General features: G+C 42.7%; 2 protein-coding genes across 7 annotated transcripts in view; one reads left to right on the forward strand and one right to left on the reverse strand.

Annotated features, from left to right (window-relative positions):
• MCF2 (MCF.2 cell line derived transforming sequence) overlaps positions 1-240 on the forward strand; it is a 296,431-nt gene extending 296,191 nt beyond the window's left edge. For all 6 annotated transcript variants that reach the window (XM_077490004.1, XM_077490140.1, XM_077490071.1 and 3 more), the window contains one exon: positions 1-240. This exon is cut by the window's left edge and continues 344 nt beyond it. The gene's annotated coding sequence lies outside the window, so the exon portion shown is untranslated.
• Positions 241-5,679: 5,439 nt separating this feature from the next.
• F9 (coagulation factor IX) lies at positions 5,680-73,275 on the reverse strand. The gene is made up of 8 exons (XM_077490352.1): positions 73,153-73,275; positions 70,239-70,402; positions 54,594-54,618; positions 43,940-44,053; positions 39,306-39,440; positions 37,289-37,521; positions 21,464-21,587; positions 5,680-12,951 (listed from the first exon to the last, which is right to left on the reverse strand). The coding sequence occupies exons 1-8, from the start codon at positions 73,217-73,219 to the stop codon at positions 12,401-12,403; spliced, it is 1,413 nt and encodes a 470-aa protein (XP_077346478.1). The 5' UTR covers positions 73,220-73,275; the 3' UTR covers positions 5,680-12,400.
• Between the last annotated feature and the right edge of the window lie 70,904 nt (positions 73,276-144,179).

Consider the following 144,179-nt stretch of genomic DNA (forward strand, 5'->3'; position numbering starts at 1 on the left):
GCATTCCAAGCTCATCATGTGTTTTACCATTTTGGAGTAAAATACTTGCACTAGACTCGTCATACCAGTGTTCCTCTAACAAAGATTCCCTCTAGAGGACAGCTTCAACATTACCTCCTTTATATGAACTGAACTCTGGAAGAATATGAATGATTCTGAGCGGTCCACGTTGTTGCCACTACCTGCTTTGTCCGGTTAAATGTGACACATTGCAATAAAAGTCTTAATCATTCTTCCATTTTTAAAGCACAGAAAGATCTTTTATGATCTTCCCTTCTTTACCCAGAAAATGCATAAAGGCTCTTCTTCATCCTCTCAGTATTTACAAAAGAAGTAGAAGGAATTTTCACAGGCTTTGGTTTTTATGATTTTGCTCATGACGAGAGACCTACACCTTGAGGCCGCTCAAAGACATACCTCAAAACACTAAAACAGAGAACCTCAAGGCTCTAATAGGTAAGATATAAATACTTAGGTGTCGGAGTCGTCGGGGTTCAAATTATGACAACAAAAGAGATTTAAAAAAAACAGAAACCGATATCAATATCTCACTTGAATATGCAGTTTTTGTTTTCATGTTTGAGTCCAGCATGTTGTATATTATTATGGGAGCAGATTTTGAGAAGGTATTTTAACACCTTGGGCAATTTTTTTAAACATAAAAATTGTGTGTGTAGCAAATTGTTTAACATGATGTTATAAGTAGTCTTTTTTTCTTTTATTCTATTGTTTTGGTATATTTTGATATTTAACAATAAGGCCCCTTTCACATGGGATGGATCCGTGATGATCCGCCCTGTGAACATCCGCTTGCTTAGCGGGATCGCTCCGTTTATCCCTGCTGAGCTGGCGGATGACAGGGCGGTCAGATCTCTGCTCTCCTCTATGGGGGATCGGATGAACGCGGACCATCTTTCCGTGTTCATCCAAAACGCTCTGCAGATGGATAGAAAAATAGGATTTTCCTCCGTCTGCAGAATCGGACCATAGCGGAGACGGATGATATTGTTCATCCACTGACACCCGCTATCCTATAGGGATGCATGTATGTCCGTATTTCATCTGAAAACAGATGGATGAAATATGGACATACGGTCCGCATGTGTGAAAGGGGCCTTACACTTTTTTCCCCTTTTGTTGGTCAAAGACATAACTACTGAACTATACATATTCACCAGCACACCAGGAATCTTCAGTTATTGTCCAAAGATTTTTATTGCAGGAAGATCACATCACATAGACAATTGCAATGTTTCGGAGCCAGACAAAGGGGTCCTGCATGGCTCTGAAACGTTGCACTTGTCTTTGTGATGTGATCTTTCTGCAATAAAAACCTTTGGACGATAACTGAAGATTCCTGGTGTGCTGGCAAATATGTACGTTGACTTGGTGTTTCCGGTATCCAGATGGTAATCGCTGCAGCACCTATTACTGGTGAGCCTTGTTTCCAGGAATGTGGGTGATAGGAATATAGACAAGACTATACCAACTGGGCTGTCTACCTTTAGAACATCTTTTGTTGCATAAATGGAGAAGGTCGGCTGAGACAAAGCAACCAGGTTAGGTTGTAAAGTTGCAAAAACACTATAGCACAAGGATTCTTGTTGAGTTATTACTACAGGTTTTTCTATAGCATTGACAATTTACTCTGCACTTTACATACCATACATTCACATCAGCCTCTGCCATCAAGGAGCTTACAATCTAAGGTCCCTATCTAACATTCACATACCAGGACTGATATGGATAAGAGCTGAATAACCTCCCAGCATTTTTTTGGAGGAAACTCACACAGAAGAAGAACATACTAACTCCATGCAGATGGCGTCCTGACTCGGATTCAAACTCAGGGTCCTAGTGTTACATGTCAAAGGTGCTAACCACTAAGCCACTAAGCCATCTCCATATTAATTAATATATTTAACTACATATGGCATTTTTCACACAAGCAGCCAGGAGGAGGGGAGGGGTCGATGGTAAAAACAGGTGACTGAGTTATGGTTTTACAGCTCCCCACCACCTACATAAAGTCTTCTATACAACTGGAGGGGGCTGTTTACAGATTGCAGATTGTGATGCTTTGTGACACAGCAAATTTAACGTAGCATGTCAGGCTGACAGGTGGCGCTGCCTGTCAGACTTTGTCAATTCAAGACAATGGGGTCCTGCCACAACTGAGAGCTGAACATTTGGCTTGTGGCACATTTATCGTCAAAAAAAAAAAAGGTCAAATTTACCCCTAAACCCCCTGACGATGGCTGCTTGTGATTCTTTGAGACACGGTAAATTTAACATGACATGTTGAGTTGACAGGTGGTGCTGTCAAACTTGTGTCTCCCCCCCCGTAATAGTAATTTATATCTTCTGTGAAAAATCTAGTGAAAGGTTAGATAATAAAGATGGGTTGCTGCTGCTTTAATAGTGCCTGTGTTACAACTATGAATTGATGTGCAGTCCTCAATATTAAAGTGCAGTAGTGCAAATAAGCGTGCAATAAACTTGTGCTACAATTCCTCTAAAATAAAAAGACTTGTGCTCTGTATGTGCTCCACTCCAACCAATTCCACTTGTGTCACCACCAGCGTCCCCTCCAGGGACCAAACTCACCGATTGTTGTTGACCCCCTGAGCATATGCTTAGGAAGGTCTATGCAGGCTTTTTGTCACAGACACGCTGTACCACTGTACTGATTATGCCATCAACCAGGGAAACTCCATACAGTACCTTGAAAAAGTATTCATACCTCTTGAAATTTTCCACATTTTGTCATGTTACAACCAAAAACGTAAATGTATTTTATTGGGATTTTATGTGATAGACCAACACAAAGTGGCACATAATTGTGAAGTGGAAGGAAAAAGAAATTAATGGTTTCCCAAGTTTGTTACAAATGTATGAAAAGTGGGTCGTGCATTTGTATTCAGCCCTCTTTACTATGCTACCCCTAAGTAAAATGTAGTGGAACCAATTGCCCTCAGAAGTCAACTAATTAGTAAATAGTGTGTGTAATTTAATCTCAGTGTAAATACAGCTGTTCCATGAAGCCCTCAGAGGTTTGTTAGAGAACCTTAGTGAACAAACAGCATCGTGAAGGCCAGGAAACATACCAGACGGATTAGGGATAAAGTTGTGGCGAATTTTAAAGCTGGGTTAGTTTATAAAAAATATCCCAAGCTTTAAACACATTTAGCTTGTGGCACATTACTCTAATAAAACACAAAAAACAGGCAGATTTGCCTCTTGAACGCCTAACATTGGCTGCTTAGCCGCACCCTGAAAAATGAATCACTATGGATTGCTTTTCAGAAAGAGCAAGTGTGAAGCTGGACTAAATGTTACAGCTTGATTTACTGTATATTGTATCTAAAAACCAAAACGTTTTTTAAAGTTTTGGATGAAGTGTAAAAAAGGGTTTTGAACCTCTGATTTTATTACTATCTTGTCCCCATCAGGGGGAATCATTCTGTTCTGCTGATTACTGCCACCTGGACTGAAAGTGATGTGAGATCCAAAAGTTTGAGTTCTCACTAAAACAGAAATACATCTTCCAATGGGGACACCATGTTCTGGTGGAAACTACAAGAAATGTCTCCCTTTTCCTCACTTCTTGTTGTGCCTGAAGGACAGGAAACAAAGGGAGATCTCTCCAGTGGGACACAGATGTCAACAAAGTCCTGACAAGAATTTGAATCATGCTCCACTCTATCCAAAACAATCAAAAAGCTATGACTTTAGATACATTTTAGACACACTTTACATAGCTAGCACCATGAAACCAGTGATCTTTTTAGCTGGCTGTAAGGCACCTAGCTTCTCATGAATATCTGCCTTTTTGCGCACGTCTGCGCTACACGCATTTCATTTGAATGGGCTGCCTTACATGTGACAAATGTGCCAAAGAAGCTCATGTACCTTTTTGGGCATTGGGCTTTGCACACTTTTTAACCACACATTTTAATGCATTTGTCAAACATTTGATGCACGTAAAAATGCATATCTGCTTGCTGCATTTAGGGTATCATTAAAAAGAATCGCACCACAAGCACAAAATGTCTTTTTCATGCAAAAGCGCACACTTTTGCATGTTTTCACAGAAAGTTCAGTTGTACATGCAGCTCAAGGGTGGCATTCTGGCCCCCGATGGACTAATATTAGCAGAGGTTACCTAAGATCTCACCACCACTGTGGTGGTGGTGGGGGGTGGGCATGCTTCCCCCTGATGGATGTCTCTTAGCACCTTTATGTTCTTTAGACCTGAATCTTATTTCAAGGGTTCCTCTGGGGTAAGGTTTGAGAAAGGCTGCTCTACACAATCCAAAGATGGGAGAAGGTGAGTGTACTCTGGTGGATAAAACAATCTGTTACTTTTTTATTTTGCATGACCAAACAGGTAAATCTAGACTCCCAGTGATCAAACCTGCTGGTGTATGGCCAGGCACACAAATGTTTGAATGCTTAGTGGTTACAGTATGATTAAAATATCCCCATAATACAGGCTTCCAACTGTTGTTGGTATATTAGCAACAGTTTTCTCTTGTACTGTTTACTTCCTCTGGAGCGTTCCAACAGACACCAACCCTTTAGGATTCAAAATATTCCCTCAAAAGATATATAAAAAATACATCTAATGAAGAATATACACACACACTTTTTTTTTTTCGCTCACCCAGCTGGTTGAACAAAAAAAAAACAACAACTCAGAGATCCCTCAACCACACAAGTGATGTGGATGCAGGGATCCCCCTCCTATTGTGGGGATTGCTTCCCTATTGTATTCTATCAGTGGGGATTCCCCCATTAGAATACACAGATCTAATGATCCGCTTCTATTGAACAGAGAGAGATACACACACATTGAAATTCTGCCGGTTCCTGATGAACCAGCTGAATTTCAATACATGTATACTAGACATGGGCACCGTCAATAAATTTCTTTCGTTCTGTTCCGTTACGGTTCGTATTAAAATGAATTTGTACTTCGTATTTCGTGTCCGAAATTAAATTTCAATTCGTACGAAATACAAATTGTCGTTAGGTTCGTTAACTTGTACGAACGTTCTTTACGATGAATTTAAAGGCAAAAATATACCTCAATATGACAGTCGATGCTGATGGAAGTTTGGTTTTTATCTGAAATACGAAATTCCGTTGAAGAATTTCCTATCTGAAATACAAACTTTTGTTAGATGAGGGGCTCCCACCATCCCTGTGCTGTGCTGACTTCCTCCTGGGGATTCGTAAACAAAAGTTCGTATTTCGTACAAAATTCGGACGCATGGCAATTCATATTTTGGATCCTCCCGAACGTCCGAATTTAGGGAAATTCGTACGAATTTGAGATTCGTACGAAACTAATCGCACATGTCTGATGTATACCCTGTTCAATAGATTGATTTCTCCACAACCACTGTTTCTACTACATCACTATTGTTGCCATGTATTATTAATACACATATCTAATATTTTATGCACTAGTTTATGTGATTGCATTAGCCCTTGTATGTGCTCAATTTATACAGCACCACAGAAGATATTTAAAGACATATTAAAGGCATGTGTGCATTGTGCTGCCATTCACTATTCTACTGTGTTTTGTGGTGCAAAAGTGGGTTATAACTGTATTTTAGAGCATTAAAGTATGCTAACAGCCCATACATACCAAATGAGTAGAGACAGCGGGAGAGTAATATAATTCTGTACTCCAATTGTGACAAAGTTCTGAAATGCAGCCAAGATGTGATACCAAGAATTTAAAAAGATTATTCATAACATTATATTCAGTCATTAGTCTAAGTATCTCTTTTTGTTTTAATCCACTAACAATAAACATTTAAAAATACCATATAAAATAATTTTGCATTGTAAACATTAACAATTCATACAATAGTACCAGTTATCTGTAAAATACCAAACATGGATTAAATGAGCTTTCCACATTATAGCAAAAGCGGACCATTCCTTGAAATCCAGAGGCATTATTTTCCTCTTGAACCTGAAGACAGCATGACCTCTGGTTTTAGTAGAAGCTCCATTGCAGGTGGTGGGACTAATTTTTTTTTTTTAAAGTACAATGAACATTACTTACATCAGCGTAATACGTCCCTTGTGCTGGGGTCTCCTGGTTTTTCCTCTGCCCAGTATTCCCTTTGCTGTAACATTCCGGTGTGGTGGAGATTTATAGAACTGAGGAGGCAATGACAGGCAGTCATCAAGAGTAGCAGACTGTGCAAGCCCTTTCCTTCCAGCTCCTTCATTCATAGAAGCCATACTACAGCTGCTTTTAATTAAATAGGATCAGGAGATTATGATGCTGGGAGTGAGAGGGTGTTGGAGCGGGAAGATTACACCTAAACCAGACATCAGCACAAGGGACACATCAAACTGATGGTAAGTAATGTCCTTTGTGCTTATTTTGTATTTGTTTTATTTAAACTAAAATTAGGCTTTAAAGTGGACATTGAGCTCTACTGGGCTAAAAGAGTTAGGCCGCGTACACACGGGCGGACTGTTCGCCCAACTTTGTCCGCTGAACAGTGTTTGGGCGGACAGTCCGCTCGTGTGTGGGCTTTCAGCGGACAGTTTCAGCGGACAGTTGGACGGACAAGGTTTTTTGGAATTTCCGAAAAACTGTCCGCTGAAACCTTGTTTGAGCGAACAGTCCGCCCGTGTGTAGGCTTGTTCGTCAAACAAAGTTGCGCGCATGCTCAGAAAGGATTTTCACGCCGAAAGCTATAATGCAGTGTATAGGACGTCGTATTTTTCGTCCCGTCGTACGTGCCGTTCACGTCATCGTGCACGGTTTCAGCAAACTGTTCGTCCGTCGTGTGTGGCCATGTCCGTCCATGCTAAGTTTGAGCGGACTGTTTGCCGAAACTGTTGGACGGACAAAGTTGGGCGAACAGTCCGCGCGTGTGTACGCGGCCTTAGAGAATATACTTACTTTTCCCCTGTCTTCTGTAGTGCAAGGGTGACATCATTATCCTGTTGACAGGATCCCAGAGAATGCTACGCACTCCAAATCTTGGTAGAAGGCACTGCAGAACAGTGCAGCATAGACTTAAGCCCCGTACACATGAGAGGACTTATGTCCGACAGACTTTTCTGATGGACTTTTCGACTGAGCGGACTTGGCCACACACAATCACGCCAAACTCCGACGGATTCGAACGTGATGACGTACGACTGGACTCGAATAAGGAAGTTCATAGCCAGTAGCCAATAGCTGCCCTAGCGTCGGTTTTAGTCCATCGGAATAGCATACACACGAGCGAATTTTTCGGAGGGACCGGGTCCGGCGGAGTTCCGTCGGAAAAATTTTAAGCATGTTCCATTTTCTAAAGTCCGTCAGGCTTTTGCGAATCAAAAGTCCGTTGCAGCCCACACACGATCGAATAGTCTGACGGAATCATTCCGTCGGACTTTGGATGTTGAAAAGTCCGCTCGTGTGTACGCGGCATTATTCTTATCCCAGTATAGGCTACTCAACCTTTCATGGGATCTCCCCGGAAGGAGAATGGTGTCACCCTTACCTAGGCATCACAGGTGTAAGCCAGGAGAAGGGTAAGTATATTAACTTTTTTTACTCCAGTGGGTGTTTTCTTTTAAGTTTTATTCAGTATTTTCAGACCTTGAGTTAAGTATGTTAAGGTGGAGGGAACTCTTGCAAACAAATGTAGCAGAAATAAATGTACCTAACGTTTTACCAGCTAAACAGCTAAAAGATTTATCATTTTGTTCATCCGCTTATGTGAGTCTAACCCCCTTGGCCACTATGCACATCACTCTATTATTACTGATCACGCCTTACTAACTCCTGGATAAGTTCTCTAGTAAATGACCAATAGGAATGCTCCAAGAATTTGTGTTACTGACCCAGAAGTTACATGTGTTTCGCTATAGCTCAGTATGGCGGATGTCTGCATCGGCAGAATAGAATTACAGATCTTTGGCAGAGAAACAGTAAAGATATGTAATTAAAGTTGTTTTCTTGGTCTTCCATATACATCAATTAATAAGAAATATGTACAAAAGCATCAATGCTAGTTGGTTGGCTTTCTTGTTGATCCTCCAGTCTCAATTAATTAAATTTGTATAACTAACTGTGAGGTGGGAGTACTGCTGATATTATGAAGTAGCTGAAAAAAGGAGGAAGGGTTCCGTATTTTTTAACTATGCAGACTCTGATCTATTTTTAAGCTAGAGAACACATTTAAAGCCTCAAAAATGTCACTAAATAAGGTCATATACTGTATGTAGGAATGCATATTGTACCCACACTTTTATGTACCTCTTTATGTACCTCTGATGATGCCGCCTACAGTTTTCTTGGTAGATCTGGCCCACAAGGATGTCACACAGCCTCTGTCAATATGTCACACCCCAACTTTATGTATAATAAATAGATTATTACACCTCAAGAAGACTGACAACAGGAAAGGTTAGTCTTTTTTTTTTTTTTTTTTTTTTTTTTACGAGGAAGAAACTAGAAGGGCATTTTTTGGTAGAGCCAGAGAAAGGTACTATGGGGAAAATAAAATAGGAAAAAATCTAGCGAGACAAGTGAAAAGTAAAAAAGGGGTCAACTTCATCGACAAAATAAAGGATAAGAATGGTAAAATGGTATACACTTCTGGGGAAATAGCAGAAGTATTCAAACAATATTACGAAGCCTTGTACAATGTGGAAAAGAGAGGGGAACAGGGAAAAGGGCAAAAGGAGAAAATGAAAGAATTTATTTGTAAAGCCAAAATGCCCCGCCTGACAGACGGGGAGAGGGAGGACATGGAGAGTCCCATTACTGAAGAAGAAATCTATAAGGCCTTAAAAGAGACAGCCTCAGGGAAAAGCCCGGGCCCAGATGGGTTTGTAATCTCGTACTATAAAAAATTTAAGGAACTTTTAGTCCCCCATTTATGCAAATATATCAACGGATTAGGCACTGAATATGATATGGGGAGGGAAACACTGCGGGCCGCGATTACTTTAATCCCGAAAGAGGAGAAAGACCAGACACTTTGTGGTAATTATAGGCCGATCGCGCTGCTAAATACAGATGTAAAATTATATGCTAAAGTAATAGCAGCAAGATTAAAAAGAAATATGACAAAACTGGTACATCCGGACCAAGTCGGGTTTGTCCCTGAGAGAGAGGGCAGGGACAACGGAATAAGGGCCTTGCTCCTCATCCAAGCTTTAAAAGACAGTGGGTCCCCAGGTCTATTCCTGTCAATTGATGCTGAAAAAGCATTTGACAGGGTAGACTGGGGACTCATGCTAGAAACACTAGAAGAGATGGGGGTGGGCCCGAGGATGTTATATTGGATCAAGGCATTATATAAGAACCCACAAGCGACGGTTAAGGTCAATGGAGAATCTTCTACCCTGCTGCAAATGAGCAACGGGACCAGACAGGGGTGTCCATTGTCGCCCCTACTGTTTGTGATTTCCCTTGAACCTTTGCTGGCTGCAATTCGTAATAACCCAGACATCACAGGGATTAGAATAGGGGAAGAGGAACACAAATTAGCTGCTTATGCGGATGATGTGCTCTTCTTCATTACAAACCCCAGGATTACGATCCCGAATCTGTTAAAGATAATGGAAGAGTTCGGACAAATTTCTAACCTAAAAATTAACCTTGGAAAATCAGAAGTTTTAAACATAAATATCTGCAAACAAGAAGAGGAGAGATTATGTGCGCAATTCTTTTTTCCCTGGCGTAAAGAAATTAAATATCTGGGGGTCCTCCTGTCGAACAACTTAAGAAAACTATACCTAAAAAACGATATCCCTTTATTAGAGGAAATTAAGAGCGAAATAAATAAAATCTCAGCTAGCCCTCTTTCGTGGTTAGGTCGGATAAACGTGGTAAAAATGATCTTAGTCCCGAAGATAATATATAAATTTCAAATGATGCCCATCGCACTCCCTGCAACTTATTTTTTAGTTTTAAGGAAGATAATATCGAAGTTTATATGGCAAAATAAAAAACCGAGAATCTCGTACGCGGTACTAAGGAGAGGGAAAGACCAAGGGGGAGTGGCAGCCCCGGACATAAAAAGATATTATAATGCAGTAGTTTTGTCACGGGTGGTAGAGTGGGCGAAAGAGGTAAATGATAAAAGATGGGTAGGTATTGAAAACACGCTTTCACAAACACATTTAGGAAGAATAATTTGGAATCCGCCACAATTTAGGACACTGGGCTTAAACACCCACAAGATTACACGACAAGTTTTTAAACTATGGGACCAATTACACACGCAAAACAAATGGGGGTATAACTCACCGTTGATCTTTTTGAAAGATAACGACTATTTCCCACCAGGACAACGAGAAATAGGGGGAAACTGGATATTAAAAGATAATGCACAATTAAAAGATATCTTAGTAGAAGATAACTTAAACACGTTTCAAGCACTAAGAGAAGACACAGAATTATTGAGGATGGATGAATGGCGGTACCTCCAGTTAAGAATATTTGTTTTAAAGCTACCCCATCCCTTACGGAGCAAAGAAGATCTAAGACCCTTTGAACAATTGTGTCAGAAGGATAAAACAACAAAAAAAAGAAAAAATATTGGTTCGATATATAAAATAATCTCAGAGGGGGATGAACTGGAGGAACCGGCATTCTTTAAAAAGTGGGAAAAAGAACTGGGAGTACAATGTAACACTCAAATTAGAAAGAAAATATTAACTTTAATTCACTTTGCGGGTGGAGGGAGTAAATTGATAGAAACAAATTACAAATGTATAGCAAGATGGTATGCCACCCCTGACAAACTAAGTAGGTTTATAAATGACCAATCGCCGGAGTGCTGGCGAGGATGTAAGTCTATCGGGAGTATGGGCCATATATGGTGGATTGCCCCAAAATTAAAGAATTCTGGAAGAGGATAATTGAATTAGTAAAGGTGGTAACGGGAAAAGTGGTCAGAGAGGACCCATGGATGGCGTTATTCCACGGGACAGAGGAGACAATTAATCAATATAAAGCATCATTAGTCCCTATATTATTAGACACCGCAAAAAATCTTATCCTGAGAAAATGGCGAGAGAAAGAAAGCCCCAAAATCCAGGATTGGATTAGTCGGGTAACCGAAATACAACATATGGAAAGTGGGGAGGGCGGAGATGAGGAACCAGCCATAAAGGAGGAGAGGGACAGGAAATGGGATCTCTGGGAAAAATTTAAAAAAACATGGCGATATGTGGAGGAAATAACGCACGAATAACTACGGGAAAGGCATAGTGGAAGTGAGGCTTAAAGTAGAACCCCGAGGGAAAGTAACCAGGAACAGGGAGGGCGGAGGGAGGGGGTAGAAGAGAGTATGAAGGGACAAAGAGAAGAGGAAGCACGAACGAGAGCAGACACTTGATGTATTGCCGTAGGATACGGGTTGCTTACCTCTTCTCTTTCCACCCATAATGAATATGAAAAAGAGAGGGATCGGGGGGAGGGGAGTAAATAAAGTGAAGAAATAGGGCGAAGGATGATAAGGGAAAAATTTAAAGGGATAGAATAGGATGACTTGGTGGTTTCTCCTTTTTTTGGTTTTTTAATGTATAAATGAATAAAGTTTTTGAACGATAAGGTTTACCAAAAAGAAGAGCTACAATGATGTGATGTTAAGACGAGGTAAACTAAAATGAACGCTAAGTTGATTGGCACCTCGCTGATAAATTCGCTGAAGTAGCTAAAAAAAAAAAAAAAAGGAAAGGTTAGTCTAAAGTAAGAATAAACCAGTGTAGATTTGTATAATGAAGATGCACATGCAAAATTACTACTGAGTAAATCTTGTTCACTTTTACCAGAAAATAATCTATGTATTCAAGGATCCCCAGTACAGTGGATATTAAAACTGTTCAGTTTTGTAAAATGTTCATTTTGTTTATTGTCATACCTGTAGGCCATTTGGTCTCTCCCCATACCTGGATGCCTGGCTGAAAACAATCTCAGCAATTACCCTGTCCTGCATTGTTACTAGAATCAAAAACCAATGGACAGGATATGGGGACTGGTAACTGGGAGTTTTTCATACAAAAAAATAAAAAATTGGGAGTTTTTCAGACAGATTCCTGGGAGGGACCCAAATGTCAGGAATAGCAAAAAAAAAAAAAAAGTTTTACAAGGCTGAACTGTTTTTTTTTTTAAATACCCAACAGTTTCCCTTGACTGAGTAGGTTATTTTCTACAGAGGGTGAACTAGATATACCAGTGAAAAACATATACGGTAACTGTTATATTTGAAAATCATTTGTATGTTTGCCCATCCAGTAATGATGTATACGCAGCCCTATCAGACAGCAAGTAGATACATTTTTAACAAACACATACAGTATAACTACAATAATTGGCGTTTTTAATATCTGCCTGGGAATCTGCTTTAAAGACCGTTTACGGAAGCTTTGTAGTGTTCAGTATCCAGTCGGTGAATCTGGAGACTCTGGTGTATACTCCATATCTGTCTTTCTGTGCACACTTGTCTCCCCAGCTTGTAATTCCTGTAAGAAACCAAGTATTTCTGAAATCAGAGGCATGAGGACCACCACTGTCTCCCTGACATGCATCCTTTTCTTCATCAGCAAAGCCAGCACAGAACATAGTTGTGGACACGGAATACCTGCTTGACCTTTTGCAAGTGGCACGATCAACAAATGGCACAGCCAGCTTTTGCAGTTTTACCGTTGGTCTTCCTCGATACCTGAGATTACCCCAGCCTGTCACCCAGCTATGTGGTATAATCTTCAGAAGCCTGTCTGTGAAGTCTTTGTGTCCAATGCAGATAGGCCTTGCATAGTCATTCAATACCATTGGCTTTTCTAGCTCAACAAGAGCAATGTCGTTATTGTATTTATTCTTGCTGACATTGTAAGTTGGATGGTTGATGATTCTGGTCACTTCCATATACTGTTCTGTTCCCTCATTAACAGCAGTGTTATGTTCTCCTGTTGACCATAACATAAATTGTAAAAGAAAACATATTGTACATATAAATAAATTGTAAAAAAACATAAAAAAGCGGGAAAAAAATCATAATGCTGGTCCCCTTCTCTGATCATAGCCTTTGGTTAAAGCACTATTATTATGGGTGAGGAGTCACCATTTTGTTTTACCATAAAAATGGGAAATGGCATCTTTACAAATTGTGTAAAGAGTTTTCTCTGAGTAGGTGTGTTCATTGTGCAGATCACATATTTTTACTGTGCACATCATAAATTTGTATATGCCAGATATACCTCTGGTGTTTCAGCTATGGAACTTATACAAGAAAGAGATTATATAATTTATCTGCCCTTCCTTTCCACTTGCCAATTCACAGAATGTCTTGTATTTTGGCCCACAGAAGAGGCAAAACTCTGCCTTGTGGGTGGAAAATGGCAGCCCATATACTTTGGATCTGAATTATTTTATGTGTGATGTACTAGTGGTCTGAATTGATTATCGTGTAGTGAACTAATGGATGGTTTTCCCTCGGTCACAACAATAGACAAATACACTGGAGTTGATTTACTAAAAGTGGAGAGTGCAAAATCTGGTGAAGCTGTGCATGGTAGTCCAATTAAGCTTTGCCAATAAAAACTGGAAGCTGATTGGTTTCTATATATAGAACTACACCAGATTTTGCACTCTCTCCAGTTTTAGTAAATCATTTCCAGTGTTCTTAAGCTGATAACACACAAACAATTTTCTGTGTCTTTACTGAACGCACCCATTAAACATTTACAGTGCTGGAAGAAAAAGTAAGCAAACCCTTATTCCCTGTATACATGGTTGGAAATTTAAACGGAAAAGGTCCGATCAGATTATATTGTCGGAAAATCCAATCGTGTGTGGGCTCTATCGGACCTTTTCCGTCAGAAATCCCGGCGGAAAAAAATTGAGAGCAGGATCTAAAATTTTCTGACAACAAAATCCGATCCGACTTTTTCTGATCATTTGTAGAGAATTCCAATAGACAAAGTGCCACGCATGCTCAGAATAAATTACGAGACCAAAGCTAGTGGCTACTAGCCTCTACGTAGTCCTGTCATACGTAACGAACGTCACCTCGTTCTGAACGATCAGATTTTCTGACAACTTTGCCCGACCGTGTGTATACAACAAAAGTTTCAAGGCAAAATCCGTCAGAAAAAAACTGACGGATTTTGTGGTTGGAATGTCTGACCGTGTGTACAGTTATTAGCAGGTCAAACCTCCTGTGGCAGGAATTACTTTAAGCAATCTCTTTTGGTAGCTCTGGATCAGACCTGCACAACATTCATGAGGAATTTTTGACCTTTCCTCTTTACAAAACTGCTTCAGCTCAGACAAATTTGTAGGGTGTCTGCTGTGAATGGCTCTCTTGAGGTCATTCCACAGCATCTCTATGGGGTTAAGGTCTGGGTTCTGACTGGGCCACTCCAAAAGGAACATTTTCTTTTTCTGAAAGCAGTCTGTGGTGAATTTAATTTGATGCTTAGGGTTATTGTCCTGCTGCATCACCCAACGCCTACTAAGCTTTAACTGCCGGACAAACACCTTGACATTATCCTGTAGGATATTTTGGTTAACTTGGAAATTCACTTTCCCCTCAATGATGGCAAGTGAGTGGAAAGCAATTTAACTTTTATTTCTTCAGTCCACAAAACAGTTATGCTGTGGTTTGCTAAGGTACTATTTGGAAAAATTCAGGGTGCAGCAATTTTTTATTTTTTTGGAGAGCAGCAGCTTGATGTTCTGCCATGGTCACCCTGTCTGTTCAAAGACTTACATATGGTAGACTCATGAACAGTTATGTTTGTCAGTTCCAGTGATGTCTTCAAACATTTAACTGTTACTCATGGGTTCTTCTTTACCTCAGTGAGGATTCTGCATTGTGCCTTGGGAGTTATCTTGGCTGGGCACCCACTTCTAGGTAGAGTAGCCACTGTACTAAACTGTCTACATTTATAGACAATTTGTCAGACTGTAAACTGATGGATGCCTACACACTGTGAGATTGCTTTGTATCCTTTTACAGCCTTATGTAGATCTACTACTCTTGATTGTATGTCTTCAGAGAGCTCCTTTTGGAAGGCATGGTTCACATCAGCTGATGCTTGTTATGTACAGCAAGCTTAAAATGTCTGGGTGTCTTTTATCAATCAAAGTAGATCTAGACCACATCTCCAAACGAATTTCATGAATTGGACTCCAGGTGTGTAAACTACTGACTCCAATTAGCTTTTGTTGAAGTAATTAGTCACTTACTTTTTCCTTTAGCACTAAAGGACTCAAAGTCCACATTATATAAACAGTCACATATAAAACTAAAGGTAAAACACATAAGAAAATCAGTGCCTGAACCAGAGCTCCGACTAGAACAGAGAAAAAGGTATTGCAACCATACCAGCAACAGGAACAAGGATTTGAGGAGAGAATCACCCCCCCCCCCCCCCCCCCCAGGCTGTCCATGGCTGCCATACCTTAATTCTTGTTAATGTAAGTTAATTTGTACATAGGAAGGACAGCATTAATAGATTTTTGCCAGAAACCTACAGAGGGAGGTGAATGGGCATTCCACTTCAGAATATTTTCCCTCTTATGCCAGGTACACACGGTCAGACTATCCGGCAGACTTAGTCTGGTGGACAACCCGCCGGACTTTCCGAAAGAGCGGACTTGCCCACACACCTCCGGACTTTTCCGGCAGACTAGGTCCGGTGGACAATCCACCGGACTATGGCGGGAGTCCGCCGGACTTTTGAAATGAATGGACTTGCCCACACACCGAGTAAAGTCTGTTCATTTTGAATGTGGCTCCAGGTAGATGGAACTAGCGAAGGAAGTCGATGTCGCCGCCTTTATCAGTGAGATTGACACCTCGCAAGCTCCATCACCTGGTATGGATTTAAAGGGGAACCCCTACGCCAGAAAAACAGCGTGGGGTCCCCCCAAAGTCCATAGCAGACCCTTATCCGAGCACGCAGCCCGGCATGTCAGAAAAGGGGGTGGGGAAGAGCAAGCGGCCCCCTTCGTGAACCGTACCATGCCGCGTGCCCTTAACATGGGGGGTGCTTTGGGGAAGGGGTCCCTGTGGCCCCCCACCCAAAAAAAACATTGTCCCCATGTTGATGAGGAGGAGGGCCTCTTCTAGACAGCCCTGGCTGTTGGTTGTCGGGGTCAGTGGGCGGGGGACTTATCAGAATCCAGGAGCCCCCTTTAAAAAGGGGCCCCCAGATTCCGGCCCCCTCCCTTCTGTGAATGAGTATGGGGTATGATGTACCCCTTCCCATTCACCTGGGGAAAAAAGTGTTAATAAAAAAAAACACAACACAGGTTTTTAAAATACTTTATTAGACAGCTCCGGGGGTCTTCCGTCTTCGTGGGTCTTCTCGCCGGACTCCTCCGTTATCTTCTGCTCTTTTTCTAGCTCTTTTACCAGCGGAGGAGCCCGGCTTCCTCCTTCATCGCCGCCCCTTCCGGGGTCTTCTTCCAGCTTCAGGGGTCTTCTGCTCTTCGGTTCTTCTTGCCGGGCCTCCGCTTTCTTCTTCCAGCTCTTTTACTAGCGTTGGCCCGGTCTTCTGTCGCTGTCACCACCGCCTTCTGCTTCTTCTTCCTGCTTCTTCTTCTCTTTCCTTCTTCTTCTCTTCTTCTGATGTTGACACAACGTTCTCTCTGGCCGTAATGGCAGGGACACGTTGCGCGGTGACTTATATAGGGATAAGGGGCGGGGTTACCGGGTGATGCCACATGGTGACCCCGTCCCTTATGATGTCACAGTCCCAGAGGATGATTGTCCCTGCCATTACAGCCAGAGAGAGCGTTGTGTCAACATCGGAAGAAGAGAAGAAGAAGCAGGAAGGAGAAGAAGAAGAAGCAGAAGGCGGTGGCGGCAGCAACAGAAGACCAGGCCAACGCTAGAAAAAGAGCTGGAGGAAGAAAGCGGAGGCCAGGCAAGAAGAACCGAAGAGCGGGACAAGACCCCCGAAATCGGAAGAAGACCCCCGAAGTCGGAAGAAGACCCCCGGAGGGCGGCAGCGACGAAGGAGAAAGCCAGGCTCCTCCGCTAGTAAAAGAACTATCAAAAGAGCAGAAGATAGCGGAAGAATCCAGCGAGAAGACCCCCGAAGACAGAAGAAGACCCCCGGAGCTGTCTAATAAAGTATTTTAAAAATATTTTGTTATGTTTTATTTTAACACTTTTTTCCCCAGGTGAATGGGTAGGGGTACTTCACACCCCATACTCATTCACATAGGGTAGAGGGCCAGAATCTTGGGGCCCTTTATTAAAGGGGGCTCCCGGATTCTGATAAGCCCCCCGCCCACAGACCCCGACAACCAACGGCCAGAGTTGTCGGGAAGAGGCCCTTGTCCTCATCAACATGGGGACAAGGTGCTTTGGGGTGGGGGCCCCCCTTGCCCAAAGCACCCCCCATGTTGAGGGCACGCGGCCTGGTACGGCTCAGGAGGGGGGGCCACCTCGCTCATCCCCACCCCCTTTCCTGAGCGGCTGGGCTGCCTCCTCGGATAAGGGTCTGCTATGGACTTTGGGGGGACTTTTGTTTTTTCGGCATAGGGGTTCCCCTTTAAATCCATACCAGGTGACAGGGCAGAAATTTAGAGAGAAAGAGATCATTTTTAGTAGTAATGCGCCCCCTGATGTTCAACAGTAAGTGAGCCCAACAGGCACACTTTGACCAAAGTTGGGAGAGTAACAAAAGAAAATTAAGGTCAGAAAAGCTCATCAGTTCCCACCAGAGCTGTATACCCAAATACCCTGAACTGATCAACCCTTCAGCAGCAGCTGCCCACATCTGGAGGTCTAATAGGGAATAGTATTGATTTGGACCAATTAATGCGGATCCCTGAGAACTGTCCAAACTCGTTAAAGAGAGCAAGGGCAGCTCTCAGAGACATCAGTATCCTGGAGAAATAAGAGGTAGATTTTCTCTTCCAGGGAGCCCACTCATGGTCCCTCGACTAAGCTGGAACCTCAAATTAAAATAGCCAATGGCTCAAGGGCCAAAGTAAAAAGAGCGGGGGGATAGGGGACACCCCTGTCGAGTATCTCTCTCTAGGGGGAAAGACTGTGACAACCTGTCATTAGTTTGAATGCAAGCCTTGGGAGCCTATTACAGCATGTGAAACCGCTGGAGGAACTTGTCCCAAATCGGAATCTATGCATCACCTATCACGGGAATTCCCACTCTACCGAATCAAGCGCCTTTTCAGTGTCGAGGGAGGGCAATGACCCCATCCACTATTTGCATGGGTGACTGACAGGTTCAGAAAGAGGCGCTGGAGGTTGATGTCGGTGCCCTTCCCAGGCATAAAACCAGTTTGATCAGTGTGAATGATCTCCTCCAGTACCTTAGATAGCCGATTGGCCACATTTTTTGCCAAAACCTTGGCATCTAGGTTAATAAGAGCTATCGGCCTATACGAGGAGCATTCTTCAGGGTCTTTGCCTTGTTTGAGCACCAAGAACACCACCACTTCAGACATAGAGTCAGGAAGGGAACTCATTGAAAAGAACTGTTCAAATAAAGATGCGAGTCTGGGAGCAAGCAATTCCTGATATTATGAGTTAAATTCAGTTGGGAGGCCATCCACTCCAGGGGTCTTTCCAGAATGAAGTTGCGATAAAGCCATCTGTATCTCCTCCAGAGTGATATTAGACTCAAGCCCAGAGCTCGCATCCACATCAAGTGTAGAAAATGTAACCCTGTCAAGGAGATATAGTCCACTTGGGAGGAGTACAGATGCTGATAGTATTGAAGGAATCTATCATTGATACAGCTAGGTGACCTCAACACTTCTCCTGCAGAGTCCCTTATAACACTAATATGAGTAACAGCAAACTGCCCCTTAGCCAACCATGCTAACAACCAACCATTGTTGTTCCCATATTCAAAGATACTCTAAGTTGTATTTAAAAGAGACTTCTGGGTCATTTCCACCCGGAGTAAAGAAACCTCCCTCAGAACATGTAGCCAAGCGCAATAATTGGTCTGGTCAGGTTTCGTCACATAAGCAGCTTCCCTCTGTCAGACCTCCCCCTCCAACTCCTCCGAAGACATCACACGTGCCTCAGCAATATGGGATATGTACTCCACCTTGGAGCCAAGCCATAAAGGCATCCCATGTCACCATGGGAGTAGTGCATTCTGCATTGGTTAGCCAATATTGGCAAGCTCCTTTCTGAATAGCCTCCTGAACAGTGCGATCCTCTATCCAATACCTGGACAGCCTCCACAACCTCTCCCCTGGGGGACCCAGAGACACTGTTAGCATCAAAGGGGCATGGTCAGATATGCCTATGTGTAGAATTACACTCTCAGACACTCTCCACAACAAGGATTGGGTGGCATAAATTAAATCAATGTGAGCGAGCATGCGAAAAAGGGAAGAATGGCATGTAAACTTCCTAAGGGAAGGATGGAAAAGGTGCCAAACATACTTGCCCATTGGGCCAAACCCAGAGACCAGTGTGAGGTAGAGTGGAGTCTGTCCAAATCCGGACAAGGGGTCATATTAAAGTCACTAATTAAAAGTACGTCTTTAACCCCATAACTTAGCAATATTTGCATAATAGTAGAGAGTATGGCAGAAACCACTGGATGCAGTAAATAAAGTCCCACAAGGACACATTGTACATTAGCTATAAAAACATGCATGACAATATAACAGCCCCCAGGGTCCATCCTGATGTTCAAAAGCTGAAATGGGAGCAATTTGTGCACCAGGACGCTGACCCCTCTAAAGTAACTGGAGTACTTGGTGTGATAATGCAAACTCACTCAAGCCCGCTGGAGGCTTAAGATCCGAGAACCCAGGAGGTGGGTCTCTTGCAAAACACAAATTTGAGGAAGGTAGTTAAACACTAGGATCTCTTATAGGCAGACATATGTCCCCACACATTCCAGGAGACTATAGAAAACTTGGCCATCGTAAAAGGGTTAAGCAATTGGAATGAAAAAAATCACAGGGGGTACGCACTCCAGCTCTCCAGGGGAGACCACAAAGGAAAACCTCCACTCAGCCAGGTAAGGTTTGATTGAAGGTAATCCATGCCATAAAGGAACATTATAGTCCAAACCAGTCAACAAAGAAACAAGACAGACACAAGACAGAATTGTTTGCGTGTTATCAGCCTAAGCACATTGTGTTGACTTAGATGAGGATCAGACCACATATGGCAAATTACTGCAGAAAAACAGTAAAGGGGTTTGCATACTTTTTCTTGCCACTGTATATATGCCATAACGTTTTCCTAAGATTACCCTGCAGCTCCATCCTCCACCTTGAAGATGTTCTAGAAGAATGATAACTTTTGCATTACTCCTGAAATAGGGGACATTGGTCCGAGAAATGGGTAGAGTTGGCTCATTAATCTGTTGCTGTATGATAAACTATGTTAATGGGTGCTGAGATCCAGTACATACTGTTGGAATAATTATGATTGATATCAGACAAATGAGGGGGGGATTTACTAAAACTGGTGCAGCAGTTTTAGTAAATATTCCCTATGGTGTCCTCTTTTTTGAGCTAATAAGAATTTACTGCACAGCACTATATTTTTTTATTAATCTTTGTGTACATTGCTGAGTGCGTTGATTTAAATTTTTTATTTAATAAATATTGTTTTAACTTAATGATGTTGTATAGTGCGTACCTTAAAGAAGTAACACTTTTCTCCCAGTATATAGTTCCAAATGGGGCAAAGTACATGCAGTACTTAGTCCCACCTTCCTAGGTGCCCTGTAACACTAAAAGCAATATGGACAGTAAGCTCCCCACATTAGCCTACCTCCCTCTGCATTCTCGGTGCCTGCTCTTCCTAGCAAAGCAGCCATGTCCATGTTAGCAGCAGTGTTAAACGCCCATGCGCAAATGGTGGACACGCTGTTGAACATCACAGATGGCATTACAGGGTACCTAGGAAGATGGGACAAAGTACTACATGTTGTTTGTCCATCGGTAACTGAGTACTGTACTGTTTTTTATTTTATTTGTTGATTGAAGAAAATAAACCATTAGATCATACAGAAGGCAATGATAAAAGACAGAACAGCACAGAAAATGTCTGAAGGTTCTCATTTATCCAGGTCATAGCAGTTAATCACCTTCAGCTGGATTTATTCTGTAATGTTGAGGACATTTTTTAACTCATAGAGATTTGTCATCTCTAGTGATTATCAGGAACATACCCCCATAAATACTGGGGAATCTTTCTAGATAAGTTTCAAAATGTCTTGAACATTAAAGAAGAACTCCAGTTGACAAAGAATTCATGCACACAGAACTTTTATAGGCATTTTCTACGCCTTAGACATAGAAAATTGCAGCAAAAGCCACATGTGCATGGACCCTAATAAAATAGTATTTTTGCTGTATTCATGGTGTACACATGATTTCTAAACTACTGTTTATTATTTTATTATCTTAGATTTATTTATTTGGTTAAAATTTGCAACTAAATGAAATAGGACTTACCTGCCACTACAATAAACTTGCCAAGTGGAATTGTTACAAAGCAGTGGGCCGCAGTTACTATCCATTTTTCATTCACTATGGATCCACCGCAGAAACCGACCCTGTTCCTATCAATAAAGTGAACCTGTGGAAATCAGAAACAAATATGTAATACTGCTTAATTTTTGTACAGAACCATGACTGAGACTGAACATGGTTTCATTTCACATCCTCTATCTTCTGATTTTTGCCAGAAACACTTGATAAAGACATTTTTTGTATGATCTAAAGACATCACATCAAAAATATATTGAGAATATATAGTACTAAAATTAGGTTTCTAGCCTGTAAGATTTAGGTAGAAGGGTTCTGTCACCTCCTGGTGGTTACCAATAGTACAATAATTTGATACATGACAGATCTGGTGTATTAATTCCATGGATTGTAATTTGTTGAAGAGGTTAATCCATACACATACACTGCTTAATGCCTCTGTATTCTATTTTAATGAATTTGTTTCTTGCTTTTGCTTTTCTGCCTCCTTGCAATGTCTTTTATGAGCACCCAAAGCTCACCCCCCCCCCCCCCACGTCCATTAGTTTGGAACATGCAGTGAATGCTACTGTAATTGTGGTCCTGTGCACTGCCCTATTCACACTAGAAATGCCATAGTCCTTATTCCTTAGTCAATCTTGGGAGAGAGTAAGAGAGGGTGGCTATATTCCAACATACCGTGGGACCATGGAGAATAAGTGTAGCCGCACTCTAACAGAAAGTCGGATTTCAGAAGCTAAAAAAGGAACTTGGAGATTTGGAAAAGGCTGAAAGTAATGAAGGTACATGTTTGGTAGGTGAAGTGTTGTGTGGCAGGCAGTAAATACATAGAGTCCCAATTTGCAAAGAACTTAGTATTGAACAGTAAGTCAACAGCACAACAGGCCCAGCAGGGAGCTAAGCCATCCGGAGCCATGTACAGGCATGCAGAGGATGACAGTGGTCAGAAGACTCTGGGATGCCTAAAGCATCTGCCATGAGGAGCGAAGTGTGGCCTGGCTGGTCCACACCCAAAAGGGGCAGCTTCATGAAGAGGTAGATGTAGACCCTGCTCTCTTCCTACTCGACTGGAACCTTTCCCTACCGCTCCCACTCGCACAACGCACACCAAAACCAGGGTCAAAAGTCTTAAATAGACTCTGCCTGACCTAAGATGGCTGCCATGGTCACATGAGGCATGTGCATCCAACCAGATCACTGCCCATGTGACCAAGGAAATCAGAGAAAAACATAGCTTCCCTTGATTTCCTATCCCATCTGCATTGCTGCTACGGACAAGCGCCACATGCAGTGGAGAAAATAGACTGCACCTGCTTCATACATACTTTAGATTTTTTTTTAAAAACAGTTTAGCATGACTTTAAGGGGAACTTACAATGAAGATGTATAGAGATTGTCATAACTGGCTTTTTTGTTCTGACTGTCATAGTGATCCAATGACTTTAGAATTTTTAGCTAACTAACCTGGAACAAGTATGCAGATTTGGAGCTCAGTCTTCATTCTAGCTTGACATGTTTGTTCTAGATCATTGACTTGGAAAGTACTGAAACCAATGCATCAACATGACAGAAAAGCAACAATCATTTTCAGAAGGAGGTCATGAGCAGCCTCTGTATTTCTCTCAGTTGAAGGTTTTTTTTAAAGCAAATCTATCACATATAATAAGTTCATAATACTTCCCAGATAGCAAGGATAACTTGCCATGAATTCATGGCAGTCTGGAATTGTAAGTCAGTTAAATTCCTGCACCTTTCCCTTGGCAAGTTGTACACTTGCAGAGAACTTCAAGCCCAATTTCTAGTTTACACTTTTCCATTTTGTAGCAAATTTGCATGGCAAGGCTCTAGCAAGAGAAATACAGAGGCTGTATTTGTATGTGGTGAGTCAACAGCAGGAGCTTTGCAAGTCACAGTGACCCCTGTGGTGGGATGACTATTGCTCAACATAACTGAACCAGAACTTGCAGCAGACTTGCAGAATGTTTGCAAAGAAAGTTGATCTGGAGTCATGCAATGTGAACTTGGCTGTAATTGTGGTTAAAAGCTCCCTGCTAGCAGCCAAAAAGCAGCGCATAAAATGCTGCTTAAACAGCGGTAAAGCGCCTCTAGAACGAGCGGTGCTTTACCGCTAATAGTCAGCGCTTTCAGTGTGAAAGTAGCCTAATGCAGTTAGTTCAATGCAGAACACACTGAAAATCCATTGGTGAGTAATAATTAGTAATATTCTGTGATAGTGACTTGCCATTATTTAAATCTCTGACTTTTCTTTAATAGAAAGCAATTGTCAGCATTTTCTGTATTTAGACACTGCAGGCAGTTATTAAAAATGTCTACTCTCTGGGTAAATGTAATAGAACAATCTAACATTAATTTATACACGGAGGGACTAGGATAAAACCTGCTATTTTATTTAATTCAAAAACTGCTGCCTGTCCATAGACTGCTTTTTAGCTGACAGATTGCCTTTAATACCTCAAGTGATTTCATATAACATAAATGTGAATTGGTAAAGCAACTCATTTAAAATATATAAAAAATGGAATCACAAATTCCATTTCCCTAAATTAATTGGAACAGAAAGCCCAGTGATTGAGTAGAATGTGTTAACTAAATATCCCCTAGGTTTATCCCTTCATTGTTTTCTCTTGAAATCAAATATATAACAAAATCCACAGTAGTTATCTCTGTTTATTGCCTGAGATGTCCTACTGCTTGAAAAATTACAATAATGGATCTATTCTCATTTACACCACTCTCTGTAAACAGCTTATGTAAAAGGATATTTATAGCTAGCTGATTATTACAACCAAAGGGACCCTTGTATGATCCCTTGTTCATCCATTATGGCTCACTATTCCTTGCACCGGTGGTGGCCATCAATCACACACCCAACACACACACTGCCTCCCTATCAATACCCATTGATCTTGCCAGAAATCCAGTGCTGTACTGTGCACCCTGTGGCTTGTAGCCATTTGGCTGCAGAGCTGATCAGTGTATTCTGACATCGGGAAGTCCTCGCTGTCAGAATACAATGTCCCGGCACTTGTGTGGATGCAGAAATCTCTCATCCCCTGGCTAAACAAAGAAAAAACTGACAGTATGTTCCCCAGCTTTAAAAAATGGATGAATGGCTGCACACCCTGGAAGCATGCCAAAATGTTTATTGTAGTGATCAACAAATAAAAGCATATACAGCACAGCGAGCACCAGGAGATAAAAATGTCACCACGTTTCATGCAGATAAAAGCACTTACTCATAACACTGGTGTTATCTGTGTGAAATGCTTTTATTTGTTTATCATTACAATAAAGATTTTGGCATCCTTCTGGAGTGTTGCCCCATTCATCCATTTTTCCCTGCTGATCTCAGAGACGAGCCGAGTGAGCACCTCTGCTTTGGAAACAACATAAGACTTGCAGTGCTCACACCTTGAGCAGTGTTTCCACATCATTAGTCTATGTACCCAGCTTTAGGGTGACAATACTGCTGCTCAATAAGTACACTACAGTGAATGAATACCATGGGGATGACTAGTTTCTATAGTAGAAGCTCCCCCTGTAACAGCATTCCGTTTAGCCACTCTTATGCCCCATGCACACTATCAGATTTTCTGCTGATTTTTTTCCTTCAGGTTTACCAAAACCATGTAGTGCAAGGGCCTGCTTGATTGCGTACAAATTGAAACTCCTAAGCCCTTGTACACACGGTCGGAGATTCCAACAACCAAATCTGTCGGATTTTGTCCGACGGATTTTGTCCGAAACTGTTGCATACACACGGTCGGACAAAGTTGTCGGAAAATCCGACACGATTACGTTATTTCGTTACGACGGGACTATGTTCACACTATTAGCTAATAGCTTTGGTGTAGGAATTTGATCTGAGCATGCGTGGCACTTTGTCCGATCGGAATTCTCTACACATGATCAGAGTATGTCCGATTGGAGCATTTTGTCAGAAAATTTTACCAACAAGTTGGAAAACTTGGTCCGTCGCATACTCCGACGGAAACAGTCTGATGTAGACCACACACAGTCGGAATATCCCACAAAACGGTCCGATCGGACACATTCCGTCGGAATCTCCGACCGTGTGTACAAGGGCTAAGGTTTGACCTCATATTATATGGTTTTGGTAAATCTGTAGGAGAAACTCAGCAGAAAAATGGATAGTGTGTATGGGGCTTTAGTGCCCACTGTAATAAAGCAGTATAGCAAGGACTTAATTCTGACAAATGTATTGTATTACAGGCTTACAGTGACTTTTATAGGACACAGAAGTAATATAGGGATGGAGGGATGGAACCACAGAGCATGGTGATATACAGGTGTACCCAGGTACTTGGTTAAGAATGGAGGGTGAGAGAAACACTGGCTGCAGCTGCTCTCTGTAGCTGCTGCCCTGTGATGATCAACTGGTTAGCAGCTGTCTCAGCAAGAGGAGGGAGCTGCTGAGCAGAAGAGTTTAATAGCCTGAGTCAGGCAGCACTGCACTGTGGGAACTGTAGTCATGAGGAGAGATATCTTGTTTGTATATTGTATGGATTCTGACCAAATCCTTTTGGGCAGGAGCACCCCACTCCCTCATCATTGCCTCTCATTAATGTCCACCTCTGTCATAGGTGGAGTCCTTTAGTTCTCCCATATAGAGGAGTGTATTTCTCCCATGGTTCATAGAAGCAAGATCTCCCATTCTATAGATAGAATAGGACCCACTAACAATGGGGTATTTTGTCGCAGTAAGTGGGCTTAAGCACCATATAGCAATATGGTGTGACCAAATCCCCATATTTTTTCAAAATGTTTAGGTGTTTTAAATAACCTTTCAGGAAGTAAAGGTCGTTTTTGCATGTAATATTTTTTTCTGTTTTATGGTCTTATGGCTGCATCATCTTTAATAAATCTTTTAAGGTGTGCCCCCCAAATAACTTGTTTTTTTCTTCAGTGTTGTCACACGAAAAGATATAATAAAATATTTACAAAAATATGAGGGGTGTACTCACTTTTGTGACATACTGTATATGTTATGGGGTGTAGTGAAAGCACTTTGTGATGTTTAGCAGCAATTAAAGCTTTTTGTGGGATCATTTTCACAACAGTGGGTTTAGTGACTGCACAGATTGTTTTTGAGCTTTTTGAATCCCTCAGTATCACAATATGTATACTGTATACACACACACACACACACACACACACACACACACAAAGAGAGGTGCATAGTCATTTTGTACATATTTTCTTTCTATAACGATCATGATAAGGAATATAAAAAAATATATATTTTAAAAGAAAGTCTTTCTTTTTAATCAGATATACCGTATATGAAATATTGAATGATAATATGCTGTATTCTTTTATAGCAACGGGGAACTTTATCATTCTGTTGTTTACATTGCTTTTTAGCTGCAATACCAAATAGCCAAATGACTGTTCTCTTATTCAATGGCTATATACTGTAAATTTCAATCATATATTTAGCAAATTGGCTTGAAATGTGCACCCACATTGCTTCTTTTTTCCTTATCTTGCAAATGATGATTCCATTTGTGCCAGCAGCTTCTCCTTAATGTCATTAGTGTCTTTTCCTGTGATGTCATTGGTCATCTGAACCCGGTGCTCTGGCAGTACACTCCCGCTCCTCCCTCATAACAGTTCTGATGGGCCCTCTTATTCTCTGGGTCCCTGCTGTACCATTGTATGATTTGCTCACATCAATGATTGCACCCTTTCCCTGTGCTGCTGAGGAACACTTGTAAAAAGCACATCATTTCCTATCTGTGTCGGGGATCTCTAATTACGCACAACTGTTGGTCTTTCTTATAATGTGGCTGCTAGTGACTAATGCTGACACCTAGGTAGTTAAGCCTAAGCAGTAAATCATGGCAGAGAGAGCTAATGATTTTCTGCAGCTTCATGTTCTAGCCTAACATTAAGATCTAAGTTTCCAGGAACATTTGATTGTAAATGAATATGGCAGCTATTAGGCTGATCTAAATACATAAGTCTCTTCTTCGTGGCAGATTAGCCCAGTCTGCACACATCCACTTTATTTACAACTCACATTTCTTTGCTAAACTCAGCAGTTTTAACCAAGTGCATTACAACGCTGATTCTTTCAGCAACATTTCTGGTTCTTATTGATCACAGATGATTATGCATAAGTCTTGAAGCATTGATTACATTTATTGCGTGCCATTTTCAATTAAAGTGATTTGTTGGGGAGATGAGTGTTAAGGCGTAAAGTACAATCCTTATGCACCAGCTAATGCAAAACCATGGGGATACTTAAAATCCGCAAATGTATTGTATGTATATCTTTAGCTAACCACAGACTAGTAGGCCCACAGACATTTGAGGCCTTCAATGAGACCATTTCTTGAGGAGCCACCAATGATAGTTTTACTGTTGCTTTTCACAATTAAACTGTTCTTTAACTTTCAGATGACTTAAGTTGTACTTGTGCAACTTCAGATTTTACTGTTGTACAGCATTGCCAAAATCTAAACATTGAAAATGTAGTATTCATATTTCTGTGTTTAGTGAAGTCATGAGGATCACCAGGAAGTCAGGTGATGGCCTCTCATGGTCCCTTAGATGCCTGTTTTAGCTCCATGCTTTAATGTCCTATCCTAACCACAAAGTATGCCCTTTTTTTTATTATTAAATGAGCTGAGTAAATACCCACAGCTTTTCTTTATATCAGGAGAAAAAGATTGGCCCGGTTGATGTAAACGACTGAGTATTAAATTACTGTACAATACTGACTCTGTAATGAACGTATACCTTGTTTGAAACTGAACACTGCCTGACTGCTCACATGCTTATTTGGTAAATCTGTTTGTCACTGCTGTTTCAACTCAATCTGTAGCCATGCTCACATTATTTCAATGCTTATTTAGCTATTAAGTCTTACCTAAATTATGGGTTCCCTTATCTTTACAATTTTGGCCTTTTGCTCCTCTTTTAATTTGAATGTTATGTGAAAAGATTTGCTGTGCTAGCTGTGTGCCCAATATTACCTCCTGATTGATTAATTGCCAGATTCAACCCACACCCAACACAGTATAAAAACAAGGTCTTCTTTACGGGGGAACACATACAGGGGGCAACACATACAGGGGGCTACACATACAGGGGGTTCTTCCCAAAAAGTGGGGTTCTTTAAATAAGTGGCACTTCTGCTCTTGCACTTCAGCGATTTGCACAAAGCAATCCACAGCAGACTGCAGGTGACCTCATTGCCAAATTATCTCACCTTCCTCTCTGAAACATGCACTCTTTACCTCTCCTCCTTTTCACAATTGCAGCCTCACTCCTCAAACTTCCTTTTCTTCCCCCCTCCTGCTCCACCCCACAATCTGTACATATCGCCATCACTTCTCCCCTCTCCTTACTACTGCACTCATCACTTCTTTCTAACTCTAAGCCCACTCGCTAACAAACCCCCCATACTGAAGCCTGTCCCCTCATACAAATCGTACTCTCATATTACCTCCCTCACTTATCTACTTCTAACGGCTGGAGATATTTCCTCTAACCCTGGGCCTCCCTTATTTAACTGTACCCAACACACCCATCGCCCTACACCCTCTGGCAGTAGTCGCAATCTATGCAATTTAGTCTCCGTTCCTCTTCTTCCCAACACCAGCTTCCCCCTCTCCTGTGCCCCCTGGAACGCTCGCTCTGTCTGCAACAAACTCACCGCTGTTCATGACCTCTTTGTCACTAATTCTTTTAATCTACTTGCTCTCACCGAAAACCTGGCTCCACGAATCTGATACCCCTTCTCCTGCTTCCCTCTCCCAAGGTGGTTTTTATTGGACTCACTCTCCTAGGCCTACTGGACGCAAGGGAGGTGGAGTGGGACTCCTCCTATCCCCCCAATGCACCTTCCAGGTTATTTACTCCCCTCCCTCTCTTTCCCTCTCATCACTTCAAAAACAAGATTGATACAATCTCCACTCTACAGGTATCTCCCCCAGTTAAGACCCCACTACAACAGGTACTCCTAACGCTCCCCTTATTCAAAACTACTACTACAGATGAAATTGCTAAACTCCTTTCTAATGCCCACCTAACCACCTGTCCCCTGGATCCTATTCCCTCTCAAACACTACGGTCACCATCTGACTCTATCCTACACTCTCTAACTCACATATTCAATCTCTCCCTCACCTCTGGCATTTTCCCCAATGCTCTAAAATATGCACTGATCACCCCCCTACTTAAAAAGCAGTCCTTGGACCCTACCAATCTTAACAACCTACGCCAGATCTCCTTGCTCTCATTTTCCTCTAAACTCCTTGAATGCCTGGTTTACAACCAACTGAGTGACTACCTCATTAAAAACAACCTTCTTGATCCCCTTCAGTCTGGATTTCACCCTCAACAATCAACAGAAACTGCTCTTTTAAAACTCACAAATGACCTACTAACTGCAAAAACCAATGGACACTATTCTGTACTCCTACTTCTGGACCTTTCAGCTGCCTTTGGCATGGTTGACCACCCTCTCCTCCTCAAAAAACTTTACTCCCTTGGTCTCCGTGACTGTGCTCTTCAGTGGCTCTCATCCTACCTATCCCAATGCACCTTCAGTGTCACTTACAATTCTACTTCCTCCACTCCTCTTCCCTTCTCTGTCGGAGTCCCCCAAGGTTCTGTTCTTGGACCTCTTTTATTTTCAATCTACACCTCTTCCCTGGGTCAGCTGATAGCCACTCACGGCTTTCAATATAATTTCTACGCTGACGACATACAAATCTATCTCTCCACCCCTCAACTCACTCCATCAGTCTCCTCACGCATCACCAACTTACTAACAAACATATCTATATGGATGTCACAACACTTCCTCAAACTCAACTTGTCCAAAACTGAACTTATAAAATTTCCTCAACCACGCGCCTCTTCCCCTGACTTCTCTGTCAAGAGCAATGGCACAACCATCCGCCCATCCCCACGTATCAGGGTGCTAGGTGTTATCCTGGACTCTGAACTCTCCTTTCAGCCCCACATCCAATCACTTCCCAAAGCTTGCCGCCTCAACCTCCAAAACATCTCTAAACTACGTCCCTTTCTAACCAATGAAACCACAAAGCTCCTGATTCACTCCCTGGTTATCTCTCGCTTTGACTACTGCAACTCCCTCCTCATTGGCTTACCTTTAAATAGACTATCCCCCCCTCAGTCCATCATGAATGCTGCTGCCAGACTTATCCACCTTACAAACACCTTGCCAATCCCTCCATTGGCTGCCACTTGCCCAACAAATTAAATTCAAAATACTAAAACTTACTTACAAATAAGGATGAGCCGAACACCCCCCTGTTCGGTTCGCACCAGAACCTGCGAACAGACCTAAACTTTGTGTGAACTTTAGAACCCTATTAAAGTATATGGGACTCGAACGTTCACAATCTTAAGTGCTAATTTTAAAGGTTAATATGCAAGTTACTGTCCTAAAAAGTGTTTGGGGACCTGGGTCTTGCCCCAGGGGACATGGATCAATGCAAAAAAAAAGTTTTAAAACCGGACGTTTTTTTCAGGAGCAGTGATTTTAATAATGATTAAAGTGAAACAATAAAAGTGTAATATTCCTTTAAATTTCGTACCTGGGGGGTGTCTATAGTATGCCTGTGAAGGGGCGCATGTTTCCGTTGCTTAGAACTGTCCCTGCACAAAGTGTCATTTCGCAAGGAAAAAAAGTATTTTAAAATCACTTTCCATTGTCGGCTCCCGTAATACAGAGAACACTCAATGAGTGTTCTCTGTATTAGCCGACAATTCATTCATTGATAAAAAAAAAAAGCGTGGGGGTTCTCCTAAATTCAATTACCAGGCCCTTCAGGTCTGGTATGGATATTAAGGGGAACCCCATGTCAAATTAAAAAAAAAAATTTGATGTGCGGGTCCCCCTAAATATCCATACCAGACCCTTTATTCGAGCACGCAACCTGGCAGGCCGCAGGAAAAGGGGGGGGGCGAGAGAGTGCCCCCCCTGAACCGTACCAGGCCACGAGGATGCTTTGAGGGTCTGTGACCCCTCAAAGCACCATGTCCCCATGTTGATGTGGACAAGGGCCTCCTCCCCACAACCCTGGCCGGTGGTTGTGGGGGTCTGCGGGCGGGGGGCTTATCAGAATCTGGAAGCCCCCTTTAACAAGGGGACCCCCAGATCCCGCCCCCCCTGTTTGAAATGGTAAGGGGGTACAAAAGTACCCCTACCATTTCACAAAGAAAGTGTAAAAATGGTTAAATAAGACAAACACACTTTTGAAAAATTCCATATTAAATATATTAAAAATAAAAAAAATTCCAGCGGTGGTAATCCACTCTTGCTATCCAGCGATGGCTGATCTGATCCAGCGACGGGTGATTTTCAGCCCAGCGCTGTCCATACATGCATCCGTCTTCTGTCTCCACTGCGGAGACACTGCAGGGATCCCAGCGCTGACGTTTCTTATTTTAGGAGTGCGGGGTCACCCGTCACCTGACCCCTCCCCCTCTGACGCTGATGAGGGAAGCCATGGGGTTCCCCAGTGACGTATGGGTGACCCCGCCCCCCTCTGATGTAACGCAGTATCTCAGAGATACTCCGCTCCCAAATTCCATAGATGAGGGGCTGCACTGGATCGAAGATGGCGTTGATGCACCATGAGGCAGACCCCAGTGAGGACTCCATGTCAGCCTTGGAGGATCTGGTAATGGACTTGGAATATTCAGATCATCCACTGCATTTGTTAGAGATGAACTAAATAGCCGCAGATATCAATTCAAAATATATAACATAACTTAAAAATATATAACAGAAATGTCCAAAGAGTGAAGACAATATTTTTAACACGTTCATTGACACATGAATAAAAAAATCAAAAAAAAAAATCAATCAATTTAATAATACACGCTATTACTATTATATTGATGGATTTGTTTTCTTAACATTTATGGACATTTCTGTTCCTTACAGCACTGGTTATTTTGGATCATTGCCCAGTTGGGTGATTCATGATATTATACTCATTTTATTTCTTAGTTTTTTTTTTGCAAAACTGGTAAACTGGGGTCACTGCCCTGTAGGGGGGGGGGGGGGGTATTCTTTCTATTGTTTGCACGGCATGCTGATTCACCTTATGGTGAATTGATTTCTTATCTTGCATCACATTTATTTTAATTGATTATAATCATGTGTGGGGGCACATTGGACTGTTGGTGGCTGCCTTGCCTTTTTCTGTAAAATTGTTGGTTTGTGCGCAAGTTATCTATTCTTTTACCCCAACAGATCTTGCAAACTAGCATGCGTTGCAGTAGGGCCCAAAAAATTGCATTCAGCATTTTATGTCAGTGCACCACAAAGCATGTTAGCCCATCACTAATCTTTGTGCTACAATGCATGTACATCACAAGCTGTGTTGGGGTGCCATTCTAAATGACTGCCACTCATAATGAATGGCACAGCATCGCTCCAACACTTTTAGCGTGTGTTGCTGCATATTGCAGTAACAAGCTAATGTGTACTTTACAGCGACGCATGTTACATGCTTTGGTGCATTGTGATCCCAACACACCTTGCATGCACTATTTTTGCAGGTAAGATAGAGGTTTTGGTATAATGCTACCACTTTATATTGTGTTTCCCAAAAATAGTTTATCTTAAAAATTACATTGTATAGCAGGGAGTGATATATTCTAGCACATCGCTGACATCCTGTCCTATCATTCAATAGCAGGGTGCAACAAATTCCACTTTATGGACTTTTTAAGCCCAAACTGGCAATGGCATTGATCAATATGCTGTACAGAGTTGTTTCCTAATCTAACTTTCTCTGCTTTTATATATTTATTTGTAATTTTGAAATACTGTACGTCTTAGTAGCAGTTTTACATCATTTTGACGTTTTGCATTTTCTATATGGTACTTGGTGTGGCCTTTCTCTTGCCTTCAAAAATGAATCAGGCAGAAAAAATATACAGCTCCCATAATTCAATGCACACACCAGATGAATTGTGCTGCCATTCACTGTTGTATTGTGAACGGGTTGAGCACATTTTTATGGATGTCAGATCCTGTAAAGCTTACTAGCTATTCTCTCATTGCAAATTAAACTGGATACAAATTTTAGTTGGCTGGATCTAGTGATAGCAACAGTTCTATCATAAACAATTCACTTATTTTTAATGAGGCTGATCCAAGAATAAAACATTTATTAACATACGCCAGCAAGTTGGAATACAATCGCCTTCACCACCCTCAAATTTCCACCAGAGGGCAGAGCAGCTTCTATAGTTATCAATAGAGAAAATGTATTCTCTGGTTTGCATACTGTAATGTGTCACTTGAAAGACCAACACAATTTGTACAGCTATACAATGTTCTTCACATAATGGATAATGATGCCTTCCTGGGACAAGCTGATCTTTCTTTTTTACACCTTATTACTTTGTACTGTATATTTTTCAAGGAACATCACAAAAAATAACTCTGGGATTGCAGGGAAGCAGAAACCCCAGACTGTGTAAATCAGGGCAGTTCTAGCTAGTCCTCAACTTTGTATACAGTTGACGGTTGAGTTTTACATTTGCAAGACTATTTTCACTTACTGCATTGTGCTCATTTATGAGGAAAAGAACAATTACGTACTTCACATTTATGAATGTTCAAGCACACAGTACATAGGCAAAAGACAAGTCCCTGGCATGGTCCAGGTTACACAGAGCACAAGAATTTAATATACAGAAAATGATTGGCTAAACCACACAAGTTCTTTTTTTTTTCTTCTATTTTTTTTCTTCATATTGGCTTTTCAAAATAGCAAATGTAGTAGTAATGAGGTTGGATAAAAAGTTTAGTGCAGCTTAGAAAATAGTACATTATGTGTGTGTGTGTGTGTGTGTGTGTGTATATATATATATATATATATATATATATATATATATTTAAAAAAAGGGGGACAACGGAGGCTGAACAGAGGAAAGAGGGATTTGGTCGCAAAAGAGGTACAGTCCCTCCGAGAGACAGTTGGAAGATATGCAATTGGGGACTATCCACTAACTCCCCATATACTGCATTGTATATTACATGCTATAGACTGCAACCACAGTGCTGTATATTTCATTCTCTGGTCCACTAGAATTCATGTCTAGAACTCTACAGTATATAGTGTATAACTCACCCTGTTCCATTATATAATGTACTACTGCACTCTGTACATTATGCTGTCCATGATATTCTCCATAGAGCTAGTCATATAGTTTTACATCTCTTAGAACTTTTTAATTCCACCCCATTCAAGGAAAGGTCACAGCTATATTCGTTTATACAATAGTTTATACATAAGGATAAGAGCTATCAGTACTGTCCAGTAAAGCACAGAAAACAACAACAGTTAATATGTGACCAGTCAGCTGGCTCAAGCATATCTAAACCCCAAAACAAAGTCCTTAGATATTGTGGCTGCATTTGTTTTCTGTTTTTAGCTTTTTTCTTCTTTTATTTACACCTGGTGATCTGGCCAGTAACACACTTCCTGGCTTAGGGCCGGTTCACACTGCGGGCGATGCGAGGCGACACGACTTGCCTCGCCGCAATCTGACAAGTCGCCCCCGTTCTGTACAATGGAACCGTTCTGAGAGGAGCGACTCGAGTCGCTCCGACTCAGAAAAAAGGTTCCTGTACTACTTCTGGGCGACCTCGGGGCGACTTGCATTGACTTCTATACAGAAGTCATTTGCAAATCGCCGCTGAGGTCGCGGCAGGTCGCGGCGAGGCAAGTCGGTGTCGCCTCGCATCGCCCGCAGTGTGAACCGGCCCTTAGGGTGGCTCCTTTGTCTATGGAGGAGCAACAGAGACACTCTTGCACAGCAACACATTGTGAAGAGGGTACTGCTAGATGGACTGTTGGATTTAGATGGACTGAATGGTTATTGTTGTCTGGCTGCATTTTGTACACCATTTTGACTCTCTTTACTCCCTTCTTAAAGAAGTTGTAAACCTTGGAAAACAAAAAACAAAAAAAACCCCCTGTAAGACAAAGTCATAATGAGCTAGTATGCATTGCATACTAGCTCATTATGAAATACTTACCTTAGGACAATGCCCTGGATCAGCATCAGTCCTCCGAGTACAGCACAGACATCTTCCACCGGACTTACAACTGGGTTCACGGCTCCGGCGATTTGATTGGCCGGAGCCGTGATGGTGTCACTCCCGCACTCGAGCCGCCGGTCACGACACAGCTTCAGTGCGCATGTGCCAATGACGTCGGCAGCAGTGCGTATACTGAATATCTCCTAAACTGTGCAGGTACCTACAGGCAAGCCTTGTTATAGGCTTACCTGTAGGTAAAAGTGGTGTAAGAGGGCTTAACTTTGCTGAAAAGTTTCTGATTTCTACTCTTCGATTAACTAGATAACCCTGAATAATCCAGTGTAGGTGCAAAGCAGTTATGCGGTTCTTAAACTTTTTATTGGTATTTTAATTCTTCACGGCCAAAGTTATACAACATTTAATTGCCTAGGTGTCTCCTGTAAATTTTATATAACCGCAATTTCCAATCCTGATCATCAGGGTTACCTAATAAAGTATGCTTCCCACTTGAAAGCAAGCACCCACATTTGGTACTCATTACCATTTTAACCCTACATCATTAGGAAGAGATGTAGAGGGCATGAGCTGTGTTAGGCTCATAATAAGAGCTTCAAACAGACATATGTCAGGACAAAAAATAAACATGCAGTACTTTTTGAAATACATGCATATTCCCCTATGCTTTAACCCTTTAAAGACCCTTCAATAGAGAAAAATACCTTTTATTCCTTATCGCTCATTGTTGGCCGATAAGACGTTGCCTTTGCTTCACCAAAATCATCTTCCTTTTTTTTTTATATCCTATATCCTGGACTGAGTTGTACTTGTATAATAAACGGTGAGCTCCACTCAGTCCAGGAGTATGGCTTTCCCAGGCTGTGTGATGATGCACTTCCAGGGGGGCATGTCCATGACAGCCAAGGCTTAAAGGAAGTGGGTTGGATGACACTGCCCATCATTCTACCTGGAAGAGGACTGCAGAGGCAATTCTGAGAACAGTGCCAGAAATAAGAGGCTTATCTTTTTTATTTATATTTTTATTCTGTGCAATTTTTTTTTTATATATATAACTACCATAAGTAGCTAAATGTATCTTGATATCAGCCACCTGCCATGACCTACACAGCAGCATTGGGTACAATCAGGTTTTGCTGTGTGTACATGTGCTGGCAGGAGAAAACAGCAAAGTGAGCAGAATGGATGGCCAGACTCACTGATCAGTGTGTTGAGTTATGCCGCGTACACACGACCAGACTTTCCGGCAGAAAAGGTCAGACGGAATCATTTCATTGGATATTCTGATCGTGTGTGGGCTTCATCTGACTTTTTTCTTCAAAAATTCTGATGGATCTAGAAATAGAACATGTTTTAAATCTTTCTGACGGAATCAATTCCTATCGGGAAAACTGTTTGTCTGCATGCTATTCTGATGTTCCAAATATGACGCAAGGGCAGCTATTGGCTATTGAACTTCCCTTTCTAGTCCTGTGGTATGTCATCATGTTCATAGCTAACGGACTTTGGTGTGATCATGTGTAGGCAAGTCCGTTCAGTCGGAACTCTGTCGGAAAAACTGTCAGAGTTTAGTTTGATGGAAAGTTTGGTCGTGTGTATGCGGCATAAGTTGCACTGTCTAAATAAAGGGCTGCACGCAAGGTGATGACCAATCTGTATTCCATAAGTAACTCCTATGTTTAACCTACCTGCCATGGAAATTCACCCTTCAGACTGTCTGTTCCACCAACAATCCTGACATTTGGATCCACTGTTACTGGAACAATATCATCTGAGTGGTCATCCAAGTGTATGTTTTCAGTAGAGTTGTGGTGTTCAGTGGAAGAAATATTATTTGCGTTGTCTTCAAGATCCAGGATGGTACGGGTTTCCTCTTTTGGAACTGCTTCTGGTGCACTGACTCTTCCACATGGATATTGTACTGTGAAAGGAGGCAACCATGGTGATTTTATTAGTTGTGGCTAATACACATAGGCAGGTTTCACTGAGAAAAAATAGTAAGGAGAGGCCCTTTTATGCTTCCTAGAATTGGTTGCTGTCTGGGATCTGCTTTTTTAGGTGGTGGTAGAGATATGATAAACTAGGTTGTAGACATAGAGGTCACTTAACATGAAGTTCTAAATAACTCTTGTCACCTTGCAGTTAACAGAATCCAAGTCATGGAGAAAAATGGCTCAGCCATATATGACTTACATAGTTATATAGTTGGTCAGGTTGAAAAGAGTCCATCCAGTTCAACCAATGTGTGCAGAAATTGACAGGATTTTATATAAGGTGAGAATAAATCATCAGTTTGTAAGCGGACAGTTTTAAAAGGAGGAATTAAATAAGATGTATAAACATGGAGGACATCTGGTGGTACAGAGACCAGCTTTGTATGTATATTAGGACTGTGGATGCTGATGTTAGTTTCTTGTTGTCACTGAACTTGGCAATACGATGAAGAAGTGGCCTGGTAAAGCTAAATTGAGGGATAATCACAAGTATTTTCCATCTCGTCCTGTTTAACCTTGAGAAGACTGGGTGGCAGGAGGAACCAAGCCCTGATATAGGAGTGTTCTTCAACACCCAAAATGTGTTGGTTTGGTGACAAAGTTTGTTATCTTATTTAGAATTAAATCTACAGTATAATTGAGTGATTATCTTTGGTGTGGTGCTTTAATCTCACACCATCTCAGTTACAGACCAAGGAAACAGTGCAAATCCCTTGGTACAGATAAGCTGCCAACCCAAAGTCCAGGTAATCTGGCTGAATACTACTCTTTTAATTTAGCAATGTTATAGTCCCAGAGTTCCAATACTACCCATCCAATTTCTTCCCAAATACACAGGTCAAGTCAGTCAGACACCAACAAATGCTGAATGCCCCCCACCTCCCAATTAAAGCAAAAATGCACTAAAAGCTCCATGTTCCTACTGTTTGATTATGCAGGCTGTATGCCAGACATTCCTGTGAACCTAGTTAATAGCGTTTTACCCCAGCAGAGCATTGCCAGTTGTATCTGCTTCTGACCCATTTATCAGAAATCACAGGTATTGATTAAGGAGGGTCCAATATCTAGGTTTATCCTGAGCATGTGCAGATTTAAAGAGTAACTCCACTTTTGTTTGGAAAAAAACAATCCCCTCAATGATCAAAGTATAGTGCAGGTATTTTAGCAAACTTTTTAGCAGATCCCTACCCTTGGTTGCTCTGAAGAAATAGCTGTTTGCTTCACTATGTCCTCTGCAGGCTGATTCTAAATGGAAGTGGCTGGTTCAATACTCTCTTAAGTGTCCTAAGAAGAAAAGCTGTAGGGTCGGCATCCCTTTAGAAGTATTTAACCCGTGGGAGTACCTCGCAGAGACACAAATTCCTATCACAGGGGATGCCTAAAATTTGACTTGTATGTTGGTACAGACTTCTGGAAAAATCAGTGAGCCAATCACACAAGCAGGAAATTACATTTCTGGGGGCGTTGTATACACCAACTGTGTACAGAACACCTCCAGGTTGCCATATTGCATTGGATATTATGAAAATGAAAGGTTGTTTTTTAACATTGAATTGCTATATGATTTGTGTAGAACTTGTATATTCTGTTCTTTTTTATTTTTTTTATTTGCCATATTTTTCCATGAAAGTTAAGTTACAAGTTCACATCTACAGCAGTTTCAACAATCTCATTATAAATTAAAAGTTAATAAACATATCATCATATTTACCCATCTCCTCACAGGTCTGCCCATCTGCTCCCAGTTTGTATCCAGACGCACAGAGGCATACCACTTTTTTCTCAGCATTTTCTCTGCACATTTGCTGACACCCGCCATTGTTTATGGTACATGTAACTGGCAATTCTGTAAAAGTGTTTTAGGAGATGGTACGTTGTAAATAAATGTATATGCAGCAATAAAGAGATACACACACTCTCAATATACATTGTTTTATATGGTAAGAAAATGGTAAGCAACCTTACAGTAACAATATCAAAGTAATACTAGTGTTTGATGATATTGGAACAATTTATCTTAGTTATAAGACTCTTGGTAAGATATATTCTGGGTCATGTATGAATTGATGTTTCATCCTCTTTCAGGGTTTAAAGTGACAGAGATGTCTTCTGCAGCAGCCAGAATAAAATTATGCCAAGAGGGTGAAGCGTAGCCACTTCAGCCCCGGAAGGATTTACCCCCTTAATGACCAGGCCACTTTTGCGATACGGCACCGCGTCGCTTTAACTGACAATTGTGCAGTCGTGCGATGCTGTACCCAAACAAAATTGACATCCTTTTTTTCTCACAAATATAGTTTTCCTTTGGTGATATTTAGTCACCTCTGTGTTTTTTTTTTTTGCGCTATAAACAAACAATATTGATTGGTTTGTGCAAAAGTTATCGCGTCTACAAACTATTGGATAGATTTAGGGACTTTTATATATTTTTTATTGTTTTTACTAGTAATGGCGACGAGCTGCAATTTTTAACGGGGGAGCAAAATTGCAGCGACATATCTGACCGAAATTACACTTTTTGGGGACCAGTGACATTATTGCGTTGATCAGTGATATAAAAATGCACTGATCAATTCAAAGATTACACCTGCAGGGAAGGGCTTAACACCAGGAAGCAATTAAGGGGTTAAGTGTGTTTCCTGGGTGTGTTCTAACTTTAGGGGGGGTGGACTCACTGGGGCATGACAGAGATCACTGTTCCCGATCACTGGGAACAGTAGATCTGACATGTCCCATGTTAGAACAGGGATCTGCCTTGTACTGGCAGATCCCCGTTCTTCCTTTCTACTAGGCGATCACGGGTCGCCGCCGAACATCGAGTCCACCCGACCTGCGTGCCTGCCTTCAACTGCACCTGCTCAAGCCACCATACAGGCACGGCGATAAGCACAAGGGAGCCGAGTATATCTGCGTGAACTGGTTGGCTAGTGGTTAAAACAGAACTTCAGCCAAAAGTAAGAACATAAAAAGAACAGCCCTTTAAAATAACAAAACCAGCTTTTGCTGTAAATTCACTTTCAACCCAGAGATTTCCCCTGGATTTAAATCCGTGGCCCAACTACTGTACTCATCACATTCTTCACACCACACACCAGTTCTTCATTACACTCTTTGCACTACAGTTCATCAATACACATCATAACTCTTCTCTTACTCTGGTTATGCAGCATTTCTGAGCCAATACCACTGACCTTGTACTGGATTCCACCAGAGCTGGTTTCTTTACTATCTTTCGATCCCTTTACAGGCATGGTAACTAGATGATCCCAATGTAAGTGGGAGTGGGTACCTGTTAAAACTAGGTAATCCTTCCCACTCCCCCTCAAAAAATATAATCCAAATATGGCAGAGGAGGAGGGAGAGGAGGAGGAAAAGCAGAACTTACCCTTTTGGCTGAAGTTCCACTTTATGAAGATATTTCTAACATTAGATCTAGATCTGCTAGATTAGAGTAATTTAATCTTAAATACTCAGCACAAGTGCCTTACTAAATTATTAACATTGTTTACATCTAGACAGGTAGGTCTTTAACCTACATAGTTATTGGTAAATTTTAAAGTAAAATCTAACTTGCTAGGAGTAAGCTTTATTTGGGTTTCCTGCTCAGCCTGCAGTAAGTTGAGCAGTCATCTAGCCATACTGATTGACAATAAAGGGGCAGCACTGACTATCTAGAATAACCTTTCTTGACTTGTTTTTACTACAGAGGAACCCTTCAAATGATTTTCAGGGAAACTCTACAGACCATTAAAGCATTGTGTGATTAACAAGTTATAGAAAAATTGAAATAAAATAAATAGCATATTTATCATATCTAATGTTTGGGGATGGTATTTTTATATGCCCTCCTACTCCATATGAGCATATTATTTATATTAATAAAAAAAAAAAAATAAAAAAATACTTGCCACAAAAGAAACACAGTGATAATGTTCTTCCACATTGGTGGTCAAAGTTGAGAAATGCCCTGTTATGCTGGTGGTCAGTATGCCCATATATTGAGAATTAGCAGAAAAGTATTCCACTAGTGGTTAGTGTAGACAGGGAATTATTCCACAACTGCCTACTATTGTACACCTAGCAGATTCAAGGCGCCCCTAGCAACTTTTGGAGGAACCTTGGTTGAGAAAGTTGCATAATGATGTGGTTTGGTGACATGGCTAAAAGGCACTACATCCCTGAATAAAAATGTTATATGCAAAGAAGGTTTTATTGGGATTTTAATGGTGCCAAGCAACCAAAGTGCTTTATAATAAAAAAATCTCCAGCACCAGCAACCTCCTGCAATCAATGATAAAGAATTTATTACAAACAAAAATAACATTAAAATAGCCCTATGAGTAGTTTAGTTAACATTATATGTTTGATATTCTGTCATCTTCTGTGGTTTTACTGTTTGATATATTGGTCTAATCTCAACATATGACCCATATATATTTATTTACTTTTTTAGTCCTGCTTTTGTTGGTCCTAAATCTGGGCGTCCTCATTCAAACTTTCCCTAGCAACATAGTCTGTAAGTATGCTCCCACTCTATTGAGCTAACTGTGTGTCATTGACAACTGTTTGGGGATCATTGCCTTTCTTTATTAATAATTGATCTATAAATGTTTATGTGTTATAGCCTGGACTTTGTGCGTCCCCTGTAGCCAGCCACATGGCGCCCCTGTCTTCCTGTGCCTTGCACGCAGCAGGATTGGTGATATCAAGAGGTTTTCCGGGTAAGCATCAAGATGGAGGGTGAATAATAACAAATCTGTTCGCTTTCTGTATGTCTGTATTTCTACAAATCATTATGACATGTTTTGTCTCCTATGGGTGTCAAGTCCCCTGACGAAACCCTAGTGGTGAAACATGTTGGGAACAGATACCATATGACTACACCATGTATGACCATGTAAAAGGGACTAGTTGCTGGATTTTAATGTGTTGAACAGAAATATTTTAATGATGTATCAATAAAATATGTGAATTTTTAATTTTAAAAGCACTTTTTGTTTGGTTCCTTGGTACCGTTAAAATCCCCAGAAAAAACGTCCTTGCATATAAAAAATGAGTTGCGAAAGTCTGGTCTGGAAAGTACCACATACATGGTTTGAGAGTCCCACCTATTTTTTTGCCATAAGCAGCATATTAATGGAAATTTGTGGAAATCTGTGCAGTGAGGCCAAAAAAAGTTTTTATTTTTATTTTTTTATTTTTTTTAGTTATATTTATATTATTATTATTTATTTATTATTATTTAATTATTATTATTAATATTATTTATATTTATTTTTTTATTTTTATTTTAATGAAGATAATGGCAAAAAGAAAGGGGTGAGGAGCTCTGTGCACGCAAATTAAGTAGAAAAAGGTGAAGGTTAAAGTATAACAAAAGGCAAAACCTTTTTTTTTATTTTTTTTTTTTATTTTTTTAGAATAGTGGAGAGGGATTAGAATTCTTCTCAGTTTTTATTTCTGTCTGTGCACTCATTAAAGAGATTCCCCCTCTCTATTTGTCCTGTTTACCATTATTGTTGAGAGTGGAAGTAAATCCCACATTTTGGGTTGTAACCAGAAAAATAATAGAGGGAAAATCTTCCAATGGGGACACTAGTTCTGGTTCCTGGGGGTTCCCAAGGAATTCCCTTAATTTGCAGCGGATTCCTCTCACTTCCTATTTGACTATGGAACAGGAAGTGAAGGGAAATCTCCGCAATGGGTCACTTATGGCGAAAAAAAAAAATCTTACAGCTTACAGCTACAATCTTATAACCTTCCCTTGCTCTATCTAAAATGAAAAAAGTTTTGCCTATAGTTCTACTTTAAGAAAATGCATATTGCTATTAAAGGGTTAGTTCTTTCAACACAAAGCATACTCTCAATTATGGCTAAGCAGTGTCACTCCCAGTATACCTTTTGTATTTTTAAACATATGTGCTAGTGATGTGTTTCTGAAAGTCTTGTTTGAGAATGTAAATTTCATGAGTTTTATTAAAGTCTGGACTCCTTGGTCTGCATGGACACTGCACGATGGACATGAATCAGTGATTACACTACAGCATTAATTTATATGTACCTTTACATATTAGGGCAGAGTTCTAAAAAAAATGTAATAAAGATGCTCATAACAATACATTAAATGTTTATCTAAATTTTCTAATGTGCAATAATGAAAAGAAAACTGGTATCTGGTTACGATGCCAACAAAAGGCACTTTAATCAGTCTTTAATTTTAGATGTATTAACTTGGGAGACATTTTCTTAAAGAGAAATTACGTTAATGTATGTTGAAAATAAACAGAATTATTCAGCTTTTCTGAGCCTGGTCTCTCTGTGTAAACACAGGTGGGCGATACATACCAAACTCGCAGTTCTTTCCTCTGTATCCATGTGCACACCAACATACATAGGAACTCACATCGTCTTTGCAAACGCCTTCATTTAAACATGGATTGGATAAACACTGGTCTCCATCTAAACAATTGCAAGCAAATTCATTAAAAAATTTTGTATGAAGATTGATTTTGTTATCACGCCAGTGTAGCAAATAGCAAAGCCTATGTTGAATTCTTTGAAATCCTAAAAGCCTTTGATCCAAAATAGTGAATAACTGCAAGATATTGTCTTGGCTATTAATAATGTCCTTTAAAGGAAACCTCAAGAAAGAAGGGCAGGCCCTTTGCACTGAGACTTACAAGTGTTTCCAACAATATGTATGAGGGATACAATAATGAAAGCCACTATGGCTGTGTACTTCTTAGCCATTGTACACACGGTCGGAGATTCCGACGGAATGTTTCCTATCGGACCGTTTTGTCGTATATTTCCGACTGTGTGTGGTCTGCATCGGACTGTTTCCGTCGGAATATCCGACGGACCAACTTTTCCAACTTGCAGGTAAAACTTTCCAACAAAATGCTCCTATCGGACATACTCCGATCATGTGTAGCCTACTCCGACGGACAAAGTGCCACGCATGCTCAGATCAAATTTCTAGACCAAAGCTATTGGCTACTAGCCTGAACGTAGTCCCGTCGTAACGAAATAACGTCATCACGTTATGTACAATCGGATTTTCCGACAACTGAGTCTGACTGTGTGTATGCAACATCACTTCCGGACCTCTTCCGGAATTAATCCGTCGGAATTAATCCGACGGATTTGGTTGCCGGAATCTCCGACCGTGTGTACGGGGGCTTGGACTTCTGTCTCTATTCCTTCTTCATTGTTTGATGAGTTGCTGAATTGGAATTGTGGAAGTCAAGTGTGCTTACATTTTACTGGCTGTATACTTGTTCCATGTTTGTCAATCACTAGGTAGTGAAGCAAGAATAAGGACTGTTTTTTCAATTTCAAAAACAAATGGCAGTGGCAGCCCAGTATTTCAAGGCTGGTAAGTTATCTTTAGTTATGGATTTGAGAATGATCAGTGAACATCCACCTTCCCTCTTGGGTTTGCAAAACCCCATAGGTACATTTTCCATTGTTTCCAACAAAACTAACTCTACAAGGCTTATTCCAAGCAAGGCGCAATGTACACAATGATGTAGCCCTATGCAATCAATCAGAATTCTCCTGTCTTTGGTTTAATCAAATAAATTCAAATCTGATTGCAATTAGCTACTGTACTTTCTACAGTGCATTTTTTACTGCCCACATGGGTATAACTGCTATATATATTTTTTTTTTGATGTTGAAAACATTCTTTAATTTTACACTACACATATATGCTATGGGGTGGGGGACTTACTAAAACTGGTGAACACAACATCTGGTGCAGCTGTGCATATTAGCCAATCAGCTTTTAACATCAGCTTGCTCAATTCAACTTTGACAATAAAACCTAGACTGGTTCTTATGCACAGTTGCACCAAATTCTGTGTACATCAGTTTTAGTAACTCTCACTAAGTGGTTGATTTATCAAAGGCAAATAGACCGTGCACTTTGCAAGTGCAGTTGCGCCAGAGCTTAGTAAATGAGGTAAAGCTTAATTTACAAAGTATACTCAATCACATGCAAGAATAATAAAAACCACAGCATTTTTTCTTGCACATGATTGGATGATTGATGTCAGCAAAGCTTCCCCTCATTTCCTGTACTAAGCACTAAAGCAACTGCACTTGCAAAGTGTACAGTCTATTTGCTTTTAGTAAATCAACAGAAACAATAACCAAGTGGTCACACCTCAATTCAGAATGCCAACATCCCTACATTTTTAAATATACTTTACTATGTTTAGATTTTTCAGGCATTCTGATTATACACACACATACATGTATAAAATGTAATGTATTAGAAACTTGTTAAAATAACATAGCTAGAAAGGCCATGATTATGATTAGAGCATGTTGGGCACAATTCTTTTCACTCCCAACATGTTTAGAACAGACTATATTTCTTACTCAGAAGAACGTGAATCTGTAAGAGACCCAAGCGATCATGGTAAACATATGGCCAACATCATTGCTGTGCTGAAAAGCCACCTGGCAAACCCCCCAGGAAGATTCCAAGCAGTGCCTCCCTCAGAAGAACCTAAGGCACCACTTTTTCTATATTGGTATTATTTGGGATAGTATAATGATTTCCTTGAAATGATGACCCACCCACAGTTCAAAAATGTACCAATCCCAAAGAGTCCAGTGAGTGATTGGGGCAATCAACAGAGAAGAAATTACTCAGAGCATCATCCAGCCTGAAATCCAAATTGAAAAAAGTGACCCCTTGGGTCCTGCTGTTTCTGCTGTGTGTGTATAAGCAGAATGCCCAAAAAGTTCCATCTGAACATAGTAAGGTATATTTAACAAATCAACACCCTATATACAGTACTGTGCAGATGTTTTAGGCAGGAGTGAAAAAATGCTGTAAATTAAGAATGCTTTCAGAAATAGAAATGTTAATAGTTTATTTTTTATCAATTAAAAACATGTAAAGCAGGGGTCTCAAACTGGTGGCCCTCCAGCTGTTGCGAAACTACAAGTCCAATCATGCCTCTGCCTGTGGGAGTCATGCTTGTAACTGACAGCCTTGCAATGCCTCATAGGACTTGTAGTTTTGCAACAGCTGGAGGGCCACCAGTTTGAGACCTCTGATGTAAATTAAATAAACAGAAGAGTAATCCAAATCAAATCAATATTTGGTGAGAGCACTCCTTGCCTTCAAAACAGCATCAATTCTTCTAGGCACACAGTTTTTGCAGGACTCAGCAGGTAGGTTGTTCTAAACATTTTGGAGAACTAACCAAAAATCTTCTGTGTGTGGATGTAGGCTGCCTCATATCCTTCTGTCTGTTCATGTAATCGCAGACAGACTCAATGATGTTGAGACAAGGGCTCTGTGGAGGCCTTACCATCATGTCCAGGACTTATTTTTCTTCTTTACAATGAAGATAGTTCTTAAAGTGGAAGTAAACCCATCGATTTAAACAGTTAAAAAAAAAGGCATGCCAGGAATGCTAACTGCACATTGGCTGTGTTCTCAGCCAAACTATCAAACCATCCAATGGCTGGTGTCATAACGAATCACATGTGCAGCACCATAGCAGTTGAAGATTAAACAGAGGCAAAGATGGCAGCTTCCTTGGCTGAAAACGATAGGGGAGTTTACTTCCACTTTAATGACATTGACTGTATGTTTGGGTTTGTTGTTCTGCTGCAGAAAAATGTTTAGGGCCATTTACACAACTCCCTGATGGAATGGCATGATGGATAAATATCTGCTTGTATTTCTAAGCATTAAGGACATCATTAACCGCTTGCCAAGCGGCTCACGCCAATATACGGCGGCAGAAGGGAACGTACAGGCAGACTAACATACCTGTACTTTGCCCTTTAAGAAGCGGTTTGCGGGCACGTTTTCATTAATAAAATCTTATATCGTATATAGTCCCTTATCATCCCCTCCAAGAGCTTGCATACTATTGATGTTAGGCTAACTGGTCTGTAATTCCCAGGGATGTATTTTGGCCCTTTTTTTAAATATTGGTGCTACATTGGCTTTTCTCCAATCAGCTGGTATCATTCCAGTCAGTGTTTACCGTGCTTTTCCCTGCACAAAACGACATTTTTAAAGGAATAAAAGTCATTTAAAACTGCTTGCGGCTTTAAAGCAATGTCTGGTCCCGTCACACCCCCACCCCCCCCAGTCCATTACCTTTGGGTCTTGTATGAATATTATGGGGAACCCCGCACCCAAATTAAAAAAAGGAAAGGTGTGGGACCCCCAGGCCCTATATACTCTAAACAGCAGTATACAGGCGGTGCAAACAAGACAGGGACTGTAGTTTGTTGTTAAGTAGAATCTGTTTGTAATTTTAAACTGGTACATTTTTAAAGTGTAGCTCCAGTCAAAAAATCTATTTTTAAGCTTTTTGGAAAACATAAGGAAGGGTTATCACCCCTGTAACATTTTTTTTTTTGCTGTCTGTGCACCTCTTTAGAAGATTTCATCTCACTTTCTATCCCAATGACAAATGTTTTTTGAAAATTTGGGGTTTTTAGTGATACAAGGATTGGTGATAAAGCATCAGTGGAAAGGAGACACGTTTTTCCCATATCAACTCTTACAAGAGAGAATGTCCCTTCCTGGGGTAGATTTAATTTCCTTTCCTGTTGACTCCTTCCATTTGTAAGTAGGAAATGTTTGTAAGTTGGATGATTGAAAGTAGGGGCCGGCCCTATATGCTCTGCAGAAATTTGGGCCTAAGGTGTTGGTGTTGCTACAACACCGTAAGCCCTCACAGTTACTCTTGGTGGGCGCTGGAACGCCCTGCTGTGAACTATTATATCAAGAATTGTAATTACATGCCATTGTGCCATTGTTGAACAGTGGTAGAAAAATTGGGCCTTTGGTGGTGGTGGTGCTGATGCTTCAACACTGTAAGTCCTCACAGTTACTCTTGGTGGGCGCAGGAATGGGCCCTGCTGTGAAATATTAGATCACAAATTGTAATTACACGTCCCTGTTGAACAGGGGCAGAAAAATTGTGCCTCAGGCACTGGTGCCACAACCCTGCAACACCTCACAGAAACTCTAGTTGGAGAGCAGGAATGAGCCCTGCTGCAAAGTTACATAGTTACATAGTTAGTCAGGTTGAAAAAAGACACAAGTCCATCTAGTTCAACCACAAAAAAAATTAAAAAATTAATAATATCATACACTCCCATATACCCAAGTCTATACCCACAGTTGATCCAGAGGAAGGCAAAAAACCCCAGCAGAGCATGATCCAATTTGCTAAAGCAGGGGAAAAAATTCCTTCCTGATCCCCCGAGAGGCAATCGGATTTTCCCCGGATCAACTTTACCTATAAATGTTAGTACCCAGTTATATTATGTACACTTAGGAAATAATCCAGGCCCTTCTTAAAGCAATCCACTGAGCTGGCCAGAACCACCTCTGCAGGGAGTCTATTCCACATTTTCACAGCTCTTACTGTGAAGAAACCTTTCCATATTTGGAGATGAAATCTCTTTTCCTCTAGACATAAAGAGTGCCCCCTTGTCCTCTTTGTTGACTGTAAAGTGAATAAAGTATTGCATCAAAAATTTTAATCACATGCCCCTGTTAAACAGGGTCTGAAAAATTGGGCCTTAGCCACTAGTGGTGACGCCCAGAACCAAAAATGTTCTTACAAGCTATCAGCATGATCATTGAGGAGGAAGAGGATAGTCACTCAGCATCAGCATAGGCAGCCTTGAAGGGATCTTACATTTAAAAAAAAAAATATTCGGTTACATCAGCATCAGGTGCTTTTTTACTGGTGGTGATCCAAGACTGATTCATTTTTATGAAGGTCATGTGATCGGTTACAAAGCCTCCAGCAGCACTGAATGTGCGTTCCAAAGGAACGCTGGATGCAGGACAGGCCAGTAGCTTAATTGCATACTGTGCAAGCTCTGGCCAGTGATCTATCCTCAAGACCCAGTAACCCAGAGGATTTTTGGTGGGAAAGGTGTCCAAGTCTGATCTTGCCCCTAGGTGTTCCTGTACCATGTAAATCAGACACTGGCGATGGTTGCTGGAACCGATCATGCCTTGGGGCTGCAGACTAAAAAATTGTGTGAACGCATCGGTCAGATGGCCACCTTCTCCACTGCTCCTTCTGTGACTGACCGAAGTCTCAGTAACACGGTGTCCAGGACCAGGAATTTGTAACCTCCCAGGCTCTGGGAACGCACAGACCTTTCTACAAGGCCTCCCGAAGATGTTTCATCCTCTGCTCCCTTTGCAACGGCAAGATAAGGTCCGCAACCTTACCCTTGTAACGTGGATCAAGGAGGGTTGCCAGCCAGTAATGATCCCTCTCCTTGATGCGACGAATACGAGGATCCTTCCGCAGGCTTTGCAGGATCAGGGAGGCCATGTAGCGTAGGTTAGCTGAGGCATTCGGTCCGGAGTCCTCTGGGTCACTAAGGACAACATGATCCGCAGCCACCTCCTTCAAGCCACGTACACGTCCATGGGTTTCCTGGGACTGTAAATGATCCCTTAGAGACTGCTGCTGATGCTGAGTGCTAGGCTCCACCTCCATGCTGACTCAATCCTCCTCCTCCTCGTTCTCCTCCTGTGTGATCGGCAGGACAGCAGGAACACTGTCTGGATAAAAGGGACCTTGAGAGGTAAGGAAGTCCTCCTCTTCCTGTCTCTGTTCTGCCTCAAGTGCCCTGTCCGTTATTCCATGCAGCGTGTGCTCCAACAGGTGGACAAGAGGAGCAGTGTCACTGATGCATGCACTGTCACTGCTCACCATCCTCGTGGCCTCCTCAAATGGTGACAGGACAGTGCATGCATCCCTGATCGTGGCACACTGGCGTGGGGAGAAAAAACAAAAGACACTAAAACAAAATACTGCAGCTCCCTGCCTGTATTTGTATGAGAACACTAGCAATTGTATTCAGGTAAAGCTTTAGGTGCACACCGTGCAGAGGACACTAAAACAAAATACTGCAGCTCCCTGCCTGTATTTGTATGAGAACACCGGCAATTGTATTCAGTTAAAGCTTTAGGTGCACACAGTGCAAAGGACACTAAAACAAAATACTGCAGCTCCCTGCCTTTATTTGTATGAGACTGCCGGCAATTGTATTCAGGTAAAGCTTTAGGTGGACACTGTGCAAAGGACACCGTACACTAAGTGAAAATAGTGCAGCTCCCTGCCTGTCAGTATATTATGAAGAGAATAACAGGAACGGATCTAGCTAAACTGAATACAGTGTATAAATATATATATATATATATATATATATACAACACACCTGGGATGCATATATATCCTCTACACACTGTAACTGAAGCTAACTGACTCGCCTGCCTATTCTATCTAACTTAAACCACATTACACTGTCTCTCTATCTCTCTCCGTCACTCAGGCGGCCTTATATAGTGTGGGGCATGTACTAAACCCCCTGAGACATAATTGGCCAAATGCACCCTGGCTTTGGCTAATCATGGCTCTCCATTTTTTCTGCGCTGTGATTGGCCAAAGCATGCGGATCATAGTACATGCTTGGCCAATCAGCAGCCAGTAATGCCCTGCGATGCCGCGGTGAATTATGGGCCGTGACATGCCACTCGAATTTGGTGCGAACGGTCCATAATGTTCTGAATTCGCTGAACGGGTAAACAGACGATGTTCGAGTTGAACATGGGTTCAACTCGAACACGAAGCTCATCCCTATTGGCTGTGTGTTGAGTTATTTTGAGGGAACAGAAAATTTACACTGTTCTACAAGCTGTACACAGTGCAATTACAATACTTTTTTTTAAACCAATACAACTGTTTTTAGGTCTTTTTTAGGTCCTTTTTATTTTTTGTTTACGATTTTACAATGACATAGCCCAACTTTATTTGCTCATATTAAGGTGAATGATATGTGACGTAGTCCACTCCTTGCTCCTACACCCTGCCATTTGGGGCTCCAGCTGGCTCCTGTCGTCAGCAACTGTGGCTCACTCCTCGTGAGAAGTTGCAACCATTCCTGGACCAGGTTCTTAAAGACAACATCCACTTTTCACCATAGTCACTAATCTCGGCGGGACAGTGACACACTTTTCCTTAAAGGGATTGTAAGGCAGAGGGTTTTTTTTTATCTTAATGCATTGCATTAAGATAAAAAAAAACCTTCTGTGTGCAGCAGCCCCTCTCAGCCCCCTAATACTTACCTTAGCCCCATCTAGATCCAGCATTGTTGTAGGAGTGTCTGGGCTGCCCAGGACTCTCCTGTCTGGGCTGCCCAGGACAGCAGCACAGCACCATTGGCTCCTGCTTCTGTCAATCAAAGTACAGTGCCTTGCGAAAGTATTCGGCCCCCTTGAACTTTTCAACCTTTTGCCACATTTCAGGCTTCAAACATAAAGATATAAATGTTTTATTTTTTGTGACGAATCACCAACAAGTGGGACACAATTGTGAAGTGGAACGAAATCTATTGGATTTTTTAAACTTTTTTAACTATTAAAAAAATGAAAAGAGGGGCGTGCAAAATTATTCGGCCCCCTTGCATTAATACTTTGTAGAGCCACCTTTTGCTGCGATTACAGCTGCAAGTCGCTTGGGGTATGTCTCTATCAGTTTTGCACATCGAGAGACTGAAATTCTTGCCCATTCTTCCTTGCAAAATTTGTGCAGTGTACGACTGATTGTTGTCCTATGGACAGACTCTCCCACCTCAGCTGTAGTTCTCTGCAGTTCATCCAGATTGATCATGGGCCTCTTGGCTGCATCTCTGATCAGTCTTCTCCTTGTCTGAGCTGAAAGTTTAGAGGGACGGCCAGGCCTTGGTAGATTTGCAGTGGTCTGATACTCCTTCCATTTCAAAATGATCACTTGCACAGTGCTCCTTGGGATGTTTAAAGCTTGGGAAATCTTTTTGTATCCAAATCCGGCTTTAAACTTCTCCACAACAGTATTACGGACCTGCCTGGTGTGTTCCTTGGTCTTCATGATGCTCTCTGCGCTTTCAACAGAACCCTGAGACTATCACAGAGCAGGTGCATTTATACAGAGACTTGATTACACACAGGTGGATTCTATTTATCACCATCAGTCATTTAGGACAACATTGGATCATTCAGAGATCCTCGCTGAACGTCTGGAGTGAGTTTGCTGCACTGAAAGTAAAGGGGCCGAATAATTTTGCACGCACCACTTTTCAGTTTTTTATTTGCTAAAAAAGTTTAAATTATCCAATAGATTTCGTTCCACTTCACAATTGTGTCCCACTTGTTGGTGATTCTTCACAAAAAATTAAAATTTTATATCTTTATGTTTAAAGCCTGAAATGTGGCAAAAGGTTGAAAAGTTCAAGGGGGCCGAATACTTTCGCAAGGCACTGTAAGTGAGCCAATGAGGAGAGGAAGGGGGTGGGGCTGGGCCATGGCTCAGTGTCTGAATGGACACAGAGAGCTGCAGCTTGGGTTGGGTGCCCCCATAGCAAGCTGCATGTTGTTGGGGGCACTCAACAGGAGAGAGGGGCCAGGATCACAGAAGAGGGACCTGAAAAGAGGAGGAACGAGAGGGATCTGGGTTGCTCTTACTACAAAGAGCAAGTAAGTATAACAAGTTGCTTTTTTTAACTAAAAAAAAACAAGACTTTAGTATCACTTTAAGTACTTTCTTTAGTCCACAGAAAACTGTCCCTACAATGAAAGAACCAGTTGATTGTGTTCCTCTTCCAGGCCAAATGTTTCTAGTCCTCCCCTGAATCTATCACTGGATGAGGTCTAAAGTGTAGTAACCAGTAGCACTTTCTTAAAGTCATCTCAGTTAAGATGGTTGATGGTTGCAAGCTAATGCACTTTAGACATTGTGATTACTCTGTGCACTGTTTGAATAAGCCCATGAGTGTGTGTCATAATTTATTCTGTGTTTTTCTTGGTTAGCTTAGCCATCTATTTGTATTAAACAGAGTTTCTCAATATATTGGTTAGGGAACCTTTATCTTATTATAGCAGCTGGGTTCTTGCAGAATATATACATTTTAATTACAATGTCTGGTTCATAGATGCAATTAAAGCAAATAAAATTAGATAAATATGAATATATTGGGTAACATACCGTATATACTCGAGTATAGGCCGACCCGAATATAAGCCGAGGCCCCCAATTTACCCCCAAAAAAACTGGCAAACTTATTGACTCGTGTATAAGCCGAGGGTAAGACATGCCTGTCCATCCCTGTGTGTGTGTCCGTCCATCCCTGTGTGTCCGTCCATCCCTGTGTGTCCGTCCATCCCTGTGTGTCCGTCCATCCATCCCTGTGTGTGTGTGTGTCCATCCATCCATCCATCCCTGTGTGTGTGTGTCTCCATCCATCCATCCCTGTGTGTGTGTGTCTCCATCCATCCATCCATCCCTGTGTGTGTGTGTATCCATCCGTGTGTGTGTGTGTGTGTGTGTGTGTGTGTGTGTGTGTGTGTGTGTGTCCAGCCTACCTGTGTCCCGAGCCTTTGTCCCGAGCCTCCGTCCCGTGCCTTGCCTCCTTGCCTCCGTGCCTCGCCGCCGTGCCTTGCCTCCGTCCCGTCCCGTGCCGTGCCTTGCCTTGCCTCCGTCCCGTGCCCTCTTCGTCGGCGCCTCGGCGGCCATTGTAAAATTCAAAAGCTGCGCCGCCGCCTTCGCCTGTGATAGGCGGAACACTGAATTTCCCAGCAGCCTGTGTTCCGCCTATCACGTACATCGTATCATCCTCGTCCGTAGTACGAGGATGATACGATGTCCGTGATAGGCGGAACACAGGCTGCTGGGAAATTCAGTGTTCCGCCTATCACAGGCGAAGGCGGAGCCGGAGGCGCGGCTTTTGAATTATAGAATGGCCGCTGTCTGTCTGCTCGACACGCTGATCGAGCGGGCAGACAGCGATGACTCGAGTATAAGCCGAGGGGGGCACTTTCAGCCTCAAAAAAGAGGCTGAAAATCTCGGCTTATACTCGAGTATATACGGTATGTAGCTCCCAATATTTACAACAAACAATTAACTGTTTCAGTGTGTCTAAAGCGTGTAGGGAAATTCATCTTACCAACATACTGCTTCCAAAATTCACTCTATAAAGAAAAGGAAAAAAAAGAAAAACCATAAGTATACTGGATAATGAGTAGATTTTATCATTATATATAAAACACGTCAGAACAGTGGCAGATCTATTGTCAAAGATGCCCTAGTATAGGGTTTGGGATGACAGCACCTCCTGCAATGCAAGGGATGCTGACTGTGCTGCATGCTTTTTTTTAAGTAGTCATAACTAGAACATGTAAAATGTAACACATACGTTGCAACGATGTAATTGTTCCATTTTTCATTAAACTGTTTTACTCAAAATTAGTGGTAAGGATTTTGACAGGCAAGATAAATACTGTATGTTGCAAAGAATGAAGGAAGCACCTGTCTGCCAGCCATTGCAACAGAATCTTGAGGCTAAGCCATCAGCCACCTGCACAATGAGATTCATCCTTACCCCTCCTCAATGAGGATTTGTCCGACCCACTGCGCATATACTATATTGTCAAAAGAATTGGGACACCTGCCTTAACACGCACATGAACTTTAATGGCATCCCAGTCTTAGTCCGTAGAGTTCAATATTGAGCTGGCCCACCTTTTGCACCTATAACAGCTTCAACTCTTCTGAGAAGGCTGTCCACAAAGTTTAGGAGTGTGTCTATGGGACATGTGTCTATGTTTGACCATTCTTCCAGAAGCACATTTGTGAGATCAGGCACTGATGTTGGACAAGAAGGCTTGTCTCGCAGTCTCATTTCTAATTCATCCCACAGGTGTTCTATCTGGTTAAGGCCAGACAATTTCTTCCACCCCAAACTTGCTCATTCATGTCTTTAAGGCCCTTGCCAAGTAACTTCGGCTTTAAAGGGGTAGTAAACTCTGTACTACCGCTTGTAACTACAGGTAAGCCTATAATAAGGCTTACCTTTAGGTACTGTGAATATCTCCTTAACTTGCACAGTTTGGGAGATATCCAGAGTGCATGCAGCTGATGACATCATCCGCTCATGCGCTTTGAAGGTCTGGCTTACAGTGCCGGACCTTCAGAGCCTGTGTTGGAAACGACGGCTCCTGCACGCATGTGAGGGAGTGATGTCATCGCACCCCTGTCCACTCATGTAGTCGGAGGCTGTGAACACATAAGGAAGACCGGGGGAAGATGTCAGCTGTCTCAGCAGTGACATCGCGGCTCAGGAGGGCTTCGTTCTAAGGTAAGTTACTCATAATGTGCTAGTATGTGATGGATACTAGCATATTATAACATTGCCTGACAGGAATTTTTTTTAAGCACCAGCGGTTTACAACCGCTGTAAAGTAATAGAAAAAGGGTATTTAGAAAAAAAATGTTTTAATACTGCCAGTGAGAGTGAGGAAGGAAGAGAAGGAGGGGGCTAATTGTATCTTAGAGTCTGGCTTTAAAATATAACTAAAGGCAAAACGTTTTTGTTAGTGTTGGATTGAGCGCAGAGGGATTAAAATGTTTGCCAGTTTTCATTGCTGTCTGATCTCATTAAAGAGGAGTTCCAGCCAACTGTGAAAAAAATAAAAGTCAGCAGCTACAAAAACTGTAGCTGCTGACTTTTAGACCCCTTTCACACTGCGTCGCCCATAGTGTCAGCGGTAAAGCAGTATTTTTAGCGGTCGGATTTGCAGTGCATTTCGGTTGCTAGCGGGATGCTTTTAAGCCCCACTAGTGGTCGAGAAAGGGTTAAAACCGCCCACAATGCATCGCAATAGCGGTGTTTTGCCGGCGGTATAGCCGTGCTGCTCCATTGATTTCAATGGGCAGGAGCGGTGGAGGAGCAGTAAGCACACCGCTCCAAAGAAGCTGCTGGCAGGACTTTTCCTGATGCACTTCCAGCGCACCGATCCAGTGTGAAAGCCCTTGGGTGCGCAGTCATGTTGTGAGTGGAAGCGGAGCTTCCACTCATTTCAGATCTACCCCTAAGCCCTTGTACACACGGTCGGAGATTCCAACGAAATGTGTCCTATCGGACCGTTTAGTCGGATATTCCGACTGTGTGTGGTCTCCATCGGACTGTTCCAACTTTTCCAACTTGCCGGTAAAATTTTCCGACAAAATGCTCCGATCGGACATGCTCCGATCGGACATACACCGATCATGTGTAGCCTACTCTGTTGGACAAAGTGCCACGCATGCTCAGATCAAATTCCTAGACCAAAGGTATTGGCTACTAGCCTGAATGTAGTCCCATCATAACGAAATAACGGCATCACGTTATGTACAATCGGATTTTCTGACAACTTTGTCCGACCGTGTGTATGCAACATCACTTCCGGACCTCTTCTGGAATTAATCCGTCGGAATTACTCTGACGGATTTGGTTGTCGGAATCTCCGACCGTGTGTAAAAGGGCTTAGATTTAGAGCAACTGCACTTCAAAGTGCACTTTCAGTGCAAAATGGATTTGCCTTTCGTAAATAACCCCCATTATGTCCCTTCTGAAGTTGTATTCTGTCATACGAGAATTTTCGGATTGTAAGTAACCTCTTCACTTTCGACATGAGAATAGCATGCAACAAAAAATGTACAAACGGTCATCCGAAAATCTGATCATGTGTACGAGGCTTTACTCTATCCAAAATGATTAAAAAAAAAAGCTTTGCCTATAGTTCTACTTTAACCAACTCCCTAAAGAAAACCTGCCTCCATTTCAACTATTCAAAATGGGTATCTCAGTGCAGTGTATAGGCTCCTATATGGAAGAAAGGCTCCTATATGGCAGAAATGTATACAAACAGGATTCAAATAAATATAAATTGAATGACATTGGAATGTTTTTGTTGCCCATAATAAGCAATGTTAGTGCAGAAATGAATAGAGGGCTCAGATTAATTGTTATCCAGGATAACTTTTTAATCTCTTTGCCCATCCGGAATGTACCATTACTGCTCATGTAATAAATGAACAACATGTGCCAGAAAAAATTGCCACACACATGAAAAGTATACATTACGTAAGAGTATAATGGCACTGCATAAATAAAACTATTTATATCCTGTTCTAACATGTTCCTGTTGCTTTTGTGTCAAAAGAAAGTAAAAAACTATTTTTATTAAGGTTGACGCAGCTGTCCTAATTAGATATGCTTTACATCGGATTAGACCCAAAGGCTTAATTGACAACAAATGAAGAAAGAGTACAGCAATTAGCACCAAAATGAATGGGAGACAACATTGTGTTCTACACCTATATCACCCATTCATTCCAAGCTGTCTGAATAAGCCAGTAGGCAAAATAAAAAGTTCTATACAAATAGGTTTTGCAAATATACTTCCACAGGGGGCCAAGGGGACTGGTGCACTCAGGCTGTGTTCACATTATTGCAATAGCAGACGATTTGGACCAGCTCTCTGGAAATTTGCACAGGAGCCCTGTGTGTCTTTTGGTCCGTTTCAGGTCTGAATTTAGCCAAAAATTCTTGCTGAAATTGGACCTGAAACAGTGAACGGTGGCGCATCGGATCCCTGCTGCTGAGGATAGTGTGAATCCAGCTTCAATTGGAGAGGACTTGCGAGAGATATGGAGACATCAGGGTTTATTTATTAAAGGCAAATCCACTTTGCACTGCAAGTACACTAAGCCCTTGTACACACGGTCAGACATTCTGACAACCAAATCCGTTGGATTTTGTCCGACGGATTTTGTCCGATTGTACATAACGTGATGACGTCATTTCGTTAGGACGGGACTACTTTCAGACTAGTAGCCAATAGCTTTGGTCTAGGAATTTGATCTGAGCATGTGTGGCACTTTGTCTGTCGGAGTAGGCTACACATGATCGGAGTATGTCTGATCGGAGCATTTTGTCGGAAAATTTTACGGACACAGTCCGATGGAGACCACACACAGTCGGATTATCCGACAAAAAAGTGCGATAGGACACATTCCGTCTGAATCTCCGACCATGTGTACAAGGGCTTAGAAGTGCAGTCACTGTAGATCTGAGGGGGACATGCAAGGAACATAAAAAACAGCATTTTTGCTTGTACGTGATTGGATGATAAAATCAGCAGAGCTTCCCCTCATTTCAGAGCTTCCACTCAGATCTAAAATGAGTGCACTTGTAGTGCAAAGTGGATTAACCTTTAGTAAATCAACTCATTGTGGAGTAAGGAGAGAGAAGGGTTAGCACTACTGTTGCTGTGTGGGAACTGTGCCTGCTGGGCAAGAATAGCCAGGAGCCAGGAGCCTGTGAGACAGGGAATGGTGCTGCTGGACAAAGAGAACTATGTTCATAGTTGTCAATATTACCCCCCAAATTTTAGGGAAACTTTTTTTTTACTATTTAAATTAGGGGCGGGCATTTATTTGTAGGCGTGGTCCAGCAGGAGTAAAAGAAAGGCGGAATGCAAAAAATGGGCGTAGTTTAAATTAGACAAAATATTGGGCATGGCTTAAAGAGGTATGGTTAGAGTCCAAGAAAACTTATATGGTGGAGAATGTGATAATATATAGAAATGTAGGTAGGGCAGTGTACAGAGGTTGGTAGGATAGTGTTCGACTCAAACCTTGGGCGTTCATTTGTTCGAAGTCAGTGTAGTATATATAATACAGTTCAGAGTATATAGTGCAGTCAGTGTAGTATATATAATACAGTTCAGAGTATATAGTGCAGTCAGTGTAAATAGAGTCCAAGAAGACTTACATGGTGGAGAATGTGATAATATATAGAGAATGTAGGTAGGGCAGTGTACAGAGGTTGGTAAATTGTAGGACAGTGTTTGACCCAAAGCTCGGGCATTCATTTGTTCGAAGAACAAACAAACATATGGGGCGCTTGCGGGTCGTTCGCCAGCCACAAAGTGGCCCATAATGCACTGTGATCACAGTGCATTGACGGCTGCTGATTAACCAAAGCATGCACCTGACCTGTATGCTTTGGCCAATCACAGCACAATGTGCTGCGAGAGTCATGATTGGCCAAAGGCAGGGTGCCTTTGGCCACTCATGGCTCAGGGCTAAGTCCACTGCCCACACTATTTAAGGCTGCTGCTTACACTGAGGCCGTATATAGTGAATGAATGGAGATTAGGCAGGTACCGTATATACTCGAGTATAAGCCGAGATTTTCAGCCTCTTTTTTGAGGCTGAAAGTGCCCCCTCGGCTTATACTCGAGTCGCCGCTGTCTGACTGCTCGATCAGCGTATCGAGCAGACAGACGGCGGACATTAATTTTCAAAAGCCGCGCCTCCTTCTCCGCCTCCGCCTGTGATAGGCGGAACACTGAATTTCCCAGCAGTCAGTGTTCCGCCTATCACGGACATCCGCTCATTCTCATACTACGGACGAGTATGAGAGGATGTCCGTGATAGGCGGAACACAGGCTGCTGGGAAATTGAGTGTTCCGCCTATCACAGGCGGAGGCGGAATTTTGAATTGTAGAATGGCCGCCGAGAAGAGCGGCGATCCATCGGCACGGGACGGAGGAGGCACGGGACGGAGGAGGCACGGCACGGGACGGAGGAGACACGGGACGGAGGAGGCACGGCACGGGACGGAGGAGGCACGGGACGGAGGAGGCACGGCACGGGACGGAGGAGGCTCGGGACGACGGCGGCTCGGGACGGAGGCTTGGGACACAGGTAGGCTGGACACACACACACACACACACACACACACACACACACACACACACACACACACACACACACAGGGATGGATGGATGGATGGATGGATACACACACACACACACACACACACACACACACACACACAGGGATGGATGGATGGATGGATGGATACACACACACACACACACACACACACACAGGGATGGATGGATGGATGGATGGATACACACACACACACACACACACACACACACACAGGGATGGATGGATGGATGGATACACACACAGGGATGGATGGATGGATGGACACACACACAGGGATGGATGGACGGACACACACACAGGGATGGACGGACACACAGGGATGGACAGCCATGTCTCACCCTCGGCTTATACACGAGTCAATAAGTTTTCCAGTTTTTTGGGGGTAAATTGGGGGCCTCGGCTTATACTCGGGTCGGCCTATACTCGAGTATATACGGTAGTTAGTGTAGTGTGCAGTCAGTCAGTGTAGTATATATATATATATATATATATATATATAATACAGTTCAGAGTATATAGTGCAATCAGTGTAGTATATTTAATGCAGTTCAGAGTATATAGCGCAGTCAGTGTAGTATATATAATACAGTTCGGAGTATATAGTGAGGTCAGTGTAGTATATATAATACAGTTAGTAGTGTGTATATATATATATATATATATATATATATATATATATATATATATAATACAGTGGAGAGTATAGTGCAGTCAGTGCAGTATTTTTATAATGAAAAAAGTAACAACCACAACAGCCCGTATGACAATTCCTTTATTAAAAAAGAAAAAAAAGTGTACTGCGATGTACATCCATCTTCAATAACACTGCCGGGCGGACCCGAAAAATTTTAAAAACAAAAAAAAGCTCTGCCTCCATGGGAGTCCCCCAGTGACTGCTGTCTCTTCACTGACATCATATCAAGGGCATGAGGCCTGGTATGGTTTGAGAGGGGGGGCACTCACTCTTCCCCTCCATCCTGACCTGCCAGGCTGCATGCTCGGATAAGGTCTGGTATGGATTTTGAGGGGGGCCCACCACCAATTTTTTTTAAAATTTTCTGTTTTTTTCCGATCTCCCCTTTTTTTTATCTATATTGCCTGGAGCCGGAAATACATTACAGCCGCGAGCAAGTTTCAATGACATTTTTTCCTTTAGAAATGTCATTATTGCTGAGGCGTGTTCTACACTTTGTACAAATGCGCCACTTTACAGGCAGACTAAGGGGACCCCCAGGTACGATATTGAAAGGAATATATTTTATTTTATTGTTTCACTTTAAGCATCAATAAAATCACTGCTCCTTTAAATACTATTGTTTTAAAAACTTTTTTTTGCATTGATACACAGGGCAGTACAGTATATAAACAATAAAAAAGGGAGAACAGACTATATTGGTCCCATAAAAAAATGAGGAAGGACATCTGGTTACAAAGGATGGGGAAATAGCGAAGGTATTGCATTTATTCTTCTCCTCAGTCTTCACCAGGGAATCGGGGGGCTTCAGTAATCAAAACTGCAGTGTTTGTCCTCATGACACATCACAGGAAGCACCCTCATGGCTAACACAGGACAGAATTAGAAACAGACTTGGGAAACTTTTTTTTTTTTTTTTCCATGAACAATTTTTATTCAAAAAATATGCAGACATACAAGTAATGCACATGCAGTTGTACTCCAAAAAAAAAAAAAAACAGTGTACAAAAGGTCATTAACATTGATGTAAGAACACTGGTTAACAAGAGAAAACACAAACTTGTTGCTCGTAAGGTAGGCTAATAAAGAGCCCCATACTGGGAGCTGGACCTGTGTCAAAGGCCCCTGCTTAATTAGAGTGTCAATAGTTGCGCAAACCAAGGACAACACACACACAACACAACACACAAAAAAAAAAAAAGGGGGGGGAGGGGGATACAGACCAATAAATGAGGAGGGGGGGAGTAGGGTGGGGGGAGGTGTGGGGGTAGGTTTTCTCTCAACTCTGCGCTCCCCGCACCCCGCCGAACCCAACGATAATAATGGTTGGAGCTCCGGACATCGGGAGAGGGGGGTGTTTCCACTCCAGCTACCCTCTGAGACTTAGGAAACTTAACATTAATAAATCATCGGGACCAGATGGCTTGCACCCAAGGGTACTTAGGGAACTCAGTCAAGTAATTGCCAGACCTTTGTTCCTAATTTTTACTGACAGTCTACTGAGTGGAATGGTACCAGCTGATTGGAGAAAAGCCAATGTAGCACCAATATTTAAAAAAGGGCCAAAATACATCCCTGGGAATTACAGACCAGTTAGCCTAACATCAATAGTATGCAAGCTCTTGGAGGGGATGATAAGGGACTATATACAAGGTTTTAATAATGAAAATGGTATCAGCAGTAATCAGCATGGATTCAGGAAGAATTGTTCTCGCCGAACCAAGCTATTAACCTTCTATGAGGAGGTGAGCTGCTATCTAGATGAAGGAAGGCCCGTAGACGTAGTGTATCTGGATTTTGCAAAAGCATTTGACACATGTTTACTGTACAAAGTAAATTCAGTTGGCATGGACCATAGGGTGAGTACATGGATTGAAAACTGGCTTCAAGGGCGAGTTCAGATAGTGGTGATAAATGGGGAATACTCAGATGGTTAGTGGTAGGAAGTGGGGTCCCCCGGGGTTCTGTGCTTGGACCAATCCTGTTTAATTTGTTCATAAACGACCTGGAGGGTGGGATAAACAGATCAATCTCTGTATTTGCGGATGACACTAAGCTAAGCAGGGCAATAACTTCTCCACAGGATGTAGAAACCTTGCAAGAAGTTCTGAACAAATAAATGGGGTGGGTAACGATATGGTAAATGAGGTTTAATGTATAAAAATTAAAAAAATTGCATTTGGGTGGCAAAAATATGAATGCAATCTACTCACTAGGGGGTGAACCTCTGGGGGAATCTAGGATGGAAAAGGACCTGGGGGTCCTAATATATGATAGGTTCAGGAATTGCATGCAATGCCAACCTGCTGCTAACAAAGCAAACAGAATATTGGCATGCATTAAAAAGCAGATAAACTCCAGGGATAAAGTGATAATTCTCCCACTCTACAAGACTTGGTCCGGCCTCACCTGGAGTATGCTGTCCAGTTCTGGGCACCAGTCCTCAGGAAGGATGTACTGGAAATGGAGCCAGTACAAAGAAGGGCAACAAAGCTAATAAAGGGTCTGGAGGATATTAGTTATGAAGAAAGGTTTGCGAGCACTGAACTTATTCTCTCTGGAGAGGAGACGCTTGAGAGGGGATATGATTTCAATTTACAAATACCATACTGGTGAACCCACAATAAGGATAAAACTTTTTTTGCGGATGGTTAATAAGACACAAGGCCACTTATGAAAATTAGAAGAAAAGAGGTTTAACCTTAAACTGCTTAGAGGGTTCTTTACTGTAAGAGCGGCAAGGATGTGGAATTCCCTTCCACTGGCGGTGGTTTCAGCGGGGGGCATCGATAGTTTCAAAAAACTATTAGATAAGCACCTGAACGATCATGACATACAGGGATATAGAATGTAATACTGACATATAATCAAACACATAGGTTGGACTTGATGAACTTGTGACTTTTTTCAACCTCACCTACTATGTAACTATGTATCTTGGTTAAAAGCCTTTAAAAGGGGGACTTTTGATTTTTCATGTTTGTGTCCCATAGACTTTTAAAGGCTTTGCATGTTCGCTAGAACTTTTTGCCTGTTCGAGGTGTTCTGGTGCTAACCGAACCGAGGGAGGTGTTTGGTCCATCCCTAGTGTACAGTGGTAAGTAGTATATAGGGCAGTGTACAGTGGTTGGTAGTTTGTAGGGCAGTATACAGAGGTCAGTAGTAAGTAGAGCAGTGTACAGAGGTTCGTAGTATGTAGGGCAGTGTATAGAGGTCAGTAATAGGAAGGCAAGTGTACAGAGGTCTGTAGTATGTAGGACAGTGTACAGTGGTCGGTAGTATGCAGAGGAGTGTACAGATGTCCATAGTATGTAGGGCAGTGTACAGTGGTCAGTAGTATGCATAGGAATGTACAGAGATCCATAGAATGTAGGGAAGCTTCTAGAGGTCTGTGGTATGTAAGGCAGTTTCCAGAAGTCTGTAGATGTGGGCATTAGCATGTCAGAAGACACAGAGGTCAGGAGGGCACAGTACAGGGGTTCAGAAGCACGTAGAATACAATTCAGGAGGGCACAGTGTGTGGTACAGAAGTGATTTCGTCCATGGGCAGAGAGGCGCAGGGAAGCTGTTGTCCCATATCTACCTGTTCTGGTGTGCTGATCTGTTTACACCCGCCTCTGTGAATGGATCATCTGATCAGGTCCACCTAAAAAATTGACAAGTGGCCCTGATTGGACCCACCATGTGAAAGGGACCTTAGTGGTGGCCATAGAATGCAGTGACCATGAGAAATTTGGTTTAAGACTGTACTGCAGAGGAGTACAGACCCCCCTCTCCACAAAGTATAGACCCCCTTGCTCAGTACAGACCCCCCTTCCTTGATCCCCCCACCACCTTAGTACACACTTGACTTCCTTCTGCCCCCCTTCCCCGGCATAGAAATGTACAGATCTCCAGAATTCTCCCTTGGGGAGGATGGAGAAGGGGAAGGAGTGGCGAGCAGAGTTGGGGAGATGGAGAAGCGGGGGGATGAATGGAGTTGGGGGGGTTGGAGAAATGGGGGATGAAGAAGAGCAGGGTGAGCAGAGTTGGGGGGATGGAGGAGAGGGGTAAATAGAGTTTGTGTAGCGGGGGTTATGATAAGGGCTGGGCTGTTCCAGGCAGTCAGGACATGGTTAAAAAAAAATCAGATATTCAGTGCTAGTGTATTTCGGTCATTTGGATGAGCATGCTGGAAAATCAGCAGCCGACCAACTCCCGATCAGTGCTTTTAACCAATGGGTGACATCGCTGATCGGAGTGTTTTGGCGGGGACACAACAGCTCAGCGAGAGAGAACAGAACTTCAGATGGTTAGTACAGCTGCTCTGAACTGCTGGGTAGTATGTACTAGGCTTAAAAGTGGATAGATAAAGTAGGAGATAGTCACACAGATTAGAGTAGGGAATTCCAAAGGATGGGGGAGGCTTCGGAGAAGTCCTGGAGGTTAGCATGGGAGGAGATGACAAGGGAACTAGAGAGCAGGAGGTTTGAAAGAAAGCAAGAGAGATTTGGTTGGTATTTTGAGACTAGATCAGTGATGCTGCTTGGGGCTAAGTGGTGGGTGGCTTTGTAAGTTATTGTTAGTATTTTGAATTAAATGTGTTGGGTGAATGGCAGCCAATGGAGGAATTTGCAGAGAGGGGTAGCAGACACTGAGTGGTTTGTAAGGTGGATGAGTCTGGCAGCAGCATCCATGATGGATTGAATAGTGGATAGCCTATTTAAATGTAAGCCAATGAGGAGGGAGTTGCAGTAGTCGAGGCAAGAGCTAACCAGGAAGTGAATTAGGAGCTTTGTGGTGTCATTGGTGAGGAAGGGGCGGTGGGTTAGGTAGATTGAGAGCCAGTCATGGAGACCAAAAGAGTAAAGTTTTTTGAGCAGGAGGGGGTGGTCATCTGCATCAAAGACAGCCAGAAGGTCCAGAAGTAGAAGTACAGAAAAGTGTTAATTGTTTTTTGCTGTTAGCAAGTCATTTGTGAGTTTTTAGCAAAGCAGTTTCTGTGGAGTGTTGAGGGCGATATCCAGACTGAAGGGGATCAAGAAGGTTAATCTTAATCACTTGGCGACCGTGCACAGTACATATATATACTTTGACTTTTAATACCAGGGTTATGACAGTAGCTAGCCGCCATAACCCCAGTATAATTTTTTTCTGTGGGCGATTTAGCGTCTGATAAAAATGATCCCAGTGGCGCATTTGCCACAAGATCACTTTTAGGGTGGCAGGAGGGGCTCACTACCCCCCTCCTACTGATTCCCGGTAGGTTAAGGGGTGGACTGGGGCCGTCTTTAAAACCTGGAAGTGATCCGACTCGGCCGATGGCTAGGCAGAAAGTCAAGTAAGGGCAAGATGGCCCCACTCGTCTCTATGCCCTTGAAGGACCGGAGTGACCTCTGATGTCACTTCGGGTTCTCAGGCATAAAGAAATAATTTTTTTTTTTTTTAAGATCAAAGTATCAAAATGTTTTTTGCTTTTAAAGTAAATGAGAGATCTGGGGTCTTTTTGGCCCCAGATCTCCCAATAAAGAGGACCTGTCCTGCTTATTTCTATTGCAAGGGATGTTTACAGTAATAGGAATAAAAGTGATAAAAAATAAAATTAAAGGACAGTGTAAAAATAAAACATTAAAAGTATAATAAATAAGAAAAAAAATACATACATATTAAAAGCGTAGAAGCAAACGCATATGTAAGTCACACCGTCTATATGTAAATGATGTTCAAACCATACATGTGAGGTATCGGCACAATCTTTAGAGTGAGAGTAATAATTCTAGCACTAGACCTCCTCTGTAACGCTAAACAGGTAACCTGTAAAAAGTTTAAATTGCCTATGGAAATTTTTAAGTGCTGTCATTTGTTGCCATTCTACCAGCGTGTGCAATTTGGAAGCATGACATGTTAGTATCTATTTACTCAGTGTAATATCAACTTTCACATTATAAAAAAATGGGGTAACTATTGTAATTTTTTTTTTTTTGTTAAAGTGTATTTTTTCCAAAGAAATTTAGTTTGAAAGACCACTGCGCAAATACAATGTGACATAAAATATTGCAATGATCGCCATTTTATTCCCTAGGTTCTCTGCTGAATATATATATATATATATATATATATATATATATATATATATATATATATATATATATATATATATATATATATATATATATACATATATATATATATATAATGTTTGGGAGTTCTATGTAATTTTCTAACAAAAAATACTAATTTAAACTTGTAAACAAAGTTCCAGAAAGGTGGTCACTCAGTTGCAGACCAGGCATTCAAGGAGTTTGGAGGAAAAGGGAAGCAAGGAGATGGGGCAAAGGCTGTAATTAGTGGGGTCCAAGGAAGGCTTTTTAGGTATGGGGGAGACTAGTACATGTTTTAGAGAGTTGGGGAAGATGCCACAAGAGAGGGAGAGATTGAAGATGCGGGTTAGAGAGTGTTAGGATAGTGAGAGGGTGACCGCAGTATTTGAGAGTAGACTGGGTCTAGGGGATAGGTGGTTAGTTGGGTGTTAGAAATAAGTTTAACAGCCTCGTCTATAGTAGCAGGATTGAATAGCGGAGTGTCCATTGTACCTGTGGACATGTGGTGTTACGTGGGGGGGATATCTGTAGAGTGGAAATTTCCTCACGAATTTAATAATCTTATTTTTGAAGTGATTGGCAATCTCCTGGGCAATGAGTGAGTTAGTGGGCAGAGACAGTGGAGGAAGAAGAGTTGATGGAGACTGGATGAGAAGGTGTTAATGAGAGTGAAAAAATAGGTATTCATTTTGTCATGCAAAGGATGTCGTCACGGGGCATTTTATGCCATATTTTATCTACTCTAATGTAAGTGTCTATTTGTCTCTTGCTGTGTATAAATAAATGTGGAAAGTTTTACACTATGTGAGCCTTGTTGTTGTTTTATGGGGACCCCACTATCGTGCTCGATTTGATCTGTGTGAGGACCATTGTTGTAGTTTCTGAGAAGTTCCATATACATCATAGAGATCCTGGACTGGGATAATAGCGTAGTGTAAAACCTTCCACATTTATTTATACACAGCAAGGGACCAATAGACACTTACATTAGAGTAGATAAAATATGGCATAAAATGCCCCATGATGATGTCCTTTACATGACGAAACACATAGGGAGGAGGAGCGATGCATTGACGTCACCGCTGAACACCTGGTTCCGGAAGCTATGGGCTTATCGAGGCCACCCGGCTCAATTCCATTTTATGCCATATTTTATCTACTCTAATGTAAGTGTCTATTTGTCTCTTGCTCTGTATAAATAAATATGGAAGGTTTTACACTATGTGAGCCTTGTTGTTGTTTTATGGGGACCCCACTATCGTGCTTGATTTGATCTGTGTGAGGACCATTGTTGCAGTTGCTGAGGAGTGCAGTATACAGCATAGAGATCCTGCGCTGGGATAATAGCCATCCATACTTTGTCATCCCCTGTAATAAGGGACCATTGAAATCTGGTAAGCGGCAGTGTTTGCTGTGGTGGAGGTATCTCTCATCCCTTTCAAGTCTTACCGGTGTGTTCAGTTATGTCACCATAGAAGAGCCAGCATTTCACCCTGTATGGACTATATCCTTATTATTCTGACCTCAACTTTTGATTTTAATTTTTTCACTATTTTCACTGATGACATTTTTTTCTTTTATTGATCACTTCAAATTGATTGTTTGCTTGTTTTCACTATTCATAGGATATTATTATTTACTATATGTCACAACATTTCAGAGATATTGTGCCTTTATTACACTGAGGAAATTTTGGATGTCCATCATTGCACTTATGTTTATGTGTGTATTTCGATAATCATCAAATTTTTTCACTTGTTGTGATATACCATTGGTAATGTGAGTGCAGTGACCTTTGCCTCATAAATCAATTGTTATAGTGCAGCTTCACTTTTTTTCTTAATAGAGGGGGGGAGACAAGAGGTTTGGAGAATGGAGTGTGGAGTTCCCCTTTAAAGGCAAAAGTTAGCCCGTGGAAATCTAAGGGATTAGAGGGGGAGACAAAAAAGAAAAAGAATTCCCCATGGGGTTTTCTGGCAGCAAGAAAGGACAATCAATTTGTAAAAGTCAAATAACTATTTTATTATCAAAATCACTTGTAAAATGACATTAGAGTACAAAAAATTTATTAAATATGAGCTCTGGTTACTATAGTGCAAAAAAAAATTAAGTGCAGGAAAATAAATACATATACATAATACTTTCAATCCATTGAAATAGTAGTTTGAATTAAAGTCCCTACAGTATAAATTACAGAGCCTGAGACATTATAGGGGGAGACAAGAGCATTGGAGAATAGAGTGTAAAGTTCCCCTTTAAAAGCAAAAGTTAGCCCGTGGAAATCCAAGGGATTAGAGGGGGGAGACAAGAGCATTGCAGAATGGAGTGTGGAGTTCCCCTTTAAAAGCAAAAGTTAGCCCGTGGAAATCCAAGGGATTAGAGGGGGGAGACAAGAGCATTAGAGAATGGAGTGTGGAGTTCCCCTTTAAAAGCAAAATCTAGCCCAAGGAAATCATATGCATTAGAGGGGGAAGGTTAAATGCCCTTTTTGGAGGAGCTAGAGGAGTGAGAGTCTTTTTACATCATTTTAACAAGGTGCATGTCACATGTTGGCAACATAACAGCTAACATGACCTGTATGCAAATCTCCTTAAAAAATACATAAAGGTGAACCAGCGTAAAAAACATTAGTCAAGTTTAGAGGTGCGCTAAAGGTGCGCCCATTCAACTCATGCGATTGCATGTACGTTGCTTAACATTTACAAAGATTTTGGGCGCGCAGTGAACAAACACATGTGAATGAGCGCAAGAGCCGCTTGTGCACGCGCACTGCTTACATTGATCTCATGCAATTCTAAACGTACTTGCAGGCACAGCAGTCTTTTTCCCGAAAGAGTTACTTTCTTATTCTATTTTGGGCATATTTGTTACTTGGGCAGTTGTTGCTAAACTTCCGCACATCACCCCGTAATATTGGCACCTCCATCTCCAAATCAATATTGATTTGGAGATGCTGTTCGCCATGTCCATAGTGGCACACAGATTGTATTATAGTAAATAGAGGATTCACACTCTGTTACCGGCGCACCATTTCGTAAATATGGAAATGCGCGTTGCGACTCACTGCGGGCCTCTACTGATGGGGCAGGGCTTCGTAAATTACCCCCTTAGTCTGACGCCACAGACGCACAAGAGCATGGCTACATTTTTTTAGGGCAGAGAGAGAGAGATTGTTTCCCATCTTCACTGTTACCGTTTTACTTTTATGATAATTAATGTAGTCAATCTGCAAATTAAGATAGTACTTACTGTTTTGTCATCATTTTCAAAGACTTCTCTGGCTTCCTCATAAGTGCACTTTTCCTCTAAACATTCTCTTTCAAGATTGCCTCCTGCAAACTCTTCAAAAGCACCACTGTTGTATCTTTTTTGTCTCACAAGAACACCACTTGCTAATTTATCAGACAGAAACACTGTAAAAAAAAAAGAAACACAAAGGTAAGTAAAATGCAGTCTTGTTTTCTCAGTTCACAGACCTAACATTCAATGCCTGATTTAGACCTAAGCTACCTGAAGAGTGTTTTTTTTTAATCCTCTCCATTAGCAAGTAATGAGATTACTCTACCTTTCCCACCTATAGGTGATCATTGCGGTTTAGTGCATTTTGCAATCAATAAAAAAACAGCAAAAGTGGGGAAAGGATAGAATTTTGTCCAGGGTTTTACTGCTGTATGTGTCCTCCTAGGAACATTTTCTGTGATGACCATTGTCACTGGGACAGAAAGTGATGAAAATTGCTGCACTTTATTTATTATTTATATGTATTTTTTGGGATGTAGTAGAGCTGAACCATATAGAGATGCAATGGGCGGTTTACAGCCCTCCCATCCTAGAGGCTGCTCACCAACAAATCTGGGGTCTTGCTGGACCCACAGAGGGGTTTACTAAAGTTTTAAATGAATGTTGCAGCCACACCAGCTTGTATGGTCCCTAAAAAGATTTTGATTTGTTTTGTAAGAGCCAACATTTCGGGGGCTCAGCACTTCCCGTTCATCAGGGGTAAAAATCAGAGGCGCGTGGATTGGAAAAGCTTTTAGAATGCTACGGTCATAAGATTGGCACGTGCGTGTTATATAGCTGTTTAAGATTAATTTTAAGAACATGTGACTATCAACAAATAGTTAGGCTAGTTAGGATCATGCAAGTACTTTATTGACAACATGGAAAATAGAGTCAGCAAACTTGATCTTTCTAAATGATCAATGTGGGCATATTTCCCACTTTTCTACATTCCTGTTATAAATAGGCCAGCCATTCAGAAACTGTACACTGCTCTTTAACCACTTGGGATCCGCGCTATTGCCAAATGACGGCATTAGCGCGGATCTACTTTTCCGGGACTACGTCTATTGACGTCGTCCCGGGTACGAGCGGCCTGCGCGCGCCCTGAGGGGCGCGCGCGGCGCGCTCTGTGATCGGCGAGTCCGTGAGACTCGCCTGATCACCGATCCGTGCAAGGGGTCGATCCCGACCCCTTATCACGTGATCAGCTGTCAGCCAATGACAGCTGATCATGTGATAGAACGGAGCCGGTAATCGGCTATTATTCCTCCTCGCGCTGACAGCGCGAGGAGAGAAAAAAAAGCCGATCACCGGCAGCCGTGATCGGGACATCAGTCCCGATCACGGCCAGCAATACAGCTGACCACCTGCCCCCTGCCAGTGCCCACCTGCCCACCGCAGTGCCATCCTGAATAAAAGTAAGTTCCCCCACATCAGTGCCACCCACAGTGCCCATAGTGCCCACAGTGCCACCCACAGTGCCACCCACAGTGCCACCCACAGTGCCATCCAGCAGTGCCACCAACAGTGCCACCCACAGTGCCCACAATGTGCCTCAAAGGTGCTGCACCCCAGTGCCGCCCATCAGTGCCCAGCAGTGCCGCCCATCAGTGCCCATCAGTGCCCAGCAGTGCCACCTATCAGAGCCACCTATCAGTGCCACCTATCAGTGCCCATCAGTCCCATCTATCAGTGGTACCTATCAGTGCCCATCCGTGCCACCCATCCGTGCCACTTATCCGTGCCACCCATCCATGCCATCTTATCTGTGCCCATCTTTGCCCATCAGTGCCGCCTTATCTGTGCCCATCTGTGCCTATTAGTGCCGCCTTAACTATGCCTATCAGTGCCCACCAGTGCAGCCTATCAGTGCCCACCAATGCAGCCTATCAGTGCCCACCAATGCAGCCCATCAGTGCCCACCAATGCAGCCATCAGTGCCGCCTAATCAGCGCACTTCAATGAAGGAGAAAAATGACCCGTTTGCAAAATTTTATAACAAACTATTAAAACATGATTTTTTTTTTTTTTTTGCATCTTTTTTTGTTTGTTTTGCAAAAAATAAAACTCCGAGCTGTAACTAAATACCACCAAAAGAAAGCTCTATTTGTGGGAAAAAAATGATAAAAATTTCATTTGGGTACAGTGTTGTATGCCCGCGCAATTGTCATTCAAAGTGCATCAGCGCTGAAAGCTGAAAATTGGTCTGGGACTGAGGGGGGTTTAAGTGCCCAGTAAGCAAGTGGTTAATAAATAGTAATGATCTCTAAAGATTGCTCACCACATTGTTATGAGTCGGGAAGAGGGGTTATGATGGGATCCATCTAATAGATGTGGTCCAGCCTTTTATTCTTAATGAGCAATCTACAGTTTGTAGCCAGCTCTGTGCAGCACAACCAGATATAAATAAACTGAAAAATCTTAGTACATATTAAGAAAAGTGTTACACAGGGCAGTGGTGATGAGCAAAGCACATTTATTTAGTGGCAAAAAAATCATATTTCACTTTACTGATATCAAAAGTCCCAGAAAGGTGAAATTTCATTTGGTATCTGTTTTAAGCCTGCACATCATTTTTCTCTCTCACTCCCCTTCTGAGATATACTCCTTTCTATTTTGTCCAGATCTCATTATTCTCTGTTTACTTTAGTCTGATTATAGCTTGTAGGTAAAATGACTTCTGCATATTTTGGTACATTTGGAACATTATGTGAATATGGAAAATGTAGTCTTTCTTGGAATTAAATATGCAACAGATTTTGACTTGTATTGCTATACTTAGAAAAATACTATAATGTTCAAACTGCCCATAATTACACTTATAATGCCTTTAAGAGAGGAAAAGAAGGAACACATTGTAAGACAATTAGAAGCAACAAACCTGTTTTTTCCGCTCTGCAGAAATAGCCCAGGAGAAAAATAATGAGAATGTTTTTAGCAGTTGCCATCTTCTTTCTCTGATGGCAAATTAGACTAGAGCTAGAGCTGGATCAATAATTCCGAAGTCCACTATCTCTCTGTTTGCTTTTGTTTTACAACTAGCTTTGTATTGCAAAGAGAAGTTCAACTTTTGGAATGAGAAAAATTTAGTAAACACCGGTTCTATAAAATCAGCCTCACTCAAGCTCCGTACACACGATCGGATTTTCCGACAGGAATTGTGTGATGACATGCTGTTGGTGGAAAGTCCGACCATTTGTACGCTCCATCGGACAATTGTCGGATTTTCCGCAGACAAATGTTAGATGGCAGGTTTTTAAATTTTCCACGGACAAATGTCTGTTGTCGGATTTTCTGATCGTGTGTACACAAAACCGTCGGACAAAAGTCGAAAGTACAAACACACATGCTCAGAAGCAAGGACGAGCCAGAAGTGAAGTGAAATGAGAATTAACATTTGTGACGCTGCAAATTATGAAATCTCAAAATGCAGCACACAATTCTCTTCTTCTTTAATGGGATAATAATGAAGCTGCTTTGCTGGTTATACTGATGGAGTTATTGCAAACAAATTTTCAAAGGCTTTTTTTTCTAGTGATATCAAGAATACTATTAATATGCTTTTTTTTTTTGTGCAAGATAGTGATACCACAACACCATTATCCCATAGTTTTTTTTAAGATCAAAGATATAACTATGTTGGTATTAGGGATGAGCTTTGAGTTCGACTCGAAAATTGCCTGTTCAGCGAACAGTGAACAATTTGGGATGTTTGCGGCAAATTCAAAAAGCCGGGAACACCCTGTACAAGTCTATGGGAGAAATCTAAAGTGCTAATTTTAAAGGCTAATATGAAAGTTATTGTCCTAAAAAGTGTTTGAGGACCTGGGTCCTGCCCCAGGGGACATGGATCAATGCAAAAAAAAGTTTTAAAAACTGAAGTTTTTTCAGGAGCAATGATTTTAATAATGATTAAAGTGAAACAATAAAAGTGTAATATTCCTTTAAATTTCATACATGGGGGGTGTCTATAGTATGCATGTGAAGGGGCGCATGTTTCCCATGCTTAGAACTGTCCCTGCACAAAGTGTCATTTCTGCAGGAAAAAAAGTCTTTTAAAATCACTCGCGGCTATAATGAATTGTCGGCTCCCGTAATACAGAGAATATTCATTGAAAGTCATTGATAAAAAAAAAAAAAAAGCGTGGGGTTCCCCCAAATTCAGTTACCAGGCCCTTAAGGTCTGGTATGGATATTAAGGGGAACCCCGCGTCAAATTAAAAAAAAAAACTGACGTGGGGTTCCCCCTAAATATCCATACCAGGGTCAAAAGACTTTATTGTATGAGTAACAGGGTTAAATTCTCTATGAATCCTAACTGACAGCCATATCTGACAATACCAGTGACATACTGAAATTTGTTATTACAGTGTGTAGCCATAACTCTTTATAGCAACACAAGGAACACAACAATGAGTTCAAGGTGTTGTCTTGTCTTCCACATTCTCCAGATCTCTTTTCAATTGAGTATCTGTGGGATCATACAGACATACAAACAAGTTTGCTCCATGGAGGCCCCACCTCACAACTTACAGAACTTAAAAGACCTTCTACTGACAGCTTGCTGCCAGATATCACAGCATACTTTTAGAAATCTAGTGGAGTTCATGGCTCCCCAAATCATGGTGGGTGGTCATAATGTTATGGATGATCAGTATACGTAGAAGCAGTAAGTATAAAAAGGAACTCAGACTAGTGTCTTTTGCTGTGCAGTTTGATCCGCACTACAAACACATACTTTATAACAAACCTGATCTAATTTGCTGTCTTCTACTGTTCACATTTAGGTAATGTAAATCTGTGTTTTAATTTAGATAGACATGTTGTTTGCTAAATGTTAAGTTGAGCCTGTATGATCACTGTACAGGCATCTGTCTTTTAAGCTGAATTATAAGCAGCTTCTTTTTTTAGATAGAGTAAAGGAGGGTTATAACCCCTGTCAGCTTTTTTTTCCTTTGCCATCTGTGTCTCATTGGATGGATTTACCATCATCTCCTGTCCCATAGCCAAAGCATGAATTGAAAGAAAATCCTTTATAAAATTAAGGGAATCCCTTGCCCCCCCCCCCCCTTTTTCTTTCTCTTTCAATGATAATGGTACACAGGACAGATAGAGAGAATGAATTTCCCTAAGGGGGGGGGGCACAGTCAGTAATAAAAACCTAATAGGTGTTCTAATCACTCTCCACTCTATCCTAAACTATAAAAAAAAAGGCTTTGCCTTTAATTATACTTTAACGGTTTTTGACGTCCATTCATGAAACCATTGTTTGCTATTGTGATTGCTGTGATTGGCCCTATACCCTGTGATCACTGCAATCATTTACAGAGATCACAATAGTATGCAATGGCATCATGAATGACAGTCATCATTTACTACTTTTCATGTGATTGTTGTGACACAGAGATCACATGGTATCAAGGCCAATCACAGCAGCCTGGTACCCTGATCGGTGTCTACCAGACACAGCGATCACAGCTTGCTCCCTGAGACTGCGCACGAGTGCCAGAAGTGGGAAGGCTGTGTCCTCCCAGAATGATGCTTATCCCACCCAGCCACATATGTGCAGTGGCTAGGGATGAGCTTCGTGTTCGAGTCGAACATACGTTCGACTCGAACATCGGCTGTTCGCCCGTTTGGCGAATTCCGAACGTTATGGGCCGTTCGCACCAAATTCGTGTGGCGCTCACGGCCCACAATGCACTGCGATGGCGCAGTGCATTGCTGGCTCATGATTGGCCAAGCATGCACTGTGACCCCGCATGCTTGGCCAATCACAGCGCCAGCAGCAAGGAGAGCCATGATTGGCCACAGGCAGGATGCCTGTGGCCAATCATAGATCAGGCTGTGTAGTACACGCCCCACACTATATAAGGCCGCCAGCGCGGCGGCCTTGTGTAGTGTGTTGGCATCTGTAGCAGTTAATGGGTGTTCTGTGTACCTTCAACACAGTATACACCGATCGTTATCGGCCGATTTTTCGTTCTTGCTCTTCTGTAGTGGTTGTTGTCTGCGTGCCCTGACCGCAGTATACACCGATATATTCACCTATATATCTAGCGATATATCTATCTTTTATAATAGAGCTGTCAGTCAGTGTTAGGAGATTGTGCGTGCTGTCTGCGTGCTCTGAACGCAGTATACACCGCTATATCCACCTATATAGCTAACTATCTTGCTCGTTTAAATAGAGCTTGCAGTCAGCGGTAGGAGATTGTGCATGCTGTCTGCGTGCTCTGAAAAAGATGGACGGCAAAACAAATTATACAGGGGTGATAACCCTTCCCTATGTTTTCCAAAAAGCTTAAAAATAGTTTTTTTGACTGGAGCTACACTTTAAAAATTTACCAGTTGAAAATTACAAACCGATTCAACTTAACACAACAAACCTACACAGTCCCTGTCTTGTTTGCACCGCCTGTATACTGCTGTTCTGAGTATATAGGGCCTGGGGGCCACACGTATTTCCTTTTTTTAATATGGGTACGGGGTTCCCCTTAATATGCGTACAAGACCCAAAGGGGCTGGTAATGGGCAGGGAGGGCTACCCATGCCATTTTTCTCAATGATTTTCAACCATATTGCAGGAACCAGATATAACATTAAAACCGCAAGCAGCTTTAAATGACGTTATTTCCGTTAAATGTCATTTTGTGCAGGGACTGTTCTAAACAAGGGAAACACATGGCACTTCACAGGCATACTACAGACACCCACCAGGCACCATATTTAAAGGAATATTTCACTTTTTTTTTCATTTTAATTGTCATTAAAATCAGTGCTCCCACCCAAACGGACGTTTTTAAAAGTTTTTTTTGCATTGACCCATGTCCCCTGGGGCAGGAGCCAGGTCCCCAAACCCTTTTTAGGACAGTATCTTGCATATTAGCCGTTAAAATTAACACTTTTAATTTCGAACGTTCGAGTCCCATAGACTTCAATGGGGTTCTAACGTTCGTACGAATTTGGGGTCCGTTCGAAAGTTCTGGTGCGAACCAAACCGGGGGGTGTTCGGCTCATCCCTAGCAGTGGCCAGGTTGGGACAAGTGGTCAAAATACATTCTATTCAAGTATATATTCTTTACTTACAAACGTATCTTCTTTAGCTATCAGCAACCTTTACATTCCTAAATTCCTTTTTTTTTTGTTTGCTACTGTGATCCAATTTATTGTTAGAGGGTAGCTTCTCCTCCATGGTCCCACTGTAAGTAGAGACCTAGCCACAATCTCTTGCTTGCTCCTGAAGTGTGCTATGGGCTATGGGATTGAGAACTGTTTTGAACATACAGGTTCTGATTTGCCATTAGTATTGCTTTACTAGTTTGTGATCTGGATCTATTAGCCAGTAAAGTGCTGGGCTAATTGGTATGCTAATGTATGCTGCACTTCAATGATTCACCAAGCAGTGAAGAAGGATAATGATGACAAGCCACAGTACAAAGCATGTACCTATAAAAAGATTTGTCAATGGCAGCTCCCCTCTTTTCATCCTAAGAGATTCCTTTTGAAAATATATTATGCACAATACGCTTGCAGCGTTTGTTCCTGATCTAATGCTGTAGGGCATACAGGCTGGTATCGATACAGTGCTCCAGCCATAAGGATACTGGAAAAGAAAAAAAACAAAAGAAAAAACAGCCGACTAGGACAAATTCCATAAACTGATGAGGGCCAATTGCTTTCTTCAATAAATATTGATGACCCATTGTTTGAAGTACAGCTGAATTTCTATGCATCCTGCTGAACTACAGCTGCATCTCAGAGAATACCAGTCTAATTAAACAGCAGGTTATTGTTTTACATTTGGAAGAAAAATGCCAACTTTTCTGTACTCACCACTAACACATTCTATAGGAGATCACTAAAACTAGAGCAGGGTCCGAAAACGTAACAATTTTAGCAATTTGCATATTTTTTCAATCTGAGTTATTTTATAAGACAGTTCAGAATTTTTCTTTATTGTTGAATAGAGTTAACAAAATTGTATAGTTTTACTAAAACACAGAGGTTGTGCAGTTTCCATATAAGTCTCCTTACGCCCCCCTAAAATGACAATGCAGAGAAAGTATCGGGAAAATTTCCAGTGCATCCTGAGTGCTAAGCAGTTCTCCGTTTTTACTTACTGGTAAGTCCTTCTAAGCTATTTAATGTGGCTGCATACAGCATAGTAATAATAACTCAAATTTCTGTACATTGTGTTGGTATGATTTAAAATGCTGGTGACAATTCCCTTTATTAAGGCAACCATAGGTGTATTTTCAAAAGAGTAAAAAAAATAAAAATAAAAAAAAGGATTTCTGGGTCCCATCATGATCAGAGGATTGCTAAAACTCTTAAATATGAAGCTTAAATAGAGAGATAAAGTAAATATAGCTCTACACCTCACTTCTTTAGGATATACAGAACCTACTTGTTTAAAACGTTAAACTATCATCATTCAGCAATGAAGAATGTTATTCAAAATGTTTTTGATCAAATTATAAATCAATACAGCACAATGTTTAATTATAATTTGTGAAGCCCATGCCATAAATTGTAAATTATCATTCCTAAAATTAAGTAGAACCCCAGGCCTATATCTTGTAGAAACTCTGTGGGGAATTTAATTATAATATATTAACCACTTCAGCCCCAGGAAGTATTCATCCCCTTAAGGACCAGGCCATTTTTTGCGATATCGCACGGTGTTATTTTAACTGACAATTGCGCGGTCATGTGAAATTGGACCCAAACAAGATTGGTGTCCTTTTTTCCCACAAAACTTTCTTTTAGTGGTATTTGATCGCCTCTGCATTTTTTATTTTTTGCCCTATAAACAAAAAAAGAGCAACAATTTTGAAAAAATAAAACCTATATTTTTTACATTCTGCTATAAAACATATCCAATTAAAAAAAAAGTAAAAAAAAATCAAATTTCTTCATCAGTTTAGACCAATTTGTATTCTGCTACATATTTTTGGTAAAACAAATCCTGATAAGTGTATATTGATTTGTTTGTGCAAGTTATCACATCTACAAACCATGAGCTAGATTTATGGCATTTTTATTTATTTTTTCTTACTAGTAATGGCGGCGATCAGCGAGTTTTAGCAGGACTGCGACATTGCGGCTGAGAAATTGGACACCAAGTGCCACTTTTTTGGGGACAAGTGACATTATTACAGTGATCAATGCTAAAAAAATGCACTGTTAACATCAGGGGCGATCACGGGAGGTCCGCAGTCATTGCAGCCGCCAGGCCCGCTGATTGGTTCCCACTGTGTCCAATCACAGCGAGAGCGGTTCACTGGTGGTGCATGCACGTGCCCCAGACCAGGTCGCATGGACAATATACAGGTACGCTGTTTCGTGCAGCTGGGCTGCTCTGCTGCAGTATATGTGTGGTGGGAGGTCCAGCATGGGTAAATCTGTGCACCATATAGCAGGCTTGAGAGTCGATGAGTCAGTGCTTGGCCCACCTACTTCTTACATCTCTCAATAGTAAAGCTCAAAAGGTGGTAGGGAGTGAGGTCAAATTTCTAGATGAATACCAAAACACTCTGGGTTTTGAAGTTCTCAGGATGCTCTAGATTAGAAAACAACTAAAGTTGCAAACAAGCACTTTTAGGTACTATATATAAAATTCACAGGCCAGTTTTTTAGGATTTAAAGCCAAACTCCAGGTTTCTTTAGTTTAAATTGTTGGTTTGGGCCAAGCTGACCTAAGTGAACAATGTATTTACCAATTGTTGCAGCCACTGTCAGTGCTGTATAAACTGTATGCAGCATCAGTATACAGCACTGTGTTCTGGCAGCGATACAGGGAACTACCCATCTGCTGCTGGAACAAAATCAAGTTGGGCTTCGCAGTCATTGACATGAAGTTTTGTATTTAAATCAATGAATACAATGCTTCTTCTGATTGGCTCAGGTGGAGATTGTGACATCATCCACCCACTTCTCCACCTTGGCCAATCAGAGGGAGCCTTGAATTCATGAAAAAATACAACACTTCCTCTAAATGACTAAGCAGCACTCAGCTTGACTCAGATTTGTTCTGGCAGAAGATAGGAAGTCCAAATACCACTTCTGAAACAATGCTGTATACTGTGTATAGCTGATGCTACATACAGTTTGTACAGCGCTGACGGTGGCCGCATAAGTTAGCTTAGGCCAGCTTGTTCTGCGAGTGAACGTGGTCCATGAGTGCACATGGCTCTGTGAGTGCACGTGGTTCTGCTAGTGCACGTAGGCCTGTGAGTGCATGTGGTCTGCGAGTGCACATGGTTCTGTGAGTGCACGCGGGTCTATGAGTGCACGTGGTGTGCAAGTACCTATGTATTGTCTTGTTGAGTACCTGTGTAGTGTATTGTTGAGTACTAGTGTCAGCAAGCTAGTTTTTAGGTAATTTGGACAGGGTATAATCCCCAATCCTCATTAAATTGGTAGGTACGATGCCCGGCGGGTGTGGAGATGCGACTCGGTGTACATCTTGCGGCATGTATGTGTTCCTTGATTATCTGATCGAGGGAGAATACTGCTGTGCAAAATGTAAGCACATTGTTTCTCTGGAAACCCAGGTTCTGAATCTAGGGAAGCAACTGTCAGCACTGAGTAGACCCTCTATACTAAAGGAGAGCCGGGAATGTACTTGGCAGGTGCCGGCAGGGGCCAGCACAGAGGCAGGTGAAGACAAAGAGGTGCAGGCACCGGAAAAGAGCAGATGGATGACAGTCAGGAAGGATACAGGAGGAAGTGCCAGGGAGGCTGATCCAGTGCTGGAGCATCCCAATAAGTATGCTCCATTGAGTGACATTGGTGAAACCAGTCAGGAACCAGCACTGCTAGAGCTGAGGGACTCTCCTAGCTGCCAGGGGAATAACTCCTCCAGTGAGAGTGGGGGGAAGCGAAGGGAAAGGATAGACAGATTCTGTAAGTTAAAAAATAGGTATACTTAGCGCACAGATATTTGAGGCCAGAAAAAAAGAATATGAAACATTGCTTGAAGTGTTGTACAATGATATGTTTTGGTAGAGTTCCAAGCTGAAAACATGATTTTTTTGCCTTTTGAAAGCTAGAATAATTACCCTTTTTGTTCAAGTTTTACACACGTAGACACCCCTAGTATCCACTGGAGCACCTGTGTGGGACACCCTAAAAAGTTTGATCTGGTGTCCCACACTAGTGGTCCTGCGTCCGGATGTGTAAACAGCTGCTGAGTGTCCTCTCCTTACACTGAATCAAGTTTGCATTTCATTCTAGTTACAAACCCATATAGACAACAATGTAATAAACTTCTTTTAATACAAATAGGCATGAACAAATTTAGTTAACCTACATCTGCCAAAAACATTGTATTAGTTGTTAATGTTTACTATGAATGATTACTGTGCCCACGAACGTGCAACGTGCCATTTGAAATGCCATTTTAAACTGTACAATAGTAAAGAAAAACACATGGAGCAGCACAAAAGTAATAATAATAATAGGAACACATGACAAAAAATTTACTTTTTTTGCAGCACTCTCTTGATTCTTCTGTACTGATCCTGCTTCCTCAATTTGAGGTCTGACCATTGTTTCCCCAATTGATCCTTGGATCGCTGTACCCCAAAATTCTTCTGCAGACTTTTCACAACTTTAGCCATGATCTTGGCCTTTCTCACATTTGGTTTTGGGTAAGGTCCATGCTTGCTGTCATAGTCGGCTCTCTTCAAGATGTCCACCATCTCCACCATCTCACCAAAGGACATATTAGAGGCCTTAAATCTCCCCCAGGATCGGGATGTTTGTGGCTGCGGTTTTTCGTTGTTTTCCTCGTTGCTGCTCTCCTCTGCATGCACTTGCACTTTCTTCGCCATGTGCTCTCCCACTGCACTGAAAGAGAAGGGGTGGGGAATAGACTGGAAAGAAGGTCTGGATGGGCGGAGTTTCACGCATGTGCAGTGTATATAAAGCGTAACACGCGTGCATCGTACATACAAACTGTAAGCGGAGGATGGAGTAGCGTAAGCACTGATGGTGATAACAAAGGTACAATTTTAACTAGGGGCATCAGGTGTCTATACTGCTTCTAGATTGAGGCCTATACTGAAGCAAGATTAGGAGAATTTAGCCTGACATTAGGGTTTGTCATGCAGAGAAAATGGATCGATTCAATGATCATGATTTCCTTCCCCAATTCATTGATATGAACAGAGAGCTGCCCTGTCTGTGGCAGGTGAAACACCCCTTTTATACTAATAAAAGAAAGAGGCAGGCAGCGCTGGATCAATTGCTGGAATTGGGGAAGCCAGTGATTCCCACGGCAAACATCAACTATTTGAAGGCCAAAATTGGTTGCCTGAGGAGCACATATAATAGGGAGTACAAGAAGGTCCAGGATTCCATGAGATCAGGAGCAGCAGCAGATGACATTTATGTCCCCAGGCTGTGGTACTATGACAGACTACAGTTTTTGTCAGACCAGACTGAAATCAGGCCATCACTCTCAACCCTTCCTTCCACACTTCCCACCACTCTTCCTTCCACCTCAGATGAGGGTTCAGAAGTCCAATCTGGGCCTTCCACCCAGGGAGGAACGTGGAGGAGTCAGCGCTTTCTTTCCTCAGAACCACCCTCAATCTTCAAGAGACCTATGCCTGCATGGTAGCCATAAAAATGCAGAAAATTGAGGGGGGCCAATGCCTCTTTTGTGAGGAAGTCATCTATCTGGCACTAAATAAGGGGTTGAGAGGCGAAATTACAAGCAAAACCCACCTGTGTGAGTTGGACCATCCTCCTCCTCCTCTACCTCCTCCACCTCCTCAACCTCCTGCCACAACTCCAACACCAGAGCCACAACCCGGAAGCATGTAAGGAAGACAAGAGAGTGATGGCCTGGGTTCAGTCTGGTCTGACAAAAGATGCAGGCTGTTGTAAGACCACAGCCTCAGGACATACATGTCATCTTCTGCTGCTCCCGACCATATATTATGCTCTCTATTAAATGGACTCCTCAGGGTACCAATTTTGCCTGTCAAATAATTGATGTGTGCCAATTTCACCAGTTTATCCAGAGTTGCCTTCCTCTTTATTTTGTTATGACCCCTAATACATGCCTAGTTTATTTTTTCAAATACTTGCTGTGTGTTTTAGTTCAAAAAGGACAGTTTGTTTGAGAGTGGGCAGGTACATTTCAAAAAGACAAATGTGAAATTAACAAGGGACACCAACACCAACCAATCTCTTTGAGGTTAAAAAATACAAGATAATAATGGTGTTGTGGTAACTTGACACACAAAACGAGAAAAAATATTATGGAAATCATTATAAAAAAACAAAAAAAAACAAAAAAACAGAAGATCTTGATAAAAAAAAGAAAAGAAAAATAGGTCACTATAAAAATAAATAAAACATTATTCTGGAGATCTGGCAAAAAAAAAAGATTATTCATGACATCACAAAATAAAAAATAAAAAAATCAGTCAGAACTCCGTGCGAATATCAGCAGCAAAACAACTTCATTATTCTAGCATTCTAAAGAAGAAAAGAATGCTCTGCAGTCTGCAATAAAAGCTTAAAAACTTTGCAGTGGGACCAATGTGCTACCTCCATTACGAACGATAGTTTTACCAGGCCAAGAGCTTCCATCTCATACTTGATTCAGAGCATACGTGTAATTTTGTGCATCGGAATTGTGTACACACGCTCGGAATTTACGACAAGGGATTTTGTTGTAGGAAAATTTGAGAACCAGCTCTCATATTTTTTTGGTCGGAAATTCAGACAAAAAATGTCCAATGGAGCCTACACACGGTTTCTGACAACAAGCTCCCATCGAACATTTCCTGTTGGAAAATCCAACCGTGTGTACGCGACATTAGATAAACACCTGAATAACCACAACATACAGGCATATACAAGGTAATACTGACTTATAATCACACACATAGGTTGGACTTGTGTCTTTTTTCAACCTCACCTACTATGTAACTATTTAAATTGAAAGTATACCTGGAATTTGGCTTTAAAGTAATACTAAACACACATTGTTTAATTTGCATTCATGTACGGATATTATATATATACAGTATATCACATAAGTGAGTACACGTCTCACAATTTTGTAAATATTTTATTCTATCTTTTCATCTGACAACACTGAAGAAACGACACTTTGCTACAATGTAAAGTAATGAGTGTAGAGCTTGTATAACAGTGTAAATTTGCGGTCCCCTCAAAATAACTCAACACACAGCCATTAATGTCTAAACCACTGGCAACAAAAATGAGTACACCCCTAAGTGAAAATGTCCAAAATGGGCCCAAAGTGTCAATATTTTGTGTAGCCACCATTATTTTCTAGCACTGCCTTAACTCTCTTGGGCATGGCGTACACCAGAGCTTCACAGGTTCCACTGGAGTCCTCTTCCACTCCTCCATGACGACATCATGGAGCTGGTGGATGTTAGAGATCTTGCACTCCTCCACATTCGGTGTTAGGATGCCCCATAGATGCTCAATAGGGTTTAGGTCTGGAGACATACTTAGCCAGTCCACCACCTTAACCTTCAGCTTCTTTAGCAATGCAGTGGTAGTTTTGGAGGTGTGTTTGGGGTCGTTATCATGTTGGAAGATTGCCCTGCAGCCCAGTCTCCAAAGGGAGGGGGATCATGCTCTGCTTCGGTATGTCACAGTACATGTTGGCATTCAAGGTTCCCTCAATGAACTGTAGCTCCCCAATGCTGGCAGCACTCATGCAGCCCCAGAACATGACACTCCCACCACCATGCTTGACATGCTCAATAGATGTGGCGACAGCAGATTTACACAATTTCAGGCTGCAAGGTGGTTACAGACAAGGAGGAAGGGACAGTGAACAGCAGGATCAACAAGTTTTTTTCAGCAGTCGTAAAACAAATCCCATAGTGACATAGTATGAACAGCATGTAAGACAACACGTACTGACAGTTTTAATGATGTTGGCTTAATGACACTTTCATTTCCCAAAGGTACATTTTCAACTGTTTCTGGTGGTAAACTATGGCAACAAACTATTACTATTGTCATAAACATTCTATAACAGGAGTGCCCAACCAGTGGCCCGGGGGCCACATGTGGCCCGCGGAGCCTTCTGATGTGGTCCGCGATCTCCTGCTCTGGGATAGAATAGATAGAATACTGTTATTAAAGGTCAGTTTATTACTAAAATCACAGTGTATATATGGGCATATCTTTTCTGCACTGGTTACTGGGCTGCTTTCAAACTGATCCGCAGGTGCAGAGCAGTTTACCTGCAGGTTACCTGCACTGAGCCACAGACTTCTATTATTACCTGTGAGTTTGGTGAGCTTTCTGAAAGTGCACCAAACCTGCAGAATATAATAGAAATCTATTGCAAACTGCAGGAAAGCCAAAGGTACACTACGTTGCACACATGATGCGGGTAAACTGCAGCTCATCAGTGTGAAAGCAGCCTTGGACCCCTTTCACAAGGTCAGTCCGACCGATTGGATCCTCCATTCACCTCTAAGTAGTGGCAGACATAAACTGACTTGTGCTCTACCTCCAATACGATCCGCAAAAAATTAACGCGGGCTATGTCTGTGTCTGCTCTGCAAATGCAGAGTGGTCACGGACATGCCATCCACCCGCTCTGCTCATTGTGGCCCGTGACCGATTACCAAGTTGCTTAAGTGGCCCTCGCTCTTCAAAAGGTTGGGCACTCCTGTTCTATAAGGTGATATATAGAGGGTTTTTCCATTTATACTATTACAGTAGTATAAATTTTATATATTTCTAATTCGAATGGAATATATTGTGTAGTGTACACAGTGTCACAGATCTGAATAATAGCACATTTTAGGATCTGACAAATCTCGTCACCACAGCCATTTCATCACACTATGATTTGCATAGAACACATTGTTCATGTTGACACAGCCAGCTGAGTTTCTGAGAAATCATCATTAGACTTTTTTTTTTTTTTAAATAAAAGTGTCAAATAAGCAGACATATGTCATGTACCGATGGTGGTTGCAATATTTCAAGTGTCATTAAACCCAGACTATGAAAAACTCTCATCACAAGCTATATAACAGAATGTTCATACTCACAAAGCCACCAAACCATTTGTTTGTGTAGAGTGAAATATACCTTGTTGATCCTGCCTCATAGGTGCCTATTGCGTTAGAGTGTGCACCTGTAATGTATTAAAACATGGACAGTGTTTTTAGAGCAGTGGATGGTGTCAGTAGAGCAGTGGACTTGTCAGTAGGGAAGAGGTTGGTGTCAGCAGGGCAGGGGATGGTGTCAGTAGTTTTTTATTTGTATTATTGTACTTTTTTGTTATTTTTTTTTTACTATTTTTTAGGAGCCCTGTTGGGGGGGGGGGGGGGCTTTGGTGAAATATCAGCAGGGGGGATCTGAGCCACACCAGGTGATTAGGGTGTGCCCAGGCACAACCAGCACACCCCCTGCACATGCCTATGTTCTACCTTTAGCTGTTTCTTCAATCTTCTCTGTGTCCCCACTGCAGGTTGAGATTGTGTAGACCGGCTGGTATCCTCTAAGGAGCATGCTCTTAATTTTCTCCTTTTTTTTAACCTGTGCAGCCCACATGACTGATAGGGTAACACATGTGGGCGTATACGGAGTGGTAAATGACACCCCCCCTTCCATGTTATCATGTTGGAATACTGCCCTGTAGCCCAGTCCCCGAAGGAAGGGGATCATGCTCTGCTTCAGTATGTCACAGTTCATGTTCGCATTCATGGTTCCCTAAATGAACTGTAGCTCCTAGTGACGGCAGCACTCATAAAGCCCCAGACCATGACACTCCCACCACCATGCTTGATTGTAGGCAAGACACACTTCTCTTTGTACTCCTCACCTGGCTGCCACCACACACGCTTGACACCATTTTAACCAAATAAGTTTATCTTGGTTTCATCAGACAACAGGACATACAGTAGTTCCAGTAATCCATGTCCTTAGTCTGCTTGTCTTCAGCAAACTGCAGGCTTTGTTGTGCATCATCCTTAAGACCCCTTTCACACCAAGGGCGTTTTGCAGGCTGTTAGTTTTTAGAAATAGCGCCTGCAATCCGCCCTAAAACTGCTGCACCATTGTCTGTAGTGTGAAAGCCCCGAGGGCTTTCACACTGCAGCGGTGCGCTGGCAGGATGTCAGGAAAAGTCCTGCCAGCAGCTTCTTTGGAGCGGTGTCTTTACCGCTCCTCCACCGCTGCTCCCCATTGAAATCAATGGGGCAGACCTGTAATACCGCCGGCAAAACGCCGCTATTGCGGCGTATTGCCGGTGGTTTTAACCCTTTCTCGGTCGCTAGCGGGGGTAAAAGCGCCCGCTAGCGGCCAAAATGCGATGCAAATCCGGCGGTAAAACGCCGCTAAAAATAGTGCCGTTTTACCGCCGACGCTATGGGTGGCGTGGTGTGAAAGGGATCTAAAAGAGGATTCCTTCTGGGATGACAGACATGAAGAGCAATTTAATGCAGTGTGCAGCATATGGTCAGAGCAATGACAGGCTGACCCCCCACCCCTTCAACCTCTGCAGCAATGCTGCCTGCACTCATGCATCTATTTCCCAAAGACAACCTCTGGATATGACGCTGAGCACATGCACTCAACTTCTTTGGTCGATCATGGCGAGGCCTGTTCTGAGTGGAACCTGCCCTGTTAAACCAATGTATGGTCTTGGCAACCATGCTGCAGCTCAGTTTCAGGGTCTTGGCAATCTTCTTATAACATAAGCCACCTTTATGTAGAGCAGGGGTGTCCAAACTTTTTTCAAAGAGGGCCAGATTCGATGAAGTGAACATGTGTGAGGGCCGACCATTTTGCCTGACATTCTTTGAACCATTAAAATTCGGTCATTCGAGCACTCATACCTGGCCCAACAAAAATTCTCGTGCCTTTGTCGCGCTCATTTGCCTGACACACAGACGAATGCTCTGTTCTTTAGGGGTACCGTTAAGTCTTAATGGTACCCCACACATTGGAAACATGGGGTGCTTTTGGTGCAGCGCAATAAAAAAAAAAAAAAAAGCTCTGGGACTTCTTTCCCTGCATTTTTGTGGGTATGGAAGCCCATTGAAATGCATGGGCTGCCCTACACACAGCATGCAGCCATGCAGATGTGAACCAAGGGCTTATTGGAGGGGCAGTAAAACTACATGGTTAAGCTGTTTTTACCACCCCCAACTTCTCCCCCTTTAGCTGCAGAGGGAGCAGCTGGGGGTGTACACATGCTGTGGCTGCAGCTGGAGGTATGCTCAGGGTGAATGGGCCTGCACTGCAACTACCCCGCAACTGTGTAGACTGCACAGTTGCGGTATAGTGATGCTACATTTACGGGCTTAAAACAGGTGGTGAGGAGGCAACATAATGCCTCTTTACCACCTTTCAAATGCCTCTGAAAAGCGATCTGTATATGGATTGCTTTTCAGAGGAGCAGCAATCCTGGCTGCTATCACACACACAAGCACCACAAAAGCAGTTCTGATGGTACAAGAATGGGGGGGGGGGGGTCTGGATTAAAAGTAACACACATATACACACAGACATACACACATACAGACACATGCATACACATACAGACACATGCATATACTTACATACATACAGACACATGCACACACACACATACATACATACAGACATACACGCACATACATACACGCACATACATACAGACATACATACACACACACACACACACACACACACACACACACACAGATACATACAGACACACATGCTGCACACACATACAAACACACATACATGCACACACATACAGACAGACATACACGCACATACATACAGACACACATGCACATACGCATACATATAGACATACATGGACACACACACACATGCAATCATACATGCACAGACACACACACACATGCACATACAGACACACATACATACATACATACATACAGACAGACATGCACACACACACACACATATAGACACACATGCACACACATACATACAGACATGCACACACATGCACAGACACACATACATACAGACACACATGCACACACACACATACACACATGCACACATACATACATGCATACAGACAGACATGCACACACATACATACATACAGACATGCACACACACACATACAGACAGACATGCACACACACACACATACAGACACACATGCACACACACACACATACAGACACACATGCACACATACACATACAGACACACATGCACATACATACAGACAGACATGCACACATATACATACAGACACACATGCACACATACAGACACACATGCACACACATACATACATACAGACACACATGCACACACATACATACATACAGACACACATGCACACACACACACATACACATAAATAAAGCCTTTTTAAAACGAATCTAGCTTGTAGTACAGTACCTTTCCATTCCATTTCCTCATTCAGCCGGGTACTGCACTGTAGGGGGAAGCAGAGAGCACAGCACACTCCTCTGCACTTTACTTTCACTTTTGAAGCCGACGGAGCTTCACACAGTGCCGGGGATCGGCTCATTTGACAGCCCTGATCCCGCAGCACACCAGGCGGGCCGTTCAAAACCGGACTGCGGGCCGCGATTGGCCCGCGGGCCGGACTTTGGACATGCCTGATGTAGAGCAACAATTCTTTTTTTTTAGATCCTCAGAGTGTTCTTTGCCATGAGGTGCCATATTGAACTTCCAGTGACCAGTATGAGAGAGTGGGTGCGATAAGGGAGGAAAAATGGCTAATTGGGCCCAATTTGGACATTATCACTTAGGGGTGTACTCACTTTTGTTACCAGCGGTTTGGACATTAATGGCTGTGTGTTGAGTTATTTTGAGAGGACAGCACATTGACACTGTTATACAAGCTGTACACTCATTACTTTACATTGTAGCAAAGTGTAATTTCTTCAGGGTTGTCACATGAAAAGATATAATAAAATATTGAAAAAAATGTGAGGGGTGTACTCACTTTTGTTAGATACTGTATATGACAACACACATTCCCTGGTTAGAAAGCTACACACACCAGCTACATGTGCCTTTTTGGAAGCAGTTTTCAGAGATGTAATAATATACTAAGAAACTCAAAGGAGTCTGACCAATATGTCCATTTAGGGCATAGGATGTTGTTTTGTTTTGATCTTTCATGATAGAAGGAATGCAGCCAAAGAGTCATTACTAAGTAATTGTGTTATTCTGAGGCACAAGCTCCTGCTCATTAGTGCCTAAGAAAAAATCCCAATGCTATTCTTCTTTTAAACATATCTAAGGTTAACTGATAAGGTTATTATGTTGGGATGTAAGAGTCAACATACCATTAAATAAAGAGAAAGAGACCGTTAAGAAAATATGTATTGTACTATGGTTGCCACAAACACAGAAAATTGTCACATTTCATGTTTTTCAGATAGTTCTACTATTTAACCACTTCAATACCAGGGGGCACTTATACACCATCCTGCCCAGACCAATTTTGAGCTTTCAGCGCTGTCACACTTTGAATGACAATTACGCGGTCATGCTACACTGTACCCAAACTAAATTTTTATCATTTTGTTCCCACAAATAGAGCTTTCTTTTGGTGGTATTTGATCGCCTCTGGGATTTTTATTTTCTGCTAAACAAATAAAAAAATACTGAAAATCTTGAAAAAAAAACATGTTTTTTTTGTTTCAGTTACAAAACTTTGTAAATAAGTAAGTTTTTTCCTTCACTGATGGACACTGACGGGGCTGCAGTGACGGGCACTGATAAGGCGGCACTGATGGGCACCGATGAGGTGGCACCAATGGAGTGGCACTGATAGGCGGCACTGATAGGTGGCACTGATATGCGACACAGATAGACACTGATAGGTGGCACAAATAGGCACTGATAGGTGGCACGGATTGTCATGGATAGGTGGCATGGATTGGCATTGATGGGCGGCATGGATAGCTGGCACAAATGGGCATGGATAGGCAGCACGGATAAGCGGCACATATGGGCATGGATAGGCGGCACAGATGGGTGGCACGGATGGGCATGGATAGGCGGCACAGATGGGCATGGGTGGGCACTGATAGGCGGCTAGGATGGCCACTGATAGGCGGCATTGTAATTTAAAGTTTTGTAGGGATGGATGCCAATCAGTGCCAAACAATAATGCATGCCAATCAGTGACCATTGTGGGCACTAAATTGGCATCCGTTATGGGCACTGATTGGCATTCATTATGGGCACTGGCTGGCATCCCTGGTGGTCTAGGGGGCATACCTGGTGCTGGGCATCTCCTGGTGGTCTGGTGGTGTCCCTGGTGGTCCAGTGTGGGCATCCTCGGGGGGGCTGTGCTGATAATCGATCAGCACAGACCCCCCCTGTCAGAGGAGCAGCCAATCGGCTCTCCTCTACTCACGTCTGACAGACGCGAGTGAGGAAAAGCCGATCATCGGCTCTTCCTATTTACACTGTGATCAGCCGTGATTGGACACGGCTGATCACGTGGTAAAGAGTCTCCGTCGGAGACTCTTTACCGAGATCGTAGTTGCAGGGTGTCAGACTGACACCCCGCAACAACGATCGCCGTGATGCGCGCCCCGGGGGCGCGCAGTGGCTTAATATCCTGATCACGTCATATGACGTCCGGTCAGGATATTAAAACCACTTTGCCACCGTCATTTTGCTATATGGCGGATGGCAAGTGGTTAAAGCAACCCTTAATCACACGATCCATTATCTTAGTCCACACTATGGCATTAAGTCCTCTGGTTGCTGGCAATCTGGTGTCATTAATACACAGTGACCCTGACATTTTATATTCTAGAGCAGCCATTCTCTGCTATGTCTCTGTGTAACCCCAGAGTTCATTTAATGGCTGCTGAGGTTTCTTGAGCTGTGGCTGACTGACCTTTAATTTTATTGTGCCTATACAGGGCCGTCTTTAATGTTGATTGGACCCTGGGCAAAACATTTCTTGTGCCCCCCCCCATGCAATTTCACTCTACACCTGCTCTGAGACATACAATATATAGCAGCTAAACTTAAAATGATTTTACTGTATCAGAGCAGGCAGCAATTGTGAATGGTTGGCAGCTGTTACAGCATATCATTACTGCTTACTGACTGGTTGCTAGAGATTACAGCACGCATTACAGCTCACTGATTAGTTGCTAGAGGTTATACCAAATTATTTATGCTTGTTAATTGGTTGCTAGAGATTACTGTACAGTACTACTGCTCACTGATTGGTTGCTAGAGGTTACAGCACATCATCTCCTCACTGCAGGGGGGCTTGATATACATATGAATGCGGCCCTTATTTACATATCAATGTCGCCTGGCCGCAGCTGTTTACTTATGAATCTCGTCACGATTTACATATGAATGTCGGTTGTTTACATGTAAACACAGGGTGTGCAGGTTAGTCATTTGTACACAACAATAGGGCGGAGCAGGGCAGCATTAGTACCATCACTTCACACTGAGATATCAGGACACAGCATGAGACTTTAAAACTTTTAAACTGGGATAGTTGGCAAGTATGAGGCATCTGCTTTGGGCCCCACAACAATGACAGGGCCCAGGGCAGCTGCCCCTTTTGCCCTGCCTTAAAGACGGCCCTGTGCCTATATAGTTACAAGACCAACAACACTTGGCAAAGTCATCAGCTTGACACCAATGCTATTATGGACATGACTGTAAGGTGAGTATTCTTCCCAGTAATCACCAATGTAAGGAACATTCTTCCTACTGACTACAAATGTAAGGGCATATTTTTCTAGCTCTGTTCTTGCTTTACTATGGAGTCAGCAAGTAGATTTACCATATTCCTGTCCTGAGAGGTTCCAACTAAGAAAAAAGCCATTAAAGCATTTTGTAACTTAAAACGGACTGTGTTTTGCAATAACACTGATTAAATATTCACCTATGCTGCCAATCACTGCAGAGTTAAAGAAAAGTTGGTTAAAGATCATTATTTTATTGATGTAATATGGTGGTTTCGGAGCTTAAAAAATGTGCATATAAATATGTGGATACCAGCCCCATTGATTGGAAAAACATAATCCTGGGTAATGAGGGGGAAGGGGGATGAGGGTAGGAGCACTTCTTTGTATTGGCCATAGAGACGGGTCTTCTCGTTTCTTCCACTCATTGATAGAGCATTGGGATTGTTATTTAGAGGGGAATATATGACATTTTTTTTCTTTATTTTTTATTGGGGGGGGGGTTGGTTTTCATAGACGGTATTGTAGTGTCTTTTTTTCTTTTGTATATGTGTATTTTTTTGGAAAATTATAAATAAAATATAAATTTTATTGGTATAATTGCTTATTAATCACACCAACATTAACTATATCATTTCTTAAATCTTAAATTAAATGACGTATTCCTTATTTTATGAACTAATATTTTAACTTCTTAAGCATTTGCAAATATACCAGTTTGCCCTATCTATGGTGATTGTTTGATTTTCTGTTAATAACAAATGTGGCTGAGAGAACTGGCAGTCTGCTTAATTTTTAACAGATACAGCTGCAAATAACACAGTAGTGAAATTTTTTTTTTTTTTTTATAGGTAATTGGGTCGGTTATACCATGTCTGAACAGAAAGGGGAACAAGAACCTTTTAACTTCAGGAGTGATAAACTTTACAGGGAATCTACATTTTTTTTATTTACGTATTTTCTTTCTTTCTTATTTAAGAGACTTTCATTTTTTGATCATTTTTTTGTTTCCTTTTAATCAGGCCAATATGGTATTTAATATGTATCTTTTTCAATCCCCGTTCCCCCCCGGTTGGCAAGTCTCACACTGTTGTCGGTAATGGAACTGTTCAAATTGGTGCGACTCTGACTTTGTAGTGCCGCACCAATTTGAAAAAAAAAGATTCCTGCACTATTTTTTCGTGATTTAAGGTGCGACTTGCATAGGCATCTGTGCATAGAGCTGCATTTAAAAATAAGTTCATTATTTAACAATTAATATATATTTTCATTCTTCTAGAGGTTTAGCGCCATTTCTACACCATCTCTCTTTATTTTTCTTGCTCCACCTATGGTGGGTAGCAAATTGTAGAGGCAGCTTCTTCCCTCTAGCCATAATTGTACTTTATTTCATATACTCTGTGGCGCAGTATCATATACTATTTTTGTTGTGTTACAAAAGTCTCAGAGGAGGAATACATGCCACCTCCCCGTGTGCTAGCCCAGAATGTCTAAACTATTCTGCTAAATATATAATACTGTAATACTGTATACATTACAATCAGAAAGTCCAGTATGCTTTGCAGGCAGAGTGTAATGGATGCACGATATAATATATAGTCATTTGTAAATTAAATATAATAGTTTCAAGTTACAAAAAATATAAGTTTATAAGCACGCAAACTCTAATCAGTTCTACAAATTGGCAAGGCAGTGCCCCTTTTTCCTGTTAAAGAAAGTTGATTTATTGTTTTGTACAACGGAAAAGGAAAAAGCCAGAATAAAGAAAACACTCTTTTTCACTATTTGTTCAGTTGCGGCCTCTCCAATGCCATCATGTACAATGCAGGAGTAGTGGTCCTATTTTATATGTGAGGATGTAGAGGACCCTTACACATAGGAATAAGGTTTGTTTTACCTTACCCCTAGATATGCCTAGACCCCTAGACAAAATGAGAAATTAGTCCTGTAAAATAAACTCAAATCTAAATCTTAGTCTTTAGTTTTACAAGAAAATGTATCCTGTGCCTAAACTCCTATCTTCAATAGCTCCACATAGTGTTCTGATCTTGATTTTTAATAACCCATAAACACTAATGCCACACGACCGGATTTTCCGTCAGAATAAACTCTGACGGTCTTTCCGATGGGGTTCCGGCGGAGTTCCTCTGAAATGGACTTGCCTACACACGATCACACCAAAGTCCAATCATTTAGAACTCGATAACATACGACGGGACTAGAAAAAAGAAGTTCAATAGCCAGTATCCAATAGCTGCTATTGCGTTGTTTTTGCTCCATCGGAATAGCATACAGACGAACGGTTTTCTCGATAGAAATTGATTCCGTTGGAAAGATTTAAAACATGTTCTATTTCTAGGACCGTCAGAATTTTTGAAAACAAAAGTCCAAAGCCCACACATGATCAGAATATCCGATGAAATGATTCCGTCAGACTTTTTCTGCTGGAAAGTCCGACCATGTGTACACGGCATTACTCCTCAAATGCAGTCAATAGGTCAATAGAATTTTCTTACAGGGTCCAGAACAGAGCTTGAAGAAAGACATCTGACTCAATGTCTGCAATTCAGTGTAAATCAGAAGTTCTACCTTTTACTGCCCAAAGGTAAGAGGATACTCTGCTTCCTTGCCTAAAATGCACAGACAATGCATCTTTGTCAACATTCCAAATGTTAAATATTCAAGGACCTGCAGCTTTGAGGTGGCAGATTTTAACCCTTCATGCTTGTTTAGTTATCTATAAAGTAAAAGGATTGATATGTACATAAAAGTATGTAGAGGCAAATTGGTTTAGCAGAAGATCCTCAGAGCCACTATTAGCATGGGTGTAAACTCTAAAGGAACTTAATCTGGATGACCAAAGCCAAGTGCCAGTGGTTAAACAAGTGAAGCGCTACCCTTTACTAAGGCCATGATGTAAAGTCCCAGGTTCTTTTCCCACTAGTGCAGCAGCCAAACAAACAACAACTTCATACTTCTGAGTCTAGGAGGGGTTGCTTTTTTACATTTTGTTAAAGCAATAACTTGGATAGGGTTTAGGTTGCTGTAAGATACTCCACATTACTAACAGGAACAATGAGGACACTCTTCCTTATCATAGCTCTGCAGAACTTAAGCAGGGGGGGGCAATAAGTGGACAGCACTGAAGCACCAATAATAATGACCCAGGACAGGCAGGCCTTGTAATTTGTGAAACAGGGATTACCTGGGTGGGTTTTAGGTGGGGGGTGGAGTCTTCATAATGAGGTTCCCCTCCCCTGCCTCATTTTGCTTCTCTGAGAGGCCTCCGGCCATTTCTATGGACCCCGTCGTGCTGGTGGGATGCCTGTCGCGTGGCGTCACTCCGCCGTGCATGCATGATGATGTCATATGTGCATGTTCGGTGTGGAGGCCCAGCATGTGGACTGCCCAGAAGGCCAATTTTCAGACAGGAACCCTAGCCTCCTCCCCTCACTGGCACACAGCTGTCACCAATCCTGGTGGGCAGCGTAGAGGGGATGAGGATTATTTAAAGAAAAGCAATGCAAGCTTTCTAATTCAGGGCAGACACTGGACACTATCATCGTCCATTTTACAGGATCCACTTCACTAGGCAAGTATGAATGGCAACATAAATAATTTGGGATAATCGCCCACGTTTGTAACTTAAATACTCTTTTGAAATTTTTATTTTACTTATCTATGGACAGACTGACTGTATTTTCAATATACATATTTTGCATCTATACTAATGCCCTGTACACAAGATCGGACTTTTTGACAACAAAACCATGGATTTTTGTTCGAAGGATGTTGGCTCCAACTTGTCTTGCATACACACGCTCACACAAATGTTGGCCAATAATTACGAACCTAGTGACGTACAAAATGTACGTGATATCTCCATTACGAACACTAGTTTTACAAGACTTGATTCAGAGCATGCGTGGATTTTTGTACACAGACTTGTGTACACACGATTAGAAAGACCGACAACAAACACTTGTTGGCGGAAAATTTGAGAACCTGCTAGCCAACATTTGTTGGCAGAAAGTACGACAACAAATGTTCGATGGAGCATACACACGGTTGGACTTTCCGCCAAGAAACTCACATCCAACATTTGTTGTCGGAAAATCCGATTGTGTGTAGCAGCATTATATAATACCTTGAAATAACAAGCCAGCATTGTCAATGTTTAGCCCATACACCCATACAGCCCATAATATGTAGACTTAACTCTGTACATTTTAACTATTGGCATTCTATGGGGGACCATTCAGAGATAGTGATGGACGAACGTTTCGCCCGGCGGTCGTTTCGCGGCGAATTTCCGACTTTCGCCGTCCGCGGGTTCGAACGCCTTTTTCCGTCGTTCGCCCCGGCGGACTTACGTGTTTAATGTATACAAGAACTTTAACCTTTCGTGACACGTTTATCATGTGTTACAGGACAACCAATTGAGACATGACAGCTCATGGACACTTGGACATTCCCCCTAACCTATAAATACACCCGATCCGGTGGCCATTTTACATTCTTTCTTCTGTCACTGTAGGGAAAGGATCCTGTGTGGAGTAGGGACAGAGAAAACGCTAGCTATTTGGTACACAAAAGTTCTTTTCAGGACTGGTATAGGTGTTAGGTCAGCAGCCTGAGTTTCTTTTGTCAGTTTAGATAAAGGGACAGAGCGCTGTATGCTGCTATTTTAGGGACAGCTCAGCCAGATTAGTCTTTCTTCATCATCATCATCATCATCATCATTAGCTGTTACTATCAGGTCCACAAAAGAGCTATTCCAGCTAATCGTTCCAGCCTACTCTTTTTTGCCAATTTGTATAGGGACAGGCAGGAAGCAGTGTGTCAGGCAGTGAGGATAATTTTAAAGACTTGCTGTTACTATTAGTTCCACAAAGGTTCTTTTCAGGACTGGTATCAGTGGTACGGTAATAGGCTTGTACACGTATAATATTCTTTCTTCCAAATATAGAAAGAATATTATACTTGACTGCTGCCCTTCTGCTGCAGTCTGCTAATCATTCACAACTCACTTGTTCCACAAAGCTCTTTATCAGGACTGGTAACTTGGTCTGTCTAGGGTGCTACGGTACATAGGCTTGGGTGCGGTACAGTCTGCTGTTCTGTAAGGACCGCTATCGGTCCACAATACATAGGGTTGCCGTGCACTACTGCTGACCGCTGCCCTATACTGCAGCAGTCCTTCAGCGGTATAGGGACTGACGCACAGTCTGCTAAACACTAATACACAACCTGCTTGGTCCACAAAAGTTCTTATAAGGACTGGTAACTTGGTATAGGGTGCTACGGTACATAGGCCTGAGTGCGTTACAGTCTGCTGTTCTGTAAGGACCGCTATCGGTCCACAATACATAGGGTTGACGTGCACTACTGCTGACCGCTGCCCTATACTGCAGCAGTCCTTCAGCGGTATAGGGACTGACGCACAGTCTGCTAAACACTAACACACAACCTGCTTGGTCCACAAAAGTTTTTATAAGGACTGGTAACTTGGTATAGGGTGCTACGGTACATAGGCCTGAGTGCAGTACAGTCTGCTGTTCTGTAAGGACTGCTATCGGTCCACAATACATAGGGTTGCCGTGCACTACTGCTGACCGCTGCCCTATACTGCAGCAGTCCTTCAGCGGTATAGGGACTGACGCACAGTCTGCTAAACACTAATACACAACCTGCTTGGTCCACAAAAGTTCTTATAAGGACTGGTAACTTGGTATAGGGTGCTACGGTACATAGGCCTGAGTGCAGTACAGTCTGCTGTTCTGTAAGGACCGCTATCGGTCCACAATACATAGGGTTGCCGTGCACTACTGCTGACCGCTGCCCTATACTGCAGCAGTCCTTCATTGGTATAGGGACTGACGTACAGTCTGCTAATCACTAACACACAACCTGCTTGGTCCACAAAAGTTCTTATAAGGACTGGTAACTTGGTATAGGGTGCTACGGTACATAGGCCTGAGTGCGTTACAGTCTGCTGTTCTGTAAGGACCGCTATCGGTCCACAATACATAGGGTTGCCGTGCACTACTGCTGACCGCTGCCCTATACTGCAGCAGTCCTTCAGCGGTATAGGGACTGACGCACAGTCTGCTAAACACTAACACACAACCTGCTTGGTCCACAAAAGTTTTTATAAGGACTGGTAACTTGGTATAGGGTGCTACGGTACATAGGCCTGAGTGCAGTACAGTCTGCTGTTCTGTAAGGACCGCTATCGGTCCACAATACATAGGGTTGCCGTGCACTACTGCTGACCGCTGCCCTATACTGCAGCAGTCCTTCATTGGTATAGGGACTGACGTACAGTCTGCTAATCACTAACACACAACCTGCTTGGTCCACAAAAGTTCTTATAAGGACTGGTAACTTGGTATAGGGTGCTACGGTACATAGGCCTGAGTGCGTTACAGTCTGCTGTTCTGTAAGGACCGCTATCGGTCCACAATACATAGGGTTGCCGTGCACTACTGCTGACCGCTGCCCTATACTGCAGCAGTCCTTCAGCGGTATAGGGACTGACGCACAGTCTGCTAAACACTAACACACAACCTGCTTGGTCCACAAAAGTTTTTATAAGGACTGGTAACTTGGTATAGGGTGCTACGGTACATAGGCCTGAGTGCAGTACAGTCTGCTGTTCTGTAAGGACCGCTATCGGTCCACAATACATAGGGTTGACGTGCACTACTGCTGACCGCTGCCCTATACTGCAGCAGTCCTTCAGCGGTATAGGGACTAAGAGTTTTGTCACAGGGTGATTTAAAAAATGACAGGCAGAGGAAGAGGCAGGCCCTTCCGCAGGGGTGGTAGGGGTAGGGCAGGAGCAACAGCCTTGAGCCAAAGTGGGAAGTTGCAGAAGGTGCGTTCAATTACTTTAAAAGACGCACCAGACTTGGTTGAGTGGCTCACTCAGCCTTATTCTTCTGCACCCTCCTCATCCTCTCGATCTGCACCCTCTTCTTCACTCTCTGCTATGTGCACCCCCAAAGACACTACCACCAACAACACCACCACCACCACATACCTTCCGCTTGAGTGCAAATGGGGGCCTTCATGCTCCAGTGTTTTAATAGGGACCCCCGTATAAAAAGCATGAGGGTCAAGGACCAGTACTGGGTGGCAACGTACTTAGATCCCCGGTACAAACACAAAATGGCGGAAATGTTACCGCCGTCGCAGAGGGCTGTCAGAATGCAGCACTTCCAGGCCTTGCTTCGAGAAATGCTGCATTCTGCTTTTGCGTGCGCTGGCAGAGGAGCAATTCCCACTCCCAGAGAAGGATTTGCGGGTACCAATCCAACAGCGCCTGCAAGAAGAGGCCGGTTTGAAGATGTGTTGGTGACTTCGGATATGAGGTCATTCTTTCAGCCGACCCATCGACAGGTGTCATCCGGATCCAGCATCAGGGAACGCCTAGACCGTCAGGTGTCCGACTACATTGGGTTAACGGCCGATGTGGACGCTCTGAGGAGTGATGAACCCCTAGACTACTGGGTGGGCAGGCTTGACCTCTGGCCAGAGCTTGCCCAATTTGCAATCGAACTGTTGGCTTGCCCCTCATCCAGTGTCCTGTCCGAAAGGACGTTCAGCGCAGCAGGGGGGATTGTGACCGATAAGCGTACTCGCCTAGCTCACGACAGTGTTAACTACCTCACATTTCTAAAAATGAATGAGGCATGGATCTCGGAGGAATTCAACACATGTGATCAGTAGACCATGTATATGTCTATAAACAATTTTTGGAATCAAGCACACAGACCTTCTTAATTCATTTGGCTCACTTCCCTGACCCAAAAAAGCACACCGTACTATATGCCCCTACCCTCCTCTTTGAAGAGGTTGAGCGGTGTCATATTTCTACTGGGGCTGCTTATTATGAGGGGTTCCCACCATCCCTGTGCTGTGCTGACTTCCTCCTGGGGGTTCTTATTATGAGGGGCTCCCACCATCCCTGTGCTGTGCTGACTTCCTCCTGGGGGTTCTTATTATGAGGGGATCACACCATCCCTGTGCTGTGCTGACTTCCTCCTGGGGCTGCTTACGGTGCTGCTGTCAGCGCTGTATGTCACGGAGCTGCTGTCAGCGCTGTATGTCACGGAGCTGCTGTCAGCGCTGTATGTCACGGAGCTGCTGTCAGCGCTGTATGTCACGGAGCTGCTGTCAGCGCTGTATGTCACGGAGCTGCTGTCAGCGCTGTATGTCACGGAGCTGCTGTCAGCGCTGTATGTCACGGAGCTGCTGTCAGCGCTGTATGTCACGGAGCTGCTGTCAGCGCTGTATGTCACGGTGCTGCTGTCAGCGCTGTATGTCACGGAGCTGCTGTCAGCGCTGTATGTCACGGAGCTGCTGTCAGTGCTGTATGTCACGGAGCTGCTGTCAGCGCTGTATGTCACGGAGCTGCTGTCAGCGCTGTATGTCACGGAGCTGCTGTCAGCGCTGTATGTCACGGTGCTGCTGTCAGCGCTGTATGTCACGGAGCTGCTGTCAGCGCTGTATGTCACGGAGCTGCTGTCAGCGCTGTATGTCACGGAGCTGCTGTCAGCGCTGTATGTCACGGAGCTGCTGTCAGCGCTGTATGTCACGGAGCTGCTGTCAGCGCTGTATGTCACGGTGCTGATGTCAGTGCTCTGTATTACGGTGCTGCTGTCAGTGCTCTGTATCTCCTGCACCCTCTTGTTTGCCTACCCTGGTCCCTGACCTTCCCTCTCCTCCATTGCCTTCATTAGCTCCATAGTCCTGAATTGTCAGAACAATTTCCCAAATAAAAAAAAAATGCTTGTAGTTATCGATCCCAAATTCACCTCATACATGTATTATGCTATTGTCCAGGTGGTGGGACTACGTGCTACCCCCTAATAATTACCCCGTGGCCGCAAATTCGACCTAAAGGTTTGCGAAATTCGCCTCCCATTGAAGTCAATGGAGCCCGCGGCGAACGGTCGTTTTCGCGAACGTTTGTGTCCGTTCGCGTTTCGCGTTCGCGAAACGTCCCGTCGGAAGTTCGTCCATCACTATTCAGAGACCTCTGCCAGGATAAATATGAAGATCACCTTCTGGGCTATATATATGTGTATTACATACTGACAACATACATCTGATATTTAATTACCATAATTTTTTTTGCCATACACGTCTTACACTTACCTATTACATATACTATACTTTTTTCAGTGTATGCCTTAGAACATACTGGCAGATAGGGATGAGCTTTCTGTTCGGGTCGAACATGAGTCCGACTCGAACATTGGCTGTTCACCCATTTATCGAAAACCAAACATTATGGGCCATTCGTGCCAAATTCGAGCGATGCTTAATGGCCCATAATGCACTGTGGGAGCGCAGTGCATTGCTGTGTGATGATTGGCCAGGGCATGCACCATGACCTGCATGCTTTGGCCAATCACAGGGCTCTCAGCTAAGAGAGCCATAGGCAGGATGCCTTTTGCCAATCATGACTCAGGGGGACTAAGTCCACTCCCACACTATATAAGGCTGACTGCATGTCGGCCTTATGTAGTGTGTCGTTGCTGACGTGGACGGAGAGAGAGTGTCATTTAGATTGAGCAGGCAGGCAGGCAGGCAGATTATTCAGTTAGTTGCAGTGTATTTCATATATATATACAGTCAGTCTACTATATATATATATATATATATATATATATATATATATATATATATATCCACTGCGTACAGTTTAGCTAGATCTTACTGCAGTTCGTTCCTGGTGGTGTACTGTTTCTACTATACTTATGGCAGGCAAGGGATTCGGTTAGCTGCGGTGTATTTCATATATATATATATATATATATATATATATATATATATATATATATATATATATATATATATATATATATATATATATAAAGCAGAAGAGGGATTGCTGCACAAACAAAAGTAAATTTATTGGTAAAATGTATTATTTATTGGTAAAATTTACATCACATCAGGTATAATTCAGGTATTTACCTGAATATCTGAATTACACCTGATGTGATGTAAATTTTACCAATAAATTTACTTTTGTTTGTGAAGCAATCACTCTTCTGCTTTTTTATATTGAGTCTTTAGGACAGACTTGATTGCTGGCACACCTGTTTCACTGACTGTGTGTGCATCTTACCTACTACTTATATATATATATATATATATATATATATATATATAGTCAGTCTAGTATATATATATATATATATACAGCACCAATGCGGCAGGCAAGGCGTAGTCGGAGACAAGCCGGGTCATACACAGGCGGACTGGATAGATACCAAGGCAGCAGGCAGAAGAATCGTCAAGACAAGCCGGGGTCGGTGGCAGGCAGTGAACAGAGGATAGTCAGAGGCGAGCCGGGTAACAGGTATCAGGTAACAAGTAAGGTATAGCAGAGGGGTCTCTCAGGAACGCTATAGACCAGACAGCAGGGAGGCAAGGTTACAGGTCAGTTTAAATAGCCCCTTTTGCACCAAGATCCATCATACTGTGCGTCCACGCGCGCTCACGCGCACCTACGCACACCTGTGCGCATGTGCGCATACTCGTGCGTGTTTGCACGCTCACATTATAATTATCGCGCACCCGCACGTGCCCATTAGCGTTAGTGTGCACCTGCGTGCGCCCGACAGTGTTAGCGCGCACCCGCGCGTGCCTGACAGGGTTAGCGCGTACCTGCGTGCGTCCATATGCGCCCTCGCACACCTGCGTGCGCCCACCTGAGTTAACGTGCACTAGTGTGTGCTGGTTGGCTCTTCTGCTGGGGATTCTGCAGGTAAGATTTCTTGGAGCAGTCGGGTGATCAGAACGTCCTTCTTGACATTGCACCCCCCAGGTGCAGCCTCCAGATGCCCAATTGAGCCATCTTAGTTGGGTGCGCTATCTTAAAGGCCAGAATTTGTCTTTCAGCATGAATGTTGGATTCTGTCTCCCATGAATTATCTTCCGGGCCGTACCCTTTCCACTTCACCAGGTACTGAACCTGACCACGTCTCTTCCTGCAGTCCAGAATTGATTCCACCTCAAACTCAACTTCTTCATCAATCAGAATAGGTTCGGGCGGACCGGTGTTTCTGCCAACGAAGGGATCTGGGACAGTGGGTTTGAGTAGAGCCACATGGAAAACTGGGTGAATCCGGAATGACTCTGGCAGCTGTAGTTCATAGGTCACACTGTTGATCCTCCTCTTCACAGGAAAGAGACCCACAAACTTAGGACCCAATTTCCTAGAAGGACATGCCAACTTTAGGTTCAGAGTTGATAACCAAAGTTGATCTCCAGGCTCCAAGTTAAGTTCCCCCCTCCTCTACTTTTCAAAGATTTCTTTATAGTATTCTTGGGTCCTGGACATTGTTTCCTGGAGAAGCTTATTGTTGGCACTGAAAAAGGCTAAAGTCTCTTGAGCCGCAGGTACCGAGCATTCCGCAAAGTTATTTGACAGGAACAAGGGATGAAATCCATAATTTGCAAAGAATGGTGTTTGCTTGGTGGCAGAGTGGACAGAGTTATTGTATGCAAACTCAGCGAGAGGTAGGAGCGGAACCCAATCATCCTGAGAGAAAGAAGAAAAACATTGCAAGTACTGCTCCAGTGTTTGGTTCGTCCTCTCTGTCTGGCCATTAGTCTGTGGATGGTAGGCTGAAGAAAAGGAGAGATTAATATCCAGGGAACCACATAACGCCCTCCAGAATTTTGAGGTAAACTGCACCTCTCGATCGGAAACAATGTCTGCAGGGATCCCATGAAGTTTCACAATCTCTGTGATGAAGACCTTGGCTGTTTCGGCAGCAGTAGGGGTACCCTTCATAGGGAGAAAATGCACCATCTTAGAAAGTCTATCCACAACTACAAAGATCGTAGAGTGGTCTTCAGAAGGAGGCAGCTCAACGATAAAATCCATGGAGATCATCCTCCATGGTCTTTCAGGAACAGGCAGAGGCTTCAGCAGACCCCAGTCTTTGGATCTGTTGCCCTTATTCTGAGTGCAGACAGTGCAAGACTCCACATAATTCCTGCAGTCCTTTGTTACCTGTGGCCACCAAAACATACACTGAGCAGTTCAGATGTCTTTTGCACCCTGAAATTGCTGGCTAACTTGTGATCATGGCAGGCACTGAGAACAGCAACTCGCATTTCCTGGGGTACAAAAATCTTATCCTGATGCCACAACAGATCATCCCTTGCTTGCAGCGTGACATCAGATGGAGGAGAGGCACAAACAGAAGCTTGTTTGATCTGGGCCAACAAGTCAACCTGAAGCAAAAGGAAGTCTCTGGAGACAGGATGGTGTCTGGAGATGAAGAGGCCTCAGACTCACTGAACATTCTTGAGAGGGCATCTGGCTTGGTGTTCTTTGACCCCGGTCTGTAAGTAATGTGGAAAGAAAATCGAGTAAAGAAGAGTGCCCACCTGGCCTAATGTGTTTTCAATCTCTTTGCAATCTTCAAATACTCGAGATTCTTGTGGTCAGTGTAGATAAGGATTGGATTTGCTGCTCCCTCCAGAAGGTACCGCCATTCTTCCAGTGCAGACTTGATGGCCAATGGCTCCTGGTCACCCACGTTGTAGTTCCTCTCAGCTTCAGATCATTTATGGGAAAAGAGCACAACTGGGTGTAAGAGAGCCTTGGGTCCTTCAATCTCAGAAGCGTCCACCTCTAGAATGTAAGGTAACGCCGGATCAAGATGCTTGAGGACTGATGCAGATGTAAACAGGTTCTTGAGGGCTACAAAGGCTTTCTGGGCTTCAGATAACTAACGGAAACGACTGCCTTGCTTCGTGAGTTCCGTGATGGGGGAGATGATAGCGGAGAACCCCTTAATAAACTTATAAAAAAAAAAAAAAGTTTGCGAAACCCACAAAATGCTGAACGCCCTTCTTATCCGTAGGAGCAGGCCAGTCCAAAATGGCAGAAACTTTCTGAGAGTCAATCTGGATACCCTCCACAGAGATTATTAATCCCAGGAATTGAATGCTCTGCTGCTTGAACACACATTTTTCGGGTTTGACATATAGGCCATGGCATCACAGTCTTGTTAACACTTTCTTAACGTGTTCACGGTGCTCGGGCAGAGAAGGAGAGAAGATCAGAATACCGTCTAGGTAAATGATAACGAACAGATCAAGGTAGTCTCTGAAAATATTGTTCACAAAGTGCTGGAACGTGGTGGGGGCATTACACAGTCCGAAGGGCATGACCAGGTACTCAAAATGTCCGAACCGGGTGCGAAAGGCAGTCTTCCACTCGCCGCCACTCCGGATGCAGAGTTGTAGGCCCCGCGAAGATCCAATTTGGTGAATATTGCTGCTGTCCCCAGTCTTTGGAATAGTTTGGATACCAAGAGAAGAGGATACCACTTCTTGATTGTGATTTTGTTGAGCTCCCGATAATCCATGCAAGGACGGAGCGAGTGGCGGCAGCATTACTACAGAGGAAGTCCCAGATGAAGATGGTGAAGGTGCGGACAGGGCCTGAAATCTCTCCTCCAGTCGGTTGTAACCTTCTTGCAGGTTTTTCACAGATTGGGTAAGTCTGGAAAGATGGTGACACAGTTCATCCATTGAAGAGGCTCCCTGCGCGGGCTCGGACATGGCTGTCCGGTAATGTCACATACCTGATGGTTGAGCCCATGGATGCAGGGAGCGGCTTCTCGTATTCCTCTGGCTCAAGAACTCCTGGTAGAGCAGACAGATGTTCAGGAGCACAGAAGGGGCACAAGTGCCTGGCAGGTCACAAATGCAAGGGCTGGTCCGGCCTCCGAGTAGCATACGGGGAACCAGATGCAGGCTGGAACCGGGATCAGCAGAGAGCAGGAGCAGCAGGAACACCAGAACAAAGAGGAAGGTGTCTTGTTGATCAGGACACTAGCAGATCTTCAACCTGGCCAGGTTGGACACTGGTAGGCAGGAACAGCACCAAGACGGCAGGCAAAGCGTAGTCAGAGACAAGCCGGGTCATACACAGGCGGACTGGATAGATACCAAGGCAGAAGGCAGAAGAATCATCAAGACAAGCCGTGGTTGGTGGCAGGCAGCGAACAGATGATAGTCAGAGGCGAGCCGGGTAACAGGTATCATGTAACAAGTAAGGTATAGCAGAGGGGTCTCTCAGGAACACTGTAGACTGGACAGCAGGGAGGCAAGGTGACAGGTCCCTTTAAATAGCCTCTTTGGCGCCAAGATCTGTCATACTGCGCGTCCGCGCTCGCTCACGTGCACCCGCGCACGCCTGTGCACACGCCTGTGCACACGCCTGTGCGCCCGTGCACATACTCGTGTATCCTTATCGCACACCTGTGTGCGCCCATTAGCGTGCACCCGCGTGCACCCGACATCGTTAGCGTGCATCCGCGTGCACCCACCTGCGTTAACGTGCACTAGTGTGCGCCGGTTGGCTCTTCTGCTGGGGATTCTGCAGGTAAGATTTCTGGGAGCAGCCGGATGATCAGAACGTCCTTCTTAACAGCACCCATAGTTGCTATTAGACTTCTGGTGGTATACACAATACCGTGCACCCCTAGTGCAGTTGCTACTACTTTTCTGCTGGTGTACACAGTACACAATACATACAGTGCACCCATAGTTGCTATTAGACTGCTGGTGGTGTACAAAATACCGTGCACCCATAGTGCAGTTGCTACTACTTTTCTGGTGGTGTAAACAGTACACAATACAGTGTGGTGTTGCAAAAAAAAATTCCCATCATGTCCGGAAGGCCACCAAGGAGAGGCAGACGCTCACAGGCCGCTAAAAGAGGGCAAGCAGGCTCTGTATCTACAGTCCACAGTGCTGGTCATGGACATGGACATGGTGCATCATCTGCAGGTGGTTGTGGGGTCCTTTTTTCTGCTGCTTGGACAGGGGCAGAACAATTTGGCCTTTGGTGGTGGTGGTGCCACAACACTGTAACCCCTCACAGATACCCTTGTTGGGCACAGGAACAAGGCTCTCCTCAAAGCATGGCTCCACCCCAGCCCCTATCAGGGAACTTTATATTAACCTGTGCACTGCACACCTGCCTTGCTGATCAATCTTTGCGTGTTTAGTTTCCGTGTGCATCTTGCTGTGTCTTCTACGTCTGATTCCAGTTACCGATCTTGGCTTGTTCTCGACTATCCATGCCTGCTTGTGACCCTGACCTTTGGCGTCTTCTATGTTTATCCTTGTCTGCTACTGCTAGTCTCTCCGACATTTGGCTTATTCTCTTACTATCTCTATCCTCCTGTAGCTTACAGTGGGCGTGAGCTGGGACACCCTGGGGGTCACGACCTGGAGCCAGTTGCAGCCCAGTCCATCCTCACCACTAGAGGCTCTGGTGAACACCTGCGGCACTATGCACCCTGGAGAATATTATGCTCTAGCCCCTGTGGGATCCGTGTTGGTATTCCAGCGGACCTGCCTTCCTTAACCACCTAGACTCCCATCTGCAGCAGTCAGCCGTAGGGTCCATTACTTTTGTGGTGCACTCCTGACCCCAACCGTGTGCATCTGTCCCCTGGCCTCAGGTGACCTGACAGAAGCCTCACCAACACGTTGTCCAGCACCAGGAAATTGTAACCTCACAGGGTCTGGAAATGCATTGCACAAACCTTCTTTCAAGGCCTCCTGAAGATGTTTCATCCTCTGCTCCCTCTGCAAAGGCAGGATGAGTTCTGCAACCTTACCCTTGTAAAGTTGATCAAGAAGGGTTGCCAGCCAGTAATGATTCCTTCTCTTTGATAGCACGAATCCTAGGGTCCTTGCACTACATGGCCTCCCTGATTCTGCAAAGCCTGCAAAAGTTTCAAGAGGCATTCAATTCTGAGTCCTCTGGGTCACTAAGGTTTGCATGATCCTTAAAGTGGTGTTGCCACCAAAAAAAAAGTTGCTTAAAATTCTTTAACCACTTCCCGACCAGCGCACGACGATATACGTCAACAGAATGGCACGGGCAGGCATATTGGCGTACAGGTACGTCCAATATTCAATGCCGCCCTGCCATCGGGAGCACGGCGCCGGCGGCGCGCTCCCGCGCTGGTCGGGAGCCCCGTAAGTCCGGTCGCGGGACCCGCGGACTCGATCGCCGCGGGCATCCCCACGATCGTCTCGCGGAGCGGCCGAATGGAGGAAATGCCGAGTAAACACCATTTCTCCATTCTGCCTAGCAACTAGTGATGCTGATCTCTGCTCCATGTGATTGGAGCAGAGATCAGTGTTCACTAAATGAAAGCCCAACCCCCCCACATTAGTAACACACCCCTAGGAACACTTAACCCCTACACTGCCACCCACTGGTTAACCCCTTCACTGCCAGTGTCATTTACACAGGAATCCCTGCATTTATATAGCAGTGATTACTGTATAAATGACAATGGTCCCAAAAATATGTCAAAAATGTCCGATGGGTCCCCCACAATGTCGCAGTCACAATAAAAATCGCTGATTGCCGCCATTACTAGTAAAAAAAAAAATAATAAAAAATTATTAATAAAAATGCTATAAAACTATCCCTATTTTGTAAACGCTATAACTTTTGCGCAAACCAATCAATAATCGCTTATTGCGATTTTTTTTTACCAAAAATATGTAGAAGAATACGTATCGGCCTAAACTGAGGGAAAAAAATGTTTTTTTATATATTTTTGGGGGATATTTATTATAACAAAAAGTAAAAAATAATGCGTTTTTTTCAAAATTGTCGCTCTATTTTTGTTTATAGCGCAAAAAATAAAAACCGCAGGGGTGATCAAATACCACCAAAAGAAATCTCTATTTGTGGGGAAAAAAGGACGTCAATTTTGTTTGGGAGCCACGTCGCACGACCGCACAATTGTCAGTTAAAGCGACGCAGTGCCGAATCGCAAAAAGTGGTCTGGTCTTTGACCAGCAAATTGGTCCGGTCTGAAAGTGGTTAAAAAAAAGAAAAAAAAAATAATTGTCCAAAAAAAAATTTTTTTACTCACCTCTAAATACCTGTTGCTAGGGGGTCCCTCGTAGTCTGCCTTCTTCCTTGCCCGGGCTGCTGACATCACTTCCCCTCGCGCCGCACATTCACCTGGGACCTTTCACGTGTCCCAGGTGACTGTACGGCGTATCACGGTGCCCTGCGCCACTCGCAGCCGGGTGCCCACAGTACGCATGACGGCACCGCGAGCGGAGCGGGGAATGAGGGGGGCTTCATCGCTGGACCCTGGGACAGGTAAGTGTCCAATTATTAAAAGTAAGCAGCTGCAGTATTTGTAGCTGCTGACTTTAAATTTTTTTTTTATGGGGTACCCCACTTTAACAACTTCCTCCCAGCCACGTACAACGCCTTGGGTTTCTGGGGACTGAAAACCATCCCTTGAAGACTGCTGCTGAGTGTTATCCTCCACGTCCATGCTGACAAAATCCTCCTCCTCCTCCTCTTCTTCCTGTGTGTTTGGCGGGCCTGCAGTAATAATATCTGGGGCCTTGAGAGGCTCTCTTCCCACACTGTTCTGCCTCAAGTTCCCTGTCCATTATTCCATGAAGTGTGTGCTCCAACAGGAAGACAAGAAGGACAGTATCACTGATACATGCATTGTCGCTGCTCAGTGCACTCACCATCCTCGTGGCCTCATGAAATGGTGACAGGACAGTGCATGCATCCTTGATCACCACTGGTGTGGTGAAAAGAAGCCCAGCTCCCCTTACCCTGGTGCCAAACTCACACAGATACTCATTGATGGGCCTCTGCTGCGTCCACAGCTGCTTCAGCATTGCCAACATTGACTTGTCACAAATGAGGCGGTTGGTGGGCAGGATGCATTCCTTTTCAATGTCAGCCAGCTGAGCACTGGCATTGTATGACCATTGGAATTGACCACAGATTTTCTGGCCTGCCTCAGGAGATATTGTAAGCCTGGGTACCTGCTCAAGAACCGCTGCACCAACAAATTCAGGATATGTGCCAAACATGGAACATGGGTCAAGTGTCCCTGTCAGAGGGCGGAGAGAAGGTTGGTGCCATTGTCGCATACAACCATTCCTGGCTGAAGCTGGCGTGGCATCAACCACCTCTGAGCCTGCCCCTGCAGAGTTGACAGAATCTCTGCCCCTGTGTATCTCCTGTCCCCTAAGCAGTGGTTTAACCTTAAACTACGTAGATGTTACTGTAAGAGTGGCAAGGATGAGGAATTCCCTTCCACAGGCAGTGGTTTCAGCGGGGAGCATCGATAGTTTCAAGAAAATATTAGATAAGCTGGCACCTGAACAACCACAACATATATACAATGTAATACTGACATATAATCACACACATAGGTTGGACTTGATGAACTTGTGTCTTTTTTCAACCTCACCTACTATGTAACTATGTAACTTATGCACCAAATGGAATCTTTGTGCCTGAGTGCTTGTGTAGCCCCTTGAAAGCTTACAGAGCACCGCTGGTTCAGAGAACAAATCTGCAAAAGAGGCTATAGATGGAAAAGAAGAGGAGGGGGTGGAGGAGAGAGCTGTGGCAGAATCAGCATTTTAGAGATGTGGTGGCATAACAAGCTCCAATACTGAACCCTGTCCTGCATCCTTCCCAGCTGCCAGCAGAGTTACCCAGTGCACCGTGAAGGAAAGGTAACATCCCTGCCCATGCATGCTAGACCATAAGTCTGCGGTAATATACACCTTACTTCTGACCGCCCTGTCCAACAAGACAAAAACATTGCCAAATAATATATGTCAAATATAATATACGGGAAAAAGACTGCATGGGAGGTCTTCATATGTCTGGTCAAGCATGTGGTGCCCAAGCGGCTGCTGTTGTGGCCACGCTTGATCCGCTTCAGACATAGGTTGCAAACAGCAATGGTGCAATCTGCTGCACACGTGTACAAAAAGGCCCACACCAAGGAACTTTTCAAAATCAGCGCGCAGTCAGCGGCACCCTGCACCTGAAGAGCTCTGCGGTACGATGCAGTAGGGTGGCTGCCCTTAAGCTGCCCCCTAGAGGACATCCTGCCTCATTGGAATTGTGCCTCCTCCTTCCCCTTAATTCTATCTGGCACCGAAATAGAGTCAGTGACCTCATCATCCCCTCCCTCCTTGTCACTGGAGCAAACTTGGCACTATGCTGCAGCTGGGGTAACATGCCTGCCAGTTTCTTGGCCTTCTTGGACACCCCCTCTCTCTAGGCTCACGTTGCTCCCTTCCTCAACCTGGGAACCAACATCGGAGCCTTCAAATTGCTGAGCATCCTCCAGCAGCATGTAGCCGACACTGTGGTCTAATAGTTTTGGGGGACTCCTCCGTGCATGATGGTTGGCTACTGAAGGAGTGACTGTGGACAAGGAGCCAGTGGAATAGACCGCTTTGGCAACTGCACGTTCTGGCTCAATAACATGGCCAGCAGCAGAAAAAAAGGACAAGTGTGCCCCACGGTCGCCGGCAGAGGATGCACCATGTACATGACCAGCACTGTTGACTGTAGACACAGAGCCTGCTTGCCCTATTTTAGTGGCCTGCTGTGAGTGTCTGCCTCTCTTTGGTGGCCTTCTGGACATGATGTATACTTTGTTTTGCAACACCGCACTACATTGTATTGTGTACTGTGTACACCACCAGAAAGGTATTAGCAACTGCACTATGGCTGCACTGTTTTGGAATCCAATTTTTGATCTAATATTTCACAGCAGGGCCCATTCCCGCGCCCAACAAGAGTATCTGAGAGGGGTTACAGTGTTGTGCCACCACCATCACCACTGCCTAAAAAACAATTTTCTGCCCCTGTTTAACAGGGGCGTGTAATTACAATTTGTGATATAATATTTTGCAGCGGGGCCCGTTTCAGTGCCCATCAAGAGTAACTGTGAGGGCTTACTGTGTTCTAGTACCACCAACACACCTAAGGCCTGATTTTACGCAGAGTGTATAGGGCAGGCTGTATAGTATATACAGGTGGTCCTCTATTTTCAAACATATGATTTACAAACGACTCCTACTTACAAACGGAGGGTGACTACAGGAAGTGAGAGGAAATCTACCCCTAGGAAGGGAAAATTTTCTCCTGTAAGAGTTAATATGGGGAAAAGGTGTCTCCCCAAATAACCCCAAATTTTCAAAATTCAATTGGCATTGGGACAGAAAGTGAGATGAAATCTTCTGAACAAGGGCACAGACAGCAAAAAAAAAAAAAATGTTACAGGGGTGATAGTCCTGCCCTATATTATCCAAAAAGCCTAAACATAGATTTTGGGGCTGGAGCTACACTTAAAAAATTTACCTGTTCCAGATTTCAAACAGATTCAACTTAATAACAAATCTACAGTCCCTTTATACTGCTGTTCAGAGTATATAGAGCCTGGGGGGGCCAAGCTTTTTTTTTTGATTTGGGTGCCCTTTAATATCCATACCAGACCCAAAGGGCTGGGGGGGGGGGGGCAACATTACATTACAGCCGCAAGCAGTTTTAAATTACTTTTTTCCTTTAGAAATGTCATTTTGTGCAGGGACTGTTCTAAACACGGGATACGTACACCAATTTGCAGGCATACTATAGAACCCCCCCCGGTACGATATTTAAAGGAATATTTCACTTTTATTTTTTCCCTTTAAGCATTATTAAAATCACTGCTCCCAAAAAAATGGCCTTTTTTAAAACCTATTTTTGCATTGATACATGTCCCCTGGGGCAGGACCGGGTCCCCAAACACTTTTTGGGATAATAACTTGCATATTAGCTTTTAAAATTTGCACTTTTGATTTTTCACGTTTGAGTCCCATAGGCTTTAATGGGGTTCGCGTGTCCGCACCAATTTTTGGTCTGTTCGCATGTTCTGCAGTAAACCGAATCGGGGGTGTTCGGATCATCCCTACTGGCAGATCTCTTCAGCCCTCCATCTTACGCTGTAGGCCTCCAATCACAGATAGGCCGCAATATATTCTATATGTGATGCCAGTAGGTCCTATATATGACATTATTCATTTTGTTTCCTATCATATCTTCATATTATTTTCTTTTTTAGGGCTCTTTCTGCCTGACCTCAGTGGTCTTGAATCCACACCATTATGGGGTCAGGTCCCCCTAGGGGCCTCCCCGTAGCTTTATGTCATGATCTAATTGGTAGATACCAGTATAACTTAAACCTACCACGATCAAGGTGACCAAGGATTCCCCGAGACCATGTTTTTCTTTTAAACTTGTCATGGAATGTATATGTACACACTACTGGAAGGTTTGTAAGTAGAGGGCAACGTTTCTATTTTTTGCTCTATATACTTCTTGTAATGAATATAAGCCATTTGTATGCTGATTTGCTGTGCTTACATTTTAGATGTGTGTACATTTCCAGTGTATTTTGGCAGTTCCATGTACTTCCACTTGTGATACGTTTTTAATCATAAATAATTTCCAAATAAATAGTTATATCTTTATGGAACATACATGTTTTGAGTGCCTTTAAAGTCCCACCTCAGCGGTTCATTCTTTCTCCAGTGGTAACAAAAGCAATACTCACTAAAATCCTTCCCCTTTGGGTCAGTATTCACAGTGTCCCTAGCTTGAAATGTCTCTTTGTCTCCAGCAAGCAGGCCCCTCTGTGAACTCCTAAGGCAGATATTAAGTGGCACACCTCTTAGGTCCCTGATAGGGTTTGTTGCTGAGCAGGCCCTCTCTGCATGGCTGGGATCCTGATGAGTAGGCTGGACCTTCAACAAGACAGCCAGGAAAGCAGGCAGCCCATCTGGCTGGGAACCTTTCCTCCAAGGAAAGAAGAACCTTGTTCTATGGTGTTCCAGACTATTTATACACTTTTCAGACACAGTCTGGGCACACCTCAACAGAGATTGGCTGTGGTTGCTTTAATGTTTAGGCTGCCTATTTGACTCTCCCACCCACTACATTCTGGAAATCTCAAGAAAGCAGGGTAAAACAGTGAAATCTGCACCCTGCAGAACCCAGAGCAGCCCAAAGCAATCACACACACACAGATTACAGGAGAGCTAAAAATGTGATTTGTCCAACCAAAACCAAAGCTATCTCCATGAATATAGTCATCCAAACAGATACAAGAGATACAAATTCACAGATGTGTCTTAAAGAGGAAGTAAACCCTGATGGGGTTACTTCCTCTTTGATTCCCTGCAAAGGTAAAGCATAATGGACTACTATGCATCGCATAGTAGTCCATTATGTGTCACTTACCTGACACAGGAGCCAGCGAAGTCACCGCTGTCCCCTGTAGTTCCGAGCGTCCATCTTCTTGGTGGGTCTCGCTGCTCCGGCGCTGTGATTCGCATTCGTCATCCGCATGGGAGCGGACACTCGCGGCATATCGCTACGATCTGCGGCTTGCCCAGTGCGCCCGCATGCACCGTAGACAGCGGTGGCTTTCTTCAGGTAAATATCTCCTAAACCGTATAGGTTTAGGAGATATTTCTTGGACCTACAGGTAAGCCTTAATCTAGGCTTACCTGTAGGTCAAAGTGGTTTGTAAAGGGTTTACAACCAGTCTGTTTTGTTAGGCCGAAGGCATATCTCCTTTTAGAGACAAAAACACACACTGCTCTGCTGATTACAGGTGACCCAAAAACTAAATCTGCCTAACCAAAATCAAGCAGCCTAACTGGAGGGTTCTATACAAGAGCAAGGTTGAGTTACAAGGGCTGTATCCACTCTGGTGAGATAGTACCAAATGGGGAGAGAATGGCACAGTCAGGAAACACACCCAAAGATTATCTGAAATCACCAGATAATGCCTTAGTCATAGTTTTGTTTTGCCACTAAGGGATTCTGCCTCCAGTAGGAATTTCTGCTCTTCCACTCCCCACCTCTACCAATGCAACCCCCCTTATCAGTCACTCCTTCTGCAGTGTTAAAGAAATCAAATACATATCATACTGCGCTCTAAGTACTCAAATATACATACAAAAAAAAATGCAAAAAAAAGTTCATAAGAAATGTATATGCTAAAACACTCAAATAAATGTCCATATCATTTACAAATAAATTTAAAATCAAATTAAGTGTCAATGAACCACCACTATGGATCTATCAATGTGAGTGATGAGATTCTACCAATGCAAGTATGCCTTATGAATGGAGGCTGATCCACAACCCAACATGCTTCAATGATTGATCCGAGAAGATTGGCACCCATTACAGGTATTCAGATCAAGCGCAGATACCAATGAAGTGTGCCTTCTAAAGGGAGACTGGTCCACAGCCTGATATACTCCAATGATTGGTCATATGTTTAAAAGATAACAAGAAAAAGGAGCTCCTCATTGCATAGTATAAAAAAATCCCTTTATTCCATAAGAGGCACCGGCATAAAACATAGCAACAACACTTTGCCCAAATCAAAAAGCATGCAGGTATGCCGTTTGCATTCCACTAGTGGAAATGACGCGTTACATGCCCTACATAACCAACCCATAGGAGTCATGGTGGAATGCAAACGGCATACTTGCATGCTTTTTGATTTGGGCAAAGTGTTTTTACTATATTTTATGCCGATGCCTCTTTATAAAGGCACACTTCTATTGGTATCTTCGCCTGGTTTGACTACCTGTAATGGGTGTCAACTCCCTCTGGTGAGTAGATTGTTTGCCTGGTGGTGGTGGAAAATGTTTTCTCATTCAGATCACAGAGATTCTCATCATTCACATTGATAGAAGATCCATGGTGATGGTTCACGGACACTTCATTTGATTTCAAATTTCTTTGGAAATTATATGGACATTTATTTTAGTGTTTTAACATATATGTTTCTTATGAATTTCATTTATGATTTTTTAGCATTGTTTTGTATGTATATTTAAGTAGTTAGAGTGCGTATGAAATTTATTTGATTTCTTGAACACATTATTCGACTTTTGGTCTCACTATCAGCTGCTCCCAAAAAGTTATTGAACACACTTATTTACGTTGATTATTGTTCAGGGTGCTTGGTTTATAGGTTTTTCCTATTTTTTAACTCCTTCTGCAGTGTGAGCAGGGAAAGGGGTGAGTTTGTTACATGTAGGGAGTATTCCTATTAGCATCCATGCAGGCTGCTAACATCTCTGTAGGTGATGCTTAGTTTACCCTACACCCTTGCACAGGGCAGGACTTACCATTGGGCTTGACTGGGCTCAAGCCCATGGGCCCCACCCAATTGGGGGCCCCGCCAAGATACACAGCCAAGTGTACCCATCTGGGCTCCGCTCACAGTTATGCCCAGTCCCGCCCTATGATGGACATAACACAGGGACTGGGCGTGACTGTGAGCCGAGCCGAGTACACTCGACTACTCTCGGCTCCGCTCGGGACTGCGAGAGGGCCCAAGAGCCGCCGAGATACACAGGACTCTGTATCTCGGCAGCGCCATTGTTAAACTTCAAGACTGCAATGACAAGCCTGCAAATGACACTGGACAAGGCTGCAGATGGATGGGCAAGGCTGCCGATGGACACCGATAAGGCTGCATTGATGGGCATTTAAATGTAAGTTTTTTTCCCTTAAACTTCCCTCCTAAAAGTTTAACTTAAAATTCCCTCCTAAACTTGGGGTGCGTGTTATACACCAATAAATATGGTAATGTATAGAAGGTAGGGCCCGAAAGTGACTCAAGCCCAGGAGCCCCCACCACCCTAAGTCCTGCCCTGCCCTTGCACTATCACCTAACCCCCCCTGCAATGTCAGGCCGCGTACACACGCGGGGACTGTTCGCTCAACTTTGTCCGCTGAACAGTGTTTCGGCGGACAGTCCGCTCGTGTGTGGGCTTTCAGCGGACAGTTTCAGCGGACAGTCTGACGAACAAAGTTTTTCGGAAATTCCGAAAAAACTGTCCGCTGAAACTTGGTTTGAGCGGACAGTCCGCCCGTGTGTAGGCTTGTTCGTCAAACTAAGTCTCGCGCATGCTCAGAAAGAATTTACACGCCGAAGGTTGCATTGCAGTGTATAGGACGTCGTTTTCCAGTCCCGTCGTACGTACCGTTCACGTCATCGCGCACGGTTTCAGCGGACTGTTCGTTCGTCGTGTGTGGGCAAGTCCGTCCATGCTAATTTTGAGCGGACTGTCCGCTGAAACTGTTTGACGGACAAAGTTGAGCGAACAGTCCCCGCGTGTGTACGCGGCCTCAGACAGCTTCCCACCACTATCATCCAAATTTGCCTTGCAAAAAGAAAAATGATTATATATTGGCTACTATGAAACTTTTCTGGTGAGGTAATATATCTTTCAAGGATAATAGCAAATATGGAAGAAAGCCAGAGACTGGACAATTCACCCCAAATCATATGTCCAGCTTTATAAAACAGTCAATATGGTGAATTAATAATATAGCTGGGGTTACATGAACCCAGACACTACAGATTTTGTGAAAGCAGGCACACCTCATTCACATATTCTGAAATGTAATAGTGTATGGCTAAAATACTAATACAATGCTTGTGTTCGCGGATACAAATTTGTTAGAACATAAAACAGTATTTACTATTGATGTGCTATTGATGAATGTCGAGGCATATTTGTTGCCAGAACCTCTGCATCATATTATGTGTCATCAAAGTATAATATCACACAATAATGGGCAAGCAGAACATATGATCTGTCAGTGAGAAATGCTCAATATTGAAAAGAAGTCAGCCTACACTGCTGAGCAATTCATGCTCACAGCACACGGTGAATCACTGGCCTACCTCCGAGCTATTGCTTTTACTAAAATGAATAATCTCATGTGAAATATTTTGGTAGGGTACATACAGTATGAGTCATTTAAATGGAAACAGCAAGAGACTGACAGCTTTTGTAGTTAAAGGTCTGAGAGGTGCTTATTTATATGTAATTTCCTTGCTCTTGTTCAGATATTCATTGATTGAACAGCTATTTTTTACAGTGATCTTATTGTTTGTCTTTAAGATGTACATGTACACTTTTGCACACGTACCAACAGTCAGCTTATTGAATTGAGAAGAAAAGTGCTCACTGTATACTATCAGGGATGTCAACCTGGACACAGCAGGAAGCAACGTGCATGCACCAAGGAAGCAACATGGCTAAATCTTGGGACATTGGCCTCATTATGTGTGATAAAAGAGGGATAGTTACAGTCAGTAGTCAGGCTAGGAGACCAGTAGTTGTAGCAATAGAGGCTCCCACCAACCAACTGGATAGGTACACAAACAAGTCACCCTGGTGGATGACACAGGCTCACCTGAAGTGCAGGGTTTAAGCACTAACTGATATTAATCAGAGCTCCTGATGGTGGAGATGGGTTTTGCTGCATGTTAGCAAGAGGTTGCAGTCCTCAGAATCGCCCCACCAGGAGGTGAGCAAGCCAGGGTCCAGTAGCAGATATAGCAGGTAGGGATCAAGCAGAAGCATAGTCAGTCAATAAGCTAAAGGTCAGTAACAAGTGGTTGCAGGTTGGGATCAAGTGGAAGGTAAGGAACAAGCCAAAGGTCAATAATAAGTGTTTGCAGGTTGTGATCAAGTGGAAGCGTAGTTGAAGAACAAGCCATAGGTCAGTAACAAGGGTTAGTAGAGATAAGGACAGTTGCAGGTACACAAAGGAGCAAGATGTCGGCCAGAGAGAACACAATAATCTAACAAACACGAGGTTCAAAGGCATGGCAAAATAAGACTCAAGATTGTTCTAAGAGATCAGAGAGGGAGTTGTCTAGCATCTCAGGTGGCTCACAAGAAGAGCTTCTGCTGGATGCAACTGAGATCATAGGTTCAGATCCTGGCCCTGATAGGGATAGAAGTATAACAAACTGAGAAATTGTAGAACATAGTCTCCACACAAAGTGTATCAGTGCCCATTACACTGTGGCTGTCTTTTATTTTGTCATATTGATGCACATTTAACCTGTTAGGTGATAAAAAATGTGTAAATTCACTGGATACCATCTGATCTTTCAACCTGAAAGAAAAATAAGCTACGCCCCTCACATTTTTGTAAATATTTTATTATATATCTTTTCATGTGACAACACTGAATAAATAACACTTTGCTACAATGTAAAGTAGTGAGTGTACAGCTTATATAACCATGTAAATCTGCTGTCCCCTCAAAATAACTCAAGACACAATCTTTAACCACTTAAGGACCGGACCTAATTTTCAAACTTGTTTACACGTTAAAATCATTTTTTTTTGTTTGCTAGAAAATTACTTAGAACCCCCAAATATTATATATTTATATATGTGGAGTAAGTGTTAAATACATTTATATATTTTTTCAGTATATTTTTCTTTATTTTCAATTTTTGGTACCGCAAAAGTCCTTTACCTTCAAACTTTTTGTGCATATATCTTTCTTGGGATGATGGTACTATTAGTGCAAATTAGCTGAACGGACCCCTGTCAGAGTATCTTTGTAATTATTTTTACATGGTTCTTTTAAAAAGAAAATGGTGTCACTTTTATTTATATTACAAGGAATGTAAACATCCCTTGTAATAGAAAAAAAGCATGACAGGACCTCTTAAATATGAGATCTGGGGTCAAAAAGACCTCATATCTCATATTTACACTAAAATGCAATAAAAAAAATAAAAAAATATATAAAAATGTTGTTTTGAAATACCTGCAATGGTATGGAACCGGGTGGGGGCCATCTTCCCCTCACTCAGCTCCTTGCCAAGCAAAGGAAAGGTTTTGATCGCCTCTGCCACTGCCGGCGGCTCTGGTATGTGGCGGAGGGCACTGGAGCACGGTAGGAGGGGGTCTCTCTCCCACCACCAGTAAAAGTGATTTTACTGCGAATGCGTCGCTGGGACCACTTTTATCCGAAAGCGGACCTCCTGCTGAATAAGTGGATACTGGGGTTATGGCAGCTAGCTGCTGCCATATCAACAATATTCCACTTCAAAGAGAGAGAGAAAAACTCTGTATAGCCGCACTACGAAAGGAATAAATTAATGTCTTGTGCTTTTTATTGCATAAAATTAAGATCACATCATCAAGTCCATGGCAAAAAGTGATACAATAAACTGACGCATTTCACACTAGAATCAGTGCTTACTCATAGCCACCGTATAATGACGGCAGGTGGTCCATAAGTAGTTGTCTAAACCGCCGGCAACAAAAGTGAGTATATCCCTAAGTCAAAATGTCCAAATTGGGCCCAAATTGTCAATATTTTGTGTGTCCACCATTATTTTCTAGCACTGCCTTAACCCTCTTGGGCATGGAGTTCACCAGAGCTTCATAGATTTCTACTGGAGTCCTCTTCCACTCCTCCATGACGATATCACAGAGCTGGTGGATGTTAGAGACCTTGTGCTCCTCCACCTTCTATTTGAGGATGCCTCACAGATGCTCAATAGGGTTTAGGTCTGGAGACATGCTTGGTCAGTCCATCTCCTTTACCCTCAGCTTCTTTAGCAAGGCAGTGGTCGTCTTGGAGGTGTGTTTGGGGTCATTATCATGTTGGAATACTGCCCCGTGGGGCGGTCTCTGAAGGGAGGGGATCATGCTCTGCTTCAGTATGTCACAATACATGTTGGCATTCATTGTTCCCTCAATGAACTGAAGCTCCCCAGTGCCGGCAGCACTCATGCAGACCTAGACCATGATACTACCACCACCATGCTTGACTGTAGGCAAGACACACTTGTCTTTGTATTCCTCATCTGGTTGCCGCCACACACACTTGATACCATATGATAAGTTTATCTTGGTCTCATCAGACCACAGGTCATGGTTCAAATTAATCCATGTCCTTAGTCTGCTTGTCTTCAGCAAACTGTTTTCTTGTGCATCATCTTTAGAAGAGACTTCCATCTGGGACGACAGCTATGCAGACCAATTTAATGCATTGTCTGGCATATGGTCTGAGCAGTGACATACTGACCCCCACCCCTTCAACCTCTGCAGCAATGCTGGCAGCATTCATATGTCTATTTACCAAAGACAACCTCTGGATATGATGCTGAGCATGTGCACATAATTTCTTTGGTCAATCTCGATCATGGCAAGGCCTGTTCTGAGTGGAAATTGTCCTGAGAAACCGCTGTATGGTCCTGGCCACCGTGCTGCAGCTCAGTTTCAGGGTCTTGTTAATCTTCTTATCGCCTAGGCCATCTTTATGTATAGCAAAATTTATTTTTTCAGATCCTTAGAGAGTTGTTTGCCATGAGGTGCCATGTTGAACGTCCAGTGACTAGTATGAGAGAGTGAGAGCGATATTGCCAAATTTAACACACCTGCTCCCCATTCACACCTGGGACCTTGTAACACTAACAAGTCACATGACCCTGGGAGGGAAAATGGCTAATTGAGCCCATTTTGGACATTTTTACTTAGGGGTGTACACACTTTTGTTGCCAGTGGTTTAAACATTAATGACTGCGTGTTGCGTTATTTTGAGGGGACAGCAACTTTACAATGTTATACAAGCTGTACACTCACTACTTTACATTGTAGCAAAGTGTAATTTCTTCAGTGTTCTCACATGAAAAGATATAATAAAATATTTACAAAAATGTGTACTCACTTTTGTGAGATACTGTACGTGTGTCCATTAAAGATAGGGGGCGTGGCTAAATCTTGCATCTGTGGGTTAATCATAAAGTGCGCGACATAGTTCCACCCAGGTACTGAACATTATGTTTAGCTACAGAACAAGATAAGTCCTACTGTATAGTGCCCATACATACAGAAGAAGAACAGATGCTCAGAATTACAGCCAGTGTACAGCGCATGAGAAGTAATTACAGCAGCATTTTACATTTTATACGTAAAACAAGAGATAATAAAAACGACATGTAAGTCACACCTGTAGGCATAGGCTTCAGGTTCAGACGACTATGAATTTGACTTAAACCCAAGTTGTTTTCAGTTTGGGAAATGATAAACTAACGTAATAGCAACTGATTACCAATAATGCATTTACTGGCTTCTATACTGTGGCCTCTGAGTTAAAGCAGATTGGAGTGCTACTAATGCATTTAAGCCAAGAAAAAATTTAAACGTTAAAAAAAAATCACTCGTTATTTTACTAGCTCTTATTTACACAAGAAGTTTTATTGTATGCTTTGACTTCATCTTGTGAAACTTGTTTTTTACAATGCTGACTTTGTAATTTATTATAATCTATAAAATAAAATTATTCAACAAGAAAAAGTTTAAAAATCACTTAAAAAAACACTTACACTTCTAAAATATGTGATGTCAGAACACAATGTTGTTGACGCTGCATGTGAAAATCATACTGTTCTGTAACACCACAGCTCAAATATGTTTCCCAAGCATATAATAATAATATTTATTATTATTATTATACAGGATTTACATAGCGCCAACAGTTTACAGCATGAGGGCAGACAGTACACTCAGGCCGCGTACACACGCGCGGACTGTTTGCCCAACCTTGTTCGTCAAACAGTTTCGGCAAACAGTCCGCTCAAAATTTGCATGAGCGGACTTGCCCACACACGAGCGGACTGTTTCAACGAACTGTTTGCCAAACAGTCCGCTCAACTTTTGAAATGAACGGACTCGCCCACGTAAGGCGGAGGCAAATCCGCCCATTTCGAGCGCGTGTACAGGTAGGCGGGGCCCGCGAAGGAGACGTCGCGGGCTCCGCCGCCTGGAATGGGCTTAAAGGGGAACCCCAACGCCGAAAAAAATCGGCGTGGGGGTTCCCCCAAAGTCCACACCAGACCCTTGTCCGAGCACGCTACCCGGCCGGCCAGGAAAGGGGGGCGAGCGAGCGCGCTCCCCCTCCTGAGCCGTACCAGGCCGCGTGCCCTCAACATGGGGGGGTGCCTTGGGGAAGGGGGGGCCGCGCGGCCCCCCCACCCCAAAGCACCTTGTCCCCATGTTGATGAGGACAAGGGCCTCTTCCCGACAACCCTGGCCGTTGGTTGTCGGGGTCTGCGGGCGGGGGGCTTATCGGAATCCGGGAGCCCCCTTTAAGAAGGGGGCCCCCGGATACCGGCCCCCCACCCTATGTGAATGAGTATGGGGTACAATGTACCCCTACCCATTCACCTGTGAAATAAAGTACAAAAAAAAACACAACACAGGGGAAAAAATATTTTATTGCACAGCTCCGGGGGTCTTCCGTCTTCGGGGGTCTTCTCGCCGGACTCCTCCGCTATGTGTGTGTAGCTCTTTTACTAGCGGAGGAGTCCGGCTTTCTTCCTCCCCGCCGCCGGCCTCTTCTCCCGACTTCGGGGGTCTTGTCCCCCTCTTCGGTTCTTCTGCCGGGCCACCGCGCCTTCTTGTAGCTCTTTTACAGGCGGTGGCCCGGTCTTCTGTCGCCGCTGTCGCTGTTGCCGCCTTCCGTTCTTGTTCTTCTTCTTGTTCTTCTTCTTCTTCTCCAGGCAATGTTGACACGTCGCTCCCTCCGGCCGGAATGCCAGAGCCGCGCTGTGCGGTCACTTATATAGTGACAATGGGGCGGGGTCACATGGTATATGTCACATGGGTTGGTCACTGTCGGGGTCTGCGGGCGGGGGGCTTATCGGAATCCGGGAGCCCCCTTTAATAAGGGGGCCCCCGGATACCGGCCCCCCCACCCTATGTGAATGAGTATGGGGTACAATGTACCCCTACCCATTCACCTGTGAAATAAAGTACCAAAAAAAACACAACACAGGGTTAAAATATTTTATTGCACAGCTCCGGGGGTCTTCCGTCTTCGGGGGTCTTCTCGCCGGACTCCTCCGCTATCTTCTTGTAGCTCTTTTGCTAGCGGAGGAGTCCGGCTTTCTTCCTCGCCGCCGGCCTCTTCTTCCGACTTCGGGGGTCTTGTCCCCCTCTTCGGTTCTTCTGCCGGGCCACCGCGCCTTCTTATAGCTCTTTTAGAGGCGGTGGCCCGGTCTTCTGTCGCCGCCGCCGCCGCCGCCGCCGCCGCCGCCGCCGCCGCCTTCCGTTCTTCTTCTTCTTCTTCTCCAGGAGATGTTGACACGACGCTCTCTCCGGCCACAATGCCAGGGACGCGCTCCGCTGCCACTTATATAGGGACAATGGGGCGGTGTCACATGGGTTGATGTCACATGGGTTGGTCACATGGGTTGATGTCACATGGTAAGGGGGCGGGGTCACCATGTGACCAACCCATGTGACCAACCCATGTGACATCAACCCATGTGACACCGCCCCATTGTCCCTATATAAGTGGCAGCGCAGCGCGTCCCTGGCATTGCGGCCGGAGAGCTCGTCGAGTCAACATCTCCAGGAGAAGAAGAAGGAGAAGAACGGAAGGCGGCGACGGCGGCGACAGAAGACCGGGCCACCGGGAGAGGCTCTGGAGAAGTCTTGAAGGCGAGCATGAAAGGAGGTAACAAGGGAGCTAGAAAGCAGGAGGTTGTCGGAGGAGCGGAGGGGACGATTTGGGCGATATCTGCAGATGAGGTTGGTGATGTAGATGGGGGCGAGGTTGTGAATGGCTTTGTATGTTATGGTTAGCATTTTGAATTTTACACGGTGGGGTAGGGGAAGCCAGTGAAGGGATTAGCAGAGAGGGGCAGCAGTCACGGAACAATTAGTGAGGCGTATTAACATCTCATTAGCTGATGCAGCCTGCCCCCCCTTACCACTGTCACCCAACCTACCATCTTATAATTTCAGCCACCCTCCCCAACTATTGCCCAATAATTCTTAGCAAAGTATATTTTATTAAAATATAATAAAGAATGGTATTACTTAACTTAACAAAGACAGTACACATGTGTAAATACGTTGTACAGCAAACAACATAATAACAGCAATGAAAACAGACAGGTGTAATATCATTTTTAATTTTTAAAGCAGATATAATAGCAGGGAATAATATAAATATATTATACAGTATATACTGTATATACACATTTACATGACATAGCACATTGCATAATGTACAAGGATTGTTTTTTTAATACTGTACATTATTTTTTTTTTTTATTTACCACCCTTCACCTTATTCTACTCAGAATAAAAAAAAATCTTAGGGAGAACATTACTGATCAAAATGTAATATTACAATATGTTTTTGCTATGAAATGCAATAAATAAAACATATAAAAGTATATATTCTTTTAAGCAGTGTAATTATATAAAGTTGCCAAGAAAGCAGCTATTACTGAATTGTTGCCTTATATTCATAATATCGCCTTGGCTTAATAATTATAAACCTTAAATATTATCAATATGGCACAGCACAGTACAATGATATCAAGCCCAAGCTCTAAATTAAATTTCTAGAACCTCAGCATTCCATTTTCCACATTTACAAAGCCTATCTCCACTTATCTAGATTATTATAAGTGAGATGGTGAAAAGGATGCCTTCAGGGACTTTATTATAGTGTAATGTCTGGTTTCTTCTTGTTTTTTCTTTAATAAAGGAGCATTTATTAATGCTTTCCATTCATTTATAAATTACTAATAAGAGATTGAATATTTTTTCATGTATTAACATTGCTTAATTTTCTTGGTTTAATTTAAAATGTTTTTTTTTTTTTCATTGAAAGGCTAACAACTGAGATGTATTAGCTTTAAAATCTGCATATCCTTTTTTTAAATAATTTAAACAATTATTTCTGTGCCCTGCGCCTCTTTATTCTCTGCTGCAATCAATATGAATACAACTGTTGTGTCTATTTGCCAGCATATCTCTAAAGCATGTTTATTACCTGTGATTGTCTTCACATAATTAAAAGGGAAAATATATCACATTGTTGCTTGATGAGTATTATTAATAGTGGTTACGGCAGCAGTGAACTGAATAGCGTACTTAATAATAATTTGGCTGGCCTCCCAAGTCTGTGCACAACATCCTCTTCATATATTAAAAATTTCAAATGAGTTTGAAACATGCTGGGATCTTTCAGGAGCCATATAAATGTAATTCATATACATATTATATTTCCTTAACAATCTTTTGTTTTATTGACATATCCATATGCAAATCCCAAAAAGCAAGTATCATAGTTACAACCATACTTATAACCATATAAATATCTAAAATTCATACAAAGTATTACAAAAATATTGCTTATATCACTTATTGGCCAATGGAAAAATATTTAGGGCATTGAATTTCCCAATATTGCCCAAGAAAAAGTACAGTAGGAGATAAAGAGGGAGCACAGGGGGACTCACCTACCATCAGGATCAGGTTCTGTTGGTCCAAGACAGATAGATTTACTGTATATAAATTTATAGTATAAAATATATATATATATATATATATATATATATATATATATATATATATATATATGTATATATATATTAAGACCTTATCTGGAATATGTAGGTCAGTTTTGAGCATTGGTTCACAAGAAGGATATCAGGGAACTGGAGAAAATGCTAAGAGGCATGGAGGAGCTCAGCTATGAGGAAAGATTAAAGGAACTGAACTTATTCTTGAGAAGAGGAGATTAAAGAGGGTATAATAAACATGAGTAAATGTATAAGTGGTCCATATAGTGAACATGCTGTTGAGTTATTTCCTTTTTAACGTAATCACAAAGGACAAGGGGGCACTCTTCGTGTCTAGAGGAAAAGAGATTTAATCTCCAAATACGGAAAGGTTTCTTCACAGCAAGACCACTTTCACACTGAGGCGTTTTTCAGGTGCTGTGCCTGTAAAGCACCTGAAAAACGCCTCCCATGCCACCCCAATGTGAAAGCCTGAGTGCTTTCACACTGGGGCGCTGTGCTGGCAGGACATTAAAAAAAGTACTGCAAGCAGAATCTTTAGAGCTCCTCCACCGCTGTCCTGCTCATTGAAATGAATGGGCACCGCTGCATAAGCTCCTGCATAGCGATTCAGCTGTGGTACTACACGGGCACATTTAACCCTTTTTTGGCTGCTAGCAGGGGTTACAGGTGCCCCACTAGTGGCAGAATAGCACCGCTAAAATGAGCTAAAAATAGCAGCGCTTTACCACTAGCACTGCCCACGGCTCAATGTAAAAGGGCTCTAAGAGCTGTGCAAATGTGGAATAGACTCTCTCCAAAAATGTGGTTCTGGCCAGCTCACTAGATTGCTTTAAAAAAGACCTGTATTCTTTCCTAAATGTACATAATAAATAATGTTTAGGTAAAGTTGATCTAAGGAATATCAGATTGCTTCTTGGGGGATCAGGGAGGAAAATTGGATAATGCTTTTTTTGCTTTCCTCTGGATCAACTGTGGATAGGTATAGAATTGTGTATATAGGATTGTATAATTTTTTTTTTTTTTTTTTCAGATTTTATTTTTTTTCAGACTCCCCCCCCCCCCCCCTGGTTGAACTAGATGGACTTTGTCTTTTTTCAACCAGACTAACTATGTATGTATATTTGTATATACGTCAACCTCAAACTCAAATCAATATGTAGATCCTCGGGTGCCATTTGGGTGAACACCTGGATCTAGGTGGACTTCCCCTATCCTGGTGAGCAAGCCAGGAATGATGTAACGCATCAAGGAAGGTTGGTTTTGGGTTGGAGACATTACTGTATGCAGTCGATGTACAGATTATTAAATACTGCAAGAAGAGCTAATTGGAGTGCAGCTGATTTTTTCCTATTTTCAATTAAGAATGGAGACGGACTGTGATGGCCAGCACCCAGTTTGTCAATGTGCAGGAGAGGTCAGACTTGAGCAGAGCTATGGATCTGTGTTTGTTATTGTTCCATGTACTGTACAATCTGCTTTAAAACTACCAAAAAATATTTATTGCAAGAGCCTGTCATTGAGGATGCAAATTGGATGGGTTGCTTAGGTATGTCCTTATCATTTGGTAAATATAAGGGCGATTGTATGGAGACTGTACAAAAGGATTAAAATGCATAGAGCCATCTTAAAGTGATGCTTTCAACCATGTATGTACCTGTAACAACCTCTAATGCCCCGTACACACGAGTGGAAATTCCACCAGCAAGAGTCCGATGAGAGTTTTTGGTCAGAAATTGCGACCGTGTGTATGCTCCATCGGACTTTTGCTGGTGGAATTCCAGCCAGCAAAAGATTGAGAGCAGGTTCTCTATTTTTCATTTGGAAAAAGTTCCGATCGTCTGTACAAATTCTGACGTGCAAAATTCCTACACATGCTCGGAAACAATTTGACGCATGCTTGGAAGCATTGAACTTCATTTTCTCGGCTCATCATAGTATTGTACGTCACCGCATTCTTGACAGTCGAAAGTTCAGAGAACTTTTATGTGACCTTGTGTATGCAAGCCAAGCTTGAGCAGAATTCAGTCGGGAAAACCATCCAAGATTTTTCCAGTCATGTGTACGGGGCATTAGGCACTGAAATTATGACCGAATGCCAACGTTTTCAGATGCGGAAGCTCGCCCATATCTTCCAGTCTTAGGCACATTCCTATTGGTTAATGAAGCAGCCTATTATAGTTATAGGCCAAAGTGAGGGTTAGCATCAAGCTCCATCTACAATTAGTGACATTTTACTTGTCAGAATTGCCCGGGATTGAGCCTTAAAGTGTCTGTCACCTTTTTTCTCCTGGTGTCAGGAAAACTTGTCAGAAGAAATTACACTTAGTGCTCTAATTTGGAGAAGTAAATCAGTATAGAAGGATACATTTTGTGTATATTTCATGTCTGAGGTTTACAACCACAACATTTAAATTTTACAGCATGCTGCTATGTTATGTTTTTTATTTAACTGACAGAGTTGCTTTAGGAACAGCTCAGTATTGGTTGGTTAGCATTTCTTAGCAATTTCATGTTACATTGCATTTTAAGCTACAGGATACAGTACTGAACAGATTTTACCAACAAGGCTCATTTAATTTTATTGGGGACAATGTATGGCTGGGATGGGCCTTTGAATTTAGAAGCATACACAAATCTTTAGGATTGAGTTCAGTTCTGCGTTCAGGATCCTGTCTACAGTACAATGTACCCTGGGGTCAGTTCAGGTCCATTTACTGTGTGCTGAATGGAGGTCAGAGAAAAGTAACAGGAAAGCTGAAGAACACCAATGTTCACTTATAAGAAGAAAAATTGCACCCCTTGGGGTCTGGTATTGGGCGTGCATCACCCTTCCCAAGCGTGTTATGAAATATTTAACTCTATCTACTTAATTCACTAAGCTATAGCTACTATTTCCTGCCATACCAATCTTTATTGTTAACGATAAGCACCAATGAAAACTGAAAACAATAACCAGATACCTGAAAATAAAGATAATGCCTGGGATGTGAACGTTTTATGTTTCCTGACATCTGGTAGAAATTGATGAGTCTACAAACTCTTTTTACAAAATGAAAACTGAAGTCATTTTACCAATTAATAACTACAAAATTGTGTCCAGTTATATGCTGTCATATGGAAGTGTTGGTGAGGAGGAGGAGGAAGTAAAGTACCTTAAAGGGTAATCCAAATTTTAGTTCCAATCCTTCAATATGATGGCTGCTTTAGTTTTTATGTTTTTTTCAACACTCTAACTGCCACTGTTGCTGGACAGCTTGGTCTGTTAAAGAAAGTTGAAAAATGCCCGACTTACTGTCTGGATCAACAGATGAAAATAAAAGGGAAAAAGCAAAAAGAAAACAAATGCAGCCACCACATCTAAGAATAACAGTGGGGCATGGGGCATGAAACACATATGGGATATTGGCAGACCAAATAAAGCAGTTAAACCAGTTTTTGTTGTTTTTTTGTACTTACCTGTGATTGGTCCTGATCATCAGCAATGGTCCTGGCACAAGCAGTCACCTATAAAAGAAGAAAAATGCGTCATTAGTAGCTCAGTCGGCAGGGATTTGAAGAAAAAAGCACATCTACAGCTGTACCAGGAAGTTCTCTTTGAGGTGAGGGATGGAGCGGGCTAGCACTGATGAGGGTGAACAATGGCTGTGACTGTGCCTCTCATTCCACCTCCTTCCTCCACATGTCCACTTCTCCCGCTCCGGCTGCTTCAGCGTTCCAGTCGCCTCCATTCATCCATGGCCCTTATGTTGATGTCCTCCCACCTATGCCTCCAGATCTTCCTGCTCCTGGGACTTTCTCTTCCTCCCGTTGGGTACCTCCCTTTGACCCCGTGACGCAAGATGATAACTACGATGATGGGAGAAGACGTTGCTGATATTCTCCGATCTCTGATGCTGGGGCATGCGCAGATCACCCTGCGGCTTCGGTGAAGAAAACTTGCAAGGCCTCACAAGTTTGATACCCTGTCCAGGACAAGAGATGCAGGACGGTGGAAGAAGACAATTTTACCTAAAAACAGAGGTAAAAAACAAACATTTCAGCCAGAAAAAAAGAGAAAAGGGACACTCATGCTCATCCAAACTAGTCTAGATTGGATAGGTTTAAAAAAAATCATTTTAACCACCTATACAACAATCTATTGACACCGTCAGCCGGAGGTTTTAAGTACAATTAATAACCCCCCAGGGTAGTAATCCTCTGAATATACAAGCATATAAGAAAAAATCCGGGAAGATTCCCAAAAGATATTCATCAAAGAGCATAGACCGGCTTGAAAACTAAATTTCTTTATTGAATATCCACCGTTAATTACATTTATACATTTTAGAAAAGTATAACACAGATAATTGAAATTAAGACAAAAAAAGTATTAATGAGATACCGGTGACCACCACAATCAGCCATACACAACTCTCATCCATCCCATACACAAGTATCTACTCAAAATGTTCTTATAGTTTAAACTTTGTTTGATCAGAAAAATACTGGTTCAAAAAAAGGGGGGGATTAATAAACTGGATAAAAAAAGATTTAACATATATGTAATGCATGTATTGAGAGTTTGCTAGCTCCGTTTGAAAAAAGTGCATGTGCTTTATGTAGTGTTGCGATTTCCACTTTAGCATTGAAATAACCAGAGGATGAAAAAATTAATTCCTTTAAAACTTTTCAAAGATACATTGATTAAATAATTATCATGCAGGCGGATCTTGGATCACGGACTGATAAATATAAAGGTGACAGTAATCAGGGAAACAAGACGTTTTTAATTCTAAATAAACCTCCCCTTCATTTTGGGGACAGATACAGCTCACCGTTTGACGTCTTGTTTTGTGTCTTTTATTCCTTTTATTTCAAGTCCATATGTATATGGACCAGTCACCTTGATGGTGAAGCATGGAAATATATCATTAGTATAAATTCAACAAATATCCACACACTATACAAGCGATACAGCACTGTCCAACTCAAATTTCCCAAACTGGTACTAAGTATATAAACTAGCGGAGACTCGGGATGAGTGGAGATAGTTCGCTGTGTGGGTGGACATACCTGTGCTCACACCACAGGAGACGTGATGGTGTCTTGCTTCTTGCTTACATGTTTCGCTTGTAACCAAGCTTCCTCAGAGCATGCACAGTGACTCAGAGGGTATCCTTAACTACTTCAGCCCCGGACCATTTTGCTGGTCAAAAACCAGACCACTTTTTGCGATTCGGCACTGCGTCACTTTAACTGACAATTGCGCGGTCATGCGACATGGCTCCCAAACAAAATTGATGTCCTTTTTTTCCACAAATAGAGCTTTCTTTTGGTGGTATTTGATCACCCCTGCGGTTTTTATTTTTTGCGCTATAAACAAAAATAGAGCGCCAATTTTGAAAAAAACGCATTATTTTTTACTTTTTGTTATAATAAATATCCCCCAAAAATATATATAAAAAAAATTGTTTCCCTCAGTTTAGGCTAATACGTATTCTTCTACATATTTTTGGTAAAAAAAATCACAATAAGCGATTATTGATTGGTTTGCGCAAAAGTTATAGCGTTTACAAAATAGGGGATAGTTTTATGCCATTTTTATTAATAATTTATTTTTTACTAGTAATGGCGGAGATCAGCGATTTTTATTGTGACTGCGACATTATGGCGGACACATCTGACATTTTTGACACATTTTTGGGACCATTGTCATTTTATACAGCAATTACTGCTATATAAATGCAGTGATTCCTGTGTAAATGACACTGGCAGTGAAGGGTTTAACCAGTGGGTGGCAGTGTAGGGGTTAAGTGTTCCTAGGGGTGTGTTACTAACTGTGGGTGGCTGGGCTTTCATTTAGTGAACACTGACCTCTGCTCCAATCACATGGAGCAGAGATCAGCGTCACTAGTTGCTAGGCAGAACGGGGAAATGCTGTTTACAACGGCATTTCTCCATTCAGCCGCCCCGTGAGATGATTGCGGGTATGCCCGCGGCGATCGAGTCCGCGGGACCCGCGACTGGACTCGCGGGGGTCCCGACCGACATGCGAGCGCGCCGCCGCCGGCTCTTGCGATGGCAGGGCGGCATTAAAGATTGGACGTACCTGTACGCCAATATGCCTGCCCATGCCATTCTGCCGATGTACATCGGCATACGCCGGTCAGGAACCGGTTAAGTATTCAAGAACTTAATTAGATCATTTGTAACTATCGTGGACACCTCAATTACACTGCAACCTATTTCGACATTTATTCTCACATAGTGCAGACATAACTTTCATCCAAGGCGATCCCTCATTGCCAACATTACATACCAATATAGCACACTAGCTGGAACAAATCCATTTTTTAATAACTCAGGACAATGAATATTATACCCCAAGGGACAGTCACCAATACATATCCAGGGAACCTAATAATAAGAAATCAAAAAACAGGCAACGGAACACAAGAAAAACCCAAAGACCAAAACAAAAATCAAAGGAAAAAAGGAGAAGACACACTTATATAATTAAAGACTGAGCAATAAGCGACCAGCCAACCTCATCTTTTAATAGTCAGTATATCGGAGCAAATAAGTAACAATAACTAGCATTCCATTGAACCCATTACTGCTCTAAGAATACTGATAGGCTACATTCATTGTTCAACCCGAGGGGTTGCATACTGTTTAAATTGAAGATCCACATCTTCTCCCTTTGGTATAGTATTCTATCAAAATCCACTCTTCTTGGGGGTAGGTTAAGCTTGTAAATTCCCTTGCATTTAAGACCCGTCGGTTGACCTCCATCGACCTTCAAAAATGCCGTGAACTGGAATCAGGTACTGGTTGAGATTGGCCGAGCCTTCCTTCTCCCCCCCCCCCCCTTGTTTCCAACCCCCACCCCCCTTTTTTCCCCCTCCCTCTTCCCCTTTTCTTTTCTCCCTTTTATTGGGTGCCCGTTAGGGACCTATGTACGCACCCACTACACCAGCTGGGTGGTCTGTTTAACAGCATTTGCATTAGTTATTTATATAAACTGATCTGACCAGCCTTGAAAAGTATACAATAAAACATGGAAAGCAGATAGATAGTGCACACAAACTTGGGACACTTGCATAGCCTTGTAAATTCAAGGTGAAAATTTCTTTTTTTCATTGTATTGTTGGTCGAAAGACCATGGCACTTCAACTGTATGTGAAATATCTTTTAATAAAAAAAAGTTATTGACAAAAAATGCAGTGAAAGAGGACGTTCGTTGTCCTCCTTAATGTCAATACCAGGCACTTAAACACCTTCCTGCCCAAACCAATTTTGAGCTTTCAGCGCTGTCGTACTTTGAATGACAATTGCGCAGTCATGCTACACTGTACCCAAATGAAATTTATATTTTTTTCCCACAAATAGAGCTTTCTTTTGGTGGTGATCACCTCTACGGTTTTTATTATTTGCTAAACAAATAAAAAAAAGACCAAAAATCTTGAAAAAAATATGTTTTTTTTGTTTCAGTTTCAAAATTTTGTAAATAAGTACGTTTTCTCCTTCACTGATGGGCACTGATGGGGCTGCACTGATGGGCACTGATAAGGCAGCACTGATGAGGTGGCACCAATGAAGTGGCACCGATGACGTGGCATTGAGGGGCACTGATATGTGGCACTGATAGGTGGCATTAATGGGCGACACGGATGGACACTGATAGGTGGCACAAATTGGCACTGATAGCTGGCACAGATTGGCATGGATAGGCGGCATTAATGGGCATGGATAGGCAGCACAGATGGGCATGGATAGGCGGCACAGTTGGGCATGGGTGGGCACTGATAGGCAGCATGGATGGGCACTGATAGGCGGCATTGTATTGTATTGTTTTGTACTGATGGATGCCAATCAGTGCCAAACAATAATGCATGCCAATCAGTGATGCCCATTGTGGTCACTGATTGGCATCCATTATGGGCACCGAATGGCATCCATTGTGGGCAATGACTGGCATCCCTGGTGGTCTAGGGTGGCATACCTGGTGCTGGGCATCCCTGTTGGTCTGGTGGTGTCCCCAGTGGTCCAGTGAGGGCATCCTCGGGGGGGGGGGGATCTGCGCTGATAATCGACCCCCCTGTCAGAGGAGCAGCTGATCAGCTCTCCTCTACTCGCGTCTGACAGACACGAGTGAGGAAAAGCCGATCAACGGCTCTTCCTATTTACACTGTGATCAGCCGTGATTGGACATGACTGATCACGTGGTAAAGAATCTCCATTGGAGACTCTTTACCGAGATTGTAGTTGCGGGGTGTCAGACTGGGGGAGCGCAGTGGCTCAAAATCCTGAGGACGTCATATGACACCCAGTCAGGATTTTGAAAACACTTTGCAGCCGTCATTTGCCTATAGGGCGGGTGGCAAGTGGTTAATTTACGCTTTGGACATGTTCACCCACTCTTATCTTAAGCTGCCTTTTAGTCTTGCCCACATAGATCAATCCACATGGGCACGTTAACATATAGATGACACGGCCTGTAGAACAATTAATAAAGTTATTAATCTTATAGTGTTTACTACCATCAGAGTTGGTGAAGATGTCTGTTTTATCCACATACTTGCAGATATTACATCTGCCGCATGGATACATGCCCTTTAATGGTGGAAGGCCAGTGAGCCAGTTTGGTCTTTTTTGGGCTTTGATATTCTGAGTGAACCAACCTATCTTTTAAGATAGTGGCTCTTCTGGCTGTCAGCAGGGGTCTGTCACTGACGATATCGCCAAGTATAGGAGCCTCAGCTAACATTTCAGCCATAATGTCATGATAGTGACACTGTACATTTTGATAACTTCAGCGGTTTTGCCTGCTAATCCCTCGGTTACTGGAGAGCTGGTACAAGAACTATCTGGGAATAATGTGGTTGCTATGGCTACCAGCGACGCAGAAGTTCCTATGCCTTCTAGTGTTTCAGCGGTTGAACTGATTCCTGACAACACAGTTAGCCCTTTAAGGTCAGATATACAAGCATCTAGAGGTGATACCTCAATTCTGCAAGACTTACATTGCCTCAATCCTCTGATTCTTTGGGACTAGCTTCTGTATGGAGGGAGAATATACCTAATACTGTTAATTCTCATGTTGTGCATAATGTGTCTTTGACTGCCCCTGTGATGTCAGCGGGGCCTTTCCCTATGCAGTGGTCTATTCCAGTACGTAGGGATCATTTTAGAAGCTTATAAAAACTTTCCAGGTCTTTCCTGTTTTTTTTTTTTTGTTTTTCTTTATGACAAATCTTTCATCTTTATCCAGAACGCAAGAAAACGGTCATGCTAATTGATGGATTTAGATATGGTTTTCATTTACCTTCATTTTCTGGTATAGGATTGCGTGCTTTTTGATAACTTAGCTTTGTTTAGTTTACATCTCAATGTTGTTTGGAGGAAGATTTCTAAAGAACTTGAAGAGGGGAGAATTGCCGGCCCATTTAATACTCCTCCGTTTCAGAAATTTAGGGTTTCCCCGTTAGGGGTCATTCCTAAGACAAAGCCTGGCTCCTTTCGACTTATACATCATTTATCTTTCCCCATCGGTTTTTCCTTGAATACATTAAATTGATTCTAGTTTATGCTTGGTCTCTTATTCCTCTTTTGAGGAGGCATTAATTAAAATTTGCAAAGTTGGTAACTGTGCTCTTTTAGCAAAATGTGATATTAAATCTAGATTCCGTTTGTTGCCAATACATCCATCTGCATTCAATTCCCTAGGTTTGGTTTTTCTACTTTTTTCTACTTTTCTCAATAGGGTAGTTAGTTATCAATCCGAATCTTGTAATTGTATACACTATTTAGATGATTTTCTATCCATAGGTAAGGCTAATGCCGTATAAACACAACTGGATTTTCCAGCAGACTAGGTCCGACGAAATCAATCCGTTGGATATTACGATTGTATATGGGCTCCAGCTGACTTTTTTTCTCCAAAAGTCTGACGGACCTAGAAATAAAAAATGTTTCAAATCTGTCCGATGGACTCGAATTTCTATTGTGAAAACCATTCGTCTGTGTGCTAGTCCGACGTGCCAAAAACGATGCATGCTCTGAAGCAAGTACAAGATGGACGAGATCTGTGTATGGTAAAACTAGCATTCGTATTGAAGCTAGCACATTCCTCACGCTGCTAATTCTGTGATCTTTTAATACAGCGCATTATTTTCTTCTTTAGAATGCTAGAAGAATGAAATTGTTTTGCTGCTCTTATTCTCACAAACTTCCTTCTTCATTATTTATGATCTCCATAAATAATGTCTCTAATTATTTTATAGACTCATCTTTTATAATTTTATATTTCATCAATATTTATTTTACAATTATTTAAAAAAAATTCTAGTAATCTCCATATCATTTTCTTAGAGTTTAAAGTTAGCACATTAACATTATTATATTGTATTTTTCTGAACGTTAAGGAGGTTGGTGTCCCTTGTTAATTTGACATGGTGGGTTATTTATGAAAGGCAAATTCATTTTGCACTACAAATGCAAACTACAAGTGCAAAGTGCACTTGAAATTGCACTGAAAGAGCACTTGATAGTGCAGTCGCTGTGGATCCGAGGGGGACATGCAAGGAAAATAAAAAAGCAGCATTTTAGCTTGTACATGATTGGATGATAAAATCAGCAGAGCTTCCCCTCACCAATGTCAGTCCAAACTCTCAGTATCTATCCCAATATAGGCCTCAATTGAAACAGTATAGGCTACTATGATGGGCCAAGTTCAAATCTTACCTTTGTTTAGGACGCTTGCTACTTCCCTTCGGACGTACGTACGATAGCGTACTAGCTTTATATACACTGCGCATGTGTCAAGCTGCGCCTGCATTGCCCGCGTCGCCCGCCCCTGACGTTCTTTATGACAAATATTCCCCGCCCCTTCTCTCTTCGGTGTGCAGTGAAGTATATAGATGGTGGAGACATTTTCAGGAACTAGCACGGAGGAAAGCCCAGAGCCCCAAACATTCAGATCCAGGAGGAGATTGAAGGCCACCAACATGGCCTTTGAAGAAATGGTAGAGATGGTGGACATCTTGTGGAAGGAGGACTATGGTGGAAAAAATGGTCCGTACACCCGTCCCAATTTGCAGAAGGAGCAAATAATGTCCTCAGTTGTGACCACTCTGGAGCAGCAATTTTGGGTACGATGGTCTAAAGACCAATTGAGAAAGTGCTGGTCCGACCTTAAAATGAGGGATCCGGATCATTATCGAAGAATCAAGAATGTGCTTAAAAAAAGTAAGTGCTTGTTGTGTGTTCTTATTATGATAATTAACTTGCGTGCTGCTCCATGTGCTTTTCTTTTACTGTTGTATGATCATTCGTAAATATCGTTCGTTTGCCAATAAATCCGATGTATTTAGCTGGTACAGGGTTATACCTACATTTTGGTCTTGATCATTTTTCTGATTAAAAGAAGTTTAGGATATTGCTGTGTAGATGCCTTTGAAACTAGAATGATTTGAAAACTTTATTCAGTGTAATGTAAGGAGAGGACACAGCAGCTGTTTACACATCTGGACTCAGGAGCACTAGTGTGGGACACCAGAGAACATTTTTTAGGGTAAACCACACAGGGGCTCCAGGGGATACTTGAGGTGTCTCCATCTGTGAAACTTGGCCAAAGAAGGTAAGTATTGCAGTTTGGTTAAAAGGGAATTTGAATCATGTCTTCAACTTGGATCTTTTCCCAAACAGGCAATTGTACACCACTTCAAAGCAATGTTTCATATTCCTATTTCTGGACTCAAATATCTGTGTGCTAACTATACATTTTTTTTCATTCTCATAGGGGAGAAAAGACTCAGAGGACACCACTCAGAGGACACCAGGGACACCCCACATCGCCAACAAGATTGGCAAATCAGCCTAAGCCTCCATGAGGATCTGGAGGAAGGAGAGGTGGAGGAAGTGGGTGAGATCTGCACCCCACCAGGTGAGTGTCTGACACCCCAGCTTCAGGTAATCTATTTCTGCCTGCATATTTCTAAATACATATTTTTTCTACAATTTTGGAACGGCCAGATTGCTGCTATGCGAAATTGACTGGACATCATGCAGCACGAAATGAAGATCATGATCGATGTTTTGGGGAGAATCTAATCCCTTTTTCCCTAAAACACAATCGATCATGTTCTTCATTTCCTTTTTAGATGACCACATTCATTGTTTTAATTTTTTTAATATTGTAAAAGGGAAATTTTGAAGATGTACACGCTGTATCAACATGTGCTATCTGCCATCAGGGGATCTCAATGTACGCGTTTTGTGGGTGCAACCCCTTCCTCATAACGCTAGTAGGTGAGAAGAAGGGATTGCACCCACCCACATCCATTGATCCCCCATGATGAGAGATAGCACTTGTTGACATTACCCATTTTGTGTGCATCTTCAAAATTTGGCTTTTACAAGGGTGACATCACTTTCAAGTTTTACATGTTGAACTTTTTAAGTTTCAGAGTTGTGCATGGAGTTCCTCTCCCAGTTCATGGACCGGACTCGGGCCAAAGTATTAACCCCAACACCAAGCCTCCACACATCAAGAACTTGAGAATGAGTACGTCCACGCACCATGGCTTCAAAACGGTCAGCTGGTCAAAACATACTTAAATTAACGCACTGAAGAACAGCAAGGCCCGTGAAGAGCGAGCTGAAGAACAGGAACGAGCGGACCAGAACACCCTGATATACAGGTATGAACTGACCAACACGCACTGAAAACCAGATACAAACCCCACAAGCACAAACTGAACCACAGTAAAACGATCGGAATAAGCTGGAGTCTGAAAAGTGCAAATCGTTTTAACCAAACTTCTAATAACACAAGATAAACACGCGATCAGCAAAAGGAGCCCAAAGGGTGGTGTAGTGGGCCTTGAACTTCCTTTTTCTAGTTCCATCGTACGTGGTGTACGTCACCTTGTTCTAAAAGGGCAGACTTTTGGAGTGATCGTTTGTGCGCAAGTCCGTTCGTTCTGAGGTCCGTCAGAACTCCGCTGAAAAGGTCCGTCAGGAAGATCGTCAGACTTAGTCTGCCGGAAACTCCGGTCGTGTGCACGTGGTATACTACTTTAGACTGCTTATATATTTTCACTGAATTTCAAATAATTTGTCATTTAGTCAGGGTCCCTTTAGCTCCTGAGAAGCCTGTTTCCCTAACCACATGTTTAGATTTTTTGGGTGTTCAAATTGATACTGTAGCTATGGAATTCCGTCTTCCTATGGAAAAAAAATTGAAAAATAAAACTGATGTTGGATTTTATTTTTTCCAAACGAAAAGTGAGATTAGGATTCTGTCATTGTTAGGATTGCTTGCATTTTTATCCAGAGTGATGCCTATGGGTAAGGTATTCTCAAAATGCCTATATTAGACCTATTTCGGGAGTTACTACCTCTAATCCTTTTGTTAGGGTCACTGCTGACATTTGTGATGATTTGTTAATTTGGCATACATTTTTATACTCTTTTAATGGCTGCTCTTTATGGCAAGCACCATTTTGTGTTTCTTCAGCTCTTAATCTGTTTACGCATGCCTCTGGAGCTTGTGGTTACGGGGATTTTTGGCAGGGACATTGGTCAGTGAGCGCATTGGCATTCTTCATGGTTTGAAAACATTTTTACTAGTAATATTGTACTTCTAGAATTATTGTTGTGGTTTTTGAATTATGGGGTGTATATTGGTACAGTCAACGTGGCATGAAATGGACTGATTTATGTAAAAGGTTATCTTTGTTATATTTACAATGGCCTGTTGCTATTATTATTGTTTTCCATTTGTCTGGTAATGACATCGGTCTCCACAGAACTTTGGACATCATTTTTTATATTAAAGCAGATTTGCTGTGCATTGTACTTGGAGCCTTTATGAAAGATCGAGTAAGAAACGTGATAAAGGATAACATAACAGTAGGCCTAAAGAGGGCAATAATTAAGACAGTAGGATAAATTAGCAAATGTATTTATTTGAAATAAACATAACATCAGTCCACTAAATGCCTGAAAGCCTGAGACATCTCAACATCCATCAAACCTAAGGAAAGGACATGGACTCCGCAGGGATAAACATGACAATACCATTCCAACGCTGGAAGAACTTGTCCCACATGCGCAGGTCAGCCAAAGCTGCAGCATCCAGCTTGAGTCAGGGGCTGATGGCAACAAACCCAATAACCTCGAAATACAAGACCTACCCTGAGGAATGATTCTCATGGCGAAGTTTAACATAGATTAATGGACTCCACTCTGGAACAAGCTTGAGAGATAGTAAAAGAATGAAAAACTATGAATACAATCTCTGATTCTAACACGCTTATCCGTAGGTAGACTGGTCTGTATGGCCTGTGTATCCAGAGTGAGCCCCAAAAAGGTAAGCGCAGTCTCCGGGTCTTCCATCTTCTTGACTGCCAACAAGACATTGAGCACTGCAAAAACTGACAAGAACTTCTGAAGATCAGCCGGGCATGCTTGGAACTCTCTATGAGGAGGAAATCATCCAAATAGTGAATGACTTTATGACAGCCTTCCACATGAGTAAGAATCCAACTAAGCACCTGTGCAAAGATATCAAAAAAACAGGGGCTGCTTTTGGAACCAAAGGTGAGTTTGGTGGCAAAATAATACAGCCCCCTCCACTTCACCCCATGCCACTGCCAGAGTGATGGTATGATTGGAAGGAGTTTAAACTCATCCGCTATATCTGCCTTGGACAGCCAAGAGCTATCCCAACTCTGATTATTTGTTGGATAGCCTGATCCACAGATGCATGTTTCAATGAAAGTTCTTCTGACAGAATCAAGCAATTTATGCTAGGTAACTTAGAGCAATGAGGGGTGGAAAAATCATAGTTTATTTGAAAACTTCCCTTTGACTAACCCAAGAGGATTTACCCTCCAATACTGGAAAGATGGTGAAGAAATTTGACCAATGACAAAACCTTTATCCAGTTCAGACTAGAACAGTGCGTCTACTGCTTCCGTATCTGCCACTGATGACCTTAAATTTGGACTTTCAAATATGTCTGAATGCAAAGTGATGGACCCCGTGTGGAAGCCCCTTGTGAAACCCTCCACCAGAAACAGACACAAACTGGAAGAAGGATGAGAGGTCAAACAAGCCTGTAAATATGCCACATTGATGCGGCTTAGTCAACTGCTCTTACCCTGTCTAAGAGAACATGCTGACTTCGGGTGGGCCCTGAAACAGCTGGAGCATACGTCCAAAAGACAGCAATGACTGTAGCTGCCCACAGCATGATTGAAATTATTGCAAATCTGAGATTTTCCCAGATACCGAATAGGTCGACCTAGTCAGGGCCAGTAGGGAACTAGGAAAAGCCCTGGACGTGCTTGAAAGAATAAGAAGTTCAGTATTAGGGCACCAGTATGCAGTATGTGAGAATGACTGCCATGTTGCACAAATTGGTGACTTCATCCCAGAAAAATATCGGCAGAATAGCTCAGTATCCACCCTACTCCAAATTGTGACTACCTGATGTTGGGCCAACATGGCAGCGGCCCGTAACTCCTGAAATTAGTTTGCCAGAGAGCTTAGGGTGGAGTGAATCTGCGTGAGAGATGTAGCGACCATACACAGGGTGACCTGCTTAGCACTGGAACCTGAAGTGCTAGTAAATAATAGTCTAAAAAGTTCCACCTTGCATGCTGACGCCGGGTAGGAAATACCCCTAAGACGTAACTCCGCTATTGGTCTTGGGATGGTCCAGGACCTCAGAGAAGGCATGCTGCCATGTTCCGAACCCCTAGCTGGATAGAGAGGGATGGATGCAAAGTCCTCAATGTCCGCCGCTTGAGACATGACCTAAATAACCAAAATAAACCATCATAAGCACACATCACATACTGACTATCTCCACCCGACCCTAAAAAAAACCTCTTTAACCCCTCCAGCAGTCTCCTGTTCCCTCAGAAACAATCCCAGTCCGATGACACCCATAAACGCAATGGGTGACCCTGCAGTGGTATGAACCATCAGACCTAAGATGACCATGACCCCTGTGTGTGTAATGCAGCCTATAAAAATAAACCAACAAACACCTACCTAAGCTGGACTGAAACTTGGAAGAAAGATACTTTGTGACCCTTGTTTGCTAAGCAGGAACAATAATTACAGGGAAAAAAAAAGAGAAACAAACATACTAAAGCTAACACTTGAAATAACACATGGCTGAATGAACTCAGGTAGGAAATGAACATCATGGCATCAACAAATCGCATGACTAACATGTATCCATGGTGAGTGACCTCTGAACAGAGGAGGGTTAGACAGGACGTAATAATTGGCCATCGATCCGTGAGATGCCTAGAAACCCCTGAAAGGTGCCCTCCACTAGCCAATCCAACGTCACGTGGTGGGATACGGCCGAACCAATTTAAGGAAAGTGGAAGCTGTGCTGCCTTAGCGTTTCAACTAAAGAAACTACCCCACGACTGTGGACGTGAGCCGTGGGCTGATGACTTGACCAGTGTAACATATGCTGCCACAGCAACCCCCCCATTTGGCCCTGAACAAAGTGAGCCCCAACCAACCTACCATGCCTTACCACCCTACCTAAAGTCCCAACCACAGCCTCGCCTGTGACCATCACCAAGGAAACCTGTGTACAACAATATGAGAGGAAACTCAAACCGTGAATAACTAGACACATGGCACTTACTGAGCAGAACTGAACACAAAATGGCGAAACGTATGCACACTTTAACTAGCGTACTAAAGAAAAATATATGACAGACGTATGAGCAACAGACATGAGGATTTTAAACCAAGATGACTGCTGAAAAGGCATGCTTGTAAATAAAAATATGTAAATGAATGCTTGAAGACAGGGAGATAGGGGCCGCGTGATCAAAGCCCCTCTTGCCACCCAACGTTAGAAAAATATGTCCCATTCACACTGAAAAATATATATATATTTTATTTTTTTCATCAAGGAGCTGTGATAGCAGGGAAAGTGCCACATGTGGTTGGTTCTGGTGTACTTACTCGCCCCATCCCGACAGGCATTCTCATGGTGAAGACACCAGACCTCCCCCCTGCCCCCCCCCACCTGTAGCTATACCGAACACCCCCCAGCCCCTAAAACTTCCCAGCCTGAA

This window comes from Lithobates pipiens, unplaced genomic scaffold, assembly GCF_037356315.1.
Source record: "Lithobates pipiens isolate NorthernLeopardFrog02 unplaced genomic scaffold, aLitPip1_a1.2 Scaffold_1, whole genome shotgun sequence".
Taxonomy (NCBI): Eukaryota; Metazoa; Chordata; class Amphibia; order Anura; family Ranidae; genus Lithobates; species Lithobates pipiens.

Excerpts from the sequence above, each read along its gene's own strand:
- F9 (XM_077490352.1), bottom strand. The coding sequence starts at position 73,219 with ATGGCAACTGCTAAAAACATTCTCATTATTTTTCTCCTGGGCTATTTC. Across the intron at positions 70,403-73,152 it reads CTGCAGAGCGGAAAAAACAG|TGTTTCTGTCTGATAAATTA; the intron begins GTTTGTTGCTTC and ends TTTTTTTTACAG. Across the intron at positions 44,054-54,593 it reads ATTTTGGAAGCAGTATGTTG|ATGGAGACCAGTGTTTATCC; the intron begins GTAAGATGAATT and ends GCAATTGTTTAG.